This window comes from Aquila chrysaetos, chromosome 22 (assembly GCF_900496995.4).
Source record: "Aquila chrysaetos chrysaetos chromosome 22, bAquChr1.4, whole genome shotgun sequence".
In the NCBI taxonomy this organism is placed as follows: domain Eukaryota; kingdom Metazoa; phylum Chordata; class Aves; order Accipitriformes; family Accipitridae; genus Aquila; species Aquila chrysaetos.
In genome coordinates this window covers 18,765,471-18,907,320 of record NC_044025.1, presented here as the reverse complement: position 1 = coordinate 18,907,320, position 141,850 = coordinate 18,765,471, and the positions used below count along the sequence as shown (strand labels likewise).

Genomic DNA, 141,850 nt, shown 5'->3' with positions numbered 1-141,850 from the left:
TGAACTAAGTTATTGCTACATAAATTTGTAATATATCCTGTTTGTATTTTTTTTCCAAGTGTATAATGTTGGTGTGGAGTTTTCATGACAGAATATACACATTTTGTAAATCTGTACTTTTTCAAATATTGAATGCCTTATTTTTGAATTCTTTAGATTTTTAAATTGGAGAAAAAGCACTTAACAAAATTTTTATATATAAATATTTCATGTAAAACTGTTAAATACATAACGTTAGTGCAAGACATTCTGCTCTCACTCTGTATCTCTTTCAAAGGGCTCATTTTTAGTCCATTTTTCCTTTTGGTACATGCTGATTATACCATGCACTTTACAAACAGAGAAGTTAATCCACGATATAACTGTCTTCACTGGACGTCTCTGCTTCTGCACCAGAGCTTAACTTGATTCTGTGCCTCCTCAGTTGTATGAGGAAGAGAAGTATTGGCAGCTGCCAACTGACAAATGGGGAAACAGGTGTAACTATTTTGCTGAAAGTCCCACTTTAAACCAGCGGCAGAGTTGCAAACAGGACCTGTATGACCAGGTTTGATGATAATGTGTTCTAGTAACTTTTATTTTTCAGGGAGATTGTAATTTACTAAATTGTAAAATGTTGTCATCTAAATCTGTCCTATATTCACATACTGATACCGTAATATAGTTTTGAGTATCTTCTAATGATTAAAGAGGTGTCCCATTAGTTTCCCTTGGGGGTAGGGAAAAAATTAATCGCCAACAGAAGAAAACATGCCTGCAGATTTAATGGAGTTACTCTTTAAAACTTGGCTGTGTACCACGTGGTCAGGTCTCATGTCCATATCACAGAGGTTCCACATATTCTTAGGTTGCCAGTTTTAAAGAAGTTTGGTTTTGTTCTTGTAAATGTTGATGTGGTAATTTCTTACTGTAGTCTGTAAACCAGGGTGGATGACTACAGTAAAGAATTAGGCCTTTTTTTTTCTCCCAGCAGCGAAACTGTAATCCCTTTGTCATAATTCAAACCAGCATTACATATGTATTAAAACCCCCAAATCCCATCTCAAATACAGCTCAGCGTTGCCTGAAAAGCAGTGGAAGTTTATTTCAGCTAGAAGAGAAAATGTCATTTATCAGCAATAGTAATTACCAAAAAGTTAGTCTCTGTTAACACAGTGAAACAGGAATATCAATTCACACCTCACATTCTGTAATTTATAGGAGCAGCACTATTCAGTTTAGAAACTGCAGTAAGAATACTAGTCAGACCATTCTGTGTCAGTAGCTTGCGGAGCAAAACTATTCTACCTTATATAAGAATTGTTAGAAAACTGTAGTTAGTGTGCAAAGGCTTAGAAACCATTGTGCGAAGTCATACTAAACTACAATCCTGATAAGTCAGTTTGCTTTCCTTGAGTCAGTGAATTTGTGTTTAAGAATTCTTCAATCTATTTATAATTATTAACAGAAACCCCAAAGGATCCAGTTTGCCTTTTGACTATGGTGAAATTACAGTACCACCAGCAAAGCGGTGTTAAGTAGCTTAAGGCAGCATCAGTGCAAAGACTTTGTTCACAAATATGATATGGAAAGGCTTCCTGTTTCTAAGAATGTCTAAACTTTGAAGATTTTTCTTAATTTTGCCTCCTGTTTCAGTGTTCATTTTTGTTCATTTGACATGTGTGTGAGATGAAATTTGCCATTGGTTGGAGTCCACGTTAATTTGATTATTCCTGAACAGCCAGTTTAGCTTAGTTATAGATTGATGGAACTCAGAAAATGTTTTTGTGTATCTGGGGTGGAAGCAGTGTACGTCTGAGAAACATAACTGGAGCAGAAGGAGGTTTAATTAGCGATCAGCGCGGCAAACTCAGAGTGCCTGTGCCCGGGTGCAACGTATAGGCACGCGCGTGCGCGTGAAGGCATAAGTGTTCTCCGTTGTAGGCAGAATTTGGAGCCTACAGTGAGTAGTTACAGTCCGGGTGGAAGATGTCCTGCTGTCCCACGGAGGAAGGTCATTATTGTCTTCCTGGTGTGTGGTGGGGCGGGACGTTCCCCAGATTGACCGGATTTTGACGACTGCGGAATCGGGATGCGAACGTCAGGATGGCGAAAATCCAGGTTTTTGATGACGACCCGTGGGGAGGTGCTGGTACAGAGGAGCCGGCGTTCCGCGGGGTGGGAGTCCTCGAGTGTGCAGGAGACGGCGCAGCGTCCCACCCGCGAGCGGCGAGGGCGAAGAAAAAAGGATCGGCGACGTCTGCAAGCCCTCCCAAAGGACGTGTGAAAAATACTCACCGGGTACGGGTTAAAACCCGCGAAAAATCGATAGAGAATTAATTTGATTACCAGGCAAAACGAGCCCATTGCTCAGGGTGCAAAGGAACGCCATTCATGGCTCCGCCTGACTAATGTCTCGCTTTGCCCTTCCCGCTGGCTGACGCTGGCCGGCCTGGACTCGGATTTCTCCTGAAGCCTGTGTGAAAACATCACCAGCTGGTTCATTTGTATTGTTGATTGTTGGGGCTGGAGCCGTTGCCTTTGCTCTGCCCGGTCCCTGCCGGTCTCCTGAGGCGGAGAGGTGCCGGGGTCCCTCCGTCCCGCCTCCGCAGGCACCGGAAGGCCTCGGTGTCCGCGGCCGCTCTGCCCCACGCCTCGTCTGCCCTGGAGGAGCGGAGGCGGGGCCCGCGCAGGCGCCGTGCGCGCAGCCGCGCCCGCGGCTGAGGGGAACCGCGGGCCGCGCCCGAGGCTTCCGCCGTCCCCTCAGGGCCGCGGCCCCGCCGGTAGCCGGGACCCCGGGGGTGCCGGGACCCCGGGGGTGCCGGGGCCCTGCAGGCCGCACCCGCGGGCGGCGAGGCCGCGGGGCTGTGCCGTCCTTCGTGCCTTAGCTGCGGGGCGGCCGTGCTCCCGCCCCCGGGCCTGCCCTGTCAGTCAGGCCCGGGAGCGGTGGAAGGCGGCAAACGGCTGCGGTGCGAGGCCGAGGGGCAGAGGCTGTCTGGGGAAGCCCCAGGAAGTCCCCGATGTCAGATGAGCTGCCATAACCCATCCCGCCCGTGGCTGTCGGCAGCTCGGTGGCACAGGTGGGCCGCCGAAAAACCACTTGTGAAGGCGTCGCTTAGAAATGGGTCTGGGACAGCACAGGGTGGGTTTCACCCGTGCTGGCGTTGGTTTGGCACCCGGCTGTTGCAAATTAGGGGTAATCCACCCGTCCTTCAGGAGAGAGCGAGAATGCCCTTAACGCACGCAGTGCCCCTGGGCGTCCCGAGAACTTTCTGTTCGCAAAACGACGGGTATGGAGCATGGATAATGGACAGCATAAGAGCAGATACTGCTATTTCCCTCTTTATGCTACACAGAACAGGAGTCCGACGAAATTTAAAGATGGAAGCGTTCAAGTATACTGATTTGCAAGAGCACAGTATAGTCACGATAAACTTTGTGGTACAGATAATTTCTTAACTAGTGTACTGGGATGCTTGATTTTTTAGTTAATTAATTAGGAAATGTAATACACTAAGCTTGCTAGGACGGTGGGATTAATTAAGGAAGTACTGATGGGTACGCAGATTTTGGTTTTATATCTTCTCACGGGGCTTTGGTTCACTGATACTAAACAGTTCATAATCACTTCTTTTCCATGGGATTCCCTATAAAGATCTCAAAGCACTTTGGAGACACTTTAAAATTACTCCTGGTGCTTTTGTGTTGTGTATGCATGTCATTCATCTGATTTTACAGATGGACAGACGCAGGCATCCAGACCTGCAGCAGTTTTGTGTAGGTCAAGAGGAAGCTGGTGGCAGGGCTGTAGGTGTGAGCCGTTCATGGCGATTCCCCAGTCAGTTTCAAGTAGGAGAACACCTTCGCCTTCAGGTTTATTGTACTAACGTTATTCATAAGAAGCATCAAACACTGCACTGCTGGTGCTACTTTCTTCAGATCTTGGTTCCCTGAAGATATCTCATCCAAATACAGTCCCAAGCCAAAACTACAGGACTCAGATCTTCACAAATGTGATTAACTTCACTAGTGTGAGTCGTCCCATTGGGATTCTTCACCATAGTACAGATAAATGTGTGTAATTGCAGAATCGAGGCCTTAGGCTGTGAGAAGCAAAGACATCACAGCTTGAGGTGGTATATCTGTCGCTTCTTTGTGGGAGGTTTTGTATTAATAGTCAATTAATTCAACGTGTCAAACAAATAAAGCTTTAAATATTTAGAGATTAGGAGGTCCCTAATAAAAAATTTACAGGAAAAGAGGAAGATTCCCTGATCACTACGGTGGCATTCAGTTATTCAAAATAAAACAGGTAGGATAACACAGACAGATAGTTAAATACTTTGTGTTTAGCATGTCAAGATTCTGTGAGAACAGCTGTTGATGTATATAAAAATGCAGAGGAGAGGAAGAGCCTTCTCATCTGGCCAGGCTTTCCTACCTAGTGTTTTTATTTGAGCATTTTACTGTTTGTGGAAGCTGTCCCAGGCAAATACTATGCCTTATTTGTTTAGAGTTGTTTTTTGGAAGAGGAGAGATGTAATCAATGGACAATCTGCTGTAATGTGTGAGTTGGCAAGGCAGCATTTCTCCACCTCTCCTTTTGATGGGGCTCCACGGTGCAGGAAAGAACGAGAGCCTGGTTGGACTGCAAGTGGGAAACGAGTGACCAGAGACTCCGGATGAGCGGGCAGGCATGTGTTTGTGAGCAGCGCCAGCTCCAGCGCTCTGTATAATTTGTTATTTAAGTCACTGGGTAAAACAATTATCTGGCCTTCTCCCCCCTGATTTCATTAATCTTTCTAACGGAAGTGCTTCGACAGAGTACAGAATACATGTGCCCTCCTGTAGCATTGGGGTATTCTCCTGGAAGGGAAGAGCTGTGCGTTCAAAATTCCTCAGACGAGGAATAAACTCAGGTCTCTGACTGTTGTATAAGTGTAGGAAAATAGGATGGTGCCTCCTCTTCCTGCGTTTTGAACACACTGGCTTTGGTCAGAGAAGTGCAGGATTTAAGGCAGTCTCCTATACGGTATATGTCCTACTGCCCAACTCCAGGCAGCTGCCTGCTGCCCGTGCCAGCGATGGCTTGCAGATCCTTCTCAGGGCACCTGACTTCTTTAGAAGGTGTAAACTCAGATGTTGCACTAGTCACTGTTATAAACCCTTGCTTGGATCCAGCCCTTGGGCCATACGAATGCCATGCAGCCAGAGTGGTGAGTGATTTAGGAGGCGTTCCTTTTTATTTCATAAAAGCTTTTGGGATAAAAGCAGTCCAAAACTAGGAGACCAAAGAAGAACTGTGTATTATTGTACCCGTGTGGACAGTTTTGTTGAACGTGAGTCTTCTTCACAGTTAATCTCTAGAAATCTGTTTATATTAAAAGAATGGTATAAGAGGCAAAGGAAAAAGAAGCTAAATCTAAAAAAAAAAAAATTAAATATGTAGAATCAAAGACTAGAATCCATTAAAAACCCTCTGCTGCTCTGCTTTTGCTGTGCATTCAAAGGATAGAAGTTGTCATTTTAGAAAATAATATACCTTGGATCATGTGTATGTATGTACATAGGAGAGGAGAGGGCTTTTTGAGGTGATTATTTTAGAAACTTTAAATAATTAGGTAGCAGTATTGAAAACAAATGGGGTTTGGGTTTTTTTTTGGGGTTTTTTTTGCTTAACATTGTCATTGCACCTTGAGTTTGTCTCATATCCCAGCTACCATGAGCAGAGAACAAAAAATACGCAGAACTTTTTAGACTCTGTGATAATGACTGTAATTAGCATCACAAGCTATGGAAATTGCAATATTCCCTAAAGGTTTCTTGTCATTCTCCCATGTTTCTGCACCGAAAATAAAGATTTTTAAGACAGGGTATCTTCTGTGTTTGGTACTGTCCCACTAATGGTAATGTTCCCGCCTCCATGGCTGCCTGAATCCATTCTTAATGCTTGTGTCAGAGCTGTATTTCTGAGCTGGTCTGTGTGAAAGCTGTATCCTGCCAGAAAGTAAACACGCTACTCTTAAACAGTGTATGTTGTTCAGCATCCAAAATGAAGCCTTTTTCTTTATGATGTGGTCAAAGCACGTAGCGTGGGATTTTCTGAGCTAGCGAAAATGTTAGTAAAAGAAAGTGCATTTTAAAATCCCAGCATGTGAATGTTTTAATCAGGAATTCAGTGATGTCATAAAATAAATTATTTTTGTCCTTAAACATGTGCCAGGGCTGGGTCAAACTACAGTATAAAGGCAGTATTATGGTATGATGGCGCTGACTGATTTATTAGAGACCTTGCTGTAGAGGCTGTTAGCATTGAAGGTGGGTAGGCTTCTCTTACCCAAGCCTCCACCTGTAGCACAGGGTAGTCAGTCCTCAACCCGTGTAACTGAAAAGATCTTTGTGTTTCTTTCCTTGTTTTTCAATTTGGGTCGTTAACTGCCGTGTCTGATTCATTTCTAAGCTGAATAATTCTGACAGCTGCCAATTTGGTACACATACCATAGGCTGAGCTGGGGAGCCGTGAAGCTGGAAAGGATACTGCAGCCGGAGCAGAGGCTCTACCTGGCACAGCAACACCTCCGCACCCCTGAAGCTTGGGCACAAAGGGGAACCTAAATACATATTCGTCAGGGAACTAGTTGGTCAAAGTAAGGTCATCCCAAGCATCTGAGACCCACGTTCATTTTTATCCTAGATAAACCTTTGCTTACAAATCAGTGAACACTTCCACGTTCTTTTCAAAGCCAAGTTGAATTTTGAACTGCTCTGTTTCAGCGTCAGATTATTAATAACGCTGTTCATTATCATCACCACTTATGTATTATTTATATTTCTGTTCATTCTGAAGTTTATTTGGATGTGAAGAGAAGATTATGGGTTCAGGGTTTTGTCCAGAATTCTGCCACACAAGTACAATGTCCAGGAAATGCAAATATTGTTATTTTTATTACTTCACGTTATATGGGAATAGAAGGATTTAGTTCTGAAATACAGTACTTCACACAGACTGAGAGGGAAATTGTCTTCAATGACCGACCAAAACCGAGAAGAAGGCAGAAATGCCATCTCTTTTGAATTAATTATGAACCACACAGCTCTTGCTATTATCTGTTTACACATTATTGCCCTTGTGATGTGCTGGTGAGAGATTTCCTTTCACTGTCTGGTCCAAACGTATGTTAAGTCCAATTTCATTAAAAAGGCTGCTCACTTTCCTTGTTGAAAGGGTCATTGTGTTAGTTATTACAGTGTTTTCTTTGTGCTCGCTTTCCCCAAATTCCAGTAACTATTTTGTAAAAAAGTTTGAAAGTGAACTTTTGATGCCTGTGAAAGCTGCTTCATTGACTTTATTGACTGCAGAGCCTGAAGTTCTTTATCCGCAGAGATCTTTAAAAGGACACTAAAAAGTTTCAGCCAAAGCTTATAGAATTTGGTACTTATAGTTAAGTATTATAGACCCAATGCTGTTCCCATGGAGACCTAAAGGAATTTTTCCATTGAATTAAGTGGTAGCAAAGCATACCCTTTATTAAGTGGGAAAGGGAGTAGACTGGAGAACTCAATTTGTTGTTCCTAGTTTTGTTTGTGTGCTTGCTCTTCTGTATAAAGAAATAAACCGGGAGAAGTTACAGGTCTTTGCATTGCGATTCATCTGCTTCAAGCTTGTTGTGTTTGTAGATAAGGGGGTGTGTGTGTGGTTGCAGTGTGATAACCCACGAGGCAAAGGCAGATCTCTCCTTGTTTCACTCATTGCTGGTGTCTTTCCCTGGAAACCAGGATGTGAGGAGAGTGTTTCAGTCTCCCACATCTCCTCCTTGGGAGAGGTCAGCAGTGGTACGACTGGGTGCTGTTAGCAGGTAGTGTTAGTGCCTCCCTATCGCTGGTTGTGTGCCAGCTATTCTTGAGGGCACTCTTTAATGTAAATTTGTTAAAACACTAACTTGTTAGCAGTGACATTCCAATGATTTACTAATACACAAAGAAATCCCAAGTAATACTCACATTTAGAAAGAGTTTTTGATTCTGGAAGTTTGCGATATTGCTCAAGGGGTTGTTGGAAGCCGCTGGTGAGCCCTGCTCCAGCCACGGCTTCCAGTGGGGGCTCTGCCTGGGCTCTGCCATAGGCATATGGCTGGATCCTGCAGCTCTTGGGTATGAAGATCCTTAGTAATTCACAGAAAAAGAGAAAATTGAGACCTCAAATTGTACAATATGGTGCTGAAAAGTGTTTTTGGTTGAAGCTGTGTCATGAAATCTTTGGCTACTGAAGTCAACAGATTTATGATTGATTTAAATGGAGTGAGGATTTTGTCTATAATGAAGTCCTTTCATTTTGGCTCACTGAGATGTCTCTTGTTCTTTCTTAGTGCCTTATGACACATTCACTCCATCCTTGCCTCAAACAAAGAGAAGTTATACTATCATGGTCTCCCTTTAAATATTTTCTGTTTGAGGGCCTACTGAAAAGACTCCAGAGGCAAATTCTTGGTTTAGAAGTTGCTATTTATGTCTAGACACATCTGAATGTCGTTATGCTTTGAATGTTCTGGATTGCTTGCCATTTTCTTTGTAAAGACGTATGAGTCTAGAGAGAGAGTGCTTTATTTTAAATGAACTTGAAATAAGCTTTAACCAGCTCAGGCTTCTACTTGTGGCAACTGGCTCCCTTGATAAAAATACATAACAAAATAAGCAACACCACAAGTAAAATTCTTATTTATTGGTGTTTTAAAGCAGGGTGGAAACAAGTTCTCAATGTATGACATTGGATTCTGTTGGCATATTAGTATTTGAATTATTATAGTGTCTCAGACTCCTGGTCATGGCCAGGAGCCTACATGCTATAGGCTCTACACAAACAAAACCAGTGCATTGTCTTTATTCTGAAGGGCTTTCAGCCCAAGTATAAGGCAGGTAATGACAGGGAACAGTCAGGCACAGAAGGAAAGAAAATAACAAAATAATAATTACTGCCAAGAAAGCTAGTGGTCTCACTATTGCTAATCAACTATCAAACATTGTAATAAATAAATAGATACATTTGGCGATTTATACATTTCATTAAAAAATATAATTACAGAGTTATGCGCATCTGAAGTAAGATGCCAAATTGTCCTCAGTGGGTGCATCTCAGCTCCAAAACCAGGTTACACAATACGGTTTTCATAGACCAAGTGATCTCCACCTCTGTTTTTCTGCAGTTCTGTATTTCTAAAAGGATTCTTCAAAGTATTCTAAAGTACTCCAAGTTAAATTGCTGCTTGTTTTTGTTCTTTCCCACAAACTGTATTTGCTTACCAAGCAGGTAGGAGTTATGGAGGGTCAACACAAAAAGCAGCCTAGCTCTCATGCTGGCTCTCTAGCTCTACTGATGCACATGCACTTTAAAAGGGATGGACTCACAACTCTTGTAATTATGCCTTCCTCGTGGTTTTGTAGGTATTAATATCACAGCATTTCTGTGTGGTTTAACAAATACAGAATTTTCTAGTATTTTTATTTCATGAGAAACAGATCCTCTGGGTCAATCACGAGACTTCTTGTTTCTGAATTCGGCATGGGCAGGGCAGGGCTCATGGCAATATTAATTGGTGAAATGCTGGGCATGTACAGGTACAAATCTTAAAATCTGCCCTGGATCTCAAGGGTGGGACTGCCCAGACATTGAGTGTATGGTATGTGCCAGCTAGCTATGGCATCAAGACTAGCTGTGAGCACTCAGCTTGAATGGAAAGTTTGGGCAGCATCTTCAGGGACATTTCATCCCTAAACCTGGTAAAATAGAGGTCAGGTTTATGCAGGAGAAGAGTGAGACTCTTTGGTTTTACATCACTTTAAAGAATGTCATTAAATCTCTGTATATTGGTTTAACCAACTTAATTGTCTTACTGCTGACTGCATGCTGGTTTGCATTCATTATTAAAGGACGAAGAAAATATTTCAAATGAATGATCAAAAGAATATTTTACTCTTTTCACATTCAGAGTACGGAGTCTATGAAACATTTATTCAGGAAATGAACTATTAGGGCCTGACAGGTATCTCTAGCGTCACTGAGTAAGCAGGTTATCTGGAGATTTCTAGTGCAAACAATCCAGTGAATGAATCCAGTTTGATGAATATGTGAGTAATACCATTATAGGAGTTTGAAAGCTAGATTAGGTTGGTGGTGAAGTTACAGTTATTTCAGCAATTATAATAAAGTCTGAAAATTAACAGTCTATTACAATAAGAAACATCTTTTTTCATCAGTGTGTTTCTTAAGCAAAGAATAACAGAGCATTTTGCTTTACAGTGTAAATAATAATAATTTTGTTGAGCAGGGGGCTGGGTGTCATGGAAAGAGGTCGATACCCAGTAGCTTAGGTTGTAGGGAATTTTGCAAGAGTATCAGTGAAATGTTGCAGTCCTACATGGTCACAGCTTTGTGTTTGTCATTGTTTTTGTGTATGACATTTGTCTGGGATTTTGACACTTTATTTTCCCTCAGTGTTGTCGTCAAAACGATGCAGACCCTCTCTGTTAACTTAAGTGGTTCGGAGCTCTGAGACCTTAAATTGTAATTACATTGCTTCAAATGTCAGGTCCTTCAACAGCATATCACTTCTGGTGATAGAAACCTAAGCAGCTTAGGTGATATAAACCTAAGTAGATTAATAGCTTCACGATGCCATATAATGTATGGGGAATCTCCCTGCATAGGGAATCTGATAGGGGAGATCTGAGTCACGGTGACAGCTTCAACAAACAGGCAGGCGGTGAAGTAAGGGGGTGTGTGATGAGCTCAGAGGAGGTGAGTTGATGATTTGCTATTTATAGATGCACGAAGAGGCTCAGAGACAGGAACTCCAGGCTGGGCTGCTCTTTGGTTTGCGATGAAAACGATTCCTCCTTAGAGCTGCAAGCGAAACACAATTTGTAGCTGGCATAGTCTCAGAGTGCCCTGATTGTATGAGCACGTGGACATGCCACAGGCGCAGCTTTTGATGAGAGCCTGAAATACAGCACATTTTAGCAATATAGACACTGCTGAATTTTATTTCTGTTCCTTGGTGAGTGTGTTTTGTTTTTACAGAGAAAGAATGAAATGATGCTGTGTATGCTTTACACCAAGAGCAGTCTCCTCTCATTATTACAGGGTATAATTCAGGAATTAATTTGGTCCAGTTTGTTTACTGGAAGATTCTCTCTCTTGTCAACCAATTCTGGAAACTAGAGTTATAGGACTTAAATAAGGTAACCTTCTCTTCATAAGAGACATTGATGATTACAAAATCCAGTTGCATCTAACTCATCACCATCAGCTTGAGTTAAAAACAAAGAGATTGTGTTTGTTTCAGTTATTTGGTAAAAGGGTGTCATGTTTTAGCTATTTCCTAAAAAAAAAAAGGGGGACCCCAGAGCTCAGACAGCCAGTTAGAAACCTCACAATCATTACTTGGAGACCTCCATAAAATAAGTCCACGGGCTGTAACTGAAAGATGGCTGTACGATAAACCTACCTACTGCAGCTGGAAACCTTAATTTAGGGCTCAACGATGGAATTAGCAGTTGACAATGTACCAGTGTGTGCATCCGAGAAGCTGTCTATCCAAGGTGGTGTGGGGCTGTGGTGGTCGGTGGTGGGAGGACGCTGCTGGGAAGGTGCGAGCTCTTCCAGGAGACTCATCCCATCCAGTTTGTGCCAGAATAGGGAATAGTCCTATCGCCTGTGCTTTCCGCTGTTCGCTGGTCCCTAGCCTGGTTTCAGCTGGGATTAGCACTGTCCCAGACCATTTCTGTCTTAGACAGGGCTTAAGAGTTAGTTTGGGACATTTTCAATGGGTGGTTTGGACATGCCACTCTGCTCTGAAGAGGGGGAGGCTTTAATAATAGGGATGATAGTCCCAATGCCAGGAAAGGCGCCAGCATGTTCAGTTCGGTTGGAGAGACATACCCTTTTTTCTTGATAAAAGAAAAAATTCCAGTTAGAAGAAGCTATAAAACAACAGACATTATAATCCTACAAGTAGGCTGAAAGTTTCGTCGTAAACCATTTTCTCAATAAGGTATTTTCTGCTCCAAGAAAAACCACATTTCTATCCCTAAGTGACTGAATGTAGCTCTGCCTCTGGCTTAGACCCATGTGTCCATCAAAGTCACGGATCAATGTCATGCTTGTTTCATAGATGCTGAATTGAGTGCTTAGGGCCCAGCTCTGAGAGTCTGCGTTCTCTTAAATCCTTATGAGCTCAATGAGCGCGGAAGGAGCTCATCACCTCGGAGGATCAGGCAGATATTGAAGCCAGGGAAGCCTCGCTGAAGTCCATGTCACACGCTTAAAAAGGTCAGTCACATATTTACAAAAGCCCGTCAGAGCTGAATTGCACCCTGATTGAGATTATACTGGAAGCAAGACATGTGATTGTGCTGATGTTTACATTATTTCCCGAGAAGGTAAAATTCAGGCATTTATTTTTGATGGTTTTGCACAGCGCAGAACTGTGCAATTTGTATTCAACTGCTGCATATTGAGGCTGGTCATCGGTCTTGTAAATGGTAGATAGGAGGAATTGCTATAGCAGAGAAATATTTCCTCTGTTTTAGGATGGATTTTAACCGTAGCCCTCCGACTCCTGATAACCAAAGCAAGAGTTATGTGTCTGGCATTCTCTGCCCCACACGCCCGGTTATTTATTCCGCGATGTGCAGGAAGGAAGGAGACGTGCGCAATCTCCATTCTTGTTATGAGGAATTGTGCACCTAATTCTCTGTGCATTGTACTGAAAATGAACTAGTAAGATGTGTTCTGCATCAGCAAAAAGGCTCCCTTATTCAGCTGGAATGAGAACATGCACGCTATAACTTGGGAGTAAAGAAAATTGCTGTAAACGATTTTTTTAAACAGAGTCTGTTGGGTTTTTCCTTAAATTTTTGCTGAGAGTGAAGATTCTGCAGGGTTTTTTTCTCCTTTTTCCTACCCAATTGCTAACCTTTCAGTTGCATGCGTTTCTGCTGCTTCTAGCACTTTTCATTCTGATGGCAGTTTTTCATCTCTTCACTAGCTTATGGCTAAAACAGTCCTTGTAACAGAAATTTCAGTTACTTACTCTCCAGAATAATTATTTCCATTTATTCCCACTCTGGTCCTGGGGGAAAGGGCTTCCTCATGTCTTGTCTTGATGGATCCATCCTCCCAATCCTTCTATTTTGGGCAAATGTCTTCTCTGCAGGTGTCAACACCAGGTGACAGCACCTTTCTGAGATATATTTTCAAGTCATTCTTATCTAATACATTGCCTAAACTTATGAGGACTTATTATTAGGACTGAAATTTTCCTGGTTGGCTACTCAACTAATAAAAACACATTGGTCTACACGTGCATAATTATGGTAATGCGTATAATTCTGTGACTTATTCTGTCTGAAAACTTTGCAAAACGCTTCACAGAAGTGCCATGAAGTACTGTTAATCACAGCACAGAGACTCGAAATAAGCGCAGGGAACAGAGCGGGTTCTTCTCGCACTGTTACTCAACAAGTCACTAAAATAACCAGGAAAAAACATCCAAATTGGGATCTCCTCAACCACCGTTCTTTGTGTTAGCCACTACCTAGATCCTAGATGTTTTTTCTGTAGCAAAAGATACAATACAAAATCACAGCTCAGAGTTTTTTACTGAAGCAAAGTCATTTGTATGCTGTGTGATTTTATAAAAGCATAGACTTCCTGCTTTTTACAGTACCTGGAGCTTTTAAAATGACTTTTATCTATGAATCTGAAGGATTCTGAATCTGACAGATGTTAATTAATGAAAAAATCACTGAAATTAGCAAAAGAGTAGCTGCTTATCCACTCCATCCATGCAACAGCTGAACACGCTCCTGTACATTCTTTTTTCCTACCAATGCTACATCCCATCAGAAGTCAAGGTGCGGTGTATAAGGCAAAGGTAAAACCATTGCGGTTTTGTAAAGACAGATGTTAGGGTACAGCATGAGCATATTCACACCAGCTGTGCAGCCATAGACCAGGGAGAGGACCAACGTTTTGGGCACAAGATGAGGCGCTGCAGGGACGGCAGAGAATTCCTCTGCAGCCAGAGACAGAGCTCCCTGTGCTGGTGTCTCGCTGTGCTGTCCTCACCGACACATCGCAGCGATCATCTACAGGAGAAAGCCGCCTCGCTACAACTAATCTCTAAATTTAAATCAATACAAGTAATACCAATTTTTCCTGGTTTGGTTGGGAACGCATTTGACTAGCCCATAATAAGCTACTTTATATGGAAATAAGTGTCCACACAGTCCTCGCTCCAGTCGAACTGTATTGGTTTATGGATTCGTGTTAAGTTCTGCAACAATACAACTTTCTACTGCAGCACAGTCCTTGGAGAGTCATCAGCTTCCTATGACATCAAGGCATGGAAATATAAAGTGAAGGTTTAGGACATTTCAACTGTATCAAAGTTATGAATTCTGCCTGAATTCATGAAGCTGTTGTATTATTTAATGCCTCGCCGTATAAAGACTCAGAAGTTTGTTTCAAAATTTATGTTGCCTGCTTCAGGCCTGAGCTTAAAGAGTTGTGAGAAGAGCAACCCAGTGTCATTTATTGTAATAATCTGCTGGAAGGAGGCAAGGCTGCTGGCCTGGGCGAAAGCAGAGGAAATCTCGTCTCTGCAAGTGACTGACAGCAGGGGGAAACCCCCAACGGTAAAGGCAAATGTGTATTTAAGTGCTGTGAAGAGGGGACGTATCTGGCGATGGGAGGAGTGGTACAAACACATTGTGGGCAGGAATCATAAAGCAACCTGTGACCAGGGAGCTCAGAAGGCGTATGACAGAATTAAAGCAGAAGCCAAGTGATGGTGTGAGTTCTGAAGGGCTTGGAATTGCCTGGAGATATTTAATACGCCACTTAAATCTGTGTGTACACTCAGCCTGTGGGTGAGTAAATGCATTGCGATCCTTTTAGCCGTTCCTCCGAAAGCCCTGTGCATAGCGTGCCGGTGCAGGCATTATTCCTCAAGGGTTAAACTATAAACTGAAGTACCCTCAAGTGCAGAGCTCAAGTGAGGGTGGTTTTGAGTATCCAGCAGTCTTACAGCAGCTGGAATGCAGAGTCTCGTTCCTGAGCAGTAATACCAGAGCCCGTGCACAGAAACGGTGGTTGGTGTCTGCAGAGACCCTTTCACAGCAGCTCCTTGGTTTTATGTAGGTCGTAACCCCTCCGGTATTGATTGGAGGGGTTTCGAGGGTACTAACCTGCGTAAAAGAAAAAGTGGTCTTTAAATACTAAATGAAAAAGCCGCTTAGAGTGTCACCAGTGCAAGGATTTTCTGCTTGCTGGGAGCAGCATCTCAGTGCTCGTGGACTGTAGAGCTACTCGAGGAATGAACCGTGATGTGATGTGCAGTTCTTGTGCTTCTTCCTGTGCATGAGCCTACACAAACCAAATACTGAGCCCAGTTCAGAGCTTCTAAATTCTACCAAAATCCCTTTGCCTGGTGTTTTGCACTGGCCAGGTATTGCTGGCAATAGGCACAGGGACCAGAGCAGACATGAGAAGTAACCGTGTGAAGCCAGGAGGAGGATGTCCCAAAAGCAGATGCCTCCTTTGGCCATTTCCAACCGATAAACATTGTATAAGACTTAGCAGCTGTCGGTTTTGTGACTAACTTCTTGCCTTCGCGTGATGAAGGACAAGCTGTCTTCTTCTCCCTGGGGATTAGTCCCAGACAAGGCTTTTTGTGAATATTATGAAGACACTATCTCAGCAGCATTGGGTCTCCTGTGAAACAGCAAAGTGACCTTGAGTAAAACCGTGGATGGGAGACAAAGAGAGCTCTTCCATACAGCTCTGCCTGCATCTCCTACAGGCATGAATTAAACACCACGTCAACCTTTTCTTCCTCGTGCAGGGGCCAGGGAAGTAAAGCGCAGCTGTGATGATGCTTTATGTCAGGCCCGTCACGTGTCAGTGAGATACCAATATAGAGGTATCTGTAAAAGCTGGCTTTCAGGTTATATTCCGTGAAAGGATGTTTTTCCTTTACCCTCCTGGGTTTACAGTGGGGTTTTACACATCTAGGCTGGAGAATGGCTGTTTGTGTGACCCTATTCACCAGTGCATCCACGCACATTGACCAGTTTTCTTTATTTTTGGCCGCCTTGTGTGTTTTTTTTGTCTTCGGTCTGGTGACTCTGCCCTGCAAAGGAAGTATATTTGGGGAGGTACCTATATTCTTGCAGTCTTTTCATCACGTTTACTTTCCCTTATACAGGATATTTAACCGCTACTGCTGGAATGATTCTACAGTTGCTGTTCATTGCTAATTATTAAACCTCCAATACAAATAAAGTACTCTCTTCTTTGCAACCCTGGGGATAAATTTTAGAGTATTAGATTTATTTTACTTTTTCAAAACCAGTGTAAAGCTACACTTTCTGTGTTACCCCTGGATTTTCATACTGCAGACTTGGTCAGTCAAGCATGCAAAAATCTGGTGAAATAAACCCTAGAGACCAGGTTTGAAATGTGCCTTTCACTGTCCCGAATTCTCTTCTGCTCAAAGTGGTTGCCCAAACTCAGCACACAAGGCTTAATAATAATTAATTACTCTAAGCCAGATAATAAAAAAAGTGGTATGGACAGACTCCATGTAAGCATACCATTTAAAAGCACTAAATTTATTTTCTTGTGGTGCAAACCATCAGTAATCAAATTTCCATTACCCAGTGGTGGGTGTGAACAGACAAGAAAAATACTGAGTCAACAGAATACCAATTAGAGATCTGCTTTAAATATGGCAAAGTAAGGAGATATTTTCCCAAGAGGCTGGTCTTCTAATGAGTAAGCATGACTCTAAGTCCTTTACTTTTTTTTTTCCCTCTTGAGAAACACCCTCTACTTCTGGGTGTGTGAGGAGATACACCAAAGAAAAGGGATTTGTTCACAGCCTGTAGCAAGTATTTGGCAAGGACAAAAATAGTGAAACCAACTTCTCTTAAGTGTCTTCTGAAGAGAGGACGAAAAGCGGTTTGCTTTGTAAATTAGTCTAGTCAATCTTGCTCTGGAATTGCTCTAGAAAACATGGAGAAGCTTAAAAGTATGATGGGACTGTCTACCAGACGTGATTCTTTGTGCTGGGTTTATGGCACGATACTGTTTCTTCCATTTCTTCTGGTTTGGAGACACTGCTCAGCTTTGGGTGGTTATCGGTGCTGGGTGATGGATGCTATCAGAGGCTATGGAACCGTAACCATTCCTTGGGAAAACATGAGCAGCAGCAGCCATCCTAGCTGCTGGGGAGGAGGCTCGTTTAGGTTTGGTCCTGAAGACGAGGGATTTGGGAGGGAGGAGTACTTCTTCTGACTTCATTACAATCTTCATGCCTTTCACAACCATGTAACTTTTCTGTTTTTTTGCCTCAAAACTGTATGTCTTAGCTACATCACACATGAGCTGTGAGATTTAATTAATATTAATAAAGCCCATGATGTAAAATTAGCCATAGACAGGAGATTCTTTAAAAGGTGAAATCATAATAGTCATGATCAGAGTGTCTGTGTTGCTTGGAAACTGAGAGCTGTCCTGGTCTGCTCCTCAATATTTGCCTTTCATTACAGTTATTTCCCCCCTACTGGTAGAAAAGGAGTTTTAAAAGAGAGAAATGAATCCATTGACAGTGATGACTACAAAGAAAAGTCTTTTTCTGAGCTTTATTTTTTTGCAGTTGCGTCTTGGGTCTGGCAGGTGAAGGCCACGCAGAGATTTGTTAGCAATGCTGTCCTGCAAGAGCCAGAAGCAACAGCCAGCAGCACAGGCGGCTGTAGAGCCTGATGCTTGTTTGTTTGCTTGTTTGTTTTGGGAGTATCTTTCGGGTGATCCTCATTACTCATTTTTCCAGTCTGTCTTCAGAAATTTTGGGACTGGTTCCCAACCAGACGACGTATCTGCCAACCCATCCGGTTCCCAGCATAGACTTTGGCCGTTAATCTGCGAACACGTGCTTCAGCCATTTCAATAGCTGTAGATATGCCACTAGCTTTTAGGTACCGCCTTCAGATAAAGCAACTACATACTCTTGAAAAACCTGCAGCAAAAGTACACAAGCTTAAAAATAACCACATGAGTGGCATATTCAGCTAATCAGCAGTTCCGATTGTCTCGGCATTTCTGCGCACAAATCAGTTGTATTTAGGAGGCTAAAGTAGGTAGTCACCACTGGAGCCTGATTACATATTTTAAAAGTGCTGCCTGATTAGATTAAACTTGGTGCTGTTTATGGCTGATTTGGAGTAAATGGGAAAAATCAGAGATGGGATCCAGACACGTAAGCTGATCCAGATTTTGAGAATGAAAAATTCAGGACTCAAACCCAGACCTAGATCCAAGTTTTTTACTGAGGCCCCTGTCTTCAGAGTGGACTGATTCAAAATCCTGCAAGGAAAGGCTTGGGGTTGTTCCCCTGTAGAAAACTTGTATTTGCTTAGCAATAACTGACTTAATTCTTAAGGACTCTTGAAGGCTTGTGTCCTCGGTACTGAGTTCACTTTAAACAAAGATAAAATGCTAAAACGCTGTGTGGTTTACTTACACACAGAAATATGCATCAGAAGATAGTTCATCAGTTCCTATAGTTTGCAATCCAACATCTTTGCAGGTTAGCACATGTATTCTGTTTCAGGCTTTTGATTAATTACATAGTACCAAACCCATACATATTTATAGCTTGCAGAATTAGATAAATTCTCCAGATGTGGCTTCCTTTTAGTTAAATCGAGATGAATGGAGATCAGAGCCTTTGATCTTTAGCCTGACTGAAACCTGCTGCTGACATAAGCCTCTAGAAAATGATGCAGCGAGGGGAACTGGCCACTCTCAACTTTGGTACAGAAGCATCTCGGACAAAACCTATGGGAAGAAACTTTGTGGAGGATATTTCTATACACACCATTGAGTCTCTACTCCTGAAAGTAGAAGGCAGTTTTCAATGAACCTTTTACTCTTAAACAACATATTTAAATAGATTGATTTTATGTTCCAGCTCAGAAATGATTTAAGACTTTTCAGTGCATGCGTATCCTCTGCGATACACAGAACTGGCAGAAAATGTCATCATGAGCTAGTTTATAGCCTCAATTAAGGCTATTTCCATCGCTCCAGATGTGTAAAGCAGACTTATAGCTGAGTTCCTGGTATAGTGAAATCCCTGATGCATCCTAGGATCAGCACTGCCAGCTCAATGATATCTTCTTCATGACCCTTGGAAAAAATGATGAATAGCCAGGGAGCTGCAAATTCAGACTGAATTCTGGCAACATGAACACTTTGTACAAGTCTTAGCCAGTTAGGCAGATAGCACAGCCTGGAAACTCTTATCTCGTACCACAGGCTATTCTAGCAGCCACAGCTGCAAAGCAATGCAAAGTGCTGCGTGGCCACTTCTGCCTATCTCTGTAGCTTCGTAAGCCCCACAGCATGGCCATAAACCCGCACGGCTGTTTGGGTGATAGTGCCAAGAGAGTTCCGAGTCCCATGGCCAAGACTGTTTCATGAGCTGTTTTCTATAAATGAAGCTGATACTTCAAAAAAAAAAAAAACCCACAACCAAAACCACCCCAAACAAACAAACAAAAAACCCCAACCACAAAAAAATAACAACAAAAAAACCCCCCAAACTTTAGATTCAGACTTGCCAACATCAGAAGAAAAAAAAATTAATTAAGGCCACTACAGTATAGATGACCCACAGCAACCTGGAGAAGGGCTGAAAAACTAGGAGAGAAGGGCTATTAATAATGAAGTAACAAGGAGAACGGGCTGCTCGCCCATCAAATACAGTAGGCTGAGTCTGCTACAGAGTCAGGAAAGTCAGATGGTTGATGCCCGTTAGTGATAGAGGAATCATCCAAAGACCAAAGCAACAGTCAGGGGAGGTTGAGGCTGTTAAAGGATGCCACCAACTCCTCCAAGAGCCTCCTCCAAGACTTTTAGACAATTTTTGGATATGGAAGATGAGCAAAAGAATTAGAGGGGAGGCTCTTGGACATCTTATCCTTTCAGGAGCTGGAAATATGAAGGTAGAAGACAGCTTGGTGGCACTGCCAATGAGACAATAGCTTTCATGGTCCTTGGAAAGGGAGATTGGCCTTCAGAATTCTTGATTTCAGTAAACTCAGAACTGACAGATTTTCATTGGAGAGAAAAGGCAGAAATGCGCTATCCCAGTGCAGAGAGAGTATAGGAAATGCCATTGATTTACTAAATCATAAATTCTTTACCAACCACAGAGGAAAGAACTGTAATTTGTAAGATTACTGAAGATGATCATAAAGGAATAGCTCAAATACATAAGGGAATAGTTAAAATGGAAAAGGTAGAAAACCAAATGCAGCCAGCAAGAGATACCAGGGATAACAAGAAATAATTCTTAAGCCCATTAATAACGGGAGGAAGAGCAAATGAAAGATCTGTCCATTATTTTGTAGAGAGGTAAAGCTCCTGATCAATGAAAATAAGAAGAATTAATGCCTTTTTTCACCAGTCTTCAGTAAAAAGTAAACGGTGAATAAGCATTTACCACAATTAATACTAACAAAAAGAAATATTTCAGCATAGATTAGGGGAAGACCAGGTTACAGAATACTTAGATAAGTTAGAGGGTTTTAAATTGGCTGGGGCTGACTTAATCCTGCAGTACTTGAAGAACTGGCTTTAGTAATCTCAGAACTATTAATGGTATCTCTGAATTCATGGATGGGCTGGGGTGATACCAGAAGACTGATGTATTGCTTATCTTTAAAAGGTGGGAGAGGTGAGAGGAAAAAGAGCAGGAGAACTGTATAACAGTCAGCTTACCCTCAAAATCCAGAAAAATGCTGGAGCAAATAATCACGTACCTGGAAAATAATAAGAAGATGAGCAATAGCCAATACAGATTTGTCAAGAACAAAGCGTGTTAAAGTACTCTCATTTCACTTTAAATAGTAACGGGCCATGTGGATAGAAGAAAACCAGATGTTAAATGTATTGACCTCAGTAAGGCTTTTGACACTGATGATACTTATGTTGCTTTTTGTCCCTTGTAGCTTTTCCCTTTCTTTTATAATTTCTTTTAAAAATGATCTAGAGGAAAATGAAAATCTAATATTAACCAATTTATAACATCCTTTTAAGCTTAATGATCCAATATAATGTATAAAACAGAGGATAAACATTAGGATTTGTGAAAGGTGCCAGGGCAAGCTTCTTCATACCTCTCAAGAACTAATATGGGGGCTTACATCCCCTCTTGGGTGTCGAGGTGTTTGTGTCTTTACCATCAGCGAATACGAGGAAAGGTGTGAGGAATAAGATGTCTTCCCATTGCAGACTCACGAGGGCAGAGCAATGTTAAGGTCTTATTTTTCCCGTCCAACTCAGCCTTGTAGAAGTACTGACCCGAACACCTACACTCAGAGCAGCCTCTCCAGAGGTTTCTGCCGTTCCCTGCTGCAGCTGGTGGGTGCTGAGTCAGCACATTGCCCTGCCAGGACAGCCTTGCCCTGTAACCTCTTCCCTGCCTGGTCCTGCTGCCTGGATGATAAGACCTTGTTGCAGGCAGCTGCTCGTGCTCCATCCTTTCCCCCGCCGGGCTCACTGGGCTCAGTCCTGCGAGCGGGGCTGGGTGAATCAGGAGGTTTGCATTCAATAAACTTTCCTGGAGAGCACAGCACAACTGTTCCTGAGGAACGGCGGAGGTGACCACCCTCAGCGATCACCACCTTCGCGTTTAACCTTTCAGCTGTCTGGGAGAAAGGAGTTAACGGAAAGAAATGAAGACATGATGTTACCTATGTAATAATATTTCACCGTTGTATGGTAATTTTCATCTCAGTGTGGTCAGAAAGGACAGCATCACCAAGATTCTGCGGCGGAGGGCGGCTGGTTTGCAATGTGCTACAAAGCAGATGGAGAAATTATTTGGTCAGAGGAAAGACATCCCAGGAGCCTTTCGTACTTGGGTGTTCTCAAAGAATTCCCAGGTGGAGTTCATCTCACCTGAGATGGAGATGGTGCTGGAGAGCCAGGTGTGGGACAGTTCATTCCCTCTCAAGCGAGGTGTGTCCGATGGGTGCCTGGGCTGGGCTCTCTTCTTCTCCAGCGGCTGTTGGCCAACGAGCGCCTGGACAGCTGAAGGTGAGGAAGATGAATCCCCTAAGTGAATATCCGGGAATTCAGTTTATCTCTACGGGTGAGACGATTGATGAGGATTTAAGGTAACTGGCTTGGCTGAAGATAAGGCGTATGTCAGAAGAATTCTTTCCTGGCTCAGCTTAGGTTAGGATGTTAAAAATGAGTTAATTTTGTCGCAAGCTGGTAAAGTAATATTAATTGGTGGGGATAATGCATTCAAGTTAAAACGCTGCCTTTGGAGCCACATTCATATCTTCTCTCTGTAACACGCTGCAAGCAATTGTCCAAATTTTGGCCGTTTGGGTACTGGACTTGAAATGTAGTCAGTTTGCAATATATGACCCTTTTTTTTCAAAGGGTCAGGTTTATTTGTTTCAGTTATGAAACATTATTCTGTTACAAAATAATGTAGGCTATAGGTTGATCTATTACCAAAGTATGCCATTAACTGTACTTGCACCTTGTACTTCTTCAAATATTTACAGTACAGCCTTTCTTATGTCTGATTTCTTTGTTGAATGTTCTGGAGTGGTAGTTTCACTGTGACACACAACTGAGAGATTCACCATAACTCAGTGAGCCGGCTAGAGCTGATGGGGATTAACGGGCAGATCTCACTGTGCCCATTGGAAAGGCAGTGAAAAGAATTAATGCAAAATGCAAAATGTAGCAGAAGACTGCAACTTAAAGATCATTTTCATTTGCCTCTGTTGCTCCTTAAGCAGCCAAAGGTGTAATATTTTGAACAAAATATCTTACGTAATGCATTACCTTTGTATTTGCATATGATGTAAGTGCAGTTGTACTTACGAGAACAAAGATGTTGGACTGTTGGATTATGCCCCTTTACACTTCTCAGAAAACTGTGAAAAGTCTCACTCCCGCTTCGCTACCTATGCACGTCAGCAGTGTTGTTAACACTCATCATGGACATTTCTTTCCTTAACAGCAAACTTGTGGCCATGCTTAACTACAGCAATCACTTTTTATTCTGCTTTATGATGATTTGATATCATAAAATTTCTCTACAGTTAGTAGAGAGGTAGTTTCTGGTCCAAATATGAATGTTATTTTACAGTGCAGAAAGATTCTTTGCTTTTATTCTAGATAGAATGAAAACTACAAAATTTGATCTCCCTCTGCCTCTTTGAGAAATTGCTTGGTGCTGATAGTTTTATTTAACTATTTATTTATTTAACTATTTATTTATTTAACTATTTAACTATTGTAGCATCAATGTTTGGTTTGTGATAAGCAACATTCCCCCTTCAAACCTTCTTTTTCACTTTTCCTTATGTTGCCACTCTGTTGCCAGCCTAGATAAGGGTACACAGCCATCTTTTTTTTCTTTTTTTTTCCTTTTATTTGGAAGTCTATAGTTCTTGACTGCTCTGTTACAAACCCGCCTGATCGAGACGGCTGGACATATGAAATGGAAAAGGAATGGGACTGTGGAGAATGGACTATCATCTTGTTTTTGAAATAGGCTTGATGTGATAGTATAGGGGAGCAAAGATGGGCATGGTAGAAAAAATGAGAGGTAAGCAGAGAGAGAGATGACCAATACACAGCTTTTAAGTCAAAATACGGCCCTCTGGAGTTGTGCAGAGTGACTAATGGGCACGTGTACCAGCTATAACGTGTGGTCTGAGACCCCTAACCTGCCTGGGCTGCTCAGCTGCACTAAAGGCAAGAGCAAGACCAGTTTGCTGTCTTCTGTGGCGTTCAGGTATTACCCTCAGTCTGCTGTTCAGCCAGCAGCGTGCCTCTCAGGGAGGCAAATTTTGCCCTTCAGCCCTTACGTGATGTCCATGGAGCTGCTGTCGTGCCAGACCCAGCAACACGTAATCACCTTTTGCAATTTTATCTCCCTATGTATTCTTACGGCATCACCCTCCGTCTCACTCCACCCGTCTATGTTCAGACCTCCTGGCCAGCAGCTCTGGAGCACACAGCTGCGTCATCATTAGCTTTATCTGTAATGAAAAAAGTTTACAGTCTCAAAAAGGCCCAAATCCATATGGTTCAACATCTGATTTGTTTCAAGTCACTTAAGTCACAAGTTGAAAAACCCTCCCTTTCACATATGCTTAGGAGTTGGGATGGGGATTTCTCCAGAAAAAGAGTCTTCTGTCTGCCTTTGAAGGAAGCGGCTTTGCCTTTGATGTAGCCATAAGCGAGGAGGTGGCCTCCTCTCACGGTGTGTTTCCTTCACAGATACCTGAACTGTTGAGCATTATTTACAGCTCATACAGAAAACTAGAAGCAGAGTCTTACAATACGTTGCTAATCCTGACCAGGCTGGATTTAGTATAAGTTGAAGCATAATAGATACAGCTATAGGTACTGTCATATATACTTTACTGTTAAGGAAAGTGAGTCTTTTCACTGCCATAGGCTCCGGAGGCAGGTGAGGGCACTAACGGGCATTAACGACCCTGAGCAGCCTCAGCTGGGGACTCACCCACACCCTCTGCCCAGGAGCCCATTTAAGCTCAACCCAGGAGCTTTGGTCTCCTTCTGAGCTGTACTGGAGAGGAGCTGGTCTCCAGCTCAGCCACAGTCATGTCTGTGCTGGCCATGGACCCCCCTCCCCCATCGGACTGGGATCCACGGACTCTCTGCCTTAGTGAGAGCCCTGATGTTGTGATGGACCTGCCTGGGAATTGCTGGATTTCCCTTGACCTGTGGGCTGATTCTGTCTGTCCTCAGACCTGCCTTGTCCCCCTGAACTTGCCTGATGATGTGAGCTCTTGGTTGAACCTGGCTGTGATCTGTGGGTCTGCTCTCCTCGCCTTGCTCAGGTACTGAGGGCTTTGCTGGGTGTGTTACCAGGCTGGGCTCCTGCTTCCCTGGCCCTGTAAAGACTTTTAAACCTTAAATCTCTTTTTTTTTTTTTTTTAAATTAAGTTTGGTAGGATGACTCGTGGCAGGGATTGATGAATTCAGTGAAATGGGACTCTTTCCCAGGACTGGGAGTTTGTGCTGGGGGTATGGTGTTGTCCAGGGCTGCCTTCTAGCTGATAAATGAAATACCTACTCTTGGGGGGTAGGTAGATTAGGTTTACTAATGCAGTGTGGAGTGTGATATGCAGCTTTTTTGGGTGTGAGAGGGCAATGGGCTGTTCAAGTGGGATGTGGGGTGCTCAGATGAGCCCACAGACTTCAGCTGACACAGGGCTGCCACGTCACCCTGGAGCTCTGTACTCCTCAGGCAATTATGAATTCTCTAGGAAAAAAGATTACAATTGTAGGTGAGATGAATGGTTAAAAACGTAGGTGCTGTATGTCCAGGTTATCAATGTGCAAGATACTGCCTGACCCGCTGGCACCCAAATCAAGACTGAAACCCAGGGATGTTGGTGTTCCTAGGAAGTGAGATGGAGTTAGCAATGTCTGCGAAGCAGTCTCTTAAAGTCTGATATTTTCTTAAAGAAGGCTGTAAGTGTTAGTCTGTATTCAGATCTACCACTGCAGCTCCGGGAGGCCTGTACAGAGCACAGGAAGGGGTAGATGCCCTTATGGCATACGCACAGCGTGCCCTGCTTTGGCCCATTCCCCTCCTCTGAAAAGAAGTAATTGCAAAGTGCGTCTCAGCATGGGCAGAGCTGTATGTATGGAGAGCACTGAGCCACCTCTCTGTGTACACAGGTGAGGAGATATCTTGGTGAGAAATGTGCAGAGAGTTCCTGGACACGCAGGTGTTCTCGGGATGGGGATGCTGTCCTGCAGCTGTGCCTGCGGTGGGAGTTAGCATCCAAGGGAGACAGAAATGAGGAGGACCCACAGGATGTGTAAACTTGTGCTGGAAATGACATGGTTTTATTCTGATATGTGATGGAAGTGATGAATCCAAATGACAGAGGGTTTATCACAGATTGGAAATTTGAAGCTGAATTTCAATAGCCACTGCCATCCACTGCTTGCTTTTATATTTTCAACCATTTCTGCTGCCTTTGTCCGTTAACAAGTACCACCGCAAGCACCCACAGCCCTGCACTGTTGTCTCACGGTCAGACAGCTGTGCATGGCTCCCTGTCTTCCTGCATCAGGTGCAAATCCAGTATTTTATCGGGGGTTAATCACTAGCTGTAAGTAACACTTTCTGCATTGTAACATTGGCACTGAGCTTTGTCTGACGGGGAGGGGGGGAACCCCTCTTTTCTGGTTATTAAATTGTCTATCTGAAGTTGAAGAGTGTGTTGTAGCTGAAATGCTGATAAAAGCACTAAATGCGGAGCTGCTAATACAATGCTACAGCAGTAATTTAGCTTGCTATCATGTGGTAAATAAGAGTTACCTGCTATTCTTTGATCAACCTTTTTTCTGTTATAAACTGCATGTGTTGACAAATTATGTCACCAAAAAGAAATCCAAGTCTTTGATGAAATAAGAGGAAACATGCATGTGCTGGAAGTTTAAGAACGTGCTTAGACTGCTGTAGGATTTTGCATAGCTGGAGCCTTATTCAAGGTACGTGAGAAAGGGCTGGGTTGGATGGGGGGCAATTTGGGGCCAGTGCCCTGCTGCTGGCCAGGAGCAGCCGTGGTGCTCTCAAAGCCCCCCTGAGCCCCATGCAGGCGTTGAGAAGTGTTTTAACCAGAACACCGGAGCTGTAGCCAGATGTGGCTGATTCTGCTTGGGGTTTGTAACAATAAGCTGGCACAGTTTCTGTAAATGGGTAGAAATGGATGGGTTTTTTAGAGGAGAGGCACCCCGGAGAAAGTGTAGTACCACATTGGATCCATGGCTTTAAGATGAGAACTGGGTGAAACTTTAATAATAAAATGCTAACAGTGGTGCTTGGAAGTGTTCGGTGGAGCTTAGACATGAGTCTCAGTCAAATTCCAGGTTTCTGAACCGTTTCCCAGAATGTTAGACAGAACCAAAACCAATAGGTTTCCATGTCTGCTGCTTGAAAAACATGACAGCAGTGCCAAGTGAAATGAGATACCACAAACAAGGGTGAAGTGTAAAGTTGGAAAGCACAAATTGGGACCTGAACTTCCCCGGAATCTGGAGGCTTTTAGAACCAAACTCTTCATTTGCTCCACTGCAGAGTGTGAGGCTGTCACTTGCACCCTCCCTGCTCTCGAGTCTTCCCAAGCGCAGGACGGAGTAAAGCTGGGACTCACTGAGGTCATTTTTTAGTTCTGATGTAACTAAATATGTCTGCAGTCAAGGTCTCTAAAAGCTGGTTCTTTCCTAACTATAGGCATGTGATCGAGATTGGTTTTTGTCAAGTATGTAAGGTCTCAAACTGTGCCACGCTGTGGTCCAGCTGGCTCCCTCATCCTCTCTCCAGCAGTGGCCAGCTCCAGATGCTGCAGAAGAGGATGCAAGAGATACGGTGGCAGGCACATGCATATAAGTCTGTTCCCCTTGATTTTCCCACCCCCCAAAGATGATGTTCTAATTCTTGGGGACTGGCTTAAATCTTGATTTTTGCCCAGGCTGTGGCTCTGGATATACTTACCCATGTAGGACTTGGGTCTGACTGTTGCTGATTTATGAGCATCCCTGACCTCTTCTAGCAAATCTAACGGCACATTTTATCAGTTTTGAGTTTGCCACTTCACTTTAATGAACACTAATTGACCATTAATTAATCAATATTACAGCTAAATTATCCTTTATATAGTAATATACTCGAATTAATAAGAATTAAGCCCAGAGGAATGACACAGAAATCTTTAACATATCTTTCCAGTGGCTCCAGCATACAGTGCCTCTGAAAATGCAGCATAGGTGTGACGACACAACCACAGTTACTGTGCACGAGATGGGTCTGTACTGCCTAAATGTCCCTTCTCCTGTTGTCGTGATCTGGGACAAATAGCAGGAGGAAAAGGGCAGGGTATATTCCCAGAAGGGCTGAGGCTGTGGCCAAATAAGAGGCTTGGAGTATGTGCTGGAGTGGGTATTGCTGTGGTTCCAGGTAAAATATCAGGTGTAAAATATTACAGGTAGGGAACCTGAGTGTGTCATTTGAGGCTGAGGGACTTATAAAAATCCTACTAGGATGTCTTCAATGTCCAAGCACCTTTTTACAAAAACCCGAAACTTTCTAAATAGTTAATACAAATTAATTTTTTTATACAAACTATGTAGTCAACACTAGTATTTATTTCTCTTGCCTGTAAATAACTGAAATACAGAAGACCAATCAAATAATTTTAAAATTTAACTAAAGGAGGATGCTCAAGGTTAAATGCCCCATTTTGTAACATGTAAATCATGGTCACAACAAACCTGTGAACCTCACTTGCAGAGGCTATTGCTGGAGCATGTAGCTTAATCGGATTCTAATGCCTTAGAGACCAGAAATTTTCCTGGTCGTGTATATGTGAATATATTACTGAGGATTGTAACTAAATTCATCGTTTTTTCACTGGAGGTTGAATGCTGACAATTGTAATTTAGAGGTTTCCCTGGGGTTTAGGTGCATTATGGTACATTCTGTTTTGATTCTTTGAGGCACCTTCACCAGTCTAAAGCAGCTCTGCCCACTGGTCTGAGTTCTCATTCCCTTCTGCTGAACATTTCCCACATGAACAGGAGCTGGGCAGCAGCTCCACCAGGACAGTGTTTCAAATTGACCTTGTCCAGCACATTTGAACCACGACAGCTCTATTTGAGTATATTCATTTCTCCACCCCCACTGACTGGCACATGCAAAAGTCCTCACTGGACAGTCAGGCAGACTCTGCAATTAATGGGTAGATACAATTCATCTTAATCTCTCTCACACATATGGCTCAATAAATATGTTTGATTGCAGCTTTGATAAAGCTGCTACAGCTCCAGAGGGCTCATGAAATCAGTGTGTTCAGTCAATTTTTAACCTGCAGAAGCACCCAGTGAAAAGTGTAGATCCATTTGTTGAGAAAACAGCTGAATTGGAGAAATGAAACATCTCACCAGGAACATATATTATTTGACAAGGTCGGGGGTAGCAAAATACTTTTCATGGTATTTTTCTGCCTGAGGCACCTCCCTTTTGCTGCCAACATAATGTACAGGACAGATGATGGTAATGGCAGTGAGATGGGATTATTGACAGCTTTCCCCACTTCTTTCTTCCTTGCCTCTCATCACAGCCACCAGCACAGCATGGGGGGGGGGGAACCCTACATGAAGTTCCTTTGCTGCCTTTTTGCTAAATTAACCTACACAGGGATGGTGATTGCCCTGGAGGAGAACGGGGATTAGCCCTTCAAAATCCTTTTGATCCTCAGAGATCTGCAGGAGTCTTGAGACTCCTTCAGAGAAATTTTTCACTTGTGGTAAGCGGAGGGGTGTCCATGGGCTCCTTCCAAGGGTCTGGGAAGAGTAACTAAGGGAAGCAGACCTACTGCAGCCCCTTAGGGGAAATATTGGGGGTTCCCGAAGCTGGAGAGCCTGAAGACCACTCCTTGGGGAGTGGAGGTACAACCAGGTGGAGCTCTGCTGCTGTCTCAGTCTGCTTTTTCCTGCTTTGCTGGCTTAGGGCTGTGCTGCAGAGACTTGCCAGCTGTGGCTGGCCCACAGAAACAGACTCTTTAACCTAAAGGGAGGTTCATGATTCCAGACAAGCTTTGCTGCACCACCTGTGCAGGGGCAGGTCTTTCTCCTCCCCTCTCCTTAAGATTCATGCATTTGTTTCGTCTGCATCTGCTGGATCTTGCAGGAGAGTCTCTGTAAGTCTGAGGAGTAGGAGGTCACAGTTATGCAGGAGTTAGTTGAGCACCTTCTTGCTGTAGAAAGAGGGCTCGAGCTGGCGTGGGAAGCCTGGAACAGGTCTCTTAAGTCTTTTTGTACTGCTTGGGTGATGCGAAGGGGACTTGACATAGACTGGCTTCAGGAGAAAGCCAAGAGCGGTAGAATGGTCTGCGGTCTCTCCAAACCTGACCTAATTTGAACTTGAAAGTGAGCTCAAAAGCCCTGCTGCTCGCTTTTGAAACTATAACCTTCTCCCTGTGAAAGTTAAGTTCAACCAGTCACCAGCTTGAAAGCTCTTAGATCCTCATCTCTGTAAAGGATAACACTGCCTTCCCACCGTATCAATGTGCCTTGGACTGCAGGGGAACATTAGTGGCCGTGGATGAAGGCCTGGGAGGATTTTTTTCAGCTTCTTGTAGTTATCTCAAGCCTTCATCTCTAAAATGCAGAGGCTTTTATAGACTTTGTATTCTATTAGTGTAACACTGAATGCCCTCGTTCTTCAGGTATTTATAGCAAATTCTGCAGCTCCCATAATAACTCTTGGTGGCTCACACCTTGCAACATGATGTCTTGTTATCCCCATTTCACAGATGTGGAAATAGGGCACACAAATTAAGTGATTTCTGCAGGATTTCCTATAACCCACTGCAATGCCTTGACTATAACACCACCTTCATATACGTTTATAGCTCAGGTAGTGTATTGTGGGCTTCTGCTATTCTCTTTGCTTAAGATGATGTATTGTTAAGAGACACAAATATTGATTCAAGAATAGTGCCCTGATTTTCAGCAGTTCTGAGGATTCTCAGATGGTTTTGGACACAATGCAGACACCCAGGACCTCTAAAAATTGTGCTGGCTTTTAGATGCTTAAATAATGGTGGTGTACTTACTGGCAGAGCAGGGGATTGATGGGAGGTGGAGGGCTTGATTAATTGTCACAGCTATACTTGGTCTCAGTCAGCAGCTGAGCTGCAGAAGAGCCAGGCTCCTGTGAACCCAGGGCAGAAGTGGGGTGCGGGGCTCCCCGGGTTGCTGCGTGGGCACACACGGGATCGCGCGGTGGAGCAGCGAGGCTCTTCCCGCTGGCTCAGGGAGGCTGTGGGATCTGCCAGCTATCAAATGCAGCGAGGTCCTTCTGTGCCTCGGTTTCCCCATCCCCAAATCATGTGTGGTAATAATTACCCTGCACACCGAAGCAGCATAAAGCTGGATTATTTTCCAGTAAAATTATTTCTTGCACCCTGGACTAGATGTGTACCTGAATGTTACTGTGCTATCGCTGGATACAATGCTGATTCAAACCTGCATTATGCAAAACCTGAGGCTGTGTGATGAAAATGGTTCCTTCTGGGTGCAGATGGTCCCAGGCTCCACAGAGCTCAGTAGTATCGCCAGAATCACTAAGTCTTATTTTCAGACTTAACCCTTTTTATCCTGGCTTGCTGTTAGGGTGGCCTTGCTCTAAGGTATGATCCGCTTGCTGACCTCCCCAGTAACACCAGTTCAAGTTTCAAGCCTTTGACTATGTGACAAGAGTGTGATGTGTTATTTGCTGTAGGGGCTGGTTTGTTTGGATGCTTGATCACCATGATGTTGTCTTGTAAGGTAATACGGTAGTGACAAGTTATGCTGTGATGTGTGGATTAAGTTCTTTATTAGTATTCCCTAGTGATGGAAGAGCTTTGGGATGTGTGGTGTATGCAAGCAGTGAAGGATGACAGTTGGGCAAAGGGCTGGTGTTGATATAGGAATCCTTCCCAAAGCTGATGGATATACTGCTGCCGTGGGATGTTTTTATGCATCCAGAGATAGTGCCCTTCCTTTGCTTCCATGCAGGCAGGCCATTGCAAACTTGGGTATCACTGAAATGCCTGCTTTTTTGTGCACTCAGCAACAATTTTGGCTAATGTGAACAGTGCTGGGCTGAGCTGGATCAGCAGTGTGTTTGGCCCTGGTCTCCATCCTCCCTGAAAAACATCCAGAGCTGATCCTTCAGCTTTGTGGAGAAGAAGAGCTTGCCTTGTCCTGAACCACACTGCACTTCAGACAGGGTTGGAAACTTCAGGAAAATGGCTTCTCCCAATAAAACTAAAGCAAATGGCAATATGGAGATGGCATTTCATAAGGTTTTCATTAATCTTGCTTTGGGAACGTCTATTACTTCCAGCCATGGTGTCTGGTACTGCTTGGTACTGAACATACGTGTAACAAACGGTTCCTGCCCCAAAAGAGCCAGCAGTGCAAAGCTGCGCCTGCTTTGGAGACATTTGCTTCAGCACACGTACATCAAAGGTCTGCAAAGCCTTCGGTGTTGATGTGTTACACAGATGGGATCTTGGAAAATTGGTAGGTATGAACACAGGACATTTTAAGAAGGATTACATTTAGTGCAGTACAATAGTCCTTTATAGCCAGGGCCTTAACGTGCTGCAGTTCATGATGGTAATTAGTTGGATTAAGTTGTACCAATGTAAGCAAAGTAATAATGAGACAGTTACAGTAAATGGCATAAGCAGGGCTCGTCCTGTGCCAGCTGTAGAGGCACTGTCAGGCATTTTGGATGCATTGTGCAAAAGCCCTGGATGTTTATGGTACTGGGGGGGACGCCTGCACCCGTGTGCTGCTGGTTTGCAGCCACCCCATGAACATCCAGCTGCTGTGGTGGCCTTGGCTGCTAAATAGAGCGGGATGGGGAGCAGGAGCACGGCTGATGTCTTGGCAGGCAAACTGGTACCAAACCCCAAATAGGCGATGGCAAATGGTTTTAACGTGTGAGACACGAAGGGCTCAGAGGAAAAGGTGAAGCAGCAAGGCTAGAAGTAGAAAATAGGATCAGATTACAGCTTTGCTGTGTTTTAATTGCATCGTTTAATTCCAGTTTCTAATGCTCTAAGACTAGACATCAAATAGAGTGCTAAAATTATTCGAAACCAAGCTACAAGTCTCAACATCAGAATGCCTATTACACTTATCTGTGACCTTCTTAACATTAAAACCACCATATTATTATTATTTTACATCTTCAGATTATTATTAGGCTTCTGAACTCTGCTGCAGCTTGATTTATAGAAACTGCTTAGTCACTGGCACTAGTGCTGTGCTGGGAGTGGGAGAGATGCTTGCTGGTGTTTCAGCAGAGGCTCCTGCCAAGAAGCAGCCGCTGCCCTTGACAGATCATTGAAAGCTGGTGCACATTTCCCTCTCATGTCTAACTTCTGGAGCTGTTGCAACCCAACCTCCTTCCCCATGAAGAGCTAGGGGTGAAAAAATTCAAGGCTCAATTAATACATCCTCTCCGGTCGGTCAGGGCAGATTTTTGTGCTTTGCATGAAAAGCAATCTTCTGGTTTGCTGTGCCCTTTGCCGGGAGCACTGCCCTAGATTTTGGGGAGGTTGTGCTCCTGTGGAGCTGGGATTCAGGCTTCAGGAGCAGCAGTGTGAAGGGACAGAAGTAGTCAGTGATGTGGGAAGGAGCTGCTGTGCAGCTGGGTTGGGATGGGAGGCAGGTGGGGGCCTGGCATGATCCAGGCACTGGAGCACTTTCAAAATTAAATACAGGGGGATGGTGCTTGCTCCTTAATCACATTAATAATTGTGATGGTTTCTGTGACCCCACTCACAGGAGCAAGTGCTCTGAGCAGAAGTTGCAGGACAGGCCCTTACAAGAAGGTTTTTTTTTTCCTGGGCTGTACATGCACCAGGGCATAGTAAAGGCTAATAATTTACAACTGTCTGAACAAACCAATTACAAACCTGTTTCTTTTGGTTATTTGCTGAGTAATGACTATGCTAAGCTCTTTATAAAGCATATACAGAATCACAAACCTCAGCCCTGTGCCACGTAGGCCCCGAATGGGTAGGGAGTGATGTTTTGTCGTCCACCTCTTCAATCAAACTGTATTATTCCCAGTGCTGCTGCTGCGGGGCTTGTGTTCCAGGCAGCCCTGCAGGTCTGCATAGCAGCAGTCCAGAGCCCTTAGAAGCCTGCAACAGAAAAAGCTTAAAAAAAAAAAAAGGTATTGAGTATTTCCATCCCAATTTCTTTTGTGGACAGGTTTAAGAATCAGCTAATGAAGTGTGCCTGTTTGCAACATGCTGGTATCCTGGAGATGTAAATGGGGTAGTTCAAAGAACACACATCGGTTAAGTAGCTTAGTCTTTAATTTTAGTGGAGTAAGCTATTGTCAGATACTTTCAGGGAGCTAACAGGAGAAAAACAATGACTCTATTTGGTAGAGTCCAGTGGATGAAAAGTATCAAAGGTATAAAGTCCTAAACTGCTGAAAATAGTTGAAAATAACGGATTAGTTCTCTCCTGACTCAATGCCTTTATTCTTTTTGACATTATTTTTTTATTGCCTTTGCTCCTATAATGCATTGTGGTGATTCAGTGTGAAAGGTCTGTAATAATGTTTCATTGCTGTGAAGTCACCAGATAACCGCTATTCATCCTCTGGTCTAACGCAGTTACAGATGTTTAGAATATAGCCAGAAATGGGCTGACATCGATAGAATAGGGTAGAATAAGAGATGGAAAGAGCATTAAAAAGCATAAACTGAGGAATCATACAGCCAGAAAATAAGGTTTTGTATATCTATTGGAAATCAGAAATGGCTTGTGATAATCCAGTGGTGTACAGAGCTATTTCATAGGATAGCTGGTGCCACAGCAGCACAATTATACCTTCCTCCTGTTCAAATAATTGGACTTGCTCACAGATACAATGCTTGAGTCAGTATTCCCAGTAAGTTTGCAACTTACTTAGCCTCAGACCCTATCTGATGCTTTTTGGTCTTTAAAATATGAAGGCTCAGGCCATGTGGTCCTGTAAAAGTTCAGGGCTGTCAGCGTGCTGCAGTAGCAGGTCTGAGCTGGGACGAGGCTCTGGAGATGGGACCCACCACCCCGTTCAGGTTGGGTTTTGGCATTAGGGCAGGTTGGAGGAGGGAGGTGCCACCTCCCTTTAAAGCCTCTGTGCCCAGTTCTGAGTTTGCCAGCTCCTTCAGATGCCTGAGTGCTGCCCTTCAGAGCAGAGAGCCTGTTCCCAGAGACTTGACTTGGTTTCCTCCCTTAGCAGGGACATCTGAGGACCATATTTTAAGTAGAGACATCAAGGCTTGACCTAATAATAAACCTATTGACTTAGGGCATTTGGGGGCATAAATACAGTAAATTTGTGTTTTACTGAGCATAGTGTTGGCCAAGTCCCTTTTGCTAAAAGGACATCTCTTCTGAAGCAACCAGGGCCCTAAATGCAGCAAAATGGAGAATGTATTTAAAAAAAGTGCTGGCTTGACAATATTGCACAGTCCTGTCCCAGTCTGTATCCAGTTCTCAACTATTCTCTGCCTCCAATCCAATAGTAAAGTCATATTTATTTACTTGGCACTGCTGTGTTAATGAAAAAGCCACTTAACAAAACAAATAGAAGGGAGGACATTTGCAACCAATTACGGTATTGCTGATCAGTCAAATTGCATTGGAAATTACATGTTGAAGTTCAGCCCAGGCAGCTGATCAATTACCTGGTAGCTTGGCACTGGTGCACGCTATCAACTTAATAAATCAATGTAATTTCAGTTGCTATGCCAGAATATATATGTGTATTCAATATGACATCAATATTATATAATGATGGTTAAAACTAATTGGCCAAACGCCGTGTTCTCTTATCTGCTCTGCAACCCCACTGGAGCCTGACGGTGCTCCAGCAGGCAGCGTGGAATTTGGCTAGCTATTCTTCAAATATACCCCTGGGCATCATTTAAAATCATGTTTTTAAAGCCTTTCTTTTTTGCAACCACAAGGGAAGTTAGCACTCCAGCATATAATTCAGGGTTGACCAAATTGCCAGCTAGCTATCTGCTTCTAGGGGAAGACTTGCTGTGCGCGCCGGCTCCTGGCGAGGGTTGTAGAAAATGGGCGCTCTCTCTTCGGTGGCAGATGCACATCTTGGCTGGTTTATGCACAGCTTCCTCTTCTTAATTAGCTCTGACATTTTAGCTATCATAATATGGGGTTGGTTTAGAAGTGAAGGCTGAAAGCACTGGGTTTTGCTGAAAACAAAGTTTGTGTTAAGTATAGGGAAACCGAGACACTTCCAACAGTCTGAAGGCTTTGTGATGGGTGGGAGCACAGAAATACAGGAGCTTCTGGAAGTGCCAGTGGTCACTTGCTCCCACACCCGGTATCACCAGTTTCAGTGCTCGGTGCTCTCCTATTTCACTCTTGTCCAATGAGTCTGATCTCTTTGCCCTCCCGTTCTGTGCCAGTGACAATTGCAGTTCACTGGCAGTTCCCAGCTCGGCCGTACCTCTCCTCCAGGGAATGCACGGTTATCAGTACGTGTTTATATTTTGGGAGCACGTACAGGGAATTGAGCCACGGCTGTCCTAGGTGCTTTGCAAAAGCAGGGCGGGGGGAAAGGGCAATCCCTGCCCTGAAGGTCTTATGTTTTGCAGGCACTAATAACCATGGGGATGCAGCTTACAAAAATATAGATATAAGGCAACGATCCTTCTTTGGTAGTGTAATTTGGTTTGGCTAATGCTTAGCTGAGAGTGCAGGTAGGGAGCAAGGAAAGGAGGAAAGAAAATCTTGGTTCATCGGTTGCCCAGCTATAGCCAAGGTTGTGTTTGGTAGGTTTTTTGGCAGAAGTGAGTTGTAAGGATAGTTTTGAAGGATGAGAAAGGAGTGGCTGTTCAGATTTTATCGGGGAGGTTTTCCCAGGCTTAAAAGAAAGCTGGGCAGAAAGCGAGTCTGCGCTTAGGGAAGAAGCTGACAGACGGATTATGGAGGCTGGCGGGGCAAAGGTTGTGGGCTGGCCGTATGGTAGGTAGGTTATTGGTTCAGCGAGGTAAGAGGAGATGTGGAAAGGTAATAGGAATAAAGAGAAGGCGGCAAGAAGCTTGTAAATTATGTAAACAAAGGACCAGTATGATTGTGGAGTGAATTGATGTGGTCTTGAGGGCAGCTGCTAAAACTGAAGATTGCAATAACTGATGTAAGAGAGGAGGGAGGCTTGGAGTAGAATATTTTTGTTAAGAAAAAGGCTTTAGAGATATTAAAAAGAAAAAGAGCAAGCTTGAGACATGATTCCAGAGAAATCCAGCCTGTGCATGTGGTTGAGACTGTGGGCCTGAGTGAGTGAGAGGATGGGGGTATCACCTGGGTGAGAAGGAAGGGGGAAAAGAGGGAGGATGGCAGCAAGGTGCCTGTGCCTGGCTTACTGGGAGGGGTGGAAAGTGGAGATCTGAGCTGTTCTGTAGAGCTGTTGCAATCTTTCTGAGTTATTTGAGTATTTTTCCAATTTATTTTTTGATTAATGGATCTTTATATTGTTGCTGATTCTGGTAACTTACCCAGCATCACAAAATGTAGGTAACTGTGGATGGTACGCTGGCTATTCAGTCAGCCTGATTCTTCATCTGACACCAACTTCATGCAAACAAGGTTTCTTTTGCAATTTCCAGAAGTTCCTAGCAGAAAAATACTCTGAGAAAATTTTGTCTTGTGGTGGTTTATCCTTTCTAACTCTGGCCATCACTCAAATAAGAAATGGCAGTGGTCTGTGGAAAAAAGAAAAATATAAGCAAGCATCTATTTTTTAATTATTTTTCCAAACCACCAGACCAGTTTACTTGATTGCGTCTTTTTCTCAGGAATGGGTAGTGTTTCCCTTAATGTCAGAATGCAAAATAATGCCTAGATGAGTCTTTCAAAGAAGATACTTTTATATTTGTCCCATCAAATGCAGAAGATGATCAGCTGTTTCTTTCTCCTACCCCAAATATTTACACCTAGAAATGTTAAGAAGTAGATTTGTTTTCCTTTCTTAATTTGCTTGGCTGGAAAAAAATTTTTTATATCAGTTTTTTGGTTTGTTCATGTTGGAGTATGAAAACAGGATGTAGAACAATTGGATATGGGTGGGAGATTTATATTGGTTAGACTTGGAGAGCATCATACCCCAGTATGGTATGATGGAAAGAAGGTGTGAAATCCTGGATCCAGAGACATCGGTAGCAGTACTTCTTGTAGCTTTCATTTCCTTTATTAGATATGAATAATAGAATAATTCATACTCTTTCAAGAGCAAACACAGATTTCTCCAAAATAAGTGACTTCTTTGTGATCCTTTTCAAATTGGAAGCCATCTTACTCGATTTTAGTTCTCAACCACACCAGCAACAATCACATTTCTATCTGGAGAAACCTTCACCACAACTTTGGCTCTGAGTTTGCTTGGGTTTCCACGAGGAGTTCCCGAACTGCGGACGGGGTGGGATAGCGAGGAGCAGTGCTGCTAGTGTCACTCTCCTGGGGAGGGTCTCCGGGAGGTGATGCTCCGGGTCGTGTCTCGGCTTGTGTGGATGTCTGCTGGGGACCGAGCAGGTCTGTGCTTGAGGCATCTCCTCCTGACAGCTCTCTCCAAGGCAGCTGTGCAGCCAGGAGCTCTCCCAAGAATTTGCCGAAGTCTCCGTGTACGTACACCTATGTGCTGTGACAGCTCTCATTTCCACTCAACAAATGGCTGGAGGTGGAGTGACGATGATGAAGATGAAGTGATGCAGCCTCAGACTCTGGTACCCACAGAAACGTGCAGCTCCCGATGCTCTAATGTGGCAAGTCAACCCGCAGATCTGCAGGAAGACTATCTGCTGAGAACTCCGGCCCCAAACGAGCCCTGCGGCTGGTCTTTACTTTGGTCTCGGATGACACACAAGGATGGGCATCTCCAGCAGCCCTCAGCTCAGACTCCTCACCCTGCTTTCCCAGTGATGGTAGCGCGTTTGCATAAGAAGCAACCGGGTGAGTAATACCTGCCTCTGCAGGCATCAAATGCTGCAACTATTTTGCGGTAAACTTGTTGCTGCTCTGGGCAGGGAGGATGCACTTTACTCCGAAAGCAAAGGATGAAAGCCTTTGCGGCAACGGCTGTGCTTTGAAAGCGACTGAGCCCAATCGTCTGCACAAGCAACTGTTTTATTATCAGAATAACTGATCTCCCAAGCACTTAACGCCACTGCCTGCACCAAACGGAGCCAGCACACGCTGCAGCCTTGCAGCCTTTTGCTAGTGCTGAGTATCTCAATCTTAATCCAGCCAATATATTGCTGTTAATTGCAGTAAAATAGTGGATTTAAGGGATTCACCTGTTTAGGTTGCTTGTTCAAGTGGGCTCAGTGTTGTACAGAGAGAAAAGAACCACCATTAGATGGCTAGCTGTACCTACGTGACCTGAAATGGCTGTATTTGCCCAATTCCTAAGCTACAGGTGTGCAGTGACGCAGACCTGGGGCTGTCATCACAGAACCGAGTCTAAGAATAAACTAGATTTGCACCTTGCATATCTGTTTGTTGATAAGATCAGTACTTCAGAGCCAGGTGGTTGATATAGCTGATAGACAGACTCGGAACCTGGGTGCTGGGTTACTCCTGACTTTGGCCTTGGTCACTTATGTCACTGGAGCAAAATTTTGTGTGCTTCTGTTTTCTTACATGGAGATAAGGATACTGGTCCCTGGATTAAGAGTGTTATTAGGGAGCCACATTATGATTATAATTATTGTATTACAGGCTGAACGGTGTGCAGAGGCTGGCAGTGCTGCTGCTGAGCTTCCTCAAGGAGCGTGTGCATTTGCAAAAGGGAAGAAGAAACTGTACAGGAGGATTTTTCTCATATAAACTGAGGAAATGGATTATTTGTGAAACAGCCAACAGTTTTTATTTACTGTGAAAATCTGAATCTTGCTTTCAATTTCCCATCAAGATAAAATGCAGGCATTTGGTTAAAATGGTAACTTAATGCTCCAGAGGTTTAATTACTGCCACTCCATAATCAGAATCAACACAGAGTGCAGTCTGCAGCTCTCAACTTCAACAAGAAATGCAGTTCCCCACAAAGCAGTCAATAAAAGGAAGATATATAGCATGTGCTCAGGCTTTGTGGTCCTTCCCATAGCTGAACTTGCAAATCTGATATTGCTAATAGTTTTCTTTCAAAGCTCAGGTTCTCCCTTAGCTATTATCAACTTGATAGCTCCGTATTACTACATTTTAACTTTCTCTGTGTATAATATCTATATACATGGTACTGAATTAAGGGAGTTCAGTGCTGGAACTAAATTTCCAGATTTTTTTCCTGTATCAACAGAAAGCACTGGTCTGAACTTGTCTTGATAGAAGTGATTATTGAAACTTTGTAAGGGCCTTGGTTGGAAGAAGTGTCAAGATGGCAGATACGTTTTCTGGACTGTGGCTGATGTGATCTCTGGCATGGGCCTCTGTTCCCTGGGATGAGGATTGAGGCTCCTCTGTTGCAGTTCCTGGTGCTTTTCTTCTTGCTTTTTTTCTTTAAAGGCTTCAGCAGACTTGCAGATAAGACATAGGGCCAGCCTCAGTCTTACTTGGTACTGTTTTCCCTCTGCAAGTTAAGATTTCTTTTCTCCAGTGCATTTTCTGAATGAGGTCATCTGGCTGTGCCAACTGTTGTCGATCCCTGTGAAAATTGCACATGCTCTATTTTACACATTACTTTGCAAGTCAGGGTTTTAGTGAGCAAAGCCTTTACCTGTATTGCAGCCACGCTCCTGCCTGGCACTAAGGTAGCTATATGCAAGCAAATCTGGCCAGCACCGGTACTGCTAGCAATGCAGCTGCAGTCCTCTGCCTTCTGCTGGGGGTCAAGCCCTGGCTTTACATCACGGGATGCTCCTGAGCTGGAGCAGTTTCTGCAGGAGTTGCAGTAGCAGCCACAGAAGTCGCACTCAAAAAAAAAAAAAAAAAAAACCTTTGCTACAGTTTCTGCTCCTCTAAGTGAGGGTTAATTTTTTCTCATCATCACCAGCCCCCTGTAAAAAGCAGCACATTTTGTATCCTGCCCTTACTGACTTGTGGAAATAGGAGATACCCTATTAACAATCTTTGTACAAACAAAGCGTTGGCCTGGTCAGGGCCAGCACTTTCCATCCAGCACTAGTATTTGTTTTTCCATGCTCTTAATCTTATAAATTGAATCGAGTCTGATAAAAGTGACTTCCTGAATATTGCATAACAGTTTGTTTCTGTCAGGATGGAAGACAAACAAACCTGACCTTGAACTCAAAGTTTCCTCCCAGCAGGTAGGGGCTTCCAAAAGTCTGCGCTGATCTGGGAAATGCCGGAGGGGGCTCCTGGTCTCCTTGCTGCTCTGGGACAGCAGTGAGGCTTCCCTGGCAGCCACCCTCTCCCCCAAAAAAGCTTTGGAAAATGCTTTGGATCCTCCTCTGGGGACCGGAGAATCCCCCGGAAAGAGCCGCAGCAGGAAGACAGCAGCAAGTTCTTGCTCCAAAAAGGAGGCAGAGGAGAAATCCGTCCATATCTGGCATAGTTTAGCCTCCAGGGATTAATTAAAGGTTTTTTCAGTTTTTCTTTCAAACCTCACAACATTCATCTCTGCCTCACTGAATAGGGAAAAGGGAGAGGCGTTTTCTCTAGTGAATCACCAGCCTGTTTCAATTTTCAGTTTTACATTGCAGTAATATTTTTTTCCTAAGGGAATACCACAGGAAGGGCAAACTCTGGCTTCTCACCATCAGAGCATTACATCATTAATACAAGCTGAAAATCTGAGTGGCGGGCGAGACAAATATTCCCTAAACTTAGCAGCCCCTCCTTTCCTTGGTGCTCCTGTCCCCTCTTCCCAGCCCGTGGGTGAAGGCAGCTGAAGTGTTGGCAGAGCCGGTCTGGGACAGGGGACCAGGGGACTGGGAGCCCGTGCGCGATGATGCTACGGGAGCAGGGAGGTGTCCTGCATCCCCTGAGCTGCGGCAGTGCTGGGGCCCTGGGGACTAATGGAGCTCTGGGGCAGCAAAATCCTTTCTTCTGTGACTCAGCCTTGTAGCAATGGGGGGGGAAGGAGCCACCTGGCTGTCGGGGCTCCGTGTGAAACACGGGGGGGGGGGTCTTTCACACACTTTTCCCGGTGCCAGAAAAGCATGGGACTTGGGAGACTCTGGTTTTTGGGCAGCATCCTGAAGAATGGCCGCAGCTCCTGGCACAGCCTGACCCGAATGTGTGTGTGGTGCCCTGTCCATCGGGCCCTGCAGACCAGCTCTCCGGCTGTGCCCTGGCTGCAGTGTTTGTTTTCTGACCCCATTACCTATTCCAGTTTGGATTTCAGCTGCTTAGGCTTGATTATTTTAAACCCCCTCTATCTGATTATCAGCAGCCCAGCCCGGCCAGATATGAAGCTTCCTGGGGGATCCCCAGCAGCATTGCAGAAGGATAATTTGCCTCATTCATGCTCCTGGAGGGGGTTGGTCAGCAGAGATGGGGGGGAGAGTTATGGGGACCAGTACAAGACGGGGGGAAGGCAGCTCCCCCCGCACCCCCTGTGCTGCAGCCTCACAAATCTGAGAAACTTTGCGATTGATCCCCTTGCTGCCGCGGGTGTGCAGGGTGATGTGCCCACCACCCCCCTAGGAGGTATCGGTGGTGGGTACCACGGCACACGCTAACCCCCGTCGGCATGGGAGGATGCTTCTGGAAGCAGAGCGTGACCGCCAGCACCGAGCAGCGCAGCGACAGGCTGGCATGGCAGGGTGCAGCAGATTGGTACCGAAGCCGGGCAGCCCTGTGCAACCTTCCCAGAGCTGCCTTGCTCTTGCTTTTCGGTTTTCTGTTGTTATCCTAAAGCTGTCCTCCTCCTCCTTCTCCCCCCAGCAGGATGAAGAAGCCTCCAGCTGGCCTAGGAGGCTTATCAGCTCTGTCTGGCTGGGTGTTAACAGTCTATTTGCATAAGTACCTGTCCCTGTCATATGCCGCTTGCCTTTGTGACTCACTGTATTTGTTTATTTTTCCTCCAGCAGCCAGGCTTGCGGCGTGCTGCTCCCCGAGGTATGCCAGGGCAGATGCCACCACCCCCGGGCACCGTGCGATGCCGTGCGCGCTTGGGCCAGGGTGCACACCCTCCCTGGCTCACCCGCTCCTTCTGCCCTGCGGGACCGGCTTGGAAATTAAATGTGTAACTCGCTGGGTCCTGTTTTCTCCTGGCTGTCAAGATAAAATTAAACTGAACCCCCCCCTTCACACTTTGGCAGCTGTCCCTGGCTGGGGAGAGCAAGGCTTCCCCTGGGACCGAGGTCCCAGCTCGTATTGCCGGGAAGGGTGATGCATCTGGGTTGACGGCTGTGTGATGGGGAACTGCCTCCTCCCTGCTGTTAGGTGGGCACGAGTCGAGATCCTTAAAGCCCTTTCTGAACTCGGGTCTTGGCTCCAAAGGCAGAGGCAGCGTAGCCTGCCAGACCGACTCTTTTGGATTTGCTGTGCTAAAGCGAGCATCGCTACAGCTCTGCTCCAAGCATTGGTCGTGACCCTGGAGTCACCTCCTCAGGTAGGAGCGAAGCGGTCTTGTTTCTGCTCATTAGCTCTGAAGGGTTTTTCCATCCATAATAAGAAAGTCATTAATGTTAAACTTCCGCTGCCAGGTATGATTGATTTGAAGATTATAACCACTATAAAGGGGGTATGCGTTGCATATACAATGTGTTAAATTCCTGGCATGCAGGAATTGTTGCTTCGATGGTTGTCTGTCATCCATGGAGCTCACCAGAAAATGGCTCGGATGGATGTGGGGCTGCTCAGCAGCCTGGCAGCACAAGTTAAGAGTGGCCTCTTTTCGAAGGGCAAAGGTAAATTCAAATCAGTAGCTGGCTCAGCCTTTGCAGAGGGGCTGTAATCCTCTCCTAGGAGACAAAGAGACTCAATGATTGAACGAGTCTTCATGCTCTCATTGCTGTGATATTTTACAAATATAGTGCACAACTTTGAGGTCCTCTGTGCTCACAGGAGGGTGATGTTCAGTGTGGGATGCTCTCTGCAAGGAGCTACCAGTACTGAAGTATTTTCTTCTGAATGTGGCCCAGAACCCTGTCCTGCTGGTGTGTTATACTTCCATTCCATGGCTGATGAGCCAGTGAATCAGCCGTCCATCCATCCATTCATCCATCTAGCCACTTCTTGTATGTAAAAGTTATTTTAGACACATATTTCTGGCATTCATTGTATCATTCATCATATAAAGTGCTTTTGACAACGTATCAGGTGAGCCGTGCCAGGTGTGCGTTGCTCCTCTGAGCGGGAGAGCGGATGGATGAAGTTGGGTGAGAAGAACGAGGGATTTGGCTTGGCTCAGCACATCCAGTCTCAGTTTCGACTGTGCGGCCCGGGGTGTGATGTTGCGGGGCAGACTGAAGTGTGCTCTGCAATGGAGTGAGATGAGAGAGCGTGGAAAGGCAGATAGCCAGCAATTTGATATGAATATCATCATTGAAGAGGATCAGTGGACCGGATTGTGCAAAGAAAAATGCAGTGGGTAGCAGAGGGAGAAAAGAGAGGGAGGAAGCAGCAGACAATACACCACAGGAGCCGTCCAAGAAGGGGCTAAAAGAGGAACAAAACCACAAAAGGATAAATTCATAAAGCCAGGAGAGGGCTGCAGGAATCCCATGCCTTCTTTTAGAAGAACAGCGCTCAAGCTTTCAGCTATGGCAGATTTAGTGGCTGCTCTTGGAGGTATCTGAGGGTGGGAAATCCACTCTGGCTTCTACTGTTAACCAGAAAAGTGTCTGATTTGTGACCAAAATTCAGATGCCCTCATTTTCCCACCCTGGCACTGGTGACTGCATGCCTATGGATGGTAGGGTAGCCATTCTGGCTTTATAGACACAACGAAATAAAGGTTATGGCTGCAGCTTTCTTGAATTTACAGGCAGACTTTGCTCCTAACTACACAGCCTAAAAAGGATTTGAAAATTACAAATCCCCTAAAATGTGGATTATCTGGCTATGTCAAACCCAGAATAACTGAAATTAAATTAGCAGGATTACGCCAGAGGCAGCGGGTTCTCCTCGTCCGCTCCTCCCGTGTCGCGATGAGCCCCGCACCTCCAGCTATCGTGCTTCAGCGGCAATGGAGAGGCATTTCACGTGGTGGGTCCTGGTCGCGTCGGAGCAGTGTTTTCCAGTCTCGGCAATGCCAGCAAATGGACCTGTGGTGCAAAAAGCACGTGAGATGGGACCTAGCTGCCTATGTGGCAAGCGGCTTGCTCAGCAAAGCACTTTGTTGATCTGCATGAATGGCAGCATGAGCCTCATCTTAGTCCTGTTCTAACAGCAGACAGAAAGACTAGGTCAAGGTCTTCAAATTTCAGAGGAGCAGAAGGTGGAGATCTTGGATCCAAAATCTTATTTACTGTCCCTCTCTCATAGCCCTTTGTATATTATGCTAATAAATAGTGCTGCACATGCACAGTTTGATCCATACCCTGAAGAAATCAATAGGAACTGCCAGGTGCTCTGTCCTCTGAAAATCAGATCATGCATTTATGTGACTGAACGTGGCTTTCGGAGCCAGCTTTCAGACACCCTTTTCAAAAGCTGGTATTGGGGCATATTGTGTCGGGTCCTGGCTATACTGAGACCTGATGAATTTTCTTGAAATAAATAGTGTGAAGTTGTAAATCTCAAGAAATCTCTCACTTTCCATCTTTATCTCTTTTCCTCAAATGCATTAGCAGCTCATTCGTCCTTCTGGCTACTCTTAGGTCTTTCTGAACTGTCGTCACCCGTCCCATGTCCCTCCCTCTCTGCTCGCTGCATCCAGGCTAAGTTTGCTGCTTGGAAATAGTGCTCGGGCGATGGAGTGTCTGTGTCAACCCCCCTATGGTTAAAACCAACCCCGTAAGCAAACCCTCATCATTTTATTTATGACTTTTGGATGAGATAATGGTTTTCCACTTTGAAAAGAAAGCTCTCTACTTCAACATTTATTTTCTATAAATGCCTTGGCATTTATATTGCAACAGGAGACTATTCAGTGACATTATCTGATAAATATCATGTTATACAGCTGCAATTTACAATGCATATATTTTTAACAGTGCTTCTAAGCTAAATTAAATGCTTCTAAAATATGGTACTTATGGAAAACAAATGTCTGTTCTAGCAATTTTGTTTTTCAGGGTACACTATTTTTTTAAAATCGGATACCATCTTTATCCTGTCAGGCAGTAAATTATGCACTTGCACTTTCATAAACGCTCCCCTTGGGAACTTAGTCAATGAAATGGAAATGTCTTTTTCACACCCTCCAACTCCAGAGAAATACAGGGAAATAGCCAACTCGGTTATAAACTGAATGTCTAGAGGGAATCCATATAAAACGTGGATTAATACAGTCCTGATGCATGTATTGTTTAGCATATGTACCATTCACTCAAATGGCGCATTGAATTGTGACTCAGATCTTTAATGTCTCTCTCTTTTTTTTTTTTTTTTTTTTTTTTTTGTTTAATTGGGAGAGTAATTTCATGTTCTGTGGTGGGATCTGCAGGTAGGAAGACACGTGCTGGCACCTGGCTGTTAACCTCCCTCCTAAGCCAAGGCAGCTGCGGGAGGAGGAAAACTCTGTTGGCCTGCTCAGGGGAGTAAAACGCAACTGCTTTTACACCTAGGCGGATCCTTCCCTGGGTTGCAGGGTGGGAATGCGCAGGACAAGGGTTTGTAATGGCACGTCCTGCCTTTGGGATAGCCTTTCGTGAGGGAGAGAAGAGGTACTTAGGCAGTTGGACTAGATGATCCTTGTAGGTCCTTCTAACTGAACTATTCTAAATCTTCTACATCTACTACTGTTTTCATCGTCTACCTCACGGAACTACACTTGGCCCATAGTACCCAAACATCTTCATGCTGAAACTGCGAGCGGTCCGAGGAGCTGTGATATCCCATCACCGCCTCTAATGTGGAAATTTCGAAATGCCGACAAAAAGGGAGCAAAGGAATGAAAGCGGGGAAGTGTGTTGCAGGGGAGCCTGCTGTGAGACCCAAGGATCCGTCCAAAGCAGGAGGAACTACAGCAGGTCTGCTGTCGCAGGAGCAGCACTGAAGCTGTGCAGCTGACCGTCCTTGTTTCCCCAAATCTACCTTTGAAAACCCCAGTTCTTCCAGTCTGGGGACTGTGTGAAATGTGCAATGTATTAGATGCGCTTTGCAATAGAAGTGAACTTACAGAAAACAGAAACCACCACCAACAAAAAAAGGATTCTTGAAATTTGGCAGAAAAAATGCAGTGCACAAAACCCACAAGAACATGAGCATCTTTGCACAAAACCAGTTACGGATGCATTCCTTAAAGGTAATCCCTTCAGACAGAGAGAGGCTGCCATTTCTTTGAAAGATATTAAAGCAGCTGTTGCTAGAATATAGAGAATTTTTGAGCTATCCATCAAGGGATGGACATTTAATGCTGTATCTATTTTTGTTGTTGTTGTTTACAGTTTATTTTGATACCAGATTTCTAGCTACTGAAGGTAATTGAGACTGCAAACAAAATCTCTCTATCACTGATCTGCCAAATCAAATTTTCTTCTCCTCCAAGTGTAGTATTTTTCCTTAGCTTCAGAGAGGAAAGAATTATGCAGAATGAATGAGAAAGAAAAGAGATTAGTTTCTATAATGACCATAGCGGCCACCTCTCCCTTGATCTTTCTGTAGTAGTTCTTTCTCAAAGATGGGAGTGATTACTATTGTAATTTAGAACAGAGCTTGTTCTTTTTTCCTTCTGCTGCATCTGCTTACTACTTTCCAAATTAACACACATTTTAGTAAAAACTAAATATCCTGATTATAGCTGGGATATTGGATGGCCCTATCTGGGATACGGATGCAGTAAGATTTTCATCATCTTCGCATTTCCATCCTGGAATGGTCTTTGATAGAAATTAAAGTAGCCGCAAGGCTATTTTGATGACTTCTGGCTACTGGAGGCCTCAGAAGAGGGTATCTAAGGCAGTAAATGAGCAGCCTCGTGTCTCCTGCACTGTTTTCAAGTTGTGTGGTACTTCTGAGGATCTCCACAAGCTCTCCGTCATCAGAGCATCTCCCTGCCCTGTGGTGGTCCTCCAGTGCCCAGCACCAGGGCCGGGTGGGTGTTGCAGCAGGAACAGGCTGAGGGAGCTGAGCTTTCCTCGCGGTTTCTCACTAGCTAACATTAGTAAATAGGTTGTTTCTCCAGGTCTTCAAAATGACATTGGATTTTCGTTACCTTTGGGGACTACTCGCGCTCCCTTGGACCTGTCCTATCCGCGTGTCTGGTGCTAATGTACTACAGCAATCGAATTTAATGCCAACGAGGCAACTGGGTTTTCTTCTTCCTCTCCCGTGAGATCTGTCTGTACCGAGGTTTTCACTGGTCTCAGGTCTTGTTGAGAAGTTTTATTAAACCAAACTGTTGGGAGATGAAGTATTTTACATGCTTGTTCTCCTGAAGTTGCTTTAACGGCTTTGTAACCATAGCTCTAGGGTGAGCCAATTCACCCCTAAAATCAGTGTATTCACACCTAGTCATGCCAGCACTGTGCTCCCCCGGAGCGTGGCGGCAGCCCAGCGGCACGGGCAGTGGAAGCAATAGCTCTGGGGCACTTCGGGGGACTCCTGTTTAGTGATGGGATTTAACTCCGCAGAACTCATACAAAACTCATAAAGACTCCGTCCTTCACTTAAAACCATCTGTTAATTCTACTTACAAGCTCATCATCGAAAGGTTGCCTATATTTTTCTTCTAGCTTTGCAAAAATAAGCACCGGTGAATGAAGATGAAAGGAAAATGTTGCTGGTTTCTTCCCTGGAGATTGTATTTCTTACTTGTTGCATAACTGCTTATTTTAGCATCAATCAGCCAAGCCTTTGTTGTGTAGACAATTCTGTCCTTTTAGAGGATTTGTGCAGTATTATTTCTTCCAAAATGCTTTTTTTCTTTTTATCATTAGATTTATTTCTTCTCTTAGCAAATGCCAACTGACAACACCCTGTCAGAGCTCTTCATAAGTGTTACATAAATGTCATACTATGTAAACTGAGTATCGTATATATCATATACATGACCTTTCTGTAGAACCATCCGTCAGGTGTTATCTCTGGGTATTTTACGTGTACGTGTTACATATATGCATTTGTATACAAGTTTTGTTTAAGTGTGCCTATACGGTAGCCAAAAATCTGTTGAGTGTGCGATCGCTACCGCCCAGGAAAGTACTCCAAAAGCAGAAATGTCCGAATTCTTGTTGTCAGTGCAACTTAATCTACACCCTTTTGTTGAAGCAGTACATGATTTTAATTGCATGTTCAGATACTATTTTTCTTCTGCGTCGCTATGGTGTGCAGTGCATGAGATGGTCAGCAAGGGGCTCAGCAATGCTGGCTTGTTCCTATTGTTCAGCACATGATCCTAGGCCTTAGCTCAGCACATTATTCACATGTCTGACCACTTTTGGATTTCGCCGCAATAGAAAATACGGCTCCAATATTTCCGTGTGCTGTTTTCAAAGCAGAACAAGGTGCTCATCTTCTGGATAACAAAAACGCACTGAGGGTGCGTCGAGGGATGCTGCGGACCTGCTGCGCGCAACCCGTCTGCACGGAGGAACTGGTCTGCGTACCTGGATTTTGACACGCTGTGACCTCCTTTAGAGGTGTTGTCCAGAAATCCTGGAGAAATGGCCAGAAGGGTCGTAAGGCTGTAGTGTGCCGTACAGGACCGGAGCAGGGATGTTGGCAGGTTCCTCCGAAGGCAGAATTATTAATTTCCTCATGGTTTTTTCTACGGTACTTTGCACTACGCTGCATCAGTGCTTCAGCACCTTCATTAATCCTCCCCAAACACCCGTTATGAAGACAGGTCAGGGTGACACGTGGATGGATTAAGGTCAGTTTTGACTAATTTGGGGTACTCCATCTGAGAAGCGTAATGTCTGCTTTTTCAGAGCATTTAACATGATACAGCACTTCATACATGCAAGCACAGCACCCACTGCTTCCAGCTGTACTAAGATGGATGTCAGCAATTCAGGCTAAAGGTTTCAAGCTACTCACCCACAATGTGGGCAATACAACCGTCAGCACCCAAAAGTTTAGTTTAATGACTTTGTTAGCATTACAAAGCCTGTGGCAAGGGCAAGGAGAGAATCCTGGTCTTTGGGAGAGTTCTATCCTGTCCTCACTGTCAGACTGCGTCCATGTCCTGCAGCCCTTGCTTTGTTCTGTGGGCAAGTTTTTGGTTCTGCAGATAAGATGAGGATCTGGCCAAAATTTGTTTCTGTTTTGACTTACAGAGCAGGTCCATGGCATGCAGGTGTCATATGGAAAACAGATTGTGACAGTGTAATTAAGAACTGCATTGGAATATGCATGCACAAGAAAGTCTCCATAAATTGGTACAGAATGCCTCACTTTGGACATTTCTGATGTTCTGACCAGGTAACACAGTGACCTTGAAAATATCCCTTCACACAGCCTGTGCATATAGATGGGGTGGGATCAATCCATAGGTGAAGTCCTGGCAGCGAATGCCGCTGTGCGCTGGAGCAGCGGGGCTGGCGTCCGCCGAGGTGCCTGGGGCTGGCGAGGACTGACAGAAAGGGGCTGTGCTCATGCGTCCCACTGCTCTTGTCCTACCAGGAAAGGCTTTTTTAATTAGGAGATGAAGTTTCCAGTTCCCTGGGGGGCCATTGAGCAGGGTCTGAGCACTGGGGCGGCAGGTGCCCCAACAGCAGCATCTCGAGGGACTTCAGCAGCCAGAATGAGGCACATTTTTGCTGCGTGTTGTGACCTGCTCATCTTCAAAGCCCAGTAACATGACTAATTTGGGTGGGTTTATCTGAAAGACCATAAAAGGTTGCCTCATGCCAAATTTCAAGACCCTACTTCCAGAGTTACATTCCTAAAGCCAAACCAAAAAACCTCAACAAGCCCAAGAATGACCAAAGCAATGCTCCTCTCCTCCTCTTGCTTTCATCCTTGGAAGAGCCGAAGGACTTGGGAGCATTTGGAAAACGTCCAGCACAGGCTGCCAAGGCAGGCAGTTGCAGCCTATTTCATTCAAGTTTGGCAAATTATAAGGAGCCATAACAGGGATGTACAGCGGGGAGTGTCTGACTGCCTTAGCTGTGGTGGTTCTAGCTGTGGTCCAATGGTTTTTCGCAACCGGTAACTCTTGAGTTTTAGACCAGTTAACGAATTTAAGAGGTGATGGCAGATTTTGATTGAAAGACCATCTTTAACCCAAATTTTAATCTTGGGCAGCGACGGCTTAAAACAGCGCCCGACAACTTCTGCAATTTGTTTTACTGTAGGGCCTCTGGGAGTTTGGAAAGATGTACATTGTATAGACCGCTCCATCCAATTATTATTATTTTAATTTAAGAAAGCGTTTTTTATCTCGACAGCCGCCCTGCTGCTGTTTTTAATCCTGGGCACAGAGCTGGCCGTGGCCAGCCCTGAGCCACACCGACCCCAAGCCATCCATTTGGGGAGCGGGCGGGAGCCGCTCTGCTCCTCTCCGCGGACACTCTGCGAAGTTTGGGGGGGGGGGGGGAATGATATCCCCCCCCCCGCGCCGAGGCTTTGCTGCTGCAGCCGCATCCCCTGCCCAGCCGCTCCTCGCCCTTCCGCGGGCGCTGCGCGCCTCCAGAGCGGCCGCGTGTGCCGGCGCGGCCCGCGGAGCAGCGCGGAGCCTCCGCGGCAATTCCCACGCCGGCGGCCCGCCCCGCGGCCGCGCAAGTTTACTACGCGGAGGGAGGGGGTAGTAGTGGTGGTGTGTGTGTACGGCGGGGGGGGGGGGGGGCAGCTCCGCACCGCGGCCCCCACCCGCTCCGCGCTGGGCAAGAACCGTCTTTTTGACGCAGGAGAAATGGCAAATTTTAAGTACGTCATTAATATGGCGCCAAAAGGTTTTTTTTTTTTTTAAGTATAAGCTTTTTTTTTTTAAAATTTTTTTTTTTTTTTTTTAAGGTTGCAGAAGCGGCCCCGTGTACGCCTGTGCGGAGCGGGGCGGGCGGGGGGGGGGGGGGAGCGGGGCGGGAGGGGGGGGGGGTGAAAGAGAGGAGGGAAAGAGTGTGAGTGTGCGAGTGTGAGTGTGTGCGAGTGTGCAGGGCCGGCGGGACGCCTGCGGGGCGAACGGGCTCCGGGTGTGCGGTGCTGGGGCTCCGGGCAGCGCCATGGGGCCCCGGTGGCCGGCGGGGGGGTGAAAAACGAAACGGGGCGGGCGGGGCGGGCGGCGGTACGGCCCGGGATGGGACCGGCGCTGGTGGCACCTGGCCCTGCCGCTGCGCCTGGGGAAGGAAGAAAACGCAGGAGGGAAAGAAATTGAAGATTTGGGGCGGCCGAGGCGGGGTGGGGGGTGTGTGTGTAAGGGGGGGGGGTGGTGGGGAGGGAGGGGGGGGGGGGGGGGAGAAGCGCAGCCACCATTATCCGTCCCCGCTCCGAAAGTCGCTTCCCCGCCTCCCTGCCGGAGCCCGAGCGGCGGCGGGGCGAGGAGAGCCTGAGGAAGTGCGGGGGTAAAAAAGAAAGAGAAACAGGCGGGGAGGGTTCGCCCGGCCGCCGCGGAGCGGCCATCTCGGCTGGGAAACGGGGGCCGCATCCATGGAGTTACCGGGCGGGCGCTCCTAAGGAGGGCCCGACCGGCGCGGCCCCGGCAATGACACCGGATTGAAGCCGGCGAGGGGGCTCTCCCGGCCGGGGACTGCGGGAGCATCCCCCGCCCCCCGCCTCCTCCCCGCCCGTAACCCGAGAGACAGCCTCAACTCTTGGAGGACACTCTCCTGGCAAAGGTAAAGGCTCGGCGGGGCTGGCGTCGGCAACGGGCTTATTTTGCAGCGGATGGTTATTTTGCAGCTCCCCCTGCTTCGCTTGTATTTATTTTATTTATTTTTTTTTTCTTTCCTCCCCCCCCCCTTCCCCTCCCCCCGGCTGCGAGGCGGGGGATGTGCAGCATTTCCAGGGGTGGATTGCGCATGTTGGTCACTCTTGTTTTAAAGTGTACGAGGGAGGCAGCGGGAATGTAAACAAGAACTTTTAAAGGCTCGGCTCGCAGCTTCGCCTTTTTTTTTTTTTTTTATTTTCCAAATTAATGACTGCGGCAGAGGCTGCTGCGCGCCCTGCCCGCCCGGGGGAGGGAGGGAAGGAGGTTGGGGGGGGGGGGACGCGCACCGCGGCTCGTCGGGGCGATGTGCGGTACCGGGCCGGGCTTGTGCGTGGGGGGGGGAGACGACGACGGGGGGGAGGACGGACACACAGACACACACACGGCTCCGGGGCTCCGCGGGCCGGGCAGCGCTGCCGCGGGGCTGGCTCTTAAGGCCGGGGAGCGGCGGGCCCGCGGGCGCGGAGCGTTGCGCGGGGCCGGGATGGCGGTGCCCGGGGGCGTGGCGGCTGCCGGCTCCCGCCTGCCCCCCTTCCCTTCCCTTCCCTTCCCTTCCCTTCCCTTCCCTTCCCTTCCCTTCCCTTCCCTCCCTCTTCCCTCTTTTTTTTTTCCCCTCCCCACCGCTCCCGGCCGCCGCGCCTCGGGGCTTTCCCCGCCGCCTTCCCCCGCCGTACCGCGCCGCTGGGTCCCCGGGTTACCGGGCCCGGGAGGCGGCCACCGATCCCCCCCCCCCCCCCCCCCCCCGCCACCGGCTACCACCCTGCATCGCCCCGGGCTCGAAAAACATCGCCGTGGCCCTGCCGGGGGTCCCGCGGGGCGGCTTCCCCCCCCACTCCCGGGCTCCGAACCGGCAACCTGGCCCCCTCCCTCCGGGGGGGGGGGGGGGGAAGCAGCGGGACCCCGCACCGCCCCCGCGGCCGCTCCGGCCCCTTCCCCGGCTGCGGAGCGGGGCAGGCGCTTCGTTTTTGGGATGCGGGGCTGGGAGCACCTTACCTGCCATCCCCCCCCACCCCCCGGGGCTGCTCCGCTCCTGGGGATGGAGGCAGCGAGCTGGAAGTTGGGAACAGCCGCAAAGGGAGAAGGGGCTGAATTGTCAACCTCGGGTGCAATAAGGAGGGAAAAAAATAAAATAAAATAGCTACCTCCATACCTGGACATCCTGAGCGCTTTTTGAGTGGGAAGGATGGCATGCACAGGGAAAATTCCCGGCTCCTTCTCTCAGCACCCACAGTGAAAATTGTTTACTTGCGGGTTTGAGCCTAGACCCTCCTACCGCTGGGACATTTCTAAGAGGGGATTTTGCTTGGGGGAAAAAAAATCGGTGATCTCAGCCCTTCTCCCCGGGGTAAGGAGCCCGGCTCTTAGGAATGGTGTTTGACCTTTAAGCATTTATTGGCTACTGAGGTTAAAATAAGCTTGAGATAGAAGTAAAAATAGCTTGCGGAAAGGTTAAATCAAAGGTTAAATTTGTTTTTCCTAGGAAAATTGAGGCTGATGTCCAAAAATGAAGGCTTGGAGCAAAGGATGGGAGGGTACGCTTTAGGTCTGTAGGCAGGGAGACGCAATTCATTTGAAGTATTGGGGGCTGCTGATAGCGTTTGACACCAAGTTCTGAAAGTTGGTGGGTAGGTGGTCTTCAAACGAAGGTGTTTCAAATAAGGTCTGGTCTTTGCCTTTCTCTGGGTACTTGGTACAAGGATTGGAGTGCCCATAGCTCCTGTTGATTTTCCTCTGAGTTGCGGATGCTCAGAGACCTGCAGGACAGGGCAGCCGACTGCGAGCGAGGAGCTGTGCCCTGTGTCCCTGCCCGCTCCCTCCTGCCCGAAGGCAGGGGTGGCCCCGAGTGCCCGCAATAACCTTTCTGATTACTTGTGCTCTGTCTGGGCTTGCTGAAGAAAAAACCGGATAATTAGAGGGTAACAAGTCAGAAGAGGCAAGCAAAGTTGTGAGTAGTAAAGCAAAAAAACCCAACCCCTTGTAGATGTGGAAAAAGGCAAAGCACAGGAAGTAAAGGAGGGCTTGTTTTGTTTTAAATTGAAATGAGATTAAATTTTGCCCCAGGGAGCCAAGACAGCCAGCAGACTTGCTGTGGAGAAGAGGAGGAATGGCTCGCTCTTCACCTGGGCAGTTGAGTTTTTGCTGAGGATGTTGGAGCTGACAGCAACCTGTGGAGGAGGCGGAGGGGCAGGCGAGCCCCGGCTGGCAGGGACAGGCTCCTGCTGCCCAGAAAATGAGTGTTTCTGGGTACCAGGATCGTGCCTTTCTGGATTTGCACTTTGCAGGGTTACCATCGAGGTTAAGAAAAGAGCAGTGCGGCTTCCCCCGAGATGCAAGGGCTGAGCACCAAGATTTGCTGGCGGTCTGTTGGCACAGCCGACGCGCATCCTTTGGGCGAAAAGTTTGTTCTTCTGTTACTGTGAAATTGGGGCTGTGCCTGCGTTGGGGGATGCTGCTGCTCTCTCAGAGCCTCCTATAGCAGCGCTTGGCTCCAAAATCATTAATGAGAAAAGGCAATCCGATGAGGACAACCCTCCTCCGGTATAAAGGCTGGGACCTTCCAGCCCTCCACCCTTCTTCTTATGCTTTCTAACAACTGGCTGGTATTCCTAGACAGAGCAAAGAAATAGTTAAAGCATGGAGAGCAGCCCCTCGACTCCATCCACCCGGGCGCAGGCGATGGATGGGACAGGGGCTCAGGGACCCGGGGGGGGGGGGGGTCCATGGGAGCAGGGGGGGTCCGGGCTGGCCGGAGCGGTGTGCATGCCGCTGGGGGCACTATTTTCTGTTTGTGTTCCTATTTCTGGGCTGGAAGAACAAACAGGGAAGTGGTTTTTCTGCAGTCTCATTGCAGCTCACAAACAGAGCACATAATTCAGCCGGTGTTGCTCAACTGTCACGGCGTCAGAGGTGACGGCGCAGGGGGACCGAGCACGGTGCATTCCTTAACGTGCGGGTGAGCGCTGGGAAGAGGTGATGACCAAATACTTTTTTTCTTTTGCTGCAACTTATGCAGGTTTCTGTGCCTGTTCCCTGTGGAAGCCAGCAGCGAGCGCAGGCACGTATGAATTTCTCTAGTTTGCTTGCCACAGTCCAGAATGGCTCATTCTTGCAAACAGCCCCTGCGCAGGGTGCTGCGATGCCATCAGGAGCTCCAAATCCCACGTGGACTTGACGTACGGAAGAGTTTGCAGGGAGCTGGGAAACGTCAGCGGATTCCCCAGAGCGCGGGGATCGTGGAGGGGGTCCGCAGAGGGTGAGGAGTTGTTTGAAGGCTGGCTGAGGCATTTTGGTTTAGCGTGCGTGGGAGCGAGCGGCTGGCCCAGGCAGCGAGGAGTGCCCAGGTGGGACAGGAGCTCAGGGTCTGGACATGCATCCCTCTGTACTGCTGCCTTTGCTTCTCCCAGGTTGCATGGGCTGGGCAAAATTGCATCTCCAAAAGGTCCTCTTCAAACCCCCCCTGCTGGGAGGCAGGACCAGGCAGCCCGAGGCCATCATCTCAATTTTACCGCCAATCCTGCTGCTAATTTGTCCAAGGCTCTAGTGATTTACATTTGTTTAGGCTGATGGAGGGCCATCATCTTCCTTGGTTTAGCATTTATCCGCCTTCCTCAGCTTGAACAAAGGCAATGCTAAACATGTGTTAGTTTGCAAGCAATTCCGTTTTTGGGTTTCCAGGCATTAGCGCAGGGCTATGCCTGTGGATTTGAGTTGCAGACACTTCAGGGGGATGTTCATTTGTTTATAAAAGAAACCCACATCTGTTTCTGTTTGAATTTTTTAAGCAAGCATACATAGAAACCTTTCTCTTGGTTTCTGGCTCTGTAAAAGCTAGATTTTGGGCCAAGTTTGACCTAAGAGCGACCTTTTCAAAGTATTACAAATTTTTTTGGTATTTGTTTATGACTTTAATAATGATGCCATGCGGGGAATGGGTCAGTTAAAGGTGAAATTAGCTTCTAATGTAAACAAAAGATTAATTTTGGAGCAGTATTTTGTGGAGACTTTAAATTGCTTAGTAGTACACCAACTGAATTGCTCCTGAGAGCTTGCTCCCAGCAAGGCTTGTTGGGGGCCAGAGCTGGGGCCTTGGGAGTACCAGGGATGTGGGCAATGGGTCCCCCCCCCCTGCCCTGGGTGCCGGAGGGGTGTCGGGAGCCTCCCCCAGCCACCATCAGACTTTATAACCCTGTGCTCCAGATGGGGAAATGGCCCAATTACCCTTCTTCTACAGTAAATTCCTCTGTTAAGTACCATGCGGTTTACTACTGTTTGGCTGCTCAAGAAGATGAGTCCTTCAGAAAACAGCATCTTCTTTGCACTGCCTGGAAGTTAACCATTTTCTGAAAGGGGCTGGTTGAGCCCTGTGGTTTTGGCCCCAAATTTCGCTCCCTTCAGGCACACGGTACCTTATGGGCTGTTGCTTGCCATCCCCTACCCAGGCAGTGGTTGCCTTTGAGTGCTGCTGTGTTCAGAGATGTCTGTACTTGGCTAGAGCCAGAATTTCATTCAGAGCAATTTAATGCAATTTGGTTCAGAGGATGCTGTCTTGGATCCTGCCAAACAGCGGCAAAATGATTTACGGAAGTAGGGCCACTATTTTACCTGCAATGTGTACCACTTTTGTATGTGAATATAAATTCATGCTGTTATATAGTGAGGGCCTGGAAGTGTGTTGTGTGGGTAGGTGTAGGACAGGAGCAGGGTGCAGGGACCAAGTTCGCTTAAGGGGAAGATCGGTGCATCTTCTCATATATATATTAGAGCCAAAACCAGTACCAGCATCCTGACATCTGTGCTACGCATTAATCGTATACCTTTTTCCCTCCCTTGGAAGGAGAGTGATGTCAATGACACTGTCTTGCTGTAAAGGCAAAGATGAGAAACAGTGGAAATGCCACTGCTTATCAGTAGTGTTCCTTTGCTTCAGCTCAGGTGTTTCTTTTCCCTGTTGACTTTGGCTTATTTAATCTCTGTGACTAGGAACTCCAGAATCAATAAAAGCATAGCTCCAGCTTTGTGCTCTGAAAGCCTGTTCGCCAGTAGGAACCAGTTTAAGAGGTTCAGGTAGAATTTCCACTAAAAGTAAGTAAACTGCAGTTAGAGCTATTTTCAATATAATTTTCCCCAAGCAAAATCTAATGGCTACTTGGAACAAGGCTGGTTTAATAACATGTGTTTCCCCTTGAATCACTGGGGGAAAGTATTGATATTGCCATATTCTTGAGGAATGTTTTAAATCATGTTTTGACAATGCCGTACCACAACACTGATAGTTAAAATGTTTACGATACTTTGTAGTATTATCCCTTATAATGGTGTGATAAAACATAGCACATATATTGTAAAATACAGGCATTGCAAGGGTTTTATATGCTTATGTGGAACTTTTCCTGTTGTTTGGGGGGAAATGGCATGCTCTAGCCTGCTATCCAGTCTGTGTGCTGCTATTACCTGCTGCGACCGAACCACACATAACCAGTGTTTTATTATATTATCATTCCCACTTATCGTTTGCGGAAGCAGTAGTGTGTATGCCATGTTAACAACCTTGGACTCTTACAAAATATCTCAGAAAGTACTAGGAACATTTCCACGAGATTGACGTTGTTTTCTGTGGGGGTATTTTAGCTCACAGCCTGTTGGGTAGTTGTCTGGTCCGTGGGTAGCCCTTTCCATCCAGAGCTCCCCAAGCCCTGTATTGGGGGCCACATTGATCAACCACCAGCCACATTGGTAAACTGGGGTCTTCAAAAGTTAAAATCTCTTTCTTCTTTCTCTCTTCTTTCTCTCTTCTTTCTCTCTTCTTTCTCTCTTCTTTCTCTCTTCTTTCTCTCTTCTTTCTCTCTTCTTTCTCTCTTCTTTCTCTCTTCTTTCTCTCTTCTTTCTCTCTTCTTTCTCTCTTCTTTCTCTCTTCTTTCTCTCTTCTTTCTCTCTTCTTTCTCTCTTCTTCCTCTCTTCTTCCTCTCTTCTTTCTCTCTTCTTCCTTTCTTTCTTCAAAGCACCTACTGGTACAGGTATTTGACTTTCAGCTCTGAGTGCTTGGTTCTTGAGGGGTGAGTTCAGGAGAACCTGCAGATTTCAAGCGGTTCTGTGGCTTGTTCAAAGGCACAAAGCAAATCAGCAGCCAAGCTTGAAACGGCTCTCCTGTCCTCCTAAGCGGTGCGGTGGTACCCAACTGCTGTGGTTTTGTCTCTGAGAGGATGGAGAAGTCACAGCAGCTGGGCAGAAGCTGCTTGCTGACCCCCCCGGGAGCTGCGGTGCTGGCGGTGGGCTGCACGGCTGTGCCGAAGCAGGCAGAGCAGCACTGGGTGATGGGAAGCGTGCTTCGGGCTTGGCTAGCGCATGCTGGCTGTGTGACAGATATACCAGAAGTCTTAAAAGGAGTAGATACCGCCTGAGTGGGAAGATGAGTCAGAGGGTAAAACCCCGGTCTCATTGTACTCGGGGGTCCTCTTCAGCTCCGGGATGCTCGGACTTCCCCTGCAGACATACTGAGAGTGCGCGCAGTTTCCATTCTTCTGTCTGCGCGCCTCTCAAATTTGCAGCCCAGACGGGTGGTTCATGTCTTTTGTCCCGTCCAGCAGTGCCGTGGTCCGTGGTGGGGCATCCTCCGGTGACGATGCTCTTGCAGAGGGAGAGGGAGGCATTTGGTAGCGAATCCCCGCATAGGCAAATTGCCATGCAAAGCTGAGTGATGAAAGTGTACTCGCTGTACCTCCTAGGAGTGGGGAAAGCTGGTGGAGAGACACCGATACCCTTAAAGTTTTTTAAAAAAGCCCTGTGAGGATTGTTTTCTTCCTTTTTTTAAGCCCCTGGGTAGTTGTCTGTCCTGAGGGTAAGTACTGGCTCGTGCTGCTGGGATAACACAACACGGTGTGCGGATATTCAGAGATAGCAGTGATTTGGTGCTGAGATGAGTTTCCTAGGCATTAAGTGTAATGTTCAATTTCTTTTGTTACAGATGGAAGAAAAACGACGCAAGTACTCGATCAGCAGTGATAACTCAGACACCACTGACAGTAAGACCTTTAATTCAAGGCTTTGAACGAGATAACTAAGCAATTCACCTCCAGCAGGGAAAACGCTTGAATAATTACTTTGCAAAGAGTGGAGGATACTGCATTTACTGGGAAGTGTCTGCACAATGAACTGTGCGCGGGGCTGGGTTTGTCAGAAATGCAGCAACAAGCTGATATCAATTTAAAGCCCGGCTGTGGCTCCTCTTAACTGATGAGAGTGTCTCCCTCGTGTGAGGAGTCTGGGCGAGGGAGAGCTGTTGATTGCAAATCTGCTAACGAAGCAAACACCCTTTGTAGACAAGTTGTCCTTTCCTGTGAGCTGCAGCCTGAGACTAGTTAGCTCTTGACTGAGTTGTACTGGGGTAAAGGGAAGTTTTTACTGGAGTCAGGGTAAAACCGGAGCCGCCTTGTTCCCTTCTTGCGAGCTGAAGAGTGACGTGGGAAAAGGGATAAGGCTCAAGCCAGCAAAGCTTGCAAGCCCACGCTTGCTTTTCAACATCTACCTCACTTCATCCTCATTCAGGAAAGCACAGAAGCATGTGCTCAACAATAAACATGTGCAAGTGTGCTGAATTTTGGCTATAAATAGAGCGCTTTCCTCTCCCACTTATTCCAGGGTTTCACCCACTGCAGACATACCACAGTGCCTTAGTGTTCAGTACCCTCGAGGCACTAGTCTAATCCCTTGTCTGGGCTCCGGAGTTTCCTACTAGTTGCTCTTGGTTTCTTACGAATGTCACAGTAATTTCATCTGGGCCGTGCTGGGAATTTGCTCTCCACACTTTACAGGATCTGGCTGCTGGATATCCGAGAACGAAAGGGACTTTGCTAAAGACACTAAACTTCTGGGCCTTTTCCTAACAGGATGATGGGGAGATTACAGGGGGTTATGGAAAGGCTGATCTTGCTGGGTTTGGCTGCCGTTCCCACAGCTTTAGCCAAAAAAATTGTCAGCGTGAGCGGAGTTTGCACCACTGCTGCCGACGGGAACCTGCTGTTTGGCTGCTGGAGGGGACCCCCATTCTGGTGGAGCCCTGGGGGGGTCTGGGGGCTGAGCCGTGCCTATGGAAAGTGTTTCAGGCTCTGTCAACACTGCTGGCTTCTCGTAAAATAAAACATCTCTATCTCAGAAAGGGGTTTGTTTTGGAAGCCGTGCTCCAAACTTCCCGTCTCCTAATCCCCAGATGCTCAAAGGCTTACCAAGCCGAGCCGCGCTAGCTGGCTTCTCTGCCTTTCGGGGGTAAGGCATCTTTAATCACGGTATTAAACAACATGGCCTTATCTCTATTGGGTTTGGATATTTATGCTGCAGGTGATATCTAAGCTGTTGACAAATGCTCTCCTGCAGGATAATTGTAAACAAAGTGATGACCTTCTTTTTTATGCCTCTGCCAGGGAAGGATGGTAGTGGCATGTTATCTAAGTCTACATACTTGTAGCACCACATTGTAGCTTGAGAAGAGGGGGCAAGGTGGAAAGTAGTGACTCGATCTCTCAGTGTAAACTGCAGATCTGCTGCTGCAATGCTTTGAGCAGCTTGCCGAATAAAGCGGCATTTCGCAGCGGCTGCAGCGTAGGGACTTCTGCTGTGGGCTTTGCCTACGCAGTCCTGTGACGTACTGAAATGATAAAAAAAATGCATTTGCGTTGAGCCCACTTTAATGACACCTAGCCTGACACTGCAGTCAGAAAAACAGCTGTCCTTCGGGAATGACTGATGCCATCAGACCTGGTCTTGATTTTACGAAGTATAAGAAAGGGGCTTTATCAAGTAAAAGAGTGCAGGGTGAACTAGTGCCTCTTCCCCTGCAAGCAAAATCAGGCATGTGAGATTTATCTGGGCTCATGAGGGACTCAATTGCCTGAGCTGGCGGAGGGAGGCACATTTCCCAGCGCGGTAGTCCTGCACCCGGGACAGCCCTGGTCCCTTGTGCCAGCTCAGCTCCTGGCCAGGGCCCCTCCTGAAGTCCTTGCGTGCATGGCTCCATCGTGTTTGGCAGTTGCTTATGTGCACAGTGGTGTTTCCTCCTATTCAGCCATCCAAGGGTAAAATCAGTGTTAAATAGGCCTATCGATAGTGAATTTGTTGCACCCTGACAAAAGCATTTTTATATAGTGGAACCTGGAGGGGTCCTGCTATGCAGAAGACCCAACTGTCATCATTATTATAAAAAGATTTCAATAATTAGTTTATTGTTTATTATTACCAAATACAAACAGCTTTTTTTTTTTTTTTTTTAAGTGATAGTAACACGTACAGGTTGGAAATAGAGATTAGTAACATAATGGTCCCAGCACATTTCAGGTGTTAGCTTCCCTTGCCTTGTGGAGGTGGTAGTGGTGATGCTGATACTGCTCCAGTCAGGATGATGAGAGTCCATTCGTAATACTCTGAGAGTAAAGCAATCCCAAAGCAAATGCTGCCTTACTACTGAAAAGTGTAAAGTGCATTCACTCGATGTGTCCTGTTGTGTGGTTCCCACTAGATGCTGAACAGCACACAGGCGTGGAAATTACTAGTCCTGGCGTGGGCAGAGGAGTTTTACCCAACTTGGTCAATATTTTTGACCAGGGGGTCTGAAGTCCTCGAGCAGTTCAGATGCTTGTCTTTAAGCATCCTTGTTAGAAATTTTTTAGTCTTATCTCCTTAATTCCTGATCCCAATAGACTCCTGATTCCAGGAGTGAGCCCTGGCTCATTCCCTCTTAGAAGCTGTTCTTTCTCGTGACTTTGGGTTTCTCATTTCTGATGTCTGCATTTGAAAAAAGTGTTTTTAAATTTCAGAGGCCTCTGTTTCATCTATAGCAGCAGGAAAGTGATCATCTATTTTGGCGAAGTACCCTGGGACGTGCACAAAAATAGTGCCATGTCAAGGTATTACTGCCTCTTAGCGTTGACCCAAAGTGTTAGTTGAGGCTGTAGTAGCAGCAGCGGGGCTGGTGACAAAGACACGGAAAAAACTTTGTCTCTTTTCCAGGTAACCTGTCTCTGTTGCCTCGTTGCAGGTCACACCACGTCCGCCTCCAGATGCTCCAAAATTCCGAATACCAAATCCACCTGGTCACGGCAGAAGGAGAAGAAGCCCTCTGAGGTAGGCGGGCTTTTAGGCTTTTGCCAAAGGAGAGCTTTTCCCCCGGGGCCGTGCTTGCCCAGGTGTGGTGGCAGCCGGCGTGCCCACGGCTGGCCGTGGCCGGTGGGTGCCGGGACAGGGCATCCTCCAAGAAGGTGCAGAGCCAGCCTCAGCCTCGTGCTCGGCTCTGCGGGGAGGGAGCAGGCGGAGGTACCCGGTGGGCATCTCTGATGAAGGGTGGGGGGTCCTCGAGCCCACTCCATCCCTGTTGATGGAAGCGGGGAGAGGTTGAGTTCGGTGGGATTGGGAGGTCCTGCAGCGTCGGGGTGGCTGCGTGCTGAGGTTCCCCTGTTTGGGTGCCTGCCTGGATGCCCTTTCATTAATGGCACGGGTCGTAGCGCTGGTGCCAGGGGAGGGTGGCTTGCTGGCGTGGAGGCTTCTCCCCGTGAATAAGTGGGGGGTACAGAGAGCCGTGAAATGAGAGACGGCACAGCCGAGTTGCAGATTGTGTTTGTGTTGGTTTCCTCCTGTCGCGGGCTTCAAGGGCATTAAGCTGAGACCCTTGGTGTCTGACCTCGCTGCAGGGTTTTCCATCGCTCCTAGCTGGTACGGGCAGCGCTGCCCACCCCGGGGGGGGACATTGCCCAGGTCGCCCCTGCCCGCTCTGCGGTGCGGGGTCTGGGACCGGGTCGGGAGGAGAGGTGTTTCCCGAGGACCGTGCTGGAAGGTACGATGCTCTGCCCCGTTTTCCCTCACGTGCCTTGGATACGTTTCCACTGGACGTGGAAACTATACTAGGCATGAGCCGCTGTTGTAGCAACTGCAGGGTTTAGCGGTGGTCATCTTCATTTCAAGAGCAGCGTGAGCGAAGCCAGAGGGACATTGTTCTCACATTCCCTTTCCTCTGGACCGGGGTCCGGAGTCAAACGGAGCTAGGTTTAGAAGCAGGTGAAGCTGGCATGGCCAGTGCTTGCTCGCAGGCTGTAAACTCCTTCCCAAGCCCCCACGTTACGCCTCGCCTGAGGCTGTGGGCCAGTAAGCACAAACCTCTCTTAACATCCCCCCTTTGCGTCAAGCTGAGTAGAGATTTTGAGGTTTTCCTGTGGTCACTGCCTGAATTACAGCTGCACTTAGTTCTTACCGCTCTGACAGATTTACATCGATATATCTAACGTGTTGGCGGTGGACAGAAACTTAAAAAGTCCGAGTTGTTTGTGCCTTGGGTAAAGAGAGGGGATGAAAAGCTGTTATTACCGGCTGAGGTAATTGGAAACACTCCAGTGAGCAAAGACCAGGGGTGCAGATGTCACTGGCTGCTGACAAGGCTGTCAGAAAGTTGTGCATTAGGGCTGGTAATGTCATTTTTTGCTTGTAGATGTGTCTCTTGAAATGGGCAAGGGGGTGTATTCTGTGAGCTGAATCCCCCATTGAAAAATTGAAGCATTTAGGGCATCTCCTCCTCCTGGGACACCGTTACTCCCTCTCTGAAATAACTGCCCATCCCTGTGCCCAATGCGTCCGTGAAGGCATCAGATTAGCTGTGTAGGTGTCTCCAGGAGTCCCGCGGAGATGCCTGGCGTTAGACCTGGTTAGATGCGCGAGGATGTGACTCATGCGTCACCAACAGTGCCATACGTGCCACCCTGTAAAGTCCTCCTCCAAGAGAGCCTGTGTTGGGAGATCTCTTTCTGCATCACTGGTACAGACACGCTTTTGTCTTTAATATGAATTGGCTTTATCAGCCAGCTAGGAGTTTACCTGGCTGTTAATGAAGTTACTGGATATAAGTCCAAGACTCTAAGTGAAAATGCTTCTGCACTTGATGAAGGATGGTCAGACCCGGATCCAAGTTTTGCTGCTCTACAACAGCTGGAGTGAAAACTAGATCTTAGTCCACGGCACCCAGGGAGACGTCAGATGTGGGGCCTGCAGCGGCCAGGCTCATCCCTCTGCTTCATGCTCTGGTATGTCCAGAGGATGGTTCTCAGTGAAATGTAGCTCTGGAACAAATAAAGTGGAGCAAAAGCTTAACAGTGCCCAGCTTAGCAACAGTTGAGACAGAAAGTGAACCCCGGTGGCATATCTGAACTGAAACTCCAGGGGAATTCGGGGAGGCGATGTGTAATTACTCAAGCTGGAGTTCGGCCAGGATGCTCAAGCTGACAAACCATCTTTTACAAAAGCGTGGTGGGAACGTGAGCAGATGGGAGCGGTCCAGATCTCAGCTTTACTCCCCTTACCCTGCATCTCCCCCGCGGCTGCTGGCATCCAGCTCTGCTTGAATTCAGCTGAATCCCAGGAGTCGGGAGAGTGTGTCCCTGGGGTTGGACACAGGATTGCCCGCACAGCAGGTCCGAGACCCGTAGCGGTGTGTGGTAATGGTTTGGAGGTTGCTCCAGTGAGTGCCGGTTTATGGATTTCCTCTATGACAGCATCTTCCAAACTTTTCCACGAGTGACCCAACTTTGCTCTTGCCCTGAGCACCGGTGAACCCGTCTGGTCCATGTGTGGGATCCACTGCCCGTCATCTGTGAAACGCTGCGGAGTTTGGCATGTCCCGTGGGATTTCTCACAGCAGCCCTGGAGGATTTCAGGTGCGGACTGGGATGGGCGTCGTGTCCCGCTGGAGCAAGTACTGAGAAGTGTAAAACAAACCACACCACTGTCAAACTACTTCACATGAAGTAGCGAAGTACCTTTCTCTTTGCTACCCCGTTGAGGATGGAACCACGGGAGGGTGACTGGGAGAGCATGATGAATGTCTTATCAGATGTTGAACCCCCCCGGGGCAGTCTGCCCCAGGCTTTTTGGGGCTGGACAAGCCTTTTCAAACAGTAACTCAAACTCCAGGTTTACACATGGCTTGTAGTTTCATCAAGAGCTGAGCTGCTGTCCAGGTGCAGAGGGTCCGGGCACATCCCGATGGGCGGCGATGCTGGAGGACGGGCTGGGGGGAGCGGGGGGGGTTTGTGTGCGTGGGGAACCGCCGAGCTCTCCTGCCCCTCTCAAAGTCACGTCCCCGATTCTCTGCGAGCTGCCGTCCGCATTCCCCCTGACAACCCGAGCAGGAGATAAAAAAATTAAAAGCATTAGTGTTACATAGTTATTAGCCAGGTCAGGGGGTGATGTTTGTTATGAAAGACTCTGTGAGAAGGGATTAACTATACACATTAAAAACCACCCTATACAAGGCATCTGGAAAAACAAGCTTCTTAACATGGAAAAGTACTGAGCTGTTTGTAAACATCCGCGAAGGGGGCCATTGCCAGGGAGGGTGATTATATTTATCTGTGCCTGTCACGGGGCTCTGCCCGGGCTCTTGCCTGACGTGTCCCAGGCACCAGGCCTCCGTCTGGGCTGTCTCCCTTGCAGAGGTGACAATTGTCCTCCCCTGCCCCACGCCTGGGCAGCGGAGACCTGGGGCAGAGCCCCGGCGCGATGCCGATGGTGCTGCGGGCACGGGCACGGCTCTCCTGCCCTGCCTTTGCCTGTAGGCAGAGGATGGATGTGGGCAGCTGCCAGCAGCTTCGCGCATCTGCAGCGATAGCAGTCTACCAATCTGGTCATTTTAATTAATCTCGTTAGAGCTCGTTGTGTCTCTGAACCTGGCTTCAAACGGAGCGTGGTGGCCGGTACCCATCCGGGGGTGCCGCCGGCCGAGGAGATGCTGGTCGTGCTCCCTGCCCCAGGCGCTGGAGGGAGGGGGATGCTCGCTCGGGTCCTCCCTGTCTTGGATGCTGAATCTGCAGCGGGGAATAAGACGTGCCTGAAGTACGGATTTCTCTTTCTTTTAGTGGCGTATTGGTGCAATCCTGCCCCCAGCTATAGTACTGCTGGGGATACGAGCGCAAGCCTCGCCGGTTAGGCTGCAGTCATCAAGCCCTCTCTCCTGTTTCTGACAGGGAACAGTTGTCAGTGTCTAAGGAGAGAATATAAGAACAAGGCAAGTGTGTAATGATAGTCGCCGGTTCTATCTGCCAGCTCCCAGCCATCAGCGGCCTGGGGACTCCCTCGGATGCTGCCTCTGAGTCACTGCCTTAGCCGGTGTGTTAGTCATTAGCTCCTGAACTATTTGGGATCCAGAACACTACCCTGCAGTGAGTTACACTGCTAGAATATATTGTAGGAGAAAAAAACAACAACCTGCTTTTTTGTGCAAACCACCTGCCTGACACCCCTCCAGCCGTCCCTTTTCCAAGCCGAAGAGCCCTGCGCGGTCTCGGCTCTCCCCTGCGGGTGCTGCTCATCTCACCGGACATCCTCATCGCCCTCCTCCTTCGGTCCAGACCTTCTGGAGACGAGGGGACCGCAGCTGCAGGCAGGGTTCAAGATGAAGGGGAAACCACAAATTTATACAATTTACATTATTTTCTGCTTGCCTTGTTTAGATACTACTTCCGTGTTTTGAAAGATCTCTTTTTATATCTCTTTACAAGGTTTTAACCCTTTTAACAAACATCCTCATTGTTTCCCTTCTAAAAAGTAATTCTTAGTGCATTAGATCTTGGTTTTTTTTTCCCTGCGATGGGTATGTAATGGCCCAGTGTGAATTTAGTCCCTGCACTCTCCATGCTTGAAGAAGGGCTTTTATAAATATGGCCAAGCAAGACTGGACATGCTTTTACTGGGCTGGATGAGGAGAAAATCCATCTCTGTTGAAAGGTTTGACTGCGGTGGCTTTGTCACTTCTCCCACGCTGGCGTGGGGATAACAGATTAATATCATTGTCTTCTGAATGCTGAGAAGGGCCAGACAAAAATGCTTCTTGTTCCTATTTTAAATTCTGTTGTTCATTGAATCTTTAACATTCAGCATTTCGAGAGGAAACAAGACTAGATAAAGAGATAGCAGGCTGGCTCCCAAATGAACACGAGAGTAAGTATTTTTTTCCCCACAGGCAGATAATATCACTGCTTACAAATACACACCAGGCATTGCTGCATTTCGGAGCCTCGCTACTGAATATTGCCGCTCGTCTCGTTTTGGAAAGGGCTGGAAAAATGTGATATAACGGCAGGGAAACGGGGCTGGGGGGGCTGGAGGGGAGCTGCCTGGGCAGCCGAGGGCTGCACCCACAGAGGTACCAGCTCAAGCTGATACGAAGACAGTTTGTACAACCAAAAACTACTCCCAGGGCTCCCATTGTTCCCGTTGTTTTCTCTTTCTCTAAAAATCCTTGTGACTCATGAGCTACAGCAAACAATTTTATGCTTGAGAGAGTGAAGGGCTAATAGTGCTAGCTGGAAACGAGGAGGGAGCCCTGCAAACGAGGCAGCCGGAGACTCCCCTGCTCCCGGTGTGGATGGAGGCAGGGATTTATGGCCGGGGAGAGGGGTACGCGGGACACGACTGCCAGGACTGCAGTCGGGGGAAAAAAAAAAAAGTGTGTTGAACCGAAACCTAAAGAAAACCTGTTATCTCGGCGTCAAAAAGCACTCCAACGTCCCTCGTGCGGTGTCCCGCTGCTGCCCGTCCTTCAAAGCGATGCTCGGAGCGCCAAGCCGCCTGCGCTCGCTACGGAGGGGTCGTCTGTGCGAGATCCCGCATCGCTGCTGCGGATGCGAGGGCTTCGTGGGAGGACTGCAGATTTGTCGGGTTATAGGAGGGAACAGATTCACATGTGAGATTTCAGATGCAGGCTGTGGCCAGTCCATTCCTGCTTCTGTCCACCCTCTCCCTTCCACCATGCACTTGATTTTGATGATGGGCTTCATTTCTCTTACATTTTGCACCAGTGCTGTGCGGTGTGGAGTGCTTTGGAAAGGGTTTTTTTTTTTTTGCTAAAACTTTTCCAGGGATACAGATGTTTTTGTGTATAAACAAAATTGCATCCCATCCCAGGACAGGGAGGAGGGATGGAGCTTGTCCCGCTGCCCCAAGAGCAAGGTCTAAAAGCCCCAAGGTCAGCTGGGTGCAAACGCAGGGGAAAATGCGTAACACAATTCCTGCTGACTCGGAAAGCCTCGTGAGCAGGGATCCGGCCTGCTGGAGCCCATCTGTGTTTGGCTGAGCCGCCTGGTCCCTTCGGAGCCGGTTTTCACCCGCGCTGGTTTGCAGCAGGCGCCTGGAGCCGGCGGCCCCGGCTGCATACCCGTGTTGGGGTGATGCCGAGGCCGTGCCGCCTCGTCGGGTGCGATCGGCTGTGCCGGATCCTGCGCGGCAGTCCCGGGGCTGGCTGCTCTTTTAAAAGCTAATTAAAACCAGTGCTAGATGAGTTTTTTTCTTTTCATTTCGATTTAAAGCCCAAAACAGATACAGCTTTTTGGCTCTCGCCCAGGAGGTGGTTTCGTACAAGCGGAAAGTTGTTACCGCGGGATCTGAATTTGGTGTTTTCGGGTCGGTATTTGGGGCTAAGGGAATAATTGGCAGGCTCAGAGCTACAGTGCAGTCGCTTGAAAAGCTGAGTCCTTGACAGAGCACGTAAAGCGGGAGCTGAATGGCGGTGAGATTGCAGGGTCACTTTATTAGAGGGGCTTGAGAGTGAGTCAGAGAACCTGGAAATCGATACGAGGATTTGGCGGAGAGGCTCGGAGAGGGGCCGGTTGGCTGCGGGGGAGAGGCGGAGGAGGAACGCTGCTGCACAGCGGCACAGCCTGCGAGTCCTTCGCTAAGGGAGGGATGGGAGCGCGGCGTTTCTGATGCCTCGCGGCATGCCCATCGCCCTTCCCGCCGCAGCGTGCGCCCTGGCATCTCCTCCCAGGGGTAGGTGTTTCTCTCTGAGGTTCTCCAAGCGCTGGACGCATGGATGCTGGTCCACGGGAGAGTTCCTGGAGGTGCCTTGCAGCCGTCTGAGGGTGCAGGGAACGACGGAACGGCCGCGTCTGGCGGGTGAAGCAGCAGATCTGCGAGGTGGAGCGGCCCGATGTACGAGGTGCTGGTGGCTCAGGGAGGAGCTGAATCCAACCCCTGCCTCGCAGGTCCCTGCCATAACCACAGGAGCATCCTTCCCACGCCAGGCTGGAGTGGAGTGAAGCATTAGGCTGTGAAAATTGGAAGACGTGTTATATTTAATCAGCTCGGGGGTTTTTTACATTTTTTTTTTAGAGAGGAAATCCATACAGCTTTTGCTTCACAACAGCAGATTACAGAAATAACAAAAAATACTGTTGTATTGTTGGGGAATGCGATGGCTTTGGTATCCCAGTGACTTTTCACGTTCCTGGACCACCGGGACCAGCTGTCCTGGGGAGGCAGTCAGTCCAACACCGCAAACTGGTGGGCTGAAAGGATGGGGAAATAGTAGAGATCAGTAACTCAGGCTTGCCCGGCCAGTGAGATGTGAGTGCCGAGGGTAACTTAAAGGCTTACAGACCTTGGAAACGGAGCTGACCCAGAGCGGCTGGATTCGCGGGACCAGGCTGTGGCTGGCAGCCGTGCTGGGACAGGAGGGGTGAGCTCGAGCCTGCGACTGCCCAGTAGTTCTTCGGTCCAGGGAGCAAGAACTGCCTAGAAGTTGTTTCCTACACAAAAGGATCTGGATGGGACTGTGTCAGGCAGCTTCTCCACACAGCTGGTGGTAAGCTGGAGCAGCAGGAGCTCTGTGTTGGTGGCCCGAGGTGCTGGGGGGGGAGGTCGGTGTGATCACACTGGGAATTAACCCGCCGCCTCGTGAATGAGCGACGTGGATGTGAGCAGGGGAAGCGGGCTGGGAGGGCGAGACGTGAGGCCGATGGGTTGCTTTGGGAATGGCAGTGGAGGTGATGGAAGCCGCTGCAGCGATTGCTGCTTTCAGACAGTACTTGATGGTTTGCCGCTCCTGCCTCGTTGGGTACACGCGTGCCGAGGAAGGGTATCTTCAGGAGTATTTTTATCCATTCTTACTCTTTCTCCATCACTGTAATATCCACAGACACCTGCATTTTGCATGTTACAATCTGGTGCTCTGCAGGCAGTGTGGGAAGGCGGCGGTGGGTGCAGCGGGACCCGTGGCGGGGTGCAGGGCTGGTCTTGCCGTGGGTGCCCAGCGCTGGCAATGGGGAGCGAGAGGTGCAGCCCCCAGCAGGAGCTGCCAGATTCACCTTCCTGCTGCAGCTCCCGGATCGTTGGGCACCTCCCTTCTTTTTGCCTTTTCCTTCTGCCCTGCCGCGAAACACTCTCCTTGGCTCATCCGTGCGGCTGTGGGATCAGTGGGGACCAAGAGACAGGGTTTCTCCCTGTGCCTTTCTGCTGCCTGGGGTGCGAGGCTGCACGAGCACGCCGACCCCGACTCCTGGTCCCTCTCGCTTGGCAGTACGAAGGCAAAAACGTCTTGGGATTTTGCAATTTCATGTTCTTTTTCCCCATCTTTAAAGCTGACGATAGCGAAGGGTGAGGCTGGCCCCTGGGCATCGGTGCGATGCATCTCTGAGCATCGCTGAAACCTGCCTGAGGTTCCCGAGCAAGCGGAGGTAATAAAGTGAACGTCTCGGTTTGGCCTTCCCCGTTGCCGGCAGATCGATAGGCAATAAACTGGATCCCACTGCCGGGCTGGAAGGGGAGGACGGAGCCTGGCCAGGGCTGCGGCGGTGGCGGGGGGAGCGGGGAGCGGAGCAGCCTGGCCTTGGAGACAATTTGTCAGCTCCTGCGGCCGGGGAGAAACAGTAAACAGTCCTATTGAGGGAAAATTGCTTGTTTTGTGGTACCCAACTTTCTCTTCACCGCCAGGTCCTCGGTTCATCAGTGCCCAATTTATCCTTTATTTGGTTTTCATAAATAATTCAGAAGAGTTTGAGTAGAATAATTGAGTCTTTTGCCAACCCTAATCCCAGACAATTCAAAACAAAAAGACATTTAGATTACAATTTGAGCGTATTAGCTGTTGGGAGATTTCCAGACAACTGATCTGCTTTCCTTTACAATTTCTGTGCCGTTCTATCATTTCTAAAGTGTTCTGCTTTGATAGTTAATAATTTGAGCATTTCCAGTTCTTCATGAAAAGACAGAGGCATCGCTGTGATAAAGTGCGTGCGTGCGTGCTGCCTTTGGATGGGCGAGCTTATCTGTTTTCCAAGAAGGACTAAATAAATGAAGTAGCGAGATTGCAAATCCAGCCTGCGATGTGTCTTATCATCTTCAGGGAAATAGATACAATCGTGCTTATTTGGCTTAAAATTAAAACTAAGCTTCTATACTGATGTGAGCTGAAGAGCCAGAGGGGATGAATTTGGGGAAGACTTAATGCAGGAAAACACGAGCCTGGGATCCACACCGTGCAGAGGGGAGAAATTACACCGAGGGCTGATGCCGTTGCTGCGTTTTCCAACGCGGAGGCTGCGAGGTACGCGCAGCGGTTTGCCGGAGGGTTTTGCATCTGCTGAGGATGTTGGGAAGCGTTGGTGAGGCTGGTCCCACTGGTTCGGAGCAGCGGTGAGTGGTGTGGGATGCACGGCCGGCTGCCCGTGGGATGCTGCCTGGACGCCTGAACCGCCGAAGCCATGACTGCAGCAAAAAGCTGAGTGCGCTAAAGAAATTACCTAAGTAATAATTATAAGCCAAGCAAAACATGTTTAGTTTCTGACGCGAGGATCGGATGGAGCCGTTTTATTTCCTGCCCATGGACGGCAGCCCTGGGGGGGACCAGGGCTCCCCGGTGGTGCTGCCAGCTCCTGCCCGGACTGGTTGCACGACGCGGTGCAGGCTCCTCCATCTCCCTCTTCATCGGTAGGAGGAGGGCGATGGGCCAGGCGTTGACATAAATCCGCCGTGGCTGCCCACCCCCGGTGTTAACCTCGAAGCGATGGGGGCCGTCCCCTCTCAAGCTGTCGCCCGGTGCTGACTTTGCAAAAGAAAACGGGGATTCTTGTTTGGGGTAAGGCTCTGGAAAGGGTGTTGCTGCGGTGGGTGCCAGCCCCCCCGGGGGGAGGCAGACTGCTCAGGGCAGGTTAACGACACGGCTGGACTTTTCTGGGGGCCAGTTGCCCTGGAGAGGGTAGTCCCACGTCCCCTTTTGCTGGTCCTGCTGCGGCAGGAGCGTGATCGTGCCCGCTGCCCTGTGCTGCCGGCACCGTGCTGGGTAGGCTCCTGGAGGAGTTGTTTAGATTTGCGTGCCATGAAATGGTGATGCCCTGCTCCTGATTGATGTTCAGCCGCGGCGTTGAGATGGGTGTCCTCGGGACGCAGCTGAGTTGGCGGAGAGGGAGGTGGAGGGCACTTACATGTCAGCAGGGTCCAGTTCGGGGAGTTTTGAAAAGCTGTTGGGCGCCCAGCACCTTTGGAAACCGTTCCTACCTGGCTTTGCCCACGAATCCCAAGGGCGAGTGTCTCCAAAACATCGTTTTCTATAACGGTTTTGCAAATGGAGCGGCGTAGAAGTGCTGCAACGCTCCTGCCCCGGTGCAGGTGGCCGGAGCAGGGGGGTGGCACCGGCCCCCGATGCTGCCCTCGACCGCGCGTGGTCCGGGCACGGGGGAGCATCTCGTCGGCCAAAGCGGAGCGGTCCGGGGTGGGGGGGCTCGCTCGGGTTTGCGTTGTCCTCATCGGAGGTGGGCACCAGCACTGGGTAACGGAGATGATGTTTGCCCGAGTTGTGACCCTGGCAATGGGGGGGGTGTCAAGAAGGGGGTGTGTTTGTACACCGTATTTTAGAAAACAAGGTAAAGTGGGGTTACTTTGCTTGTTTTGGTGTGCAGACACACGGCACTGGAAGGACTCGGACACCTCACGTATCCCTTCTCGTGTTTGATTAACATTTTTCTTAATTTTTTCTTTTTAATTTCTCACACTGGCAACACAGTAAAAGGTTACTGTGGCATCCATAACCATGCATTTGTAGCACATGGAGACTTAAAGGAAGCCGATCTTTCTCAAACTGAGCCTAATTCTGACTGTAATATGTAGGCTGTTAATTATGTTTATTGAAGGATGTGCTGAGACTGTGTCTGGCCAACTCAAATCAGGTTTATGTAGATGCAGTCAAAAATGTCTCCAAGCAGATGCATCAGGAGGAAAGTACCAGTAAAATTCAGAGAGGTCCCAACACAGAAAAGGTTGTTTATGTATTGTATTTAACTCTAATTGGGTTAGCAGCTGAGACTCTGAGGATTAAACAAACTGACCTAAATACTGGTCTCAGTGGTCTTAGTTAATGTCTAGTTTCCTGCATCTCAGCCGATTTGGTTTCCCAAATACTCTCCAAAGCATGTTATCTGTGTATCGAAAGTGTAAAACCATATTGTATCATTTATTGTGGTTCTGACAAAGCAATACTCATTTGGAGAATAGATCCTGTGAACAGATAAACAGCATCTGAAGAAAACACCTGATCCATCCTGGCCCCCCAGAAGGTAACACAGAAGTAGCAGGGATGCAGTGGATGGAGTGAGATGGTGTCCAGGCATGATTGCTGGCACCGTCGGTTATCATTTCAGCTAATAGCAGATGGTAGAGAGGAGAAATCATCCATTTTCATTTACAATTTATTTTTATGCTGCAAGAGGCAGAATTGCTCGACTCATTGCTGTCAGGCAGCCCTCTGGAAGGAATACCTTATTTACCGTGAAGGATTTTTTGGGAATGAGTTTTTCATTGTGGTGTATTGGGGGAAGACTCTGCAGGGCCAGAAGTGAGATGGAGAACGAACCCATTTACTGTCTGAGGGGCTGGAGGATTGTCATAGAGGAGGGGTCCAGTGTCGATCTCACAGGAGATGTATTGGGTCAGGAAAAATCTCTGTGTGTTTGGCTGTGGATGTCTAAGCAGGCACCCAGATCACCCTTTAGTTGGATATTTTCTAGCTCTAGCGTAACCCAGCCTAGCTTTATTTTGCCTTTTGCTCCTTGGTGTGCAATCGCCACCGGAGCAATCGAGCCCTGATGGGTACCTTCAGTTTTTGGCTGTCCCCGCTCGGGGCAGTGAGGTGACATGATGGGGACACAAAGGTGCTCGGGGCAATGAGGTGACATGATGGAGACATGCAGTTGCTCGGGGCAGCGAGGTGGCTCTGTGTTTCCCACAGCTTCATTCATGTCAAGAACATTATTTCTCCAAGTCAGGCTGAACGTGGAGAAGCCCCCAGTTGCTGTACACCCCTCGGTGTTTGGAGTAGATATTCGTGTGGCTGTGTTGAAAACAGTGATCCCCTAAGAGAAAGCAGGCTGTTGTTTCTTTAGTTTAATACTACTTTTTTGGTGCGTGTCTCGGCCAAGCTTGCACCCTGCGGCTGGATGTCACGTCTGCCTGGGCTGGGGCACCTCGCAGGGGCTGCAGCCGCAGGGGCTCGGGCTCGGCGCTGCCTGGCCAAGCAGGGGAGTCCGTCCCTGCCCGCGAGACTCCTTCTCCTGCCCAAATCTCACCCTGGAGGTGACATAAAATGCCACCCTGAAGCCATACCGTTGGGGACGCAGGCACTGGCCGCGCTGTCCCTTGGGCACCGATTCCCCAGGGCACCCTCCCCGGCCAGGCGTGCACCCAGCCTCTGCCAGTCCCCTTCACCCCGCCTCTTGGATTTTGTTTTTTTGTTACCGGCGCAGGTTTTCCGGACGGATCTGATAACGGCCATGAAGATCCCCGACTCCTTCCAGCTGAGCCCCGACGAGTACTACGTCCTGGCCGATCCCTGGAGGCAGGAGTGGGAGAAGGGCGTCCAGGTGCCGGCGAGCGCCGAGGCCATCCCCGAGCCCGTGGTCAGGTAAGCGAGCGGGGTCCCCTCCGTGGGGTCCCCCCCTCTGCAGGATCCCCTATGGCTGGACCCCTCCGTGGGGTCCCCTCTGCCTCGGTGGGGTGCGCCCCATCTCGGAGAGCGCGTAAAGGGGATGCGCGGGGACATCCCACCGCACCCTGCCACGGGCAGTTGATTTCCGAAAGTCCCTCTTGGGTGCGCCCGGCTTTTCTCGGGCAGCGGCGAGGAGCCGTGCCAGGCAGGCCAGCTCCTTGTTTGCTCTTGGTCGGGGAATTTTAAAAAGGTCTGATAAAATCAAAGGGAGGATAAAAAAATACCAACAGAAAACCACCCAGAACGTCAGCCTCTGCCTGGCTGGTTGATGCATCTCCGTCTAGAAGCACGTGGCTGTGCCGTTGGTATTTCACGGCAGGGGTGCAGGAGTTGGCCCTTAAATTAAAAACTTCCCTCTTTACCGTGTAAGCTCTTCGTGCGTATTGGAAACGTGATGGGCATGCTGAGATTCGGGGCTTGGGAAAAGGAGCCCAGCGAATAGACAGGCATCTCCTGGATCTCGTAGAGACGATGTCTATCGGCCTAGATCGGTGTCTCATTAGCTATTTTAGAATAGGGAACTGAGTTTTAAAATAGACACTTAAACAGCTGCTCGGGCAGAAAAGAAACGGGGGAGCTGCTACCCGTTCGCCATGTGCAGGGGATTATCCCAGGGCGATGGCCAGAGCCGTGGGGGGAAAGGCTGGTGCTGCCGGTGGGTGGAAGCGGGCAGGTTGGAAAGGGACCCCAAAACTCGCAGGGTTGGACCCCAAAACTCGCAGGGCGGGACCCAAAAACTCACAGGGTTTGCAGGAGCTATGCAGCTCTCCTGCTCCCTTCGTGGCGTGCGACCCTGGGCGCGCATCCTGCAAAAACACTCGCAAAAGCATCGTGCCGGCGTGGTGCTGGGGCTGCGCGTGGGAGCGGGGCGGCTGCGGGAGGACGCGTTTTGCCGAGGGATTTGGGCAAGGCACGGAGGCCGGCGGAGGCTCCGCTTGTCCCACAGCAACAGCAGCTGCTGCTGCAGCTGCCGACCCTGCTTCTGAAGTAAACTTTTGTGTACGTTCCCCTTCCTCCCCCGGGGAAAACAGAGAAAGAAATGAAACTTTAATGAGTCTGAACACATCAAAAGGGAAGTTGTAAAGGGGGCTGTTGAGTTGATTTAATCCTTGGGAAAAAAAAAAAAAAAAAAAAAAAAAGAAAAAAAAAGGGGGGGGGGGAAAGCCCTATGTGTGGAATATCTTTTTTTAGTTGTCTTTGATAGCTAACCGCAGTCTGGACTCACAAGCGCTCTGCTCCCCAGCTGAGGGCTCATGCCGGTGCTATTTCCAGCTGAAAAGTGATAGCTCGGCGCTGCCTGGGCTGGCGGTGCCCATGTAAAGCCAGCCCGAACAGTGGGCTGCCTGCGGGCGCTGCTTCCCGGCGTTCCGTCGGGTGAGGTTTTGCATCCCAGACCTCTGAGCCCGGGGGGCTGCCGGGGCATGGGGCAGGCTGCAGACATGCCCCTCTGCTTTTCCCTGAGCCCTTGTTTGTGGGGGTCCCGGGGCAGCTCTGCCAGTGCCTGGTGCAGGTCGTCCCTCCCAGGTCCCCATCCCACTCTGTCCCGCTCTGGTACCAGCCCTCTCCCAATATCTTTGACATTTTTGGGGGCCGCTATCTTGTTTCCTCTCAGTCCTCTCTCCTCTAGACTAAGCAGATCCGTTTATTTTAAGCTTCCATCAAAGGTCGTGTTTTCTGGAGTTGTGAACATTTTTGTCGCCGTCTTCCAGGCTTCCCCTGGTTTTACTCGTGTCACCACAGGGACATGCCCACGGGCTTCGGAGGGGACATCAGACACCCCACCACAGCCTGGCACTGCCCACTCACCTTGAGCTTGGGTTTCACTTCCACCATCAGATCCTCCTCTGAAGAATTTCCTAATTCTTGGGGTTATTTGGCTCATTTGATTATTCTCGAGCTCGGTGCTATTCCATAATCCTTGACGAATTGCCTCTTGCAATAGTTCCAGCTCTTTCTTCAATGCCTCAACACCGTTTTGAGTTCAAGCCTTGCTCTCCAAAGAGTTTGTGACTTCCCCTTCGTCGGAGTTAAACTCGGCAGACCGAGCAAGCGTACCCCGTGTCCGTGCGAGGAAGCCTGGCCCTGCAGAGGTCTCGGCACAGCCCACGGACACCGGCGAGCATCTCCTGATAGGTAGCGTTGAAGCCTTGCTAAGTCAAGACGGGTCCCATTTGCTCCTCTCCTATCCACCCACCACAGAGGTCCCAGCCCATGTCGGGTGGTTCTTACCCTGTGTTATTTTCTGCGTGCGTTCATATAGATGGCTTGTTTGTTTCAGTGGTTTTCCTGAGTTTTATTTTTAAAGGCAGATAATGTGTGTCGTCTTCTGGTCATCTGAAATCTGAGCCGTTCTCTGTGACCTCTCAAAGATCATCGTTGGTGGCTCCATCGCTCTCAGCTAATCCCAGGTGGATTTCTGCAGCCTGTCTGGGTTGTGACATGCCCTTCTCATCCCAGGCTGCTCCTCCCGGGCTGCTGCGGGATCGTGCTGCTTACCCACAGCCTTATCTTCCTCGGAGTTCTTTCCTCTCTTGTCGCTCCATCTGTCTGTCCTGCACCGTGTCTCATCTGCCTGAACCATCTCTCTTTGGTGGCAAGACAGCAGGCATGGCCTGAAGGGCTTTGTCCTCGGACTGAAGCCTGTTGAGGACATTTTGCCTTCGCTAGTGCGATGTGAGTGGAATGAAGAGCTCAGTTTATGGCAGCGTTAATGGTTACACCTGGTTCATGGCCATGATGCACATCCCAGGGGAACAAGGGGTGACACTGCCAGATTTTTTTTTAATCAGGACAGCATCTCTCCACATGCACACCAGAAGGCAAAGCGGAGACGGGTGTGCTCCTCCCGAGCAGTTCTCCCTCCGATAGCATCCCTGCCCTCAATGTTTTCCCACGTGGGTCACCAATGTGAGTCAAGAGATGGAGGGAGCAGCGTTCGGACTGCCAAGGACAGATGAAGACTGCAGTCCCTTTTGTGTCACCAGTGTTAGACAACTCCCTCTTGCAGCTTGCCCTCCTTTGGAGAAATGTCAAGTAGTTTTTTACAGGAGATGACTATATTTCATCTGCCTAAAGAGAGCAGCCTTAAAAGGCCTTACAGCTCCATTTACCTCCCTAGTTTAATTGCTTTAATTTGCCCCTGTCTCCATCCCGGCAGCAGCGAGCGGGTACCTCGCTGGTCCCACCTGAGCTGCTGGTTTTGCTATCACCCTGCGGCTGCTGCCCCATGGGCTCTGCACCACTTTCCCCCTTTGCTTCCAAACTTCCCTTTTTCCCTACTCAAAACAAAAAATTTCACCTAAACCCAGCAGATCCTCCCTGTGTCGGATATGGGCAATCCAAATTCCTTTCTCTGCTGAAAAAAAATCCCAGCACTGATTTTTTTTTGTAGACTGGGGAAATTTGGAGCCCAGCAATTGCCGCTCTTTCTCGCTGTCGGGGGAGTGTTTTGGTTCCCCCCCCCCCCATCTCGAAGGTGTAATGCAAGGGTGTAACGGAGTATCCTGCCCTTCGGTTTGCGGCAGCAGGGAATGGATGCCCGTGGTAATCCAGTCCTAACGTTGTCACTCCTGACAGCCATTTCCATGTGAAATTCCCAGAGGGAGGCAGGGGGGGGAGAAGCCACTAGAGCCCCGGGAGCTGGAGAGCAGGCAAGCACTGCCAGCAAAATAATACTCAGCCCATCATCCTGCGACCCCAGGGGTCTGGTTCCCGGGCTGAACGATCGGCAGCGAGCAGATTTTTGTTGCGGAGGGTGTGAGAGTAGCTTCCCACTCCAGAGACGGATCTCACCCTCGGAAAGGTGCCTTGTACGCAGCCGCTGCTGCTCTTTTCATCTCTCGCCTGGGCGCTTGGAAACCAGCTCTTCCTACCCGCACCCTGCCTCTAGGTTTTGTACCTCCAAAGCTGAAAATTAGATTTTTGAAACATTTTATTTTTCTGGAGCTCTAAAATGTCAAAAGCTGGGGGTGAGACAGAAGGAAAGAGCTGTATTTTAAGGAATGCTTTCCCCAGAAAGCAACTGTCTCAAAATGCCTCTGCTAAGAGCCACCTTAAACTCGAGGGACCTTTCTAGGTTAGCACAAATCGCAGTGCAGTTGCAAGGAAAGCGGTGGGGGAAGAGGTGCAGCATCTCTTGCCTCGGTGTCCTGGGAGGCACGGATGCTGCCGACGGCCACCCGCGTGCCAGGGTTATCAGGCAGTGCAGGAGTTCAGCTCTTTCCTCTCCACAATCATTTCTGGCTCGTCGCTACTGAAAAGGGTTTTATTTTGTACGGTAACAGCGCCTAAGAATTGCCCAAAGCTTGAAGGGCTCCAGCGTGGCGAGAAAAGCCGCTTGCAGTCGGATGAGAGCAGGGGAATGAGGATTCGAGGCGAGTTTCCCTTCCGACAGGCAGGGAGCGGCAGGCTGCATCCGCTGCCCGCGCATCTCCAGGTCACCCGCCTTGGGATGTGGGTGGTGATGATGCTACATCCCAGTGATGACAGTACATCCCACCTCCGTTAGAGCCCGGAGCCGAGGGATCTCCACTGGCTTTCCAGAACCAGAGATGAGCCTTACAGCCCCTCTGTGAGCCCTACAGTTATTTTACAGTTGGGTAAACTGAGGCACGGAGATTTCCACCATGAGTCAGTGGTAGAGCCGGGTACAAGGTCCCAGTCTGGTGCGGGAGCGCAGCTGGGTGCTGGATGCAATGTTGGAGCATCTCAGCACGGCTTGAGTTTAAGGATTATGCAAGGTAAAGTAGCAGGAAGAGTTACTGCAACGGTCTCGGAGCATCAGGGCTGCAGGTACCACTCCTGTTGTAAAGGGGAAAGAGAAGCTTCAGATGAGCTTTGTCTTCCCAGAATCACGCCGTGATACACCCGAGAGGAAAGTGGGCCTTGCTGGTTTGCCACGGGTGCTTGTACGAGGGTGTGAAGCCCTTTTTGCAGAGCGGGTGTGGAGGGACCCGACCCGGGCTCATCCCTACCCGCTGGCAGCGATGCCGGTGCCATGCACGGCGATGCGTTGAGGTTGCTCAGCAGAGCATCCCTCCATAAATCGGCGGCACCTACGTGGTATTTTATGCACCTGTACGGGTTTTAATTCCTCCTTTATTTAACGATTTAGCATTTTTGGCATGTGGCTCCTTCCCCAGGCTGACAGGGATGCAGGCAGGATCTAGAGGTGGCTCTTGGATCTCACATTAAGCCACATTAATATGTGCTGTAGATTCTGTTTCCCGTGAATTTGCACACAGCGGGAGGACGAGCAGGAAGGCTGCTTCTTGCTGGCAGGCTTCCCAGATATTCTTGGTGTTGCAGATCTCTACTTGCATCGTTGCTGTGGCCCTGTTTTATCAGAAAACAGCAAGTGCTGTGGCAACAGGAAGGCACAACCTCTGCGAGTACCGACTCGGCGATGCCGTCCGCGACATCGGCACGGTGTTTGTGTCACTCTCCTGTCCTCCTCCCTCGGGTCCCCTCTGGTCCTTCTCCTCCGACGGCCACACGCGCGGGTAAAGCAGCTCCTTGCTGCGCTGCTGGGCACGCGTCGAGCTGGTGCCGGGCTGGCTGTGCCCGGATTGCGATGTGGAGCTGCCCGGCATTCATCTCGTTGGAGCTGTGTTGCTCTTTAGTGGACTCCAGTCCCATAAGGAGTTGCCCCAACATCTCCAGGAGGTCCAGCAGTTCTTTGAGAGGGTGCGGAGTTGTTGGCAGCGGTGTTCCATGTTGTGGTTTCGCGATACCAGCTTCATAGCAAAAGAGAGCAAGAGGAGGCACACAGAGCAGGTCAGCTCGCAGGGAGCGGTGTTGGAAGTGAGTGTACTGGGGCGGGGAGGAGAATTAACTGGTGCACCAGTAATGGGTGTAGGAGTACGGCACGTCCCTGCTCTTCTTCCCTTCTTCTCCTGGTGAGTGGAGACCAGCTCATCCCAGCAGGGCTGGATGCCACATCCAGAGCAGCCAGCACAGGGAGGGAGCGGCTCCAGCGAAGGGAGAAAATAACGCCGGGAGCAATCTTGGCGCGGCGCGGAGCGTGGTAGCGCCGAGGAGCTGCGGCCAGGCTGGCCCGGCAGCGGGACGGCACGATGCAAACGTCCCAGCGATGCCTGGACTGCACCTCGCCCTCTTCCTCCGCGGGCAGCAGGAGCCCTGGATGGCGGCCAGGCTGGATCCTTGCGGCAGCACGGCTCCCAGCCCGGGGAGGGCTTTCCGAGGCTTCGTTCTCAGCATGCACTGTTACGAACCAGCACACTTTGTTCTCGAGTGTTGAGATTGGACTTCCTTTCCTCGGTCGGCGACGGAGGCTGGCTGTTGACTCATCAGCAGCTTCCCTTGGGCTTTGCTGCAGAAGGGGCAGGCAGGATTCTGCAGCAGTTTGTGTATCTTTTGGAGCAGAGCTTTTTTTTTTTTTAACATGATCCTTTTTTTTTTTTTGTTCCTTTCCTTTTTTTTTTTTTTTTTTTCCTTCCCTCCAGCTCATCATGAAAAACGTGTGAGTTTGGGGCTTGCAGATGGCACGCTGGTGATTTTACAAAGGGCCATTTCTTGGGTCAGTTATCACCATTCTGTGGCTGCCTGCCCTTAAATACGCCTGGATTCTGGTATGCTTCAGAAATACATGTACGCTTCCCTTTCAAGATCTGAGACTCTGCTCTGATCAAAAGAAATAAAAATCCCAACTGCCCTAGGCCTAAATGTTTAGATCACAAGCTCTGGGACACGGGAGCGTGGGGAGAGGGAAGCTTGCTGCCTGCATGCTCCGCACGCTCCCGGGGACCCCCGCCGTGACGCCTGCCCGCGGCGAGGACGGGCTGGCCAGTGGCACTGGTCCAGGGCAGCAAAAAAAAAAAAACCCCAGTGATGTAACGTCAGTGAGTTCCCTCTGCAACCGTGCCACTGGGAAAGGGAGGTTTCCAGTCGGATCCGCTCAGGCAGCCCTTGTCCCCGCGAGCAGCGGGGAGGGACGGGTTGTTTGCAGGGTGGTCTGTCCTGCCGTATCTTTTAGATACCTGATTTAGGATGGGGTGAATCGCGTCCGCGGCAGCAGCGGTTCTCTGGTTCAGAGGACCTGGGCGGTGCAAAAGGTGGTATCGGCGCTGCAGAGGGTTGTTAGTTTGTGCCCATTGCCTGCAAAGGACTAAGTGTGATTTACTTTGTCTGTTACTTGTAATCATTTCTGTTTTACAGTCTGCTTGACAAGTTCTCGTGTGGGCTTTCAGCAAGCCCTCACCTTTATTAGCTTGCTACGGGAAACGTGTTAATCCAGCCTGTTCTTACCTAGTACCGAGCCACTTGGACTTCTATTTTGAATGTTTGCTAATCCTCCCAGTGGATGCCTGTGGTTTATACTGGATCAAGCTCACAGAAAGTCAAGTGTATTTCAGCAGTAAATGTATAGAATGAGCAGGCTTGATTTCCTGCGGCTGTGTAACAAGGTTTATGGCTCTCAGGACAGACTCTGGTTTGGTACAGCCTCAGGAGCCTCCACGTCTCACTCCATCACCTCCACTCTCCATCCAGAACCATGAATTTAGTGTATAGTCGGGCAAACCCTAGAAGATCTGATTGCTGCTGCTTGCAACCGCAGCAGTAATTAAATCACCTCTTAGTGATTTAGTGCACCTTGCGTCCCGATTGAACAATACAAGAAACTATTACTCTTAAGTGCTCTTCAGAGTGATGGGAGGAGCAGGACAGCCCGGCAGCAGGAATAGCTGCGTGGTTCTTGGTGCTGCTGTGGCTATAATCCTGTTGAATTTAGGGGAAGCCTGCATTGCTAGAAAGTGAGCTTTACCATGTTCCCAGGACCGTGGTGAGGTGGAGGAGAGCTGATAGGTGGTTTTTTTCGGTGCACTTGAAGAGGATCTGGAAAACGCACCAAGACAAGTGTAGCTGCATAGCAGTACGTGGATGGTGCAAGAGGCAGACGGATCCCTCCTGGTTTTGTGGGATGGGCTGTGCGCTGCTGCAAGTGACTCAGCGTCAAAACTGTTCTCATGTGTTTCAGGGTTCAGCGTTAGTGCAGTGATTCAAAACACATTCAAAAAGGCTGGATGCTGCCTTTTCAAATTCCTCAAAGCTTTGCTTTCATTGGGTTGGTTTTCTGTAAGGAGACCCGTGTGCTGGCACTGTGCTCATCACAGGAATAGTCATCTTTGTGCCTTCGTCTGTATTTGCAGCTTTCCGATGCTCAGCTCCGTCAGCAGCAGGGTTGGGGGGATTTGGGCAATTCCCGATCTGCTGCGACTCGTGCCCGCAGCCCCTGCTCAGAGCGTGGCAGGTGCAGGGCTGCAGCCGTCGCTCGCAGCCTCTGCCTCTGGTCCCCGATAGTAGATGGACACAAATACGAGTGGAGCTCTTTCTGTTACTGAAATAACAGTGGAAACATTATCTGGCTGAGATAATTAATTCCAGATGCTTTAACGTTAGTAGCTTGGCTTAAGTTACATGAATAAGCAACATTTTTCATCTTTTTATATCCAGAAAACATACGCTCAAGTGTCCCTGCCTTCCCTAGTAGCAACTCCAAGATACATATACTGCTTAAATGGAAACGAGCAGAATACTAGCAGCCTGCTGGCTGGGTTTGGAGAAGGCTGGCGTGCAACACAGGTCCGCGAAGGGCCACCAGGTAGGTCAGCGGTGCTCTGGGAGAAGGAGAGCAGCACCCATGGGTGCTGGTGTTGGCTCTGCCTGGGTCGCCCCTGGGGAGCCGATGCTGCCTGAGCATCCCCTGCAGCTGCCCTGGGGTCGGGAGCTGCCGTGTTTTGCTGGGTTTCGGAGCCAGAGGAGCAGCACAGGCTGTGCCTCCTCCCAGCAGCGGGTCAGAGCCCCCTCCTGTTGCCTTCCATGCCGCCGTTAAGGCTGAACGAGAGAGAAAAGGGGGAAAGGAATATGAAGAAGGATCCTTGCACAGCACCGAAAATGATGTGTGTATTTTGCTCTCAGCCCAGACACCGCTTTTGTCTAGTCAACCAGAAAAACATCTGCGTTTTGTTGTTCCAGCCAGCCCACCAGCAAACCGCTGCCTGGCCATCGCTGTCTGTCCGTGCAGCCGTGGTTTTCTTCTGCGCAGAAGTTGTGCAGATGAACCCTGTGAAATGGTGCCCGTCCTCTCCTCCACCTCGGGAAGGCGGACGCTGCTCTGCAATTTCCCGACGCTGCACCTGAACGCTTCTTTACCAGGTCCCTTCTCCCGTCTACATTGAAATGATTTTCTGGGCACTGAATCAGAGTTGAGACTTAAATAATTCATTTGTTGAGCTAAATCTCGGTGAGATTTAGGCTGGAATATAAACGTGAGAAAGACAGGGACATCAACACTCTGGTCTTTATCTAGTCTTCTGAGTATCAGCCTTTTTATATGGTGATAAACAGCTCAGAAACGAAATTGGAAAAGCTGTCTGGATTTAACAAGATGGCTGTTTAGTGCCTCCTGTTCACTTGTTTTCCTCTTTTTATCACATCAAAGAAGAGTGAATCACTTTCTCCTTAGAGGATTACATTATTCCAGAGGCCTGGAAGGACCCACTCTGGTTACAGGCTGTTACTGGAGGAGATTTTAGATTGTGAGGGGAAAACGGAGCCTTTTTCTTACTGCACCTGTTAATTGCGATTTGGACCTTCAGCTGCATTTCTGTGAAACTTCCAGAACCTGCCTGTATAAATCCTCAACTGCCAGCACCACGTGAGGGGCCACCCTACCCCGTCCTTAACATTTTGCACAGAAATAGGATTGTCACAGGGGGATTTCCAAAGGCAAACAGCGAGACCCTGGATGGTCCCGGAGCCAAAAGGAGTTTCCCAGCCGAGACACGTGCACAGTGCCGGGGCTGCGGAGCTGTGCGGCGCCAGTCACTGTACGCTCCTGATCGCTGGGGATGTTTTAAAAGCTGATAATGATCCATTTTAATATTCACTGGATAGCGCCGAGTGTCCCGGGTTCAGCTGGGAAAAACAACAGCTAAAGGGATGGTGGGTGTAGCTGAGCCACACTGCCCTGGGCTGGTCCCTGCCTGGCAGAGGACGCCGGGGTCCCTGATGCATCCCGGGGTCCCTGATGCATCCCGGGGTCCCTGACGCATCCCGGGGTCCCTGATGCATCCCGGGGTCCCTGACGCATCCCGGGGTCCCCGACACATCTCCAGTGCAGGAGGGATGGGGTGTGCAGCCTGCGCAGCCACCCGGCATTACGTCACCCGGAGCCACACTCACTGGCTGCTGGTACCCGGAGGGCAGGACACTGCTGCAAGCAGCGTTAACCCCTTCCTGAGCATCCCGAGTGCCTCTTGGGTAACACAAAGGGACCTTCACGGGGTGAGCGTTGGCCACCCATGTCTGCACAGTCAGGGGGTGCCTTTTGGGCACGGCTGCTCCTGTTACAGGAGCTCGGTGCATCCTCCCGGGGCTAAATCCTGCTGCTTTGTTCTCCTAAAACAGCAGCAAGAAGCCAAACGAGAGCTTCAGAGCTGAACCAAGTGTTTACTGCCTGCGTAGGTTTTCGGGACAAGCAGTTTACGGAAGGTTTAGGTTATAGCAGAGGGTAGTGCCAGCCCAGCCATCCATCGCGCCCATCAGCAGCGCTGGTGATGAACCACAGGGTTGCAGCGGGCTGCTTGCTCGAGCACGGATGTACACGGGAAGGGTTGATGTTATGTTACCTCCATCAATTTTTTGTGCTAGAAATGTGCTTGTTACAGCCCCTGACATGAGCATAGCCTACAAACAGCCACCAGACCAGACAGCCACCGCAGGTTCCCCTTCCCGGACCCACCTTTGACCCCCAGGCTGAGCCCTGTGCCCGCAGCCGCTCTGTTATGTACGTATGAATTTTTGTGGATTTGCAGAAGCCGTTGCCAAATCTTGAGGGGTTTTGGCTCCAACAGTCGATAAGGAAATGCTGCAAATTCTTACTTTTCTGCACAAAGCGGTCCCAGCAGTGCCAGCTTAAAACAGGGCTTTAATTCTGTTGAGGTTGTTGTTTATTTTAAAATAAAAGGGTTTGGTGACAGTGGCCCGTTGAGACACGCTGTGTCACTGCTCTCCTCCCTGGGACCGGCCACCTCCAGCTCTTTCTCTGCTCCATCCCACAGGAGGACGCGCTGGCAGATGCCGGGTACCAGTGGTCCCTCCCGCGGGGTCCAGGGTCTCTGGTTTCAGGTGTCCTGCCAGTGGCTTGTGCCAGGGGTGACAGCAGGGTGCCCGCAGGGCTCTGAGCTCTCGAGCACCCTGCGCTGGTGGCCGGGGTGCTCCCGATGTTACCTGGAGCATCTTCAGTCGAGGAGGGGAGTGGTGAAGTGCACAGGCACCCGTTAGCACCAAGACCTGGATCCTAAAGATGCTTTTAGGCTCATCCAGCTGGTCCAGCCAGCTTGCATGCAGGGCTAAACATCAGGCCAGTTAATTTAAAACCTAACCCATTTAATATCTTCTTGGCGTTCCCTTTCTTCTTTGAACCCAGCTTTGGGAGTATAGTTTTTGGCTCATGGTTTTACAGACTTTATTAGAAGCCATAAAAGTGAAATAAGTAGGCGTAACATGGTTGGTAAATCTGGGCCTGGGTACGTTGAGGGTCACAAAATTGTGTTTGTGGGTGGCAGCTCATTACTGTGACCATCCACCACCATCTGTAACCCCGTCCTTCGCCCTTATGCCACCAGGCTCTTTTTCTAACATCTTAAATTTCGCTCTGCTATCGAGGAGCAATAGCGCCTATAAAATCTATTAGTTTAAGTTCATAAGAAGATTGGGCATCTGGTCCGAATGGCCTGCTAGGTACTATTTTAATAAACAGAAAATGAAAATCATCCCTTTAAATTGCTTTCTTAAAGTCATCATGTGCTGCAGGAGAATTCCCCTGTGAGCGGAGCTGGTGGTAAGAACGGTATCGGCATCTGCTGAAGGCTGCTGGCAGAGTTATCTTTCCACTGACTTTCCTAAGCTGATTTATTTATGGACACTGGACAAGACTAACTTAGACTGGAACGTGGGTAGAGAAAAGATGACTGACTAAAGCCTTCATTGTAATAAGTATTTTCAGAAGAGAAACACTACACAGGATTAATTATTTCTATCTAGTATATTAAAAGGGAGCATATAGAAAAAAATGCCTTCTCCCTTCAGCCAAGTGAAGCATTCCATTTACAGAGATGATTAACCATGGGAATTTGCTGAGTGTATTTTATTACTGCGTAATCTTCTTCAGGGATAGATGTGATCCTCGAGAGTGTTGGGGTCCACTTACTCCTTTTCCTCAAGTGCCCTTGAGAACCACTTTCAGACTAATGGCCTCAGGTTTGTTGTGCTTTTCAGGCTGATCCCAATTTTCAGCCCTTGGTTTAAATGAGCCCTTGATTGATACAGATACTTTTTTTAAATGCCGTGTCTCCGGCTGGCTGGGTAAATAAAGGAGTAAATGCTTCTTCAGCGTAATCGAGCTTCTGCGAACGGTTCGGCACTCGGCGGAGGCTTTGCCTCCGCGATGCTCGGCCGTGGTGGCGCGGGGAGAGCCGCGGCATCTCGGTGGTGGCACATCACCACCAAACGCCGGTCCCAGTAACCGCGATGGGAACGCGTGCGGTCCCGCCATCGGAGCCTTGCCGGGGTGCTCAGGCTAAGGAGGGCAACAGAACCCACCAGCCGCCTCGCTGTGCGTCAGCGAGAAGTGACTTATCTCGTGGTCGTGGGTCTGCTGCTGTTGGGTGCTCGGTGACGGCGCTCAGATGCAGGTAAAGCCGTTGTGCCTCTGTGGAGCTGGGCAGGTCCGTCCTTCCCAGCACCGCGTCCTCCGCCGTAGGGGCTGGGGGGACGAGCAGGGCTTTGGGGGTCACTTTGGGGGGGGGGGGGGGGGGGGGATGGTGTTGAAGACCGCTCGCAGGGCAGAGAGCCAGGGCACCTCGCTGCTCTCCGAGCTGTTCGGTCGCACCCCCGAGAAGCTGTTGCCCCAGACCGTGGGTTTTTTCCCCAAGAACAGTGTCGTTTGGGGAGCGTGGTGCTTGCTGTGCTCTTCAGCAGCGCACTGTTTCTTTTTTATTTTCAGTAGACGTGGGCTTTTTACCCGAGTAAAACTTCAGGGTCCAGCAAAGAGGTTTCTGCTTGAATTTTTTTGAGGTATTTTTGAGATGAAGAAAATCCTTGTGTTGCTGTAATAGGATAATGAGTCTCTGTAATGCACCTATGTTGTACTAATGAACTTTCAGGCAATGCCGTTTGTTTTTGTAGTGTTTTCATTTCCTGCTTTGGCATTATTTATCCTCTGCCACCTGCCCAGTTTGGTGCATTTGAGACATTCCCCGTTGGGGTGTGGGTCACCCCAGCCTCGTGATGCTTTCCATCCCCAACCCAGGGTCATGCGCGATACCTTCTGTTCTCTCAACAGCCCCTGCACATCACGGAGCCTCAGAAGCTCAGAATCTTGCCTTCTCCATGTGCTTCATAACACACTGCTTGCTACCTAAGACTCTTTTGCTCTAATTTAGGTTGAGAGAGGTGGTTTGGGGCTTTTTGGAGCACGTTCTTGCTTTTCTTGCAGACCCAGTTTGGTTGGGTTGGTTGGTCATGCCCTACACAGGGTCCCTGGCTGCAGGGATGCTCCTGTGTCACCATCACCATTTATTTGGAACATGCCAGGGCTGATACAGCCTGGGGGTAAGCATGTCTCGCCCTCTTTGAACCGAGTCTAGGGATGAATAACTAAAGCACCAAAACTCTGGGGGAATGGGAAAAACCCTTGAAGATGCATGAAATTCCTCTTGTGCTGTGGAGATCTGCTCGTGCAGGAGTTGGCCCCGATGGAGACGGCAGGGCAGTGCAAACGAGTTGGGTCGATGAGATCTCAGCCTCACAAATGCCCCAGTAATGAATTTCCTAGCGCTGCTTTTGCAGTTTACCTGACTACTTCTATTTTTTTAAAAAGCAGGAAATTTTCTAAACAAGCCAACATAAGCCCTTCGATACGGATAAAGGGAAATGGGAAAACTGGTAATTGAGGTAATTAAGAGCTTGACTCTTGCCTTCTCTCAGAGAAAAGAAAAATCAATGGAGTGCCTGGCCGGCCGCATTGCTGCTGTCAGCAGGAGGGGATGCGGACGCTCTCCCACGCCAAGGCAGATGCTAGGGCACAGCACGGCTGTGCCGCTGGCTCTCGCTGAGGGTGAGGAACGGGTATTTTCACCAATCGTCAGAAGAACATCTCTTCCAGCATATACCTGCTTCTTGCCAGACTCCTCGGGCACCTACTGCCCGCCACGGCCCCGGCAGCGATGGTTGGCATCCCTTATCACCCACGTCCCGCACCACGGGCGATGTCTTGCCATCCTGAAGCAGGTAAGAAGTCCTGCATCTTCCCCACCATGCCCGAGGCTGGAATAGGAGAGGAAAACTGAAAAACAAGACTAGAAATAAAAAGGAAGGGTTGGTTCCTATAGGATCACCGATGCCCGAACCTGGGATGTGAAGAATATTAGTACGTAATGCAAAATTCACCACAAATTTGTGTGAGTTGGTGGCACGTGTGCAGACATCCTCATCACCCAGCCTGGGTTTTTCTTTTTCCACTGGGCAGCTATTTGGAAACATGGATTTCCAAAGGGAGGGATTAAGCCCTGTTCCTGCGAAGCCCTGATGATGTCCCTGCCAGGCCCAGCTCTCGGAGCCCAGCGGGAGATGGACAGGAGATACTGGTGAGGGCAGCCTCTGTGGTTTTTTCCCTTTTTCTAGCTGCGTCTCCACTGCAGTGTGTCTGGGCAGCACAAAGCTTACAGCTTTTCGGGCTCCAGTTTTCTTGATGTTATTGTAGATGAGGAGGGGTGCACAGCATGGTCTGTTTTCTATATTGCTGTAAATCAGGGTATGGGTTTTTCCAAAGGATTGCTCTTTTGTATTAAATTGTAGGATCTCTTCCTTCCACTGTTTCTCCTAGCCCAAGGCAACTGTCTCTGCAGTCATTGATCTTTATATCTGAACACCGAGAAGCTCTTTGCAGGTGTGTTAGCATGTGTCAGGGAGGAATGGGTTGCTTTTTAGGAACATGATTTTACCCGCTAAAGCAAATCCAGGAATCGATGGGGAGGCTGCGCACCTCCGGGCATCGTGTGCTTCTTGGTCTTCCCAGAGGCTCGGGGTGTCCCATGTGAGCCCCAGCATCTGGCAGCCTCCTGCACCCCTCGGGGTGGGAGGGATGCTCACAGGAGCAGGCACAGCCTCTTGTACGGTTTGCTGAATCGTTTGCGAGCCGTAAAAACCTCGTGTTTAACTAAGTACTGTGGAAGAGTCGGGGGTTTGATCTGGACCAGGCATCCAGCAGGTCCTTTGTAGGGTTATACAAGCTGCTCGCTGTATGAAAAAAATAATTTTGCAGTTATTTCCGAGGCGCTATTGGGCAGCACATACCAGCACCGCTCGAGACACAGCTCAAAGCCACCCGGCAGGGCAAAGTGTCCCGATGAAAGGCACTGCCGTCCCTGCGGAGGTACAGACTTGGCTCTGGAGTCTCATCTCCCACCAGTGCAAATCAGCCTTAGCTACACTAAAGTCGTAAAATTCATGTCAGTAGCAAACTAGCGTAAGAGGAGCCACATCCAAACCTGCAGTTTTTGTTTTCCGATTAGGTATCCTACGTGAGGTTTCAGCCTCACTGGGTCTGGCCATCTCTGGGTGTGCGGAATCTGCGGGTAAGGTCTTGATGGCAGCGTTTGTTTTCCTGGGACTGGGGGGCACAGCGTCCCCCCGGCGTGGGCATCACCTTGGGAGGCTCTGGCTGATGGACTTCCCTCCTCCGTGGCTGTGTTGGTCTTGGAGGTTTCATGCCAAGGGGCTCGGGGGGCTGCGGACCATTTGGGATGTCTTTCCTTTTTCATCTTTTCCCTTGGTTACGGACGACAGGCTTGGGGTTAGAAGTTCTCAGCCAGGTGACTTCTTTGTGCAGTTTCTTCATTTCTGACCTCCTCCGTTTGCTGATACTTGAAATGGCAAGAACACGGCGTGAACGTGTCCCAGTATCCCCAAGTCAGAATTAACTCCGGGGAACGCCAGCTCGTGGTGCTGGATCAGTGAGGGGGCACAGGGTCCTGCCCATGAAGAGGAAACTCCAGAAGTAAAGTTTAGTGGTTGTCTTTAGAAGATACATTTCTTATTAATACTTACTCCATATAGCACTAATAATTGCTAACGGAAGCAAACTGCAGTGAGATAGGAGCTGTGCAGGCAGCGCAGTGCTGTGGTAACCAAGTGCTGCAACACTTGATCAACCTTCCCCAAAATGTGTTTCCAAACGGGGGGAGGCACCTGCCATCGCTGCGTTGGCACATTTCAAACCTTTTAACTGAGCGCCAGCGAGCATGTGGAGCATGCTGTTAGATCTTTGTATCTTAATTAACTTGATCTTCATCATCAGCGATGTGGTGAGAAGCAAAGAGTCGCTCTGTAAATTCCGGTTCCCGTTAAACCAAAGCAAACTCCCATTTAACGGCGCAGTGTTAGGAAGGGCAGAACATCAAGCTCTTGTGCCGGCAGTGCTGTTATCATCAGTGACCCCGTGAAGCTCCCCGCGATCTCTGCATCACCAGGGTCTGCGCAGAGCCAGGACCCGAGCGTCTAAACACCCATCCAAGTTTTGGGGCGGTTTGCTAGCATTCGGGTGCATGACCGGGGAGAGTCACTCGTCTCCCATCTCTGAGCATCGGGTTCAGCAAAAATCCTTTTCCACGAGGTGATACCTGCAATAAGGCGGCAGAGGCTGCGCACACACGGCGGGCTTGGGCAGGCACCGTGTCGTGCACGCTGGCCGCACCGGGAACGCGTCGGCTCGGCTCTCGGCGGGTGGTATCGTATGTACCGCCTTATAGATAACCCAAAGAGATTTCTCCAGTCACCGTCAGCATCCTTACCAGACTAAGTGCGTTTCGGTGGCTGTCAATACAGTAAATGACCTGTTCAGGCCGCTCCTTTGATACGTACACAGAGCATTAATCTTTGCACTTTTATGCCAGGCTAAAAATAGCAGCTCCTTTCTCCCGCCGCCCCGAGCATCCCCGGCTGGCCCTGTGTCACACTGTCACCCGTTGCAGCGGCTGTTTGGCGAGCAGCTTGTGTAACTCGGCTTAAGGAAGGCTGAAGGCACCATCCCTGTGCCCGCTCAGGCAGCTCTTTCCAACAGGAACGCTCATCGCAGTTGGAGGATTTTTGGTTTTTTCTCAACAGCTCCGAGCTTTCTCTTGTAAGACCGCTGTGCCCAGCCTGCCTGAGCGTCCACCGAGGGCCTGGCGCTTTGCAAAGCTGAGCTGGACCTGGGCTCGTGGGAAGGAGAGGTTCGGTCCTTCTTGGACCAACTCACGGTGTACCAGTGACTTCTGGATATTTTAGGGGGTTGGGAACTCCTTGGATGAGAGTCCTGAAGCCTGACCAGAGCATGCCTAGTTTCAGTGTTATTACTGCTGTCTGCATTAAATACAGATGTTACTGAATCCCCAAGCCCTGTCCTAGATTACAGTGAACTCGTTTTAAAATCTGGGGACTGAGCGCTGTCTTTTCATGGGGTTATTTTCAGATCCCGAACTGAAATTTGGAGATGTCCTCAGGGCATGGGGACACATCTTTATTTTCAATTTACTGATGGGGAAAGTAAGGCAAAAGAGGCAAAAGGAACCCCTTTCTTGAGGTTTACTTCTCCAAGCAACCAAATTATTGCTTCTTCTGCTGGTGGCTCTGGAAGTGCCTCCAATGGTCGTGACTGCCAAGGGCAGCAATAAAACTAAATGTCTGGGTCCGGAGAAGCTCCAGGTTCATCTTCCTGCCCTGCCACCCACAGGTTTCCTTCCCAACCTTGGGCAAGGCAGGTAGGGTCCCTGTTCCCGAGGGCAGCTGTGCACAGATTTTTTCCCTCGGTGCTTACAGACCTTGGAGCATCTGGTACCACGATTCAGCTGATTATGTGATGGGCACGATGGCTTTGCCCCAGGCACATCACAGAGCACGAGGCACTTGATGCTCCGACATTTACTTACGTATTGGGACAGAAGGCAGATAAAAGTCTTGCAGGGGCCATCGGGCTTCCCAGCTGGCACTGGTGCAAGAGCAGAATTGGATCCTCAGGCTTTGCACGGCAGAGAAGCTGCTTGGAAGGGGATGACGTGCTGCAGCGGGTTGCTGTTTGCTTGTTTGTTTCTTCGCAGTGTCTTTCTGTGTTGACATTTGTGCCGGGAGGTGGTATTTTGGGGAGGAAACGTGAGCTGTGCAAATACTGCAGCGAGCTCCAGCTCCCAACTTCGCAGAGATCTGTCAGCTGGCACCACAGGCTGCTTTTCATTTCCAGCTCGTCCTCTGCTTGCATGTCATTATGCATGACACTGTTGATGTGTGCATGGCAAGTGTCATGCATATTGCCGCAGAGTTGCCAAGAAAAGGCAGAAGAGCTGACAGCCAGCGCCTGTTCACTTTCTGTGCAGGGAGTGTGCGGCAGATGAGGCAGTTCCTTTCCCTGTCCCTGTGGTTGTGATCAGAGAGCGCTCGGAACAAATCTCGCAGACCATCGTGGGATGTTGTCCATTGCCGAGCCTGCCAAAGTGCTGCCCAGCATGGTTTGAATGCGGCACTAAAGTCTATGGCACGCTGAAGGTGTCCCTGCCTGCAACGTGGGGCTTGGTCGCCAGGGCTTGGCTGGAGGATGTTTTAAATCAGGGGTTGCTCTGCCTGCAAGTGATGCCCGACCCACTCTGTGCAGGTATCCACTCCCCAGGGCATCTCATCTGAGCAGCCCAGGACCAGGATCCGATCTCTGTTGTGCCCCAGTAAATTGGTAGTAATTGCTTCTGGGGAATTAATGGCTGGAGGAGTCACTGTTGCTATTGGTATTTGGACCATCGCATCTATTGGACCTCATTTTTCTCATGTAAAGATTTAATTTCCATAGGTGAATGGGAAAACTATTGCTGTAGGTAAAGGAAAGTTGCCACGGACCCGTGCTGGGACTGGCTGTCAGCGTGAGCCCATCAGTCGACTAGTGCAATGGGGCTGGAAGCAGAGAACCCAGCCAAGACAGCCTGCATCACCGGGGAGAGGGCAGCAAGCAAAGCTGGGCAACTTCTGGTCACCAAACTATAACCCATCTTTCCTGCAGTCAGGTCCCGGACCGGGTGAGAGGGGAAGCACTGGCAGAACTGGGGAGACCTCCGGAGATGCCTCTGCTCCCGCTGAGCACTTCGGGCAGGGCACAGCGGGGAGAAGGCGTTCAGCTGCCGCTGGCTCAAGTTTCCGAACGTAACTAGGGCAGAGCATTGCACTTAAATTCATCCACTGGGCAGAGAGTCTCGTATTCGCAGGGCGCAGAGCGCGCGGTGGTGCCAAGCCCGGCGCCTCCGTGCCGCCCTGCTGCCCGCAGGGTGGAAGGAGCTTGATCCCCAGCGTGGCTGAGATGGCAGCGCGATGAGCAGAAGCCCTTGCCTTAGCCCTGTCCTCATGTTTATCCCAGGGCTCGGGCGCATCCTGCCTTTCTGAGGGTGTGGGATGCCCCTTTGTGGCCATGGAGCAGGGATGGGTCGGTGCCGTGGTCTCCCCCTCGCCAGCAGGACCACTGGCTCCGGGCAAGAGCATCGCTACTCGTAACGGCCCCGGTCCTGTGCTTGCACGTGCTTTCCAGATCAGATTTCCTAGTTTCACAGGCAGGAAAGTGTATTTCTCCCAAACGGGCTATTTCTGCCCTGATGTGGTATTCCTGCATGAGCCTCTCCACGAGCCCCCGTGGGGAGAAACAACCCTCTAATGCCAGGGGGAGCAACGTGAGGCTGATGACAGCAGCTGTAGCCGTAGGTCGAGTTATTCGACTCGGGAATGCAAGCACGGAGGAGGCTGCTGCCACCAGGCTGGTGGTAATGCAAGGTGGGGAGGAAGAAAGGAGCCATACAAAGTGGAAAAACGGCTTAATTTCTCATGGTGTGAGGGGGAATTGGAGAACTGTTGAAGATCGGGCATGTTACCGCAGAGAGCCCGGCGCAGAGCCGCCCGCTCGGTGATTCCCTGGGGTTGCTCTGCAGCTTGGAGCCGTGCAGGGCACGGGCTGGTTCGTACTGAAAAACATCAGTGGGCGTTTAGGAACAACGAGATGTGGTGGTAAAGCCTGCGTGCGGCACTGATGCCAGTTTTATTTCTGAAGGGATTGGTGTTATACAACCAATCTGAAGGGAAGAATACACCGAGACAGATGGAGGCACAGGCTAAAAACCAAATTCCTGATTCCCAGACCGCTCGTTCCCCTCCTGATCGTGGCCCAAGGTGGGTGGCCATGGTGCTGCCTAGGAAGCCAGCCCGGCGGGAGCCGGAGCCGTGCCGTGGTGGGATGCGGGCTGGCCCAAGGTGGCGGGCGCGATGCCGGAGCGATGCTGCCACGGTGCTGCTTCTCCGTGCTGCTTTTCTCTGGGACGCAGGGAAAAGCACAAACTCTGGGTTTGAGGTCCCGGGAAGGGGAGCTGGCAGCCAGGCTGTGCTCAGCGTTTCCTGAAAATCGGCTTGTTTTGATGCATCCCGACTCAAACCACCACATAAGGTGCCCAGACCAGCAGTCTCTGGGAAAGTGCTTGTGCCCAAGTTGTGGTCCTCAGAGCATCCAAGGCACAGGAGACAACACCCGAGCGCACAAAACCCCTTTGATTTTGCTGGGCTTGTTTTTGTTCTTCGATTCAGGTTTGTGCACGGCATGGTCGCACCCTCCATGGCAAGAAGTGGGATACTTCTGTGAGTTGTAGCTCTTTCTCAGCCTCTCCTTCTTTTCTTCCAGGATCATACCGCAGCTGGAGAACTCGCCTTCACAGGTTTCACCGAGTAGCCTGCCTGGCTCTGAGATTTCGGAAGCTACAAGGACTTACTTGCAAGGAGTGAGCCGCTACGACCTGGATGAGCTCGATGCTTGCTGGTTGGAACTTGTTAATATGGAGCTCAAGGAGATGGGTGAGTATTGCTGTTGTTTTTCTCCTTGCCTGGGCATCCCAGAGTGGGCATTTTTAAGGCTTTCTAAGTAATTGTGGAACAAAAGGCCTTGAAGAAGAAATCTTCTTTAAGGCTCTCCGAAAGAGATCATGTGGATTGCCACAGCGCAGGATCTTGAGTGTATCTATCTCAACGCTTCTCGCTCACATAGGGCTTTTGGGATGTGGTGCAAGAAGAACGGGGCAAACCAGATGACGGTAGGAGCAGTGCAGCGTGCCCTGTGGAGCAGGGGTCTGATTCGCAGAAGAACTGATAGACCCAGATCCCTCATGACCATGCTCTGATTGCATGACCATCATCATGATCCCTGCAGCATCTGGACTGCAGGAGGAGGTGTTGGTCAGGATGGGTGTGTTGAACCTGACTCCTCTTCCTTTGCCCAGATCTGAAAGCATTTCTCCAACGTTTCTCCAGCCAGGCAGGTGGAGTCAGAGGGAAGAGGCTTTCCTAGTCAAAATGTGTAATTCTCAGAAATGCTCATCCTGGGTTGTCTCTCCGTTCCCAGGTGTCTCTAAATATCACAGCATAACGTAGCCTGCTGTTATATCACTGCACATTCTTAAAATCCATTAGTGCATTTCGGTTGAGTGCAAGTACCTGGACTTGGAATTTGACCATTGGCACTAGTGCTTAGCATGGTCTGCTGGGCACATTTGTTGGCACAGACACGTGGGTGTGTAGTCCTGCCAGACCGTGGAGGGATTTTCCAGTCCTTGTTAGGTAAGGCTTGCTGCGGTGTGGCTGCTGCTACGCAGGTAAGAATAACAACGCCATAAAACATTCACCTTGTGAGGTCAGTGAAAGCTGAAGTGTGCCTACATGAAGCATTACTCCCCGTTGCAAAGGTCTTTCAAGGGTGGGACAAAATATGTTATCAAGTGCTTGAGCAGACGGGATTGTGCACCGCCGAACAGGAAGGTTTGCTGAGTCTCACAGCCTGCCGGCTAAGAGCTGCAGCAAGATTCAGTAAGATTGCAGTAAGATTTAGTTCAGTAAGTTTGCACGGAGCAGAAGTTGGCCACCACATTGGCTGATCTGGGTTGCAGAAGATCTCTGTTCTTCTGATGTACTTGTGATTTACAAGCAAATTTTGTTACCATGATCTCTGGGACCTTGAGAAAGTTGTAGAGGCTGCTTTTAGAGTTTGGCTAATTATCTATTATATGTATCCTGTATATTGGATTTCCCATAATCTCAGTGTTGTGGAGCCCATAGTATCACTAGCAAATTGCAGTCAGCTTTGCCCTCATTAACTGGTCCTGTATTAGCAGCCTCAGCTCTGTCATTAGCACACCCAGGTTTTGAAATACCGGCAGCTACAGTCGAGTCCTTGGGCAGCGCAGAAGGTGCTCCAGGGCAAAGCGGAGTAGCTCGGTCCTGCTCAGGTACCTTGCAAGGATCCACCCTTCCTAACACAACACAGCTGCCGTTACTGCATCAAGAAACCAGACTGTACCACACTGGACGTCCTTCTGACTCCACCGTGCTTTCGCTGTATCTCCTGCTGCGTTTCCCTCGCTGTCTCCGCAACTGGGTGGCCGTCAGAGGTGTCTCTGGGCTCCAGAGAAGGGTTGTCTCTATTTCCACTTCCCCCTTGTACGGATTTCAGAAGTCTCTAGAAAGGCAGCAGGCAGAGATTTGGCTTCTGCAGCTCAGTTGGGTTAAATTTGGCTCGCTTTATTATTTCTTCAAAGTATTAGGTTACAAACGCAATGTCTTAAATGGCTTTCAGATGTGGAGCTCCCGTGCTGATGGGTAACTGGAAGGCTGAGGTGAGACGGGAGCTGGCCGTCCCCTGCGGCTGCGGGCGGCATGTCACCTTCGGGCTGGCACGTGCCAAACCGGAGCGTGTTGGGGGAGAGAGGCGGCTTCGCCAGCGGTGCTGCCTTGGGAATGTGCTGGATTTAGGAGGGGAGCTGGAGCATCCTCACAGCTATCTACCCCCGGTAGCCCCGCTCCTTGCAGGTGCATTGGGTGGGCTGGCGTCGCAGCATCCCGATGAGCACACCCTGAACCCGATGTCGGGACAGAGGCGATGCTTTGCCGCTGACCCTCTGTGGAATTTTGAACGAGATGCATTGTTTTTTTCCTCCGGCTCCTTGTCATTTATCAGCCAGTCAGCTTTTTCAAGGACGGTCCTTAGGAGGTGTTTGTACAGCACCGGTCTCTGACGAAACCCCTGAGCCCTCCTGCCGTAACCGACTAGAGACGGTAATAACGAACCCAGGGGATTTCAGCAGTGGTAATGCGAAGAGCCTCACTGTCCGTCAGCTGATTCTCCAGCCCATTTCTGTTGCTGAAAGAGCACTGTAATTACTGGCTGAGCCTAAAATATGCTGGGGAGAGAGTAGCTTTGAAAACCAGCGCTTGGCGTGTGAAATCCACTGCGGATATGGCTTCAGCCCGAAGGATTCTGGTATCTCGCCCCATCCCCCAGCCCTCCCGAATCCTCTAGCTGTGCGAGGGCTAGTGCATTTTTTCTAGTGACTTGAAAGGGAAAACATGTGGCATTGATTAATAACCTATCCCCGGCACCGCGGTGAGCCAGGGGTCTGGCAGGTAAGGGGCGGGATGGATGCTGGTACTTCTGGCTGCAGGACCACGGTCGCATCACCCACGCCGGCCGCGCCTGGTGCTGCCCGGGGGGCTGGACCGCAGAGGCTGCGGGGCATCGGGGCTGCTCGGGATGCATTTTCCTGCCCGTGGGAGCGATGGGGTTTGGGTGCTCGTGGAGGAAAGCTGTTGCAGGAAATCTTTCGCTGCTCACCCTCCTGGGCCGTGCCGGAGCGGAGGCTCTGCTCCCTCTGCTTCCCATATGGGAGAAGCCAGGCGCAGCGGGGTGGGATTTGGGTGCCCTTCACCGCCCAAGGCAGAAGATTGCCGCCTGCCTAGGTTGGTCTGAAGGCAGTCCATAAATAGCGCTTTCTCCCAGAAGCCCTCGACGTTAATGACATACTGAGATTTCCAAACCAGCTTTGCTAATCTCTGAGATCATTAACATGATTTAACTGGAGAATTGCAGCCTCCTCCTATTCAGAGAAGTCAGGAGTTATCTCCCAGCGTCAAGAGATAGGCAGAAGTTTAAATTCCTCCTGGGTGTTTGGCTGAGCTGTTGTCACTGGGCAGTCCAGGGGCACAATGTGTCATTCCCAAAATATTTAATGACAAAGAAGGAGCCTGATCTCTGACTGGCTCTTGAGGAGCTGCGGGGAGGAGAGCTGGAAAACACCTATGAGATCATCCATCTCGCTTTGCCGTTAGCGCGCATTGATCCACGTAGCACATGCCTTTTCCAGTCCTTTTTAGGTCACCCCAGGGATGGAATTTTATCACCAAGATCAGATAAATCTCCAGATAGCTCCAGCTCTCTGCACTCTGCCGGCTCCTCTCCCAATTAGGTGGAATTGCTCCGAAAAGCAAAAGTTTTACGCGTAAAACAGCTTTAAATAACTTTAAATTCCCCAGTAAGATACCTCAGTAGCTGTTACTGTACTTGGTAGAAATGTAGTGTTTAAAGAACTTCTGTGCACTAGAGATGAAATCAATATTTCAGCATGCCTAAATGTTTTATTTGTTGCTGCTGCAATATGAGATAGTAAAAAAAAGTGGATCTGAAGGAGTCTGAATGAAACCCTGAGCCAGATTCCTGTATATGCCACTCCAGGCAGCACAGGCCTTTCCTTTTAGAGAGGAGCCATGCCGTAAGTCGTCGTTTTTATATTAACATTTTATGCTGTATTTTGTGATCTTCCCTAAATCCAAAGCTATTGTAAAAGCAAGGCTAGAGAGACTTCAAAGACCAAGGCTGAAATATCCCTTTGCGGCGATCGGCACTTCATAAACACACGGAAAATCCTCAAGAAATTGCTAAAAACGTTGCCGGAATCAATTTTGCTGAAGGCAGAGTCGAAGTTTCTAAGTATTCCCTTGACTTAATCCATATGGTGTATGCTGCTCACATATGCCCACCACAGCTTCTATCTTGGGAGCTGGAGGTGTTCCTGGTATTTTATGGCAGGAACATGCAAAGGTCACATGTATTGCTTTTGAAGCTCCAGGGGGAATTCATCACTGCATACTTGAGATATGTCTGTGTACTAATGAGATGATACCTCCCTCGGCGGAGGTGAGATTGGTCAAGTAGATGTGGAATAAACCGAAGTCGCTGGAGTAACCCCGGGGAAGATGTGCTCAATGGAGCAGAGGCTGCCGTTAAATGCACGCCTCGGAGAGCGGCTCCTTGCCTCCTTGGCAGCGCCAGGAGTCCCTGTCCGAGGTTACCCCCATCCCACCGTGTCCTTTCGGGGTTCGGGGAGCCCCTTTCCCCCCTCCCCGAGGCAGCACGCTGGCACTCCCCAGGCAGAACCCACCTACGGGTGCCCGTCACCATGGCTGGGCTCCATCCGCCGTGCAGGGCCACCCCAATATCTGTCACTTGAAGCTCTCCCGTTATTTTAACGACTTCGAGAGCGATTCCCCACCGTGCTGTGGTGGCACCGGAGGTGCAGCCCCATTCCCCGCCGGTGCAGCCGGCCGGAGGGAGCCCTACAATGGGGACCAGGGGCTGCTGTCCCCCCCCAGGGATGCTCCCCAGCCCCGGCTAGCTGGGAGGATGTACAGAGCCTGTCCTTTTTATAGTGGGATCCGTTTTCTTTAACCACCAGCCCGGGTTCCCCCTTTTAAGTGCATTCCCCCCCACCAACAGCCATAAGGGACCGCTCGCAGCGATGGCCCTTCCACCACCTTCCCCGCCGTGCCCCCGCACCCAGGATCACCCTGCTTGCCGCTCATCGCTTGTGCAAGCTTAGCCCGTTAATAATTCAGGGTCTGTTTGTTTGGATTTATTTTTTTTTTCTTGTTTTGAAGAAATCCTGCCAGTTTGGAGCTGTTTTATAACACGTCTGTGCTGCAGCCCGCAACAAACATCCGCGCGTAGCCTGAGATCTTTTTTCTCCGCCGAGATCATAAGCTCATTGCACAAGTAATCATTTCAGCAGCAGACCGGTTTGGTGCGTGGATAGACGAACCAGCAAATCCTCTACTACTTGGTGGTATATTACAAGCAAGAGATGTATTTAATAGAGGTACCGATGTACAGCTGTTCTCAATTACACTGCCGTTGATCTGGATTAACGCCGTTGGTATCAGTGGGAGGAGGACTCGCCTGAGCCGCCCGTAGGCAGGTGCCACGCTTGCGCTTGCTGGTGGGCTGTTGCTCTTCATGTAAGGCTCCATACCCCAATTTAATGCGAGGGCAGAACTCCCGCCGTGTAAACGGGCAAGTCGGCGAGCCCCGGGGGGGTAAAGAGGCACAGAAACGATGGCGATGAGGAACGACGAAGGCGAGAGCCCGCTGTGGCTGGCCGACGGCGGGTTGCTGAGCGGCACGGCGCGGGTCTCGGAGAGGCGGAGGTGGATGCGCAGGGCTTCTGCTCTTCTCCTGGGTAAACAGCATCGCCTGCCGAAACTACCTCCAGCGATGCCGGCTGGGATGCTCCTGAAGCAGTGGGAGACACGGCGGTTTGCTGGGGTGCCGCAGCACGGGGCGGCTGAAGGAAGGCGGGGAGGAAGAAGAATAATAATTCCATCTTAAATAATCCAGGTTAATTTTGTGTGAAAATAGCCTCGGCCTTTAAGCTTATCTTTAAGCAAGGAAATCCAGAAGTATTTTCAGGTGGCAGTTCCTTAAGTTGTCGGCAGAGGTGAAAACACCGTGAGCCTCTGGAAGGGAAAGCTAAGCTTATTTAACTCCTTATAGAAACAGATATTGCAGGAAAGCCGTGTTAATGTATAGATTAGCAGGGTGGGAAATCAGTGGGAGAAGCTTTAGACATTTTACCTCCAGGTTTTTCAGCACAATCAGTTTTTATGTCAAGTCGTTGTTTTGCTATTTCCATAAATTCCCCGCAGTAATTGCAGTAGTTTCCAGCAATATTCAGAGTTTTGCTGCTGGATGGAGCGAGGAGGCTTTCATCAGAAGTGCTCCAGGACAGCTCTGTCAGTGCCGAGCATCGCTGGAGAGAGACAGCAGCTTATAAAGTGGCTTCTAAAACATTTTGTCATCATCTTAAATTTGAGCAATAATTGATGTCGGTGGGTGGCGGAAAGGGTGATAATTGGTTCCTGTAAATCTTTTAAGTGCATTAGCAAGCTGTGTTTGTAACAAAATATCTAGAAGTTTCACTGTGGATGCTCAAGCTTGCGCAGGTTGCATGTCACCGTTTGTTTTGTTGGTCACGCTTTGCGTTAAGGGTCTGTTTATAAATAACACTGGTAAAAGATGAACGTACAATTGCTGCATCTCCCAAGCATTGTGTGCCTGCGGGTGATGGGTTGGGGTGGCTGGGGGAGTCCCAGATGGTCCAGTGTGGCGTTCGGGTGTCCGTCCGTCATCCCCTGTCCTTTCCAAGGGATGCCTGGGACAGGACCTGGGATGCCCAGGGCAGGGGTGGCTGCTGTCCCCATCGGTGCCATGAGCGCGTGGGTGCTCAGCTCCCAGCCTTGTTCGGAGACAAAGCGTGCTTCTCCCAGGGTGTCCTTCTGCACAGCGGTGCCTAAACTCGGTTTCAGCATCTAGCCGGTGCTTTTTCTCTTCGGATTGCTTTCATTCTCCCGGCCTCCGAGGGGGGAAGGGTCCTCAGCACAGCTTTCCGGAGGCAGAAGCCGAAGCGGGCAGGTTTGAAGTGACTCGCCCAGGACGAGCTGGAGGGACACTGAGCTGGAAGGAGATCTCAGGAGCCCGGAGTCCCCGTGCCGTCTGTGAACACCCCTGTCCCATCGGGGAGCTGGTGTCCTTTCACTCTCAGTCTTTCAAAGATACTAATAGACAAGCCTACGTCATCTCAGAAGTGCTTTCCTTTTTTTTATTTAAAAAACCCAGTAATTCTGCTTGTTCATATATATTTTTACTGAAAAGTAGACTCCAAGGTTTATAGCTTGTGAATCAGCTAATGGCATAGCCTGCAGTCCTGATGACTGTTTGTTCATGAGCTGCTTTATCTCCAGGTATCCTCCACAGGGTAAAAGGATTTATTGTTTCAGTAAATTGATTTTAGTGGAGCACAGTTTAGTCAGAAATAGGTCTCCGTTTTGTGAAAGGTGGCTCTCCAGCTATTTTTTTTCTCCCCGTGCAGTGAGTCAGCTCACACCACGACAAGGAGTAGCTGAGAATTCATTTAGCAGAAGAATATTGCTCCTTCATGCCACATAAATTACGATATTACAGAAATAATTATAATGGAGAGCGGCGTTGTGTAAAGGAATGTGCCTGGTGGTTCTCCCAGACCCGGCGCCGTGGCTTCGGTGCCAGCCCAGCGATCCCAGCTCCTTTGGGATAAAATATTTAAATCTTGTGTTTCAGGTGCCATATGGGCAGCTGCTGCGAGGTCTGGGGGAGCTGAGGCGTGTGGGGACGGGGACGGGACCCTCGGGAGCTCTTTGGGGATAACAGGGATGCTGGACAGCTGCGGAGCCGCAGGGATCGTGGCAGACCCCGACGGCAGAGATACGGGGAAGAGTTTTCTGCTGGGAGCAAAGTTCAAACGAAAGGCCGGGTTCCTACACGTTTTCCCTTCCTGAATCAGATCTGGAGACCTCCTGTAGTGCATCGTCGTCTGGTGCCTGTTCTCCTCCTCCATTTCCGAAGCAAAGTCTCCCTCCTCCTCCGGGGGATGCGTCCTTTGGCTGGGTACCTGCCGCCCGCCAGCATCCTGCTCTGGACCGAGAGAGGATAGCTTTTCTCCGGCTGGGATGCGGTGGGAGGCAGTGCTCCCTGGGTGACAGTCCTTCCCACCGTGGGGTGATGTTAGGGGTGTCCCATCAAAACCAGTCGTCGTTAACGCGCTCAGTGTTAATGGGGCGAGGGTACGGGTGGCCTCCTGGAAGGGGTGATGGGACATGGAGCTTTTTACTCCTGCGTCCGTTTTGAACATGGCTCCAAATTGCCAGTGATTATATTGGTGTGAGATGGAATTCTCACTTCTGGACAGAAGTGTCTCCCTCCGGACAGAAACTATGGAGAAGTTTGCAGATACGCTGCCCGTCTCTGCGGAGGCTCAGAAAAGCTTCGTTTTCTCCCCCACCTTTCATACAAGACCTTGGCATACCTTAACCAGGTAAAAATAAGTTCCTCTTGGTCAGCAGGTAGAGTCCACCGTCCTCGTGATGGTCTCAAACGTGACTTACTCCCTGAATGTCACTGGATTTATTCATTGTAGCCAAGGTTACTATCTGGGTCTTTGCTTTTCCTTCCCCAGGGACAATAACAGTGTCACTTGTACGTGTACACAGGGAGTGTTTTGGTGGAGTATTTTCTTGTTTTTGTGATTTCGCTGGCCACGATCAATACAGATAGAGTTTTCGCAGCCAAAAAGATGACAATTTTATGAATGGAGTTTAATAGCACAAACTTTATAGGATGCAGAAGGAGATAAATGGAGCACAAATGGAAAAGCACTTCACCCCCAGGCCCCATTGTTTAGTGTTTCATAAACGATTAATCGCTTCATCCCCATCAAGTGCAATTGTCAATTCAATAAGCTCCGAGGTATTCTGAATGGCGCTTGGCAAACGAATTCCTAATGTAATTACATCTAAATGGAGTGTGAGAGCGTGCGTGTGTGTGCGTGCGGGAGGGAGAGATCTATATTTTTCGATGTAACGGTATAACAACTACATTGCACGTAGGCCGATAAGGAAACCCTGCCGGGGTGCTGGTCTCGCTCCGGTGTGAGAGTTTTGGGATCGGTGGGGACTTTCTCCCCAGGGTTGAGCTGGTGATGCCGGGGCATCGCTGTGGATGGAAAATGCAGGCAATGGGATGGGAGCCGGTTCTTTCCACTCGAGGTGAAACGGGAATGGTGACGATGCCAGCGCGATCCCGGCAATGCCGGGCAGGTCAGGGTCATGATTCCTGTGGAAACCCCCATCCCTTTCCTTCGTCATGCTGCCTGCAGCTGCCGGCTCTCTGCCTGCCCTCTCCCCTGAGCACCGGGCAGCTCTAGAAAGCGCGTGGTGAAAAGCTCTGGGAGCACTTTAATGATCATTTTGCTTTCCAGAAGAGCAGAGAGAGCAGAACCTGAAATGTTGGGAGAAAGGGAATAACTCCAGGCTGACACTCCGGTACCCGGGATCATAGTCACAGATGCGGACTTGAAACGCTGACCAAGAGAAGTATATTCTTGCCGGGCTTGTTTAACGCTCGCGTAAAGTCATGGCTTGGACCAAGCGCAACTCGGGCGGTGTGTTTATAAAGGGACGCGATTAAGGCAAAACCAACGCTCTGGCTTTGTAACCCGCTCCCTGCCCTGTCGCATCCGACCGGCACGATGCCAACAGCGAGCCGGTGGCTCCATCCCGGCTCCGGCGCGCGGAGCTCGCCGTGCCGCCGTGCCAGCGCAGGATGCTTCCCATCGCTGAGCTCCAGCAGCCCCCGGGCAGGCTGTGCCAGCCTGGGGCTCTGCGGAGATCCCGCGCCCATCGCAGGGGCTGCTCCCTCATAAAACAGGTATTGTCGGGTTCCTCGGCGTGTTGCGGCACAGCAGCCCGGGCGCTTGAAAGGGTTGTGATAGGGAACAGTGTTGTCTGTCTTAGATGGTATCTCAGACTCGACATAGACGTGTAAAATGCCAGGCTGGATGTTTGCAGAGACTTGTCAAGCCAAGGGAAACGGTGCCAATGAGAAACGTTGGGGAAGAGCTTAAAAAGGCAGACAATGGTGCGTTTGCTTGCCGAGCTCGCCTACGGGTTGCTTTTCCCCCTTGACAGAGTTTTTTCAGCTGGTCCGTGGCCATCGGGGGAAGGGGCAGCCCCTGCCAGCCCCATCCAGCTGGAGGTGCTGGGAGCACTGGCCGGGACCTCCGCGGCCCCATCCCTCCCCAGCCCCGGGGACCTCTCGGGGCCCCAGAGCTCGGCCTGGGACAGGGACATCACACTGTGGTTCGAGAGGTGCCCAGGATGGAAAATTTCTCACTGAACATCTAATGAGTAACTGCTTCGTATTAGTACTTCCTCAAGCCTGTTTTTTTCCCCTTCTCTGCTCATAAATCGGGTATTTTCTCCCGTTGCCTTGCAACAAGAAAGGTGGACAGCAGCACGGGTCGGGCTGCTCCGCTGTCTGGCGCATTCTGGAGCATCCTGGCCGTCATCATGGATAATATACGCAAATGAAATGCAAACATTAAATGTTTTTTATCGCGTCTTGCTGGTATCTCCGTCCCCATCTCTGTGCCTTCCCTGGTGATGAAATAGTGCTCACGGGGAGACGGGGTGCGGTGGGGGCTTAACTCTGCCTCTTTCCCATCGCAGAGAAACTCACTCCTGCTGCTGACAGATCTTTTCCTTCTTTTTTCCCTTACCTGGAGTGACCTCACGTTGCTTTTGTGGCACCGGGATCTTTGTGTGTGGGTGAGAGGCAGCACTTTTGGGAGCAGCGTTCAGCGTGGCACCGTTCCGGTGCTGCCGAGCTCCTGGCAGCAGCATCCCCCCTGTAACAGTGGCTGGGTATTCTGCTGCTGGAGCTGCTGCTCTCAGAAAGCCTCTCCTGGTTATTGGCCTCATATTCCTGGTTGTCAGTCTGGATAAACCTCTGGTAGAGCACCTCTGCCACTTCTTTCCACTAAAGGTCCTGGTTTGGGGGGGATAAAACACAACACAGCAGTGTCTGTCCTTCTGATTTCACTAAACCCAACCAGGAAAAAAATAGGTTATTTGTCCTCAATTTCAGCCTTTGGCTTCGGTTTTACAGTGCCATTTAATTGGCCTTAAAAGGGTCAATTTTCAGTCTTAACAATTAAAGCATTGACTTTGTGTTGCCAAAGCTTGTCTGAGCCCTCGCTGCAGAAAGCATCTTTGCAAAACTTGTCTCCTTGAACATTTAAACTGTCAGACCTAATTATCCGCATTGCTTCAGCTGAATGGGTTTCTTTCCTCTCAGCCAGCAGCAATATTTTGTTACTGTCTATGAAATATAAACTGCAACCCGAGTTAGAAGCAGCCGTTTTCTGAATCGCCGCTCTTACCATCGCTGTGGATTTGCCTCTTGAGTTGCAATCTAAAATGCTCAGCCCTTTGCAAAACACTCCCTGAAGGCGGGTGGGCTCCTGCGCCGGAGCTGCATCAGTGTCCTCCTCTGCCTTCTGCCTTGCAGAAAAGCCCGAGCTGGACGAGATCACCCTGGAGCGAGTGCTGGAGGAGCTGGAGACCATGTGCTACGAGAACATGAACATCGCCATCGAAACGGAGGAGGGTTTGGGCATCGAGTACGACGAGGACGTGGTGTGCGACGTCTGCCGCTCGCCGGAGGGGGAGGACGGCAACGAGATGGTGTTCTGCGACAAGTGCAACGTCTGCGTGCACCAGGTGAGCCCCCGCCGCGGGGGGAGAGCGGCCGGTTTCGGCTGTCCGCGCATCACGCTCCTATACCCTCCTCCGGGTTCCTGCCGTCCCCACCGTCCCCCTCTCCCCGAGCTGCCGTAGACCCCTGTTAAGCTTTTCTGATGGATTCCCAGTGCGTCTCCAGTGGAGCGAGCATAGCAGATGGGGTCTTGGATAGCTGGCAGGCAGCAAACTTGCTTTTCGTACTTTAGCCCCAACCCTTCATAAGTGCCCAGAGAAATACGCAGCCAGAGGTTGAAAACCGCTTTCTGCGAGCTTGCTTTGCCCCCTCCTCCTTATTCTCTGGTCTCTGTGGTATTTTATTTTGTGCCTCCTCTTCCATTAGTGTGCTTATTCTTCTTTCTTTACCCCATCTTTCTTTATTAAACCACCATGGGATCTTTAGCACCCAGGGGTGACCAGCACCGTGTGCGGGACAGGCTGGTGGGCTGGGAGGGATGTGGGTTTGGAGCCCTGCACCCACCCTGCACTCACTGGAGGGGTGGGCTTCCACGGACCTCCAGCCTCCTCCGCAGCGTTATACTGGGGGTAGTAGGACCTTCCAGCTCCCCCAGCTCTGTCTCACGTCGCAGGATTTCTGTCCCAGCTTCCCTGCTGTATGAGTGTAGGATTTCATTTTATTTTGCTGCCTGGGAGGAAAATAATTTTATTTTTAGAATTGAATGCAAATGCTTTAAGCCCTTGCTGGGGGGGTTTGTGGGCTCCTGCGCTTGGGGAAACCTTGACAAGGAGAAAGCATCCGTGTAAGGGTCTCCTGGGTCCCGCGTGGGTCCGGGGATGTTTTGCTGGTTGTGCTTCGAGGGGACGCGCCGTGCAATGCTGGAACGGCAGCTCCTGGGCTTCACCCTCTGTGTGAAGGGTTTTGTTGGTTTTTTTTTTTCCTCTAAAGAGGGCCATTTGCTCATCTTTTGGGCAGCTTTTCCATCAGCGCTTCCTGGAGGTGGGAGAGCGTTGGAGATATCTATACTAGCGGGAGGTGGGTGTTTTGAATGGTTTCCATCAGTGAATCAGATTCCACAAAATACCAGGACGATTCAGGGTTGGGGTTGGGGGTTTTTTTTTTGTGTGTTGGGGTTGGTTTTTTTCGAACAAGCCCAAGTGGCAACGTCAGGCTGTGAGCTGACACGTGCCGGCGGGCAGGGGCTCGGGGGGAGGCAGCCAGCGTGCGCAGGGCTGCCGTGGGGACGTCGGGACCCCCGCTGTGCCCACCACGGGCCGTGGGACCCCGCGGGCTCCGCTTTCGGCAGCGGTGCTGGGAGCAGAGCGGTGCTGCAGAAGGGGATGCGGCGGGCCGGATTTCAAGGCTGTTGAAAGAAAAGGGAGATTCTCTGTTGTTTTCAGGGAGCAGAGTCCAGCCTTAAGCCCGGTGCCCGCCCGTAAGCTGCCTGTGATTTAATCTCTGCGCCCGTTTACGCCCTAAGCCGCAAAGTCCAGAGCCACAGCGCGGGGTGTTAACGTGGCATCACGTTTCTTATCTAACCTGCCCCGTGCCTTTGCCAGCCCCACATCCAAAACCTGCCGGGGACGATGCTTTCCTGCGGGCATCCAGGTGCCGATGCTTTGGGTATTTGGGCAGCGGTGGAGGGGAGCTGGGGTCCTGCGGGACACGGCCGGAGCCGTGCTTCATCCTCCTGCATCCCAGCGGGAAGGGGCAGAGGTCAGGGTTGTGCTCAGACACACGTTGGTGAGTTATGGTGCTGGAAGGGATCGTTGTAATCATCTCATCTGCATAACACAAGCCATGAGGCTTGCTATTAATTAATTCCTGTGAAGCGTAGCTTTTAGAAAACACATGCAATCTTCATTTTAAAATTTTCAGCTATAAGGAATCTTCCGTCCCCCCCGCTGCTAAATCGTTGTGGTTCATCGCTCTCGTGGTGGCAACATCGCACTTCTCTAGCATGGGAACGATCCATCTCCAGCTTCCAGCCGAAGTGCCGTGGTCCTGTCATTACCGAATTCCCATTCCCTGGCGTGGGGATGTGGCCGAGCCCTCCTTCTCTTATCTTACATGGACCACACCAAGCTTTTCTGTGGCTCAGCATCCTCCCTGTTTTTTTGGTGTCCCCATCTCGGCGATGTTGCACCCGTGACAGGCACAGCGATACAAAGAGCTGCTCTGCTCCTACTCAGCATTGCCCTGGCTCCGTGTTCCCAGAGCACCTTCTGGCTGGTGCTGGGCTGCGAGAGTGCGTTTAGCTGATAACCCACCTCATTTCTAGAGCTGCTCCTTGTCCAGGACAGAGGCCCCATAGTATTTGCTCCTAGGAGCAGAACTGCACCTTCAGCTGCTCTAAAACATCTAGGAATAAATAACCGACAGCTAAGACTCTGCTGGAGATGCACACCTGGTCATAATTCCTGTTTTCCCCTGGATTTTGAGATCAGTCTGCCAGTTTATTCTCCTGGTAGTACATAGCAGGCTGATTTTTGTCTGGTACTAAATCACATGTTTTATAAAACTCTGTTACAGAAATTATTTATCTGTCAGATTTGGAGGCACCGTGAAACACACAGTTAAGTCTCTCTGAACCATGTAGACTTGCAGCAATAATATTACCTCCCTTAATTCCTTATTATCCCAATAATCTGTTCAGGAAGTGGCTTTTTGCCCTTGGAAATCACTATCAGTCAATTTGTGCTTTGGGGCAACCTAAAGTCATGTTAGAAAGTCTGTTCTTGGCCGGTAGAGACTGAGGGTACACTTTTCCCATGCTCATGCGTCTCCAGGTGCCCCCTCTGCCCCGTCCCCACCTGCAGCACTGTCACTCACGGTGATGGTGACGTGCAGCGGCAGGATGAAAAGCTGCTCTTTTTTGGGGTAGACTTCATGAAGTGGAGTTGACAAATTCCTGGGCTCAATTTACGGCCAACAGCACTGGGGGTCCTTATCAGCGCTGCCCGCTTGCCTTCTGGAGGGACGTCAGAGCAGCCAGATCTGGAATTAATTACATCGCCTCACTTAAAATAGTGACACAGCCTCGCGTTAGCGCCTAAGGCAGTTGTCTGCCACTCTCTGAAAACCCTTTAAGTGCGAGCTGTTGGGACCTGCTGGTTAAAAACTGTCTGGTTTTACTAGTAGCTGTTTAATACAGTCATAAGTTACGGCCGAAGTGGAAAGTATTTTATCATCATCATTATGTGATATGGCTTATCATTTGGCTCTTCCCCAAGTACGGAAGAGAAATATTTATGAAACACTTTGGCTTCTCTGCATCCTGCGCTATCGCAGCAGGTCAGGGAGCTCTGTGGGCGACCCGAGTCCTTTAGTTCTTGCTCTCTTGGCCGTAGACTTGTCCTTGCCTCCTTTAGATTTATCGTCCTTTAGATTTATCATCCTTTATGGTTCCTCCCATATGATTTATATTCATGACTATCGTTTTCCCCTTTTTATCTTTCCATGGTTACTTTCGCTTCCCCTTGAGGCTGTGTTGGGTGTGTAACCAGTGTGGCCATCTTTCTCAATCAGGGGTTGTGGCTTTTCAGCCCTCAGCTACCTCAGAGGTTTTCTCTGCATGGCATTTCTTAGTTCTCGTCCTCGTGGGTCTGGTAGCTGTTCAGAAAAGGGCAGGAGATGAGCGGGCAGATGTCCGCACCGCAGAGCTGCCGGTGGCGGGGGCTCTGATGGAGCAGCCTGGCTGCCCACCCCTGACCTGGAGCCGGGCAGATGCTTGCCGTGATACACAGCACGTTTTTATACTTAGCTTTTAATTAAAACCTAGAACACACTGATCTGGCATGAGTATCCATGTGAAAACAGGGAAGGTAGGAAGGAAGGAGGAACTTAACCTCGCTGTCTGCGACCGCGGACCTGCTTTATGTCTGCTGTTAATTAGGATGCCCAGATGCGGTGGTGATAAGCCAGCGGGAATGGAAAAGGTGGGAGTGAAGGAGGAGGTCTGGGAGGACGCTCATCCCGGGCTGCGGGGACTAACCCACCTCCCTCGTGTCTGCGCAGGCGTGCTACGGCATCCTGAAGGTTCCCATCGGGAGCTGGCTGTGCCGGACCTGCGCCCTCGGGGTTCAGCCAAAGTGTCTACTCTGCCCGAAGAGAGGGGGAGCGCTGAAGCCCACCCGGAGCGGGACGAAATGGGTCCACGTTAGCTGTGCCTTATGGATACCTGAAGTAAGATGTTTTCCAACCTCCTCTTGACATACGGGTGGGCGCAGGCCTTGTTTCCAGGTCTCAGCCCAGGATATTCGTTAATGGTCTAAATAGTAAGTCCGGTTTGGCTCGTCAAGCTGTGCCGAGGTCAGAGCCGCGATGCCGGTCGGTCACCGGGCTGCGTGTTTAATTAGCAGCCAAGAGGCACCCTGTTAAGGGAGGACACAGAGGTGGGTTGCAAGGGCGCAGAGGTGGGGGGCATTCACAGGACCTGCCTGGGCAGGGTAAAGCCGATTTCATATGCCCATCCGAGATACACAGCAGCATCCAAATGAGGAATTAGTTCAGAGGAAACACCGACAAATTTTTTCTTCCATTTCATCCAAATTTGTTTCTGGTTTGGGGGGTTTGGGTTTTTTTTTTCCCAATTACAAGTGACCCTGAAAAATAAGAAATAAAAAATCCATCCCTCATTCAGACTGCCGCAGACATCCCCCTGTAGGAGATTTGGGATGGCAACCAGTATTTACAACTTGTCTTTATTTCATGACCAGGTTAGCATTGGATGTCCTGAAAAAATGGAACCCATTACAAAGATCTCACATATCCCAGCAAGCAGATGGGCTTTGTCCTGCAGCCTCTGCAAGGAGTGCACTGGGACATGTATTCAGGTACGTAACTCGGCACTGCAGAAACTCAGACCTCCGGGGTTGTGCCTGTAATAGCCGCCAGAGATTCTCGAGATGTTGGTGGACGCAATCTGGCCGAGGCTTGTTCCTGCTGCGAATAAACCTAACAACAGGGAGCACGAGCACCCATCAGACATCATCAGATGTTCTTTGCAATCATTTAATGTATTGAGTGCTAGGAATCTAGATTAAGTTTCTTTGCATAACACAGTGATGTTGCTGTAGTGACACTAATTACCGGGACTGCAAATGACCTTGGTTTGAAATCGGGAACCTTCAGCAGAAAGGGTTGGCATAGCTGCCAGAGAAGTGAAATACTCATGAGACACATAGCCCAAGTATTTCACAAACCAGTGGGGCTTGGCTGGGAGGCTTTTCAGTTGGGAAGATATCAGAAACCCCAGGATTAGGTAGTCCTCACTAGCCTGCTGGCTTGGAAAATAGAGTATTTACCATGTACTGCATTCCCACATTTTCTCCACACCTAAGCAAACCAGTGCAGACATCTGAGCGCCTGCTCGCCCTGCAGCAGCAGCGTGTTAAAGAGGGGGCGAGACGTTCTCATTTCAGACTGAAAGCAGGACGCTCTGGGCTTTCCTATTACAGAAATGGGACAGAGCTTCCCGGGCCATAATCTCTCTTCCCCGGGCAGCAGAACAGAAGTTCCCGTCCAAAATGCAGCACACTTGGTGCGAGAGCATTTGGGGAGCCTTGCTGCATCCAGTGATTCCCCCTGCTCGGCCAGTGTGATGTCCCGGTGGTCCCTGGGGACGGGCTGGGGGATCTGCTGCTCTACGGTGCCGGTGCCTGTTGCTTTCATTGGCAGACCAGGCATCGAAGCAGTCTTGGCGAGCAGGGGGGTGGGGGATGGAATAGCCCTTAAGCTTTGAAAAACTGGGAGGAAGTTTGGGATGTGTACCAATTCCGGCTGATCAGCTCCTGTACGGCAACGGGAGCTGCACCCGGGAGGTCGGCGTACGCAGCAGTGACTCTGGGGGACCAGAATAGCTGGCTGGTTGCAGAAGGGCGATAGGAGTAGGAGGTCTGCAGGCTCCACTGCGTTTGTGCCACCGCCTTGGGTTTAATACTTTAAAGGGAGCTATTTAAAAGCAATCCCCTTAGCTTGAAATGAAATCTCACAATACTTCTTTAAATCTCTAGCGTTGACTCACTTCTTTTTTGATGGCTCTGGGTGGATCTGCTTATTCACCCTGCCAGATGGAGATACTGTGTCATAACAGCAACTGCTTTCAAAGAACGGAAGGGCAGGGAAGGAGGCAAACAGGCTTGGCAGCATCAAAAAGAATTCAGCTTCTCTGAGGCTTCATCCTCTTAGCGCCGGCATGGCACGGGAGCTGTGAGATCCTGGGGACTGAATGGATTTGCATTAAAGGTCACCTGAGACAGAACAGGAGCTTTATTGTCTCATGTGCTGGCAGCTCGTGGTTTATAAGTCTTCACGAGATTGTCACCGGAGCGTTTGCTGAGGCCACCCTAGCACGCTTGGGGTGGTTTTGCTTCAAGGAAAAGGGGGAGAGGGGAAAAAAAGCAGGCAGTGCCTTTAGGTAAGGATTTATGGGGTATATCAGCAAGTTCACCCATGGATAAAAAAACGTGCTCCGTACTCATCAGCAGTACAGAGCTCTGTTTTGAAAGCTTATGTTTATGGAGCATATTTTTGATTAGTGCCTGTTTATACAGGTGTAATCTAACTACCTTTGTCAGCATTTTGGGTTTATGACCCAGCTCAAAAGGAGAAGATTGTTTTCTGTTAAAGCACTGAGCTTTTATTCTTGGCAGTGGGAATCAGGTGCTCCAGGTTGGGCAGGTCTGGGGAAGGAGGGGTGCTGCTTCCAGGAGGGGTTTTCCAAGTAACCGGTTGGAGCTGGGCTTTGCTGAAAAGGGATGCGAAACCCGGACAGCAAGCTGGAGGAGTGGAAGGCTGTCATCCCAGAGGGGGACGGGCGTGCTCAGAGGCAGCACTGCAGCTGAAGAAAACACCCACCTGAACCACATTTACAGAGACCAATGTGAGACATTTTCGCATAGGCATCTCTGTGCATCGAGGTATTTTTCCTCATCCAAATTTGACCACGAAAAGGGAAACAAACCGAGGGAAACCTGAGGAAGGGCTCCCCACTGCCCTCCATGCCTCTGACCTTGCTGCTTGCACATAATTACTTCCCTTGCTTTCTGGTACAGAGCTGTGAACCCAGTGTAACTCGGCATGGCCATAGTCGAGCCAGAGCTCCGGACGCTGGGCAGGGATGCAGCCCTGGAGGCACCCTTTCCCTGGCTCCTGTTAAGGGGAAATCATGACTTCACGGTGGTTCTTGTGGTCAGACATCAGGAGGTGCCAAAGAGAGCTCAGTATCCAGCAGGAATTTTCTTGTTTGCATTGCTGAGATTGAAAAGAGAGTCCTGACCGCGCTTGCTTGGGACCCAGCTCCCTCCTCACTTCTCGGAGCAACTGGAAGAGCTCACCAAGGCCTTTCAATGCAGCGCAAAATGCCAGGTCTCTGTTAGTTGCTGGCAGGCTTCTCCAAAGGGTACGATCTTTTGCTGTCGTCATCTTCCAGCTTTCTTTTTCTTGTCGTTTTCTGGAGAAAAAGCCCTCAGGAGTGTCCTGCACCACTCACTCATTATCACTCCTCTGCCCGCTGCTGCCTGCTCCCCTTGAGCTGCTTGTGCCACTGGTCCCCATCCACTGGGTTAACTGGTGTGATGGTTCCCGGAGCTGTCGTCCGATTGCGCCTGTAGCCCTGAAAATGTACGGCTTGACATCAGGGGAAGAGCAGCGTGTGTGCGCCGTGCAGCCCCCACGCCATCCTCTGCCTCAGCCCCGCATCCTCCGAGGACGTCTGCGATGCTGAAATTGCCTATTTCAGCTGAGAAGCGCTACCAAGATCCAGACCATCTGTGGTCACTAAAAATCACATGGTCGTTTTTGTAAGGATGCAGAATTGTCGCGGCTGATGGCTTGGCTGGAGTTCAGCACCGGTAATTAATTTTTCCTTCCTGAGTTCCCCTCGCAGGTCTGTTGGAGGAGCCGCTTCCTTCCCCTCCGGCCCCAAACTGCAGCGGAGCACCACTGTAAGCTGGTAAACTTCTGTTTGAATTTCCTTGGCAAATAAAATCATCCCTCTATTTCTTCCCAGTAAGAGTGGTTTGAAGACTACTTAACAGCCCACGTTAATCTCTGGTGCAGTTTTCACCCTCTCTCGGAATTCTGTTTGGGGATGGATTTGCCTGGATAAGCAAAGTGTGCTGAAATCCTTGAATGAAAGGTGCTGTAAGATAACGAAGCATGATCGATAACGAAGCAGACTTAGGGGCTGCGCCAGTCTTTTGAGCCTGGTTTATTCTGCGTGGCAGATCCCTCCCTCCCGCGAAGAGCGGCTTCGTTCCAGTGTCATTCTGGGCTGGATCAATATGTTTTTATTGTCGGTTTATGCAAGGTCCTTGGGTAGCCGTGGCCGACCAGGTACCTTCCTTTGTTGCCCTGTCAGCCAAGCTGCCTGATTATTTTCTATTTGCATTTTGGGCACGGTTTCTGACAAGTGCTGCTTGCCATCTGTCGGAGGAGAGATCCAGGACGGGTGTCATTCCATTTGCTTTATTCCTAAGGTGGAGTGATGGTCGTTCCTGTTAGCAGGCCGTTGTCCCGGCAGAAGCCACGGCCGTGTCGCTGACGCTGTTATTAGCACTGGTGACAGGAACAGGAGGGAGGGGACATCGCTGCATGGCTTTCCTTAGCTCACCTAGTTCACCGACGGCGGCGAGTTCTCCGTGTCCACTTTCTCTACCGTAGATATTTATGTGCGTAACAGCACGAAAGGATGCTGTAGTTTAAAGCATCCCCAGCTGTTACACCAAAGCAGCCAGGATGGAGTATATCGGGAGTACGTCGGGAGTATATCGGCAGTATGTCAGCAGTATATCAGAAGTACATCAGGAGCTCCGGAGCTCCGTGCAGTGCCATTACCATCTTGGCTACCAGAGAAAAAACTCAACCACGGGAATTTCCAGCTGGCAAAGGCCTCCAACCTGAAAGTGCCGTTAAAAGCGAGGAAGAGTGACTCCATCAAGGAGCGTCGCATCGCCTTCTCGTGTCAGTGCTCGCTCCGTGGCTGCAGGACCGAGCGCCAGCGCTTCAAAAGCCAGTGTGTGATATACTGACTGCACCGGGTCAATCTGGAAGCTGCAAGTCAGGCTGGGCTCCTTCTGTCCCTCCTTCCTTACCAAAAATAAATCCTCGAGAACGGAGCCGGTGCTTCAGCCGTGTGGGAGGCTGTGACAGGGCTTTTCCCGCGGGATGGGCAGGGCAGGAACGCGCTGCCCACCGCTGCGGTGGGTGCACTGGGCTGGCACGGGGAGCACCGGCAGGTCCGTACGATGCCAGGTTCCATGCAAGCGCCGGCAGCGTAGCAGAGGGAGCCGATTTTTGCAAGCTATCAGCTATTTTCACGAGCAATTTCAGGCTGAAATAAGGACCAAATGGTCATATTTAAACAGGGTACGCGGGGGGTAGGAGTTCATAATCCGCTTGCATTTGGTGCCTGCAGGAGTTAGTGCCCAGCATCGCTGCCCAGAGCCGTGCTGGTACAGCTCCGGGCTTGGCTGCGGCAGGGCTGCATCCAGCTCTTCCCGCTGGTTTCAGAGGCTTTGGAGCGGGGCCTGGAGAGCCCTGGAAGTGGAGGACTTGGACACTGCTTGCCTACGCTTTTCTTGGCCCTGGCAGCCGCGCGAGTCTCTCGCTTTCATAAGCACGGGCAGATTCATAAACGAAGTCAAGGGAAAATATCTAAAAGCAGCAATGTCAAAAGTTCACAGGCTGGGTGAGTGAGCAGTAATTCAGGGCTGATGGGATGAAGAGAAAAAGCCATAAAATTTCTGTTCCCCGACTACTACCAGAATATTTTTTGTTGTTGTTGTTGAGAACTGAAGTGCAGCAAAGCCCCAGTAAAACTCTACAGCATCCTGAATGGTTTGTCATCAACATCCAGGAAATTTCATGTGCCTCTGCCTGGTCCTTCAGGCCACAATTGCATCTTCATCCCCCGCAAGAACAATTCTTCTATAAATGCTGAAATATGGTGCCTACAGTAACAGCCCACTTAAAATGTCTCATTATTGCAGTTTAACTGGTCATTAGCAGCTGGAATAGACTGATTTCTTACGGGTTATGGTTGAAATAATTACCTGACACTCTGAGCCGTTAAAAACCAGTTAATGAGTAGAGGGAGAGAAGGTGCTGACGTGGACACGGGCACAGCACTGGCTGGGGGGGTTCCTCTGTAGGAAACCAGGCTGAGGTTTGTTGCCTGTGGTGTCCAAAGCCATTTAAGCAGGAGGTAAGTTAGGGAAATTGTTAAAAAATTAATCTGATACAAGTTTGACAACAGTTTAGCCACTGTACTGGTTCTAAAAAGTTCATTTCATGATGTTTTGCTCTGTATATGCTGAGTTGCCTTTTTTTTTTTCTTTTTTAATGGAGGTAATTAGAGGCTGTGTAATTTCCAGAGGAGAAAGGCATCGTGCTCCGGGAGTGTTGGCTGCTTCTGAGATACCACGTTCACTCATAAACCTTGACACGTTCTGTACGCTTTCAATAAAAATTGCATGTTAGCTTTTGATGTGGTAACAGAGTGGAGTAGTTTAAGGGTGAAATACAGACGAAAATTCCTCCATCAGGAGAAATCCACTGACAGTCTTTGAGCGTCCCCTTGGCCCGTGCTGTTGTCTGTGGCTGTTGACATGTCTTATTGGAAGAACCATTGGAAGCCCCTGTTTATGGTAGGCGAAACATGAGCAGGGCCCGTCGCAGAGAAGGATTAAAGCAGATAAGGTGGGAAGGTGCTGGCTGATATCTAGTGAACCCTGGGTTTCTTCTGCTTTGGTTTATGGTGTCCGGCTCATGGGCGTGTAAGACTTGGGCAATACAGGTGTCCCTCCATAAGGAGTACCTGTAGTGGAGCATCCATCACTTCACGGTAGGTCTTGTCACTCAGCTGGGTGTCGCTGGCTTTGTAGTCAGCACTTGCGGTCCCCTTGTGTTGGGAAGTGTCCCCCCCCCCACCGACGGTGCTTTGCCCTGGCCGTAAGACCTGTCCTTCTCCCCGCAGTGCTCCATGCCCGCCTGCGTCACTGCGTTCCACGTCACCTGCGCCTTCGACCCACAACCTCGACATGCGGACTATTCTGGCAGACAACGACGAAGTGAAGTTCAAGTCCTTCTGCCTTGAGCACAGCACAGGTGCCACCAAGCTGCCCGAGGAGGCACGGACAGAGCCCGACCAAGCCCAGCTGGACTTGGAGAAGGTCACGCTGCGGAAGCAGAAGCTCCAGCAGCTGGAGGAGGACTTCTATGAACTCGTGAAGCCTTCGGAGGTGGCGGAGAACCTTGACTTAAGCGAATCGCTGGTGGATTTTGTCTACCAGTACTGGAAGCTGAAGAGGAAAGCAAATTCCAACAAACCGCTGCTGACACCAAAAACAGATGAAGTGGACAACTTGGCCCAGCAAGAACAGGACGTTCTCTACCGACGCTTAAAGCTCTTCATGCACCTCAGGCAAGACCTGGAGAGGGTGAGTACAGCTTTTCCTTCAGTGGTGTACCCATATGCTCCATCAGGGCTGCTTTAATGTGCGCTGGTGCCTATAGACAGCACAAGCCCTGTTCCCCCTTGACTCAGTTCGACCCCCCTAACAGTTGCGTCCCTTCGTCTAGAGCATTATTCAGAAGAACGGTGCTCAGCACGCGTGTATCATCGTTGCCAAAACACTGACACTGGTGAAATAAATTAGTGACGGTCTCAGCCAGGGGTTCAGAAGAACGAGGGAGAGGTGCCTCGGCGGGGCTGGGTGGATGGGAGGCAGATGATGCTGCAGCTTACATCCACTACATCTTAGCAGTCTCAAACCACAAAATTGTCCTGTGCTGCCCCTCAGATGCTTTCCAGCAGCAAGGCACAGGAACATGTCATTATTTACTTACATTAAACGTCAAAGACGGGTGAATGGCAGGAGCGAGCAGCAGGGCCAGCGGGACTGGGCATTCCCTGCCCTGCTGCAGCCGAAAGTGGGTCGGCTCCTCGGGGAGCTGCCGGCGCAGGCAGAGCCGTGCCGGAGGATGCAGCCGGGGGATGCAGCCGGAGGATGCAGCCGGGGGATGCAGCCGGGGGATGCAGGTGCCCGCAGCTCCCCACGGTGCGGGACATCCTTGCCCAGGGGAGGGAGCAGCCGCCTCCACGGCAGCTTTCTGGGAGAGAGCAAGCGTCCGTGAAGCAGCAGTACCAAAGCGGTGCCGGAGAACCTCTCATCGCCGCATCGCGCTGCCTGCCCGCGGATTCGGCTGTCATGGCTGCACGGAGGGAAGGAGCAGGCAGGAGCAGGGATGGGGCAGAGGCAGGCTGGAGAGGAGGAGGGGCGACGAAGGCGAGAAGCAGCGAGGGGAGGAATTGCAGAAGAAGCGCAGCACCCGGAGTGAGACGGCAGAGAGCGGCCAGGGAGGGGACGGGTGCCGTAGTGTTGTTGCTGGGGGGGGGGACACAGGCACGGCACTGGGCAGCAGTGGGATGGGGACAGGCAGGGCAGGGCTGCCAAACCTGGCACGCAGGGGCCAAGCTCCTTCTCCTCTGCTTAAAACCCAAGCCCTGCCTGGTTCCCCCTCTCCTGTTCCTGGCAGAGGGGTGAGTCCATGGCCCCTGCCCAGACCCCTGCCTGACTGCCCACCCGGGGTGCAGAAGCCATGGAAGGGCTCAGGGGGTCTCTGGGAGCAGGCAGGGAAGGAGGAAAGCAGAAAATAGCATTGCTTCCACCCGGTGGGGGTGGTGCCGTGGTCCCCTGAGCAGGGGGGCCAGGGGTGCTGCAGGGGACGTGCTGCTCCCTGGGAGGCGAGGTGGCAATGATGCTGCCCCTGCGTATCCCTGAACCCTCTCTCCAAGCTGCTGTGGGTCTGCGGCATAATTTAACCCACGGGGAGGAAGGCAGTGGTGGTGAACACTGGGTTCATTCATGTCCAGGTTGGGTTTCAGCTCTGGACCAGTCCGCCCCGGTCCCTTGCTGCACCCACCTCCCCCGGTGGGTCTCGGAGCCTGAGAGCCTTCTCTGGTGTAAAAGCAATTGGATTTCAAGCTATTGGTCTCTTTTTTGTGGCCCTATCGGCCTTCATCCCTGCGTACATCATTGCCATCGCTCTGCCAGTCTGTCCCTCCTTTGCTCCTGCCTTTGCTGCATCACGTTTCCACCTCTGTGTTGGGCTGGGCTGGTGCCACCGTTACTGGGTCTCCAGCACCAAGCTGTAGGCAACAGGCTGTAGCTGCCGGATCCGAGGATGACAAGTTCAGCTCACTTTTTTCCCCTCATCTGCTTCTCTATATTGTAAATCTAAACCAGGCTGCTCCACCTCCCTCTGCTTCCACTTGCTCCCAGCTTGACTTCCCCAGCTGCAGTGAACCACTGTGCATCTCTGGGTACAGCACGTTGCTCCAGGGGCTGCCTAATTCAAAGACACAGCACGGCAGCTTCTCTTTGATTTCTTTGTGTCAAAACTACGCGTTTTACCAGATTTTTCTATTTTCCGGAGTTGACTCCAGGCTTCATGCGGTCATTCCCCATTGGCGTTCAGCCTCTGCTTAGCAACTCCCTGCCAGGTTTCACTGCCTGGCCCTGGAAGAGCTGTTTGTTTGCTCTGCTTCCAAGAGGGGGAACAATAAACACTCGCCAGATCAAAGTCCGGTACTCAGATGGGTGATACGGGTTTAAATCCAATTGCTGCTAGTGCATCCCAGGTATCTGATCCTGTCTGTCAGCGCCGCTCACAGCCGCCCCGTTCCACTTGCAGGTAGTGAGGCATCACATCAAATAGGGGTTGAAGAAGAGCAGCCTGGAGGGGTGGCTTTCAGAGGGTGTCCACGGGGCATCACGTTCAATTTTAGTGTTTTCAGCAATTAATCCGGTGGAAATGGTTGTGATTTGAGGGCTGATAATGGTATCTGGATCCTGGAGTTGGGGAGGCAGAAGCAGAGGGGAAGATGATGCCGGAGCAGCCAGGGTGATGGCATTTCCCTCTGCCATCTCCTAACCACTGTCTTTTCTGCGCTTTACAGTGTCAGCAAATTAAAGCTATTGCCTGGGAATCCTAATACAGTCCCCTCATTTTCTTTCTGGCCTTTTTTAACCCTCTTTGCCTTTTTTTTTTTTTTTTTTTAAAAAGCTTTTTCCAAAGACTGGTTGTTTAAATTAGCTTTAACAAAAAACCGTAGCTTTCAGGTTTTCATACCAGCATCTAAGCTTGGCTTGGGGAAGCAGCGCTGGGTAGTGTTTAGCTGTGGAAGTGTGTGTAAATACCAGCAGTCTCTAAGCAGAGCACAAGTAATGTTTTCTTCCAGGAATATCAAATCATAGAGAAGAGATACAGCCAAACACTTTGAGATGCAGGTTGCCAGAGGCGGTTGTTATCCTCATAAAGAAATTTTAGTTTGATGTTTTCTCCAATCCAGAAGAAAAAAAGAGAACGTAGTAAAATACATAGCATATAGCTTGCTGCTTTATATTTACAGCTAGGGGATTCAACAAGAAAAAACCCAGCTTTTTCTCCTATATTCCTAAGTGTTTCCCAGTTGTCCTCAGGTAAGACCGATACCATTAGGGGATGGCCACGGTCGTCCTGCTGTCTTCACAGCCTTTGGTGGCAGACATTAGCTAAGCGTGGCATGCCAGTCTGGCTTGCTCTGCCACTGTGAGAGCCGCAAAGGCTCCCAGCCCCGTAGGGACAGTCCCCCAAGCCTGGAAATACCCCAGCCTTCCTCTGCAGGGAGGGGTTTGAGGACGAGGAGGGGGAGGAATCGGAGACATCAGGGTCACGCGTGAGCGTGGACATACCCACGAACATTACTGCCCATGCCTCCATTCAGCCCACCTCCTTCTTACCTTAGTACAGGCTCTTTCAGAGCATCAGGAAGCTGAGCAAACGCTGTCAAATCCTGTTAGCTACCGTGAGCAATTTCTGTTTCGCAGCTGAAACCCTCCCGTTTCCTCCGAGAGCCTCGATGCCCGCCGCAGCCATGGTGACAGAGCCCGGCTCTCCAGCCACCCTTACACAGGGCTGGCAAAAAGCGTGGCACTGAGATTCATCACAGGGCAGATGCCAGCGGGTATCACACGGTAGCTCTGTCGTCTCGGGCTGCTGGAGGTGTTTATCGGCAGCCCTGTGCGATGAGCAAGGTTTAACGGCTGCTGCAGTAGCTCTTGTGAGCGTTTATGTCTTGTGCTTTGCTGTTCGTGTTTAGGGCTTCCTGCTTGGTTAATAAAATTTCTTGAACTGGGACAAAATGCACCAGTGATTTGCGGGTAGATGTGGAGCAAATGTGAGGAACCATATAGAGGAGCCAGATTTGGGGTAGGGGAGCTGCACCGGCTGCTGACCTGGGCTGGCATCAGCTGGATATTTTGCTGTATTTTCTATGCTCTGTCCTGGCATTTGCTTTAGGGCAACAGGCAGTTTTGTAAAGCTCTGACATTCAGCAGATCGGTAGCCTCGTACCTGCAGCTCCCTTCCAGCTGTGCCCCTTCCCTGCACTGGCCGTGGGAAGAGGGTCTCTCCCTCCCTGCAAAAGGAGCAATTTGTGGATGAGAACTGGCGTATTGACCCCGGAGCATCAAGGTACTTCTTAGCATTTGGCATTTTTTTTGTGCAGGTTTCTATGCCAAGTGTGAACAGGGCACGTGTGTGATGCAGCTGCTGGACCGAGGGCTCAGGGCGATGCTCAGCTGCTCGGGGCTCTGTGCGTCTGCTGGGCCTTTGCATAAATATTTTATAATGCTCTTTCTACAGCATCTTCCCTTCCAAGACTTTCCAAATCCTATAGAGACATTAACTTCTTCATTAGGTCTATGAACAATTAACAGGAGATTAAAACAGCCTGTGTGTCCATACCATTGCTGTACCTGGGTAAGATTACGAAATAATTTACCTGTTTCTCCTGGCTCTATTCCCATTTTGGGTCTTGGTCACTTTGTGCACTGATGTGTATCAAGAGCAGAGTTAAAGGATGTGCTGCAACAAGTACTGAAAGTTAATCCTGACTAATCGGAGCAGATTAGCAGCACGCTCGGCCCCATTTGACTCCCTGCGTGCTCTGTTATTCAGGCTAAATTTGTGCCCTCAAAAGCACTGATGCCGAAGGGCAAACCCTGCCTGTGAATTCAGGCCTTTGATGGGAGAAGTTAAAGATTGACTTGGGTATTGTTTATGTTCAGAAGAAGACAGGAGAGAGAGAGAGAGAGACTCCCCTACATGCAGCATCCTACATGGACCCTTTGGACCCGGGGCTGCCCCAGTCCCCCAAGCAGGACGGTCCCAGTTCGCTGCTGCCCAAAGCACTGGGAGCAGTGGTGGCCGAGCTGTCCCCCGTGCCGGGGCACGGGCTGGTGGAGCCGAGGTTGGGGTCTCCAGGGTGGCTGCTCTGGTTTGGGGTGGGTGCCCCGGGCACGTTGGCAGGTGCCTGCAGGGCTTTGCAGGGAGACTTGGTGCTACAAGAGAGACGTGCCGCTGGGGTAAGCAAATCTCTGGAGATACTGTGCGTCCTTACGGCTTTTGTATGCCCAGTGCATGTGCTGGAGAAGCCGGCCAGCCTTCCTCGCCCCCCACAGGGTCCTGGCTGTTGGAGCCAGAACAGAGACATTTAGGCTTTAAATCATTCACTGCACAGTTTTTCCCGTATATGTTACTCAGTTTGGATCAAGAGCCCTCACCTCTGGTCCTGGCACATCCAAAGAGCTCCCGGTAGGAGTTTTGGTGCAGGGTGGATGATGGTGAGGTGAAGAAGACCAAATCCCGGGGAGCGGGCATTTCCCTGGGTGACAGAAGCAGTGACACAGCTTGAGGGGACCCACCTTGACCCTGCCTAAAACGGACGCTGTTTCTTGTGTTTCTGTAGGTTAGAAATCTCTGTTACATGGTGACGAGACGGGAGAAAATGAAACACACCATTTGCAAACTGCAGGAGCAGATCTTCCATCTCCAGATGAAGCTTATTGAGAAAGATCTTTACCCAGGTCAGTACCGCTTACCAGAGTTTGTTCTTGCAGACGCTGTCCCTGCCGTCCTCCGAAGCCAAAGACTGGTACCCAAGCCTCAGCCCCCCACCCCAAGGAAACGAGAGCTGCCCCCTCCCTTGCAGTGTTATTTAAGCACAGTTCCTATGTCGACTCTGCCCATCTCCAGTTTTGTTCAGAAACACACAATAAAGCCATACCCTGGGTGACCGGAGCAACTTGTTTTCACAGATCCCTCTCGATCCTCCTCTCCCTGGGAATCGGTCAGAAAGACCAAGCGTTTGGTCAGGTGGTGATGCTAAGGCAGTGTTTTGGCAACTTTTCATGGAGATGGAGCTGTTTGGGAGGAGAATGCAAATCCTGGGCACGGGGCTGCTGGTGTTGGGGCTGATCCACGGCAGCTGGCTCCCTGGCATGGGTCAGCAGCCCTCGCTTTGGACTCTTTGCAGATGCCTTTGGCTCTGTGAAGAATCAAAGGTTAAGCTGCTGGCGGGATGTCTGTTGCTCCTAGAGACCGGCTCCTTTAGCTCTGGTCGGCTGCAGTTCTCTGCTCCGCATACCTATTAGTGGAGAACATCACGCTACTGCATGCAAAGCCTCTGACAACTTTTAGTAAGGAACTGAAATAAAGTTGGTTTCCTTCTGTCCCTTTTTTTTTTTTTCCTTTTGCACAAGCGGTGCCGGAGCCCACAGCTCCTGCTCCCTCCTCCTTTCCCTTCGGTGGCAGGGCAGACCAAACCCCATGGCTGCAGAGCAGTTTTTCCAGCAGCAGCATCTGGCACTTTGGCAGGCTCTTCCGACGGTTGTTGTGTTTGTGGCTTTGGAGTTGTGTTTGAAGCCATCACATGGTTGGGGTTTCTTCAGGAACCGTCTGGGCTTTCCTTGACAAAAGTTTCCTTTGACTGAAGGTTTGGAGGCTGAGAAATGCGTACGTTGAGATGTTTGTGACTCGGACCCCATGCAAATTCCTCTCGATGGCCAGAGCCAGGGGTAGCCGGGACCCCAGGGTGTGCTCCGGGGACATGTGGGTCCTGTAAATCTTGGTCCCCGTGACACAGATCAGTGACACCGTGTGTTGCTCCGTATGTCCTCGCTGAACCAGCGATACGGATCACCAGCCTGGGCACACACAAAATGGTGTTCCCGGCTGTTCCCACCGACCAGAGACCCTGCGTTGCACATCCAGAGAGCCGTTCCCTAGCACCTGGGAAATTTGTGCCGGCTGGTGCTCCCAGCAGTGATGCTGCTGGCTGGGGCAGCGAGGCGGGAGGTCCAGCTGGGGAATAACGGGTGGATAAAAGACAAGAGCAACAAACTCAGACCCTGAAGGCAGATGCCACGCGCTGTTGCTGCTGGGCTCTGCGGGTTTTGGGAGGATCGCAGGGGACCTCGTGATGCTCTTCAGTTCAGCCGGGTACCCCCAGTTTAGCGTTTGCAGCTCTCAGAAGGCGACAGGCTCAGGGTGGTTTGCCAGGAAAGCTTTTTGAGCTCACCTCCCTCGCAAACAGGGTGTTAGGTGGCTGGAAATGCCCTTGGGGACCTGCGTTCCCCAAAATGCCTTGGGGAGTCCGACCTCAGGTGCATGCCTGACCCTCTCTCTAATGCAGCGATGGGGTCGGAGTCGGCATCTCCTCCCGGGGAGGGTGAGCTGGGACCCTTCCCGGTGGGGTGCAGATGCCGACCGGCGAGGGAGAGCTGTGTCGGGGCTCTGTCGCTCACGTTTCGGGGCTGTCTGCGCTGCCGAGTGCCGGCGCTGTGCAATTGCCTTTCCTGAAAATGTTTAATGCATGTACTCAGGGAAAAGCACGACTGCCGCTACTGTGATGTTTGTTCTGCCTAAAGGTGAGTGATCAAGAGACAAACCCACGGCGAGAGGGTGACTCAGGTGGCGATTGGTGTGCAGGCTGTGGGATTGCTTCATACGTCTTGATGCAAATGTTCTTCTCTCCTGCCCCAAATGGTTGGCATTTGGCAATTCGTTTTCCACCCTGAACCGACCGAGCTGAGCTGCTCGTCTCTCCCGAGATGGGCTTTTGGGTTTAGCCTGAGCAGGGGCTGCTGCCTCTGGGACCCGGCTCCCACGAGTCGCTGCTGCTGGGAAAAGGGCCCAGGTACAGGAGTTTGGTCCCGGGATCTCCCGGTGGTTTGGGCATCGGGGTCTTTCCCATGGCAGGGGGACACGAGGGACCCGAGTGCCTTTCAGCATCGGTGTGTAGGTTCCCCTGAGCTCGGGAGGTTTTCCCTTGCCGGGACGTAGCATCAGGCCATAAGTTGCGATCCCACATGTTAGCGGTGACGGTCATAGTGCAGGCAAGAGTGCAGGACACAACCCGCGCTGATCTCCAGGTGCTGCCCGACAGCAGGAGCAAGCGCTGGGGCCACCGGCAGCATGGCCCAGACGGGCAGGCGGCGTAAATGAGATCAGAGAAGGGCTCAGCCTCCGGCTGCCCTTCCCGCGGCACCTACACGGCCGTGCCCGTGCCACCCGTGCGTGGCATCGCCCAGCAGAGCCGCACAAAGCGGTTTGGTGCTTATTTTCTGCTTCAGCTCCTAGCTGTCCCGTCCCGGTCCCATCCCGAACACGCACCATGTAGACCCCGATCCCACCAAGTGCTCCCAACACCCACACGTTTGCTAAACCTCCTTTATGCCAGTTGACGATACTTAGAGCTAAAGATACTCGGCACCCAGCGGGACCAAAGCTGTGGGTAACTCACGGCTGCATTTGCCATCATTACGAAGCGCTGACTGGTTTGACTGGGGGGACGGTTCCTGTAGCATCCCCTCCGCACAGCTCCCGACCAGGCTGCTCTGCCTGCCTGGGGTTTCTTTGAGAAAGGAAGAAGTCTCCATTATTTTGCCTGGATGAGGCCAGTTTTTAACTGCTGTTACGGTAGTCATCGACTGAAATCTGTTGGGGTTATTCCAAAGATGGTTTTGGCACAAAGGTTTTTTTGGAATGGCTCCCACATAAAACTCAAAACTGGAGGGGTTTATTTTTCCTGCTGACAAATGATCATTTAAGCAGGAGATTTTTAATAAAATTGGTGAGAACTGACCGTGTAAAATGAACCCACCTCTCTCCCCTGTATTTTTCTTGCATGGAGTGGAAAGTAAACACTGTCTGGCTTTGACAGACGGCTACTATTTTGACAGGTTCCTCTTCAAAAAGTACTGCTCGGGTTTCTCTTTAGCCCCATTGTGCTGTCTAAACAAAGTTAGATTTTTATTTTGTAAGCGGAGTGAAAAATGTGTCTGCCTTTCTGCAGTTATTTGGCAGGAACGTAGCAAATACCAATTTTGCTTTTGCTTTTCTTTCTTTCAGTGAGTCCTTTGGTCAGGAGGGGTTCCTGGCTTGGCAACCCCAGGACTGTAAATCCTCTGTTAATCCAGACTCAGGCAGGTGCAATGCGAATTCCCTCCCTTGCTCGCCCAGTACATTTCCACTGCCGCAGCGAGGGGAGAGCAGAGGTTATTCCTCTGACCCATCCAGTCCACGGCCTCTCTGCTGAGGCTGTTTGCAGGTCTGCTGCTGGCCGACACAATAAACCGATATCGTTTCTTAAAATTATTGCTCCGATAGCTGCACAGCTTGTGCAGGTTCAACTTATGGGCCAGACTGAAAAAAACGCATGTCATGCCTCCATTTCCATCAGCCACCCACATTTTGGTTTAAGGGCAATATCCTTCCCCCTCTGAAAATTAATAGAAGTTTTAGCATGCACTTCTGTGGGAGAACGACCTAACGGAGTAAGTAAAAACTGTTGAAGTATTTTGCTTGGCAATACAAGTCATACTTTTATAGGGTATTTGTCCTGTTTACCCAAGAGGAATAAATCCAGTAGAAGTTCAAAGTCATTTAGGAAGGACTGATTTTTAGCTGAGTGTCTACATAGCTAAGAGTTATATCCCTGGCTTTCTATAGGTGATGCTGGTCATCTTCCCTACTCCATTTACTTACGCTCAATACACTGCTTAATTTTTACAGCTTTGGGGTTTTTTCACCCCCGCACAGTATGAGTGCGAGCAGTTACTATTGCCGAAAGGTCAAATCAAATCAAGGTCTGCTTAAAAACTCTGCCGGTACCACTGCTGTCAAACTGGCTTTGCAGCTGAATCCCTCCAGGAGATGCTCTTGTCAGTGATGGGTGACACACCGCCGGGTTTAGAGGTCCCCTTGTCTCCTGGAAGGTGTCGGAGCAGGGTTCGGGGTTAATCCCTTCTGCTGCTCCCGCAGGTCCTCGCCCCAAAGCCCCGGTCCAGGAGGACACGTCGGTGGCTGCAGAGTCTCCAGCAAGTCCCCTGCCTTCAGTGGGACTGCTCCTGCGGCCACGTTAAGTTCATATCCAGGGCCCAAACCTCTTTTCTGTATAAACTACGGGATTCAGATCTTCTTAACATATAGAGACCTTAGCCTACAGTTGGCCAAAATCTGGCTGCTGTTCTCCCTTTGGCTTGAGAGTTGTTTTCAGGTCTGGTCCAGGTCTCCACTACAGGGGTGTGCCCCAGGGGAACTTGCTCACCGCAGCATCCCTGATGCCTCGTCTCACATGGAATTTTCCTTTTTTTCTAAAAAATGCCAGAACAAACTGGGAAGAAGACAAAGGGTAAGAAAAGTGACCCGAGAAGGAAAGGAAGAGATGGTAGAAAAAATAGTCCCGAGAAGAAAGAGAAAAGGAAATCAGTCAACGAAACTGTATTGGGACAACTGGGTAAGTCTGATTTTATGGGCGCAGAGTTGACCCGTGCCGCTGGAGGCTCCCTGTTTTGGGGAGCAGGGTTAAGAGTCCCGGCCCCTGATCCCTCCTGCACGTACACGGTGGAGTTACACCCGAGGCCGTGGGAACCTCCTCATCTCTCCCTTGCGAGCATCAGCCTGAATTACCGAGGTCCTACGGGAGAGACGGCGTCGGAGACGAGGTCCCTGGTGGGGCAGGGGGCATAAAATCCTCCCGCCGCAGCCCCAGGGCTTGCGCCCAGATTGAGAGACTGTGTTACAAAACCCGTGATGTGCTGCTGAAGCGTCATTTTGCTTTCTGGTGATAAAATCAGACTTACCCACCCCACAGTAGGGCTAATCCCCCGTATCTTCCGTGCTGTGTAGCGATGGTGAATACAGCACGTGGGCTCTGCATTTTCATGGCATATACTGGCCAGGACTGTGCGGTCGCGCTGGTTGTGCTGGCGGTCCGGGAGCATCCAGGAGACGGGCACAAAGCACGGCTGATCGCTTGAATTTGCTCGGGGAGGGGGGCGAGGAGATGCAGGCTGGCTCTGCGGATGCTTCATCCAGCTCTTCCCCATCAGCTACAACCTACCGCTGCTCAGCAGCAGTCGAGGCTGGGGGGCGGGGAGTAAAAAAAACAGAAAAAGGTCTTTTTTTGACGAGATCTTTGACAACCGCATGGCGTTTTTACACGGAATTGGGTTTTTGTTCGATTTCCTCTGGCGCCGTCACCTCTGCCAGCATGCAGGGCAGGAGGTGATGAGTTCACACGTGCTCAGCTGTCCCGCGGGTGCACAGGGGACGCACCGGTCCCGTGGGGCTCCCGGACAGTCTGGGGGTGCTATAAAAGCCTCCTGGGGGTACAGAGAGTTTCTGTGGGAGGTCTGGGGGCCTGGGCCACCCTGCCTTGCTCTGCTTTGCCCATTGCTCGCCCCGACTCTGCTGCTTTCTGTTCACCTCAAAGCTGTTGGGTTTTAGGCAGGAGCCCCTTTGGAAACAGGGCTTTTGCGCTCATCCTGTTTCTGCCAAAGAAACCTTGGATTTCCTGGGGCAAATTCCGCCAAATGATGGAGGGCTGGGGCATGTCTGAGAAAAGCTGCACTGCTGCGAGCCTGGGAAGGCAGGCAGCCAACCCAGAGCTTCACCAGGGTCTTGTAAGCTCCTGGATTTTGTTAAGGGCTTGAAGCATCACTTGGGGCTGCAGTCATCAGAGAAGGGCCGGGGAAAGGCGAGCTTGGCAGGGCCCTTGCCGGCAAGACCTTGGGCTGTTTGGCGCCTGGGTACCACGCGATGCCCTAAGCTCGTCCCTGCTCCTGCTTCCCCTGCCCTGCATTGGGCTGGTGCCAGGCTGGGGGGCTGTCTTCTCCAAAAGGACCGTGGTGACCTGCCAGGAGTTGCAGGACTGCCACCTTGACAGTGTCACCTCCGGGGGGGGGGGATCCAATCTGACCGACGTCCCCAGTGCCACCCTTGCGCAGCCCTGGCATCACGCAGGGTGTTTTGTTTGTGTCCCCCCCCCCGCCCCCCGCGATGGTCGCTCATCCACGCAGCGTGGAGGTGCGGGGGTCACGTCCCGAATCGCCGCTCACAGGGGAGGGTGATGCAAAGCTGCCATTGAGACCAGCAAACATTGCAGACGTGAGTCACCCTGCCCGTGCCGCTGCTCTTTCCCTCTTCTGTTGCTAGGCTGACTGCTTTAAAAGGAAAGCTCTTACCTGAAATCAAAAATCAAACCTAATTTTTCCTCCATCCATAAAACCAGCTCTGATGTTGAACCTGTGGGTTTCTGTTACGGGGATGAAAACTGCATGTGCTTGTGCAGACAGGTATGCGCCTTTCCAGTTGCTAATTAGACTCAGCCCAGCCCACGATGCTCGCTCTTGCTCTCGAGATAATCATTAGGAAGTTTTTCAGCTTTTTCCATTCCAGCCTGTCACCTCTGCTCCTCTTCTTCAGTTTTCACGCCTCTCGAGTGTTCGGAGATGTTCTCAGACCTGCCTCCCGCCCTCCCTGCCTTGGCACGCAGATTTAGCACCGGTCCCATCACCCCACTGGCCGCCTGGCTCCGGTGGTGGCCGGGCTTTGGGCAGCGCGTGGTGGCCCGGTGGCAACTGCTCCCTGGGGAAGCTGTCACCCCTCGCCTGGGCACAAGTCCCGCTCTGGTAGCAGTCACCAAATTTTTCGGCTTACACCTGGATCGCTTGTCTGCCGCCTTTGCACGGGAATGTATTTTCCACCCGTGCTGGAGTGGGTTGGGGCTCGGCATCTTTGCTCAGTTTAGATTTGGGGAGGTTCTCAGGGTGTTGGATGTGGGGGACCACTCGGGTTGTGGTGCTGTGGCCTCAGGGAACCCCAAATCCAGCATTAGTGCTGGAGTAAACCCTCTCCTGTGTCCTGATGTGGTGCATTATGGTCGACCTTCGGAGCGCGTCTCCGGTGCCGGGGAGTTTCGGTGAGGTTGGTGGTGATGTCAAAGGGCAGCGTGGCCGTTCCTGGCTTCTGAGGCAATCTTCCACTTTTGTTTTTCCCAGGCTTGTCAACCTCCTTCCCCATCGACGGGACTTTCTTCAACAGCTGGTTGGCGCAGTCGGTCCAGATCACCGCCGAGAACATGGCGATGAGCGAGTGGTCCCTCAACAATGCCCACCACGAGGACAGCACCCCCGGCCTCTCCGAGGAGCTCCTCCAGGACGAGGAGACCTTGCTGAGCTTCATGATGGACCATTCCCTCAGGTCCCCGTTCAAGCAGAGCGAGGCCACAAAGAAAGTGAAAAGCAGAACGAGAACGAACACTAAGAAAAAGCTGCCCAGGAGCAGCCCCCCCGCCGTGGGTGGGAGCCACCCAGAGAGCTCGGAGCCCTGGACTAACAACGCCAGCGACTTGTCGGATGATGCCGCCAAGCCCTTCGCTCCGGATTCCAGACCGAGCAAGTCGGAGAAGGGGACGGCGAAGCTTCCCACCGACCGCAAAGGGGCGGGCGAGGCGAAAAAGGCGGCCAAGAAAGGCTCTCTCCCGAAAGCCGGCGAACCTCAACCCCCGGCCGGGGCGAGGGGCTGCGTCGGCGAGGAGGAGGAGGAGGAGGGGGAGGAGGAAGAGGAGGAGGAGGAGGAGACGCCGCGCTGCGCTCAGCCGGAGCCCAGCCCCGCGGCCAAAGTGCCTGACTCCATAGGTAGCCCCAAAACCGTCGTGCGGTTCAAATTACCAAAGGAGAGCCGAGGGACTCGGAGGTCGCAGCCCCCCAAACCCGACGGCGCCGGCGGAGCTCCCTTGCGTCGTTTCGACGCCGAGACGGACGGCTACTTCTCCGACGCAGAGATGAGCGACTCGGACGGGGAGTCCCGCGGCGGCAGGGCGCAGCGGGGCCAGCTGGATGCGGCCGGCGAGGACATCGTCAGGATGAGCATCCTGGCATCCTAACTCCTCCCGACCAACCACGCCGGCTCGACGAGGCCTCAACCCAGTTACAACTGCCATGTCCAATTTCTGCCTGGTATCATAGCGAGGGGGATTTTTAATATGTGTATATAGTTGGAAATTCGGCACTGTTGTCTTTCTCTTCTCTATACGCCTGAGATACAGCTTCAGCTTCACCGACATCGATGACCGTGACAGTAGTGGTCCCTCCCCGGCTCCCGGCCGGACCCCGCTTCCCGGGAACACGAGCTGCCGGCGCCCGGCGGGACCGATGCCGAGGGTGCCGAGAGGGCGGAGGGTGCCGGTACCCGTGCTTTCTGCAGGGATGACAGTTTAATTCATGGGCATTATTTAACGAGGGGCAGATTTCTGCCCGGGACGGTTGCCCCCGGAGCAGGGAGCGAGCGGAGGGTACGGTAGCGGCCAGCTGCGGGAGGGGAGATACCCGCCTGTGTGCGCGTATACGAGGAAGCAAAATAAGCGATACTAAAATAAATAATGACTAAAGCACAAAAAGCTTGTTGGAGGAAAGCGCTTGGGGTGGAAGAGAGCAACGTTACGTTTCTATTTTTAGAAAAAAAACCCAAACCTCCGTCGTTATTTTTCCCCTCACCTTTCCATCTGGTCGGGATCCGTCCAGGGGCCAGGATGCAGAATTTCTCCCTGTCCCTGCCCTGTGGGTCGACCCCGTGGAGGTTGTCAGAAAAACTGAAGTGATTTACTCAGGTGAATTGGTCAGCTGTTAGCGAGCTGGAAAATGGAAATGCGGGGCAGGACGGAGGAGAAAAGCATCCTTTAAAAACACCGTGGGGAGTCGGGGTTGGTTTAACCTGGGAGGTTGAGTGAAGTTTTTCTGCCCGTGCTTCTCTCCGATGGCTGCCATGGTCCCACCGTGCCGGGGCGGCACGTTTGAAATCCCCTTTGCACAACGAAACGCTTGGCCCCGAGGCCAAACGTACCGTCACCGAGGGGAAATGGAAACGCTTGCCTTCACCATTTTGTTTCCCTACTAAACGCTACAGTGGAAATGGTGAATTTATTCCTCCCCATCCTTTTTTTTTTTATTCCTTAAATCCTGGTTACAAGCTGTTGACTTGTTGCGGGAGGGTGATTCACAGAAGCTGACATTATAAATATTACAATAATTTAATGCATAAAATGTCCCCAGTAAGCCTTAAATGTTGTTTAAAAGCCCATGTTACCTACAAGTCAGGCGAATTTCCATGTTTGCACTTAATTGCACCATTACTTCGGTTTTGGCTTCAAAGGTCACAGTTAAGTCGTGCTACGTGTTTTATTGGAGTGACCCCAGTGTGAGCTCAGGGAACAAAAAAAAAAAGGAATTCACTGAAACTTTTGTTGTTGTTGTTTTTTAAAAATAAAAAATGTTTAAAAAAAAAACTAAAAAAAAAAAAACCAAACCTGGGACACTTCTGCAACCGGTTAAACCCATCACTAAACAAAAACACCTTGCAATTGTCAAACCAATCAGTCAAATAATTTTGTGGATGCCAAAGAATATTTTGACAGTCAAGCAGCACAGCCAGAAACCGGAAACTTGTCATTTTGAAAAAATTGGAAGTTATTTAGCAACAAAGGACTAAAGACACACTCATAACACACTGCTGCGGCGTTAGGTTCCAAGCTTGCTCCGAGGGATGCTGCTGCTCCGAGACCGCATCCTGCCGTTTTGATTTCCGATGCTTTTTGCTCATTTCACTGTGAGCTTTCTTTTGAAACTCTGAGACTCCTTCAACTGATGTTTTAGAGTAGATCATCTTTATCAGCCTTCCAAAGTCCTTATTAGTGATAAAACTGCAGCAAAGATAAGCGATGACAGCCTAGCTCATCCCAGGCATGGCGAGCGGCGGGGGCTTCGGGTCGGATGCTGAGCGCCTGCACCCAGCCCTGGCTAAGCCCAACACTAACCCGGCTGAGACTGACCATGCCTGGGGAGGAATCTTCCTCCGGTGGGAAAAATGTTACACGTGTTATTAGCAGGAAAAAAAAAAAGCGAAAACACAAACAAAACCAGAAAATCAACAAAACGGGAACCACCTTTGTTATAAATTAGCATAATCCATTGAGGTTGGAAATGAAAATCTGCTCATTAATTAAGGCTCAGTATGTTCAGATAATGTTAAATACAGTAAATAGGACTTAGTTTATCTTATCAGGCTTGCTAGCTTTAGCTACAGTATCCTAGTATAAGAGTCATAACAATAATCAATATGCTGCCTTTTAATGAATCTTGCTTCCGTGTGCTTCACTCAATTATGGTTAAAAAAAAAAAAGCAATCCACAAATCTCACTGTACACAGCTCCATTCATCAGCTTCTGCACTACTTGTCTTCTCAGTACAGGAAAGCAAAAAGGGGGGAGACTTTAAAGAACAACCAACCCGGCGCCGCCAGCACCAGGCAATAAAACAGTTTGAAACACTCCCAAAACGTCAGGCATCTTATTTTGCCATCGGGAGACGGCGTTTAGGTGGGGAAAGCTGCGGGGGGCTGGTGGGGCATGTCAAACGCGGGGAGAAGAACGGGGCGGGGGGGATAGAGAGGAGAAAAGGGGCTCGCGTGAGCGGGGGGGGCTGCGCGGGGGCTGGACCGCAGCAGGACGGCTGCGGCCATCCCGGCGCATCCCCTGCGCGGAGCATCCTCGCCACTGCCTCCGAGCAGGGGAGCCTGGCGTTCAGGAGAGAAAATGCACAAGGCAAATATTTTTGATGTTACTGTAAATGTATTTTGAAATGAATAGAAAGAAAATAAAATAAAAGGGTTTATTTTAGTAGAGAAATGTTGTCTTTTAAGATGTATAAACTGCAGGAATCGACATTTGCACTGTAAGAGCACCCGTTTCCTTGGAGAAGCAGCAGCGGTTGCAGTTGAGATGAGGATGCAAATAGCATCGTGCCCTGATCATGGAGCACAGCCCCAATGTCAACCCCAGCCCCGATGGCTGCGGGAGTTTCCCGAGGACAGCTCCGATTCCCCACACCCATTTTTAAATTTTTTTTTTTTTTTTTTTTTTTTTTTTTTTCCCCTTTTTTTTTTTTTGCTTGCACCTATAGTATGAGATTGGGATGCCTGCTGTCCCACGGAGCTCGCCCCGAGGCGGGGTGCAGGAGGGAGCTGGGAGGCGATAGCAGGATGCGGGAGCGGCCACCAGTGGGAAGATGCTGCCGCAGGGCGTGAGGTTTGGTTGTTCTTTAAGGAAATCCCCCCACAGTTTGCGCCATTCCACACACAAAACAGACCCACTTCACATCAGTTACAGGAAACGATATGAATGTCGCAGGAGGAGAAACCCTTCTGTTTTCTTTGTTTCAAAGAACGTGATGTGCCATTTGTTAATATAAAAGAGAAATATTGAAAATATATTGAAAAGAGCAATTTTAAATTATTTTTGGCTTATGTTGCAATATTTATTTTCTTGTATTAGAAATTCCTTTGTAGAGAAAAAATGTATTTTTCATTAATGCAAAAACCTATTTCTCCTTTTTGTACATTTTCCATGTTAGTTAATCCTTAAAGCAATATAATGTTATCAAACTCGTTCTGTGTGAGACTGTATTATGCATGCTATTTGTGTTGCCTTGGAATAGCTCTGTCTGCCATTATTTTCATCCTGTTTAGATACAGTGTATGCTTTAATACACATTGGGACCATGGCCCATTGCTTATGAAAAAACCCTTTGCATTCCTCAGTGTGTTGGCAAATGCAGTCAATAAAGCAGTGTTTTCTGTGTACCTCTGTGTCGGTGTAGTGAGCAAGGTCACACAGAGCAAATTTACCCAGGGACCAGAGGGCCCGTCGGAGCATCCCAAGGGATGCAGCTCTGTGCGTGGGGATGCGGAGCTGGTCTGGCCCTGCTGATGCAGCCACTGTCTGCCCCTGAACAGCAAATTTCCGAATTTCCATTACATTTCCATTTACTTTTCTGTTGCCAGCCAGCAGTGATCCCATGAGGAGCGCAGCTGGAGACATTTGTCACAGCTGGAGGGGAGACCCCAAGCACGAGGGTGCTCACAAAAGTCCCCCGTGCCTGAAAGTTTCTGTCATTCAAGGTAACCACCCTTCTCCTGGAGATTTTAATCTTATTTTGCAGATCTGGAGCAAAACACGCAGGGGAAGCCCCGCTGCGAGACGGCAGGTTCGGAGGAGCAGCCTCTTGCGCCAAGAGCTGGCGTAACAGGCGGGGAAACACGCTGTTGTATTTGCTATTCATGGGAGTGAAAGCAAGCTGTGAAATCCAAAATACTACAGCAATGTGTTGCTGTTCGTTAAGAGGCTGCTTGTTATCCTGCTGATGGGGGTTGCGGGCAGGCGGGCGCCGGGGCTTGCCCCTCCGTCGCACCTCCACCTGCCGAGGGGGGGGACAGGCAGGGCTCATCCAGACAGCTTGAAAAACCATCGCTGCTGAAGGAAAATGAGATATTTACTAGACATACTTTGTTCAATTTATTACCAAAGTGATTGATGAGGGAAATCACGGGGCACGGTGGAGACGACGCTAAAACCATCAGTCTGAGATGGGTCTTCTGGGGGGGGGGGGTGCGGGGAAGAAGAAAAGAAAATCCGCCTTTAAACTACCACTGCCTTATATTTTGCTATTAAATGAAAAGGTAAAGGATCAGTTTATTGCAAACTAAGGATTTTATTGCTAAGCTGTGTTATTGCTCGCAGCTCTTGAGGCATCCCAGTGATGAACTCGAACTCCTGGCCAGTCCATGTGGCCCCACAGTGCAGGCACGATGCCTGCAGCATCATGCATGAACCCGTCTGTCCAAAAGTGGTTCAAGAATCATCTTCTATAATAAGTTTTTTGCCTGTTCTAGGCAGGGAGATATTAAAGAGTTCGATTTCATAAAGCAGGGAGCGAGGCCAGCCTGCCATGCTCCTGGTTTAAGAAAACCCCTTTGGTTTGATTCCCTGATGCCCCTGGCCCTGGGATACTCCCAAAATGTCTGAGAGAAGATGACACACAGCCCAGCCAGGCCTCGAGGGTCTGATGCTGAGAAACATGGGGCAACAGCCATACCAACCGGTAAGGATTTTGTCTCCAAAATATCTGAGTGTCATGGAAGAGAGAGCTAGCCAAATTCCTGGGAAGATGCATCCCTGCCTCTGGCACCTGTGTTAGACCAGAGATGGCTGAGATGGTCTGGCCAGATGTATCGTGGGAATGGGCATGGGAAATGGAACCCAAATGCCTGGAAGGAAAGGAAGAAAGAAGAAAATTTGGGGCAGCTAAAAGGACTACATCACCTCTGTACATCCCCTCCTTTCCCAGAGAGCCCATTTCACAGGAGAGACGATAACCGAGATGACAACGAAACCCACTCACCAAGAATAGCTCGGCTCCTTAATTCTGGCATCCTTCTGTTTAGGCAAACACCTTCTAAACCACCAGCTGGCTCTCACAGGAGCGAGGTGCAGCGGGGAGCTCCGCCAGGACAGGACCCAAACCCGGGCAGCATCCCCACTGCCCATCACCATCACCAGGTGAGAGCCACCAGCACCGGTCCCCGAGCCACCAGCCGCGAGGGTCACTGCTGTTCCTTCAGGCATCCAACAAAGCAGGGACACTGGGGGGTCCACCAGGAGCACCACATCATCCTTCTCCTACAGCCCAGCCTGAGAAATAGTTCCCCAATAAAGTTAGAAAAAGCCATTCTTATTAAAAAATATATATTTATAGCCACTTATAGCACATGGGGTTTCCCTGTGTTGCTTTCTTGGGGTTTGCCTATAGTACCCTTGTCACAGATGGTGCTGAATGCCTCGATCTGGAGTGAGCAGGTGAAGAATCCTTTCAGTTTAATTGCAAAATAAATGTTAGGCTATCCCCTATATATTTTGCATAAGGATTGCAAGTGCCACCATAAATACTAATGGGGCAAATATGCCCCTGTGTCAGTAAATCATGGGCAACGGATGTGAAAATGAATTAGTTTCCTTTCAACTTATCCTGAAAGAATTGCAGTAAGATCTTGTTTTATTGTGTTTGATTAAGTGCTAGTGGTATAACATAATTTCCCCAAACCATTAAAAATGCTGGTGCTGTACTTCTGCGTAAATGCCTCTAATGTGATGAGAGTGTATTTAATATTTACTCTTCCAAAGTTAATACATTTAGGGGAGACATTTTGTGTGCTAAAAATAGTTCCTTGGTCTTGGATTTCCATGTAGGGCTGTGAAATGATGTGTCTGCTCTGATTGCAACAGATGAATAAGAAAAAAAACCCCTCTAAAAAAATAAACAAACCTATGACTAACCCACAAAACAAGGGAAAAATCCTGCTCTAGCCAGCGCTGACCCTGGCTGAACCAGCCGGGTTTCACAAGCGCTGCCACTGCCTTGACGTCTTGCCCGTCCCAAGCTCCACTTGACAAACTCATTCCCTGTTCATTTAATGCACAAGCTAAAAATAGGCTGGTGCGTGCGGCGTGGAGGGTTTAACCAGGCACCTTGCTCGTAGAGGATTAGCACGGGGCAGTAGGAGCGATGAGGTGGGGCTGGTTTTGCTTGCGGGCAGCTCTTTGTGCTCCTGTGACGGCCCCGTACGCCGGAGATCATCGACGGAGTCGTGGTGGGGAGTGCTCGGCCCCCAGCCAAGCGGTTTTGGGGGCACAGGGTGAGCCCACGTATCCATCCCTCATCCCTGAGAGGGTGCTGATCCCGGACCTTGTCTGCACAGGGGTATAAAACATGTAAATAACAACCAATTCATAGGAGAATTAGAAGGCGGTAGGAGGAATATAGCTCCTTCCAAAAAGTCGGGAGTCAGGTGCTGGGGGTGTTGTTCGTGCTGTGGCTGCCCTGAGAAATGGGCCCTGGGGGTGTCCGTGAGCTCTGCTGATGCGTGCAGTGGTGGGATGGAGTTTCCCAAAGTGGTGGGATGGCATTTCCCAGCCAAACCCACTCTGCTGAGTGTCAGACGCAGTGGTTTTGCTCGGAAGTAGCTGCTGTACATTCAGATGTAATAAAGATTAAACTAATTGACTGCCTGTGCTTGTATTTTAAGTGGTGCTTTATAATGCTGACACTGAACACTAGGAGAAAATGCAGAGGTTAAAATACTGCTGTTACAGCTTGGTCATTAGCAGCCCTGCAATGAGCTTGAAATGGTCTGATCAATGAAATGGAGTTTTTCCTGGGAGGCAGGCAGGTCAAAGAGCAAAATAACACATCTGCGGCCATAACTCCTGGGAAAATGATTCTCAGGAGGAAGATGCTGTGTTTGTTTAGGACGCTGCTGCCATCAGAGCGGGACACCGGCCATCCTCACGGGTCTGGACCTGCCACGTGCTCTGCCTCCGTCCAAGCATCCCCCTGCGCAGGCTGGAGCGCTACGAGCAGCTCCAGGCACCCTGCAAGTGAGAGAATTCCCTGCGGAAAACAAGGGACCGAAACCGCTTCCAAGAACGCGCAGCTAAAAATAGGTGTTTGTTGTATGGGATACCACAAATAACACTCACGCTGCGCAGAGGGACCGGCAGGCGGGGGATAAATTCCTGCCCTTAATAAGCAAGCAGGATCAATAAAGCATTTCTAAAAGAGGGAAATCGGCAATTTTCGCAGCTCCAGCTTTAAAATGACTAAGTGTAGGGGATAAAGCATAGCAGCAAGGATGCCGGTCCGTGTGCCGTGCATTCCCAAAGCAGCTTGAGCCAGGTGCCATCCCGGGGGACACGGGAGTCCCTGACACCCAGTGAGACCAGCACACAGACCTGGGGTGGGCCAGTCCCTCTGAAGGGCTGCTTCTGGAGTCCCGTGGGGAATGACCTGGTTCCAATCAGCTTTTTAAATCCACCATGCAGAGAGCACCCTCCGGAGCAGCGCAGAGCCAAGCAGCATCGCTGCATGGCCAGAGGCAGGTCAGGGACATGCAGCCCCGGTGCCCTGAGCATCACCTCCTCGGCACCAGCTCTTCTCTAGCAGCAAAAGGCACCCATGCCTGATTTTTTTAGGATTTCTGAGGCGCGGGGGGTGTCAAGGCACAGTCAGCCACAGGGCAGCAGTGCCGCCGTTTATCGGCATGGCAAGAGCCAGATGTGTGGCAGGCCGTGAGGACTTTGGTCACTTCTCCGATCTGAAGCCTGCGAGTATCTCCCCAGTCCTCTGCATGTGCTAGACAACATCTATAAAACTGGCTTGTATAAATACACCGGGAGGAAGAAGCACTATAAATAGCCGAGCTCCAGGAGCGCGGGCTGGGAGCGGCGTGGGCATGGGATGGCACCGGCACAGCTGGAGCCGAAAGCGTGCCGAGAGCGGCCGTGCCTCCCCCGGACCAACAGCAAAGGCAGCCACCTCTCAAAATCCCACCAGCCCACCTGCCAGGCGTGTGTGGTATTTTCCATCCCGAGCTTTAGAAAATAGTCAGTGATGATGAAGTAACTGCCCCACCTGACACCAAGGGAGATGTCACTGCCGCCTCCGGCCCACAGCTGTCTTCTGTGGCTGGAAAACATGACCTGAACTTTGAAACTCGGCAAATCTGGTTCTCCCAGCCCTACAAGGGGGAGCAGCTCCGGTGGGAAATACCCTGTGAAGGTATTTCCATCCAGCTCCCTTCCATCCAGCAAAGGCGAAGCTGGATGGAAGGGAGCGGGGACACTGCTGATTTGGGAGCAACCGGTCACCAGCAAGTGTTATAGCAGTAACTAAACAGAGTTATCACTTGAAGACACCCTCAAGGTGGGAAAAGACTTAACTGCAGTGCTGACAGCTTCTTCTCAGCATCAGTGAGTGGTTGCAGGCAAACCGAAAATCTCTTCGGAGCGTGAAGTGTTCCCGCGGTGCCTAGCAAGAGCCGAGCGGGAGGTGGCTGCTCGGGCCATCACCTTCTCCAAGGAAGAGGGAGATGCTTCAGGAGGGTGCTGGGGAAAAGCCCCCGAGCAGCACCGGCAGCAACCGCGCTGGGTCAGGAGCAGCAGAGCTGCCTGGGTGCTCGGCACAGCACCGACAGCCCGGCACAGCATCCCGCATCCCCTGGAAAGCCCAGCTACGGTGCAAACCTGACCCACTGCACGGTCCCTCAGTGGGGATTGCAAATGTCTGACGAGTAACTTTCCTGTAAAGTCATTTATTCAGCCTGTCCCTTGCAAACTTCCTCTGCTGAACG

The 141,850-nt window shown here is 49.8% G+C and overlaps 2 protein-coding genes and 2 long non-coding RNA genes across 8 annotated transcripts in view; 2 read left to right on the top strand and 2 right to left on the bottom strand.

Annotated features, from left to right (window-relative positions):
• The window catches only part of UBE2B (ubiquitin conjugating enzyme E2 B), a 13,678-nt gene extending 12,063 nt beyond the window's left edge, over positions 1 to 1,615 (top strand). For all 5 annotated transcript variants that reach the window (XM_029997886.2, XM_029997881.2, XM_029997883.2 and 2 more), the window contains one exon: positions 1 to 1,615. This exon is cut by the window's left edge and continues 324 nt beyond it. The gene's annotated coding sequence lies outside the window, so the exon portion shown is untranslated.
• A 37,934-nt stretch (positions 1,616 to 39,549) lies between these two features.
• Positions 39,550 to 54,147, bottom strand: LOC121232520. Its single transcript, XR_005931107.1, has 2 exons — positions 53,737 to 54,147; positions 39,550 to 44,880 (listed from the first exon to the last, which is right to left on the bottom strand). It is a non-coding gene; the product is annotated as an uncharacterized LOC121232520 (long non-coding RNA).
• A 1,386-nt stretch (positions 54,148 to 55,533) lies between these two features.
• On the top strand, positions 55,534 to 136,468 carry JADE2 (jade family PHD finger 2). The gene is given in 13 exon segments (XM_041119280.1): positions 55,534 to 55,556; positions 59,548 to 59,605; positions 62,611 to 62,696; positions 75,122 to 75,279; positions 96,119 to 96,288; positions 107,474 to 107,685; positions 111,680 to 111,847; positions 112,381 to 112,497; positions 118,641 to 118,691; positions 118,693 to 119,103; positions 124,458 to 124,575; positions 129,159 to 129,287; positions 131,833 to 136,468. Coding segments are annotated over 12 exon segments (2,565 nt in total). The 5' UTR covers positions 55,534 to 55,556; the 3' UTR covers positions 132,720 to 136,468.
• On the bottom strand, positions 135,831 to 138,478 carry LOC121232521. Its single transcript, XR_005931108.1, has 2 exons — positions 138,067 to 138,478; positions 135,831 to 137,932 (listed from the first exon to the last, which is right to left on the bottom strand). It is a non-coding gene; the product is annotated as an uncharacterized LOC121232521 (long non-coding RNA).
• Between the last annotated feature and the right edge of the window lie 3,372 nt (positions 138,479 to 141,850).